General features: G+C 42.4%; 3 protein-coding genes and 1 long non-coding RNA gene across 4 annotated transcripts; 3 read left to right on the forward strand and 1 right to left on the reverse strand.

Moving 5' to 3' along the window:
• Positions 1-19,724: 19,724 nt before the first annotated feature.
• CLDN5 (claudin 5) lies at positions 19,725-21,697 on the forward strand. Its single transcript, XM_072144503.1, has one exon. The coding sequence runs from the start codon at positions 19,774-19,776 to the stop codon at positions 20,419-20,421; it is 648 nt and encodes a 215-aa protein (XP_072000604.1). The 5' UTR covers positions 19,725-19,773; the 3' UTR covers positions 20,422-21,697.
• A 21,088-nt stretch (positions 21,698-42,785) lies between these two features.
• On the forward strand, positions 42,786-56,156 carry LOC140075906 (uncharacterized). Its single transcript, XR_011849483.1, has 4 exons — positions 42,786-42,889; positions 54,815-54,877; positions 55,086-55,169; positions 55,906-56,156. It is a non-coding gene; the product is annotated as an uncharacterized lncRNA (long non-coding RNA).
• Positions 56,157-69,710: 13,554 nt separating this feature from the next.
• CDC45 (cell division cycle 45) lies at positions 69,711-103,293 on the reverse strand. The gene is made up of 19 exons (XM_072144505.1): positions 103,079-103,293; positions 89,672-89,731; positions 89,342-89,434; positions 87,601-87,738; positions 87,345-87,494; positions 83,820-83,878; positions 81,845-81,893; positions 81,503-81,564; positions 81,047-81,097; positions 80,605-80,724; positions 79,872-80,003; positions 78,078-78,176; positions 77,526-77,687; positions 73,871-74,009; positions 73,350-73,433; positions 71,698-71,816; positions 70,581-70,657; positions 70,158-70,223; positions 69,711-69,918 (listed from the first exon to the last, which is right to left on the reverse strand). The coding sequence occupies exons 1-18, from the start codon at positions 103,127-103,129 to the stop codon at positions 70,159-70,161; spliced, it is 1,710 nt and encodes a 569-aa protein (XP_072000606.1). The 5' UTR covers positions 103,130-103,293; the 3' UTR covers positions 69,711-69,918; position 70,158.
• Positions 103,154-115,366, forward strand: UFD1 (ubiquitin recognition factor in ER associated degradation 1). The gene is made up of 12 exons (XM_072144514.1): positions 103,154-103,465; positions 104,949-105,081; positions 106,273-106,305; positions 107,330-107,451; positions 108,916-109,046; positions 110,527-110,599; positions 111,550-111,618; positions 113,737-113,802; positions 113,896-113,943; positions 114,365-114,453; positions 114,531-114,612; positions 115,257-115,366. The coding sequence occupies exons 1-12, from the start codon at positions 103,463-103,465 to the stop codon at positions 115,329-115,331; spliced, it is 924 nt and encodes a 307-aa protein (XP_072000615.1). The 5' UTR covers positions 103,154-103,462; the 3' UTR covers positions 115,332-115,366.
• The last annotated feature ends 24,177 nt before the right edge of the window (positions 115,367-139,543 follow it).

Here is a 139,543-nt window from a genome sequence, read left to right on the forward strand (position 1 = left end):
TTTAATTTGATGTTATAAAAAAAAAAAATCAAGTTTTTCTAAGATATATTTATGACCTGTGGTTCCGACCGGTTGCGCAGGTCTTCCTGTCCGTTCGGATGTGCATCTCCTGTCAGGTCGGATATGCTGGTATAACACATGAGCTTAAAGGAAACCACCCACTTTAAAATTAGACTTATAACCCACAAATACTGTATTCCGTGAAATAGTGTTTTTAGCAGTATATTCAACCCCCCCCCCCCCCCTTCGGCGCACCACGATATTACTGTGCGCACCATGTGCGCAACCGTTCGTGCGCATTATTATGAGGTGCCGGAGAGCGGGTGATGTCACCGAGTTCTCGGGCACACTTGCGCATGTACACCAACATTGTGCGGCTGTGCAATCGTCCATGGCTTTGGACGGTCGCGCACATGGTGCGCACAGCACTATCGTGGTGCACCGAAGGGGGGGTTTGATATACTGCTGAAAAACACTTTTTCCCGGAATACAGCGGTTTCTGCTACTAGTCAAGATATGGTCTGGCATCAGCTCACCCTGAGCTGTTGAAAGGTATTTGTGGGTTATAAGTCTAATTTTAAAGTGGTAGGTTTCCTTTAAAGGACACCTGTCATCAGGTCTCTGCCACTTGTCCTGTCACCACTACCTGTTGGAGCAGCTCACAAGGATCCCATCCCAGCCTTTATCTAGTCATTTCATACATTAATCATTGTAAAATCATCTATTTTTTATCATGTAAATGAGGCTGGTCACATGGTCAGAGGCAGTGATGTCACTCCTGTTACCCCTCCCCTCCCCCTGCTCATGTCTGTGTGTAATGTATAGTAAAGCATGGCTAGTGTGAGTGCTGCATCTGCTGACATGCTGCATCCTCCTAATACACATGTGAGAGACACAGACATCAGCTACACATGAATCTGACATGTTCTGCTGTAACATGGCTGCCTGGAGCTGTTGTATCTCTCCTAAACACACACACACACACACACAGGCTGCAGGGGGCGTGGCCACCAGCACCAGGGAGCACATCATTATACAGCCTAACTCCATTATACAGGCTGTCAGTCATATGTATAGGAGTATCTCATACACACACAGGCTGCAGGGGGCGTGGCCACCAGCACCAGGAAGCACATCATTATACAGCCTCACACCATTATACAGGCTGTCAGTCATGCACTGGGGGCGTGGCCACCAGCACCAGGAAGCACATCATTATACAGCCTCACATCATTATACAGGCTGTCAGTCATGCACTGGGGGTGTGGCTGTGCCTCCCACTCATGAATAGAGTGGACAGCTTGAATATGCTAATGCTTCATTGGACATTTCACAGGTCATTTGCATACAGCTTTAGGACCTCATTGCTTAGGTTTACAGGCATGTAGAGAGACAATGAAGGGATAGAGGCAATGCTCTCTAATGGCAGTTTATGAAAATATATTTAGTTTAGGGGGGTTATTTTGCATGACGGGTTCTCTTTAAGGATGCAGCAGCGGTTCTGGTGGAGACATGAGGTGAAGTAGGCAGGCTTCTGCTCCAAGCACAGTGCTCCATCCCACAGCCTAAATAGAGTAAATCATAACATTTCAGCACATCTCATGGTATTATTACAAGAATTTAGAATGTGGGGGGTGCTGAGGCTTACATTTTAGCGTTTGCCTAGTAATCTGTGTCGTATAAGGTACGGTTACTAGAAATTGGCACATCTCTATTTTGTTCTTCACTCTTATTTAGCACACACGTCCAATTGCTAATTTGTAAAATGTTGAATTTATTCATTGTAAATCTAGTACAAAAAAAAAGGTTTTTGGAAAACAAAACCACACAAAAAATGGATTAGATACCTATAAGGGAATTATTTTTGACCCGTATTAGCTGCAGTGCTATGTAACAAAATATTTGAAGTTGTCCCTTGAAAATATCAGTAAACATTATTGTGGCATTGTTACGTTAATAAGCTAAAACACGAACCAAGCCAACCAAGACCTCATTAAAATCATAGAGGGGTCACTGCAGGCTGTTGGTATAAATGACATAACGTGCTCAGAGGGGGGAGGACATTAAGAGTGCACCAGATCTTGATAAGTTATCCCCATAATGTATAAATGAATGTAGAGAGTGTACAGCCATGTGCATCAGTCTTTTTCTATGGTCGGGCCACAAACAAGGCACCAGATCTGTACAGGAAATTTAAAATGCTCCATGAGAGACAGAGCGGTAACTGATTAGAACAGGTAGGCTACACACTAGTCTTAGTATATGTGTCACTGGTTTTAATTAAACCTAATAGTTGAGCTTTAATTACCAGGTCAAATGTGATCAAATCAGAATTATAATATTTGTGTATAAATACCTATCGTATAGAGAACTCTGTGATGATACCCTGTGTATTTTTTCCTTATAGGGGTTTGCCAATGAAAGAAAATTCTCAAATTTCAATCCCCTACTGATGTTTACACAATAAAGATTCTTTTAACCCTTTACTTTGAAATTTTACTCAGTTGTATTGCTGTTTTGGCTCCTATGACTCAGTGCTGCTTAATGTACAATTCCAGAGTGTTGACAGGGACTCTCTAAGCCAGTGGTTCTCAACCTTTCTAACGCTGTGACCCCGCAATACAGTTCCTCATGCTGTGGTGACCCCAAACCATGCAACTCGCAGTAAAAACACAGTAAAATTTCGTCTCCGATGGCTTTAGGCGACCCCCGGTTTTGGTCGTTTGACCCCTGCTGGGGTCCCGACCCACAGGTTGAGAACCACTGCTCTAAGCAGACACATTATAATCCCTGTGTGCTGACAATGTGGTTAGAGTATCATGGTCCAGGTTTATATACACTTTCATTTAGCTTCTGAACATTCACTAGTATCTAACACAATGACTCTCAGTTCTGCTAACTCAGCTATAACACACAGTATGTTCTATATACCTCCCTCCCCTGATATAAAAAGCTTATTGTCTGTAGCTTGTAGTTTTACTCTCCTCAGGATGTGATGTTGTCAGTGTGTGTGAGCTCATCCGGGTGGGGGCTAGAGTCAGAGAGAAGCTCAGTTCAGCCTCAGGCAGAAGAACAGTGGGTTTCATTTACTAAGGGCCCGATTCGCGTTTTTCCTACGTGTTACCCAAATATTTCCCATTTGCGCCGATTTCCCCTGAATTGCCCCAGGATTTTGGCGCACGCGATCGGATTGTGGCCCATCGGCGCTGGCATGCACGCAACGGAATTCGGGGGGCGTGGCAGAACGAAAACCCGACGGATTCGGAAAAACCGCCGCATTTTTTAAAAAACCGTGTCGCGGAGCTTGCACTTACCTTCACTAGGAATAGGCCGGTGAACTCCAGTGCGTTCCGATGCTATTCAGCGCAGCAGCGCCACCTGGTGGACGTCGGAGGAACTGCCTTAATGAATCCCGTCCACCCGAATCCACCGTAGAGAACCCACCGCGAATGGACCAGGTAAGTAAATCTGCCCCAATATGTCTGCAAAACCTAAACTCAGAAGATACAGGGTCAGGTCTAGGGGCAACCAAAATTGTGTGCACTAGGACTGATTGGAATTACATCTGTGAAATGCTGTATCTTTGTTAATAACAGTGAATTAGAGAATGTGTTATTTTGTTATCCTGAGTATATTAAAGAAACTTGTATTAGTGGAAATACAACTTTAATAACTTTTGTACTAATGTAGAGGTTAATTCCAGCTTTATACCTTTGCTAGCATAAAATGGGGTTAGAAAACCAAGAAAAAGGCTGGCACGGCGCTGTTATGGAGAGAGTCTTCTGGTAAGTTTAAATTATTTATTCCAAAAACTGTAAACGTGTTTCGGGCGGAACGCCCTTCTTCAAGTACAAATGGAAATAGCTAATCGTTGTGCGCTGGATCCATTCAGTGCTGGAGCGCCTAGGTACATGAAATGTGGGGTGAGTGAACACCGCGCATATAAAAGCTCAACTGGCCGGAAGTGTCGGAGGATGAGCCGGAAGTTTGAATCTCTCGCTACAGCAACAGGTTGCCTAGGAAACCCGAGAAAACTGGAAAAGTTAAACGAATTGAAAGGTAAGTTATTGCATAGAATTATATTGTAATGCAAATGCTTAGGGAAAGCAGAAAGACACATTTACAATGCAGGTGTAATGGGCTTTTGCAACCTTTAAACATTTCTTATGGGATTTGGGCACGTCATGTGCCAGTCTTCTTAGGTCCCTAATGGTATTATAGAAAAACTTTTACAGTTAGAATCCAGAAATGTGTTAATCTAAATAACAAAAGTATAATTTGTTAGAGATTATCCAACTTTGATATAGACAGCCTACTTCTAGAATTTGTTTTAACAAAGTCAGACATCCCCTTTAACCTTTCCAGCACTTGCCACATCAGAAGTAATGGGAATCCTTATGAAAAAGCCACATGCACGTAAGATATTATTATAGTTATTTTTGCATTATTTAGTAACTTGTGCACCTCGCTTTATTACCAATAACCTAAACACAATGTTCTATAGCTGCTTATCAGACTTGTGCAGCAGGACGCCAGCACATTCCTCTACATAAAACGTAGTTTATGTTTATTCCATTGAATCACTTCCCTTTATGTCCTGCTTCAGATAAGACTGCTCCATTTCAAGGAGTCTGAGGTCATGGCCTTAATTTGGTCATTGCAAATTTCTACCTTTTAATTTAGCTACTGTTGGTTTATTCCTGTTTTATATATCGTTGTTATTGTGCACTTACCTTTAAGTAATGGTAACTATATAGAAACCTGCCACAAAAACGGCTGTAGTTTTTTTATAACTGGCTAGGTTATTAGTATCTCAATGTTCTTCAGCTTGGAATCTTTTAATTTAACATTACATAATGTATACAGGGTGTAACGAAAAGTTGGGACGGTGGAATATCTTTCAAAATACACATTGGATCGAAGAACAAAAAATATGTGTCAAATATTTTTCCAAAATCTATCCAATGATACCAAACTCAACCTCCTACCCCCTGGGGATGGGGCGGGGGCAACTTGAATAGGAACCCCCATTTTTATAGCAGATTTGGATTCCCCAGAAAAAAATTACATTGCTTCAACCTACAATAATTACATAGCTTCAACCTACAATTCAAGTCATTTTCATGTAAAGATGGTGATGTAATTGCCAAAAATCATAAGGGGTATAAAATTGTATAAAAAATTCAAGTTCCTCCTGCGAATGGTTTACGTTTTGCCTTGAGCTATTGTAAGGGTTTTCATTCGATAAAATTTTATTGAAACTAAAAAATGGGAATATCAATACAGAAAATACACACAGGAAGTGCACAGGCCTTTGCTTTGAATGACTTCAGCACATCTGCAGCCACTGGACATCACTAGTCTCTCACACTGCTCTGGTGTGTTCTTCCAGTCTCTTCCACAGTTCTGTGACTTTTGTAAACACAAATGTTAACAGTACTGTAATTGAACAAATCACCACAGCTGTTGTAATGTGTTTCAATCGCAATGGAAATGCAGGTCAAAATGAAACACACCCTAAAAGAGAGGAGGAGCAGCTTCTCTCATTGATATGTTCTTACTCATTATGATCTACTCCTGCTTTTGGTTTTAAAAACTGCTACCTGAAAAACTGAACTTCTGAACACACCCTAAGTGATGCAGCGTGGGAGGTAAGGTTATGGATGGAAGAGGTTTTAGACAAATAAGGGGTCATAGCTGGTAAGAAAGTGCAAGCAAGATGAGAGCGAATGAAATCAAGACCAGATGGGTGGAGATGTAGGGGAGATGTGCCAGAGATCTTATCCTGGTGATGGATAGAACAATAAAGTTAAAGAAGGAAATATGTAGGAAGTGAGTAAGGCTTCCAGGAGAATGGATAGGATGTCTTCACAGATGTGGTCATTTTTGTAGGAAGCAAGGTCAAAAGCACCAAGTCCAGTATTCTGTGACCATGAAGAGGAAGAAAGACATTTTGTTATTGGTAGACAGGGATGAGATTATGAATTAACATCCATTTGTTGTGGTTTATTAAATTGCCCGGGGCACTCTTTTATTCTAGCATAGATCACCTCACGTCAGCCATTGCCCTCCGCGGGGGACTCCAGCTACAAAGCTTTTATTTTCATATAATTGCAATGTCCTTGTCTACATTGTGATATGTAAGGTATACATTCCCCATGTTAACAGCCTTGATTTGTAGAAAGATGCCAAATATTGTCCTAGTGTAAATCATGTCTGTGTTTGTACATTCCTGTCTTTTCTATGGCTAATACTTCATTCCACTGGGCAGCAGTTTTATCCTTGAAAATGTCAGTCTTAACATCTTAAATCACAGTGCATTAAGTATCTAGCTGGAGCTGTCTGTCTATGGAAGAGTCCATAGATAAGAGCCATCCATTCCTCAGTTTAATGCCCACAGACCAGCATCAATTATTGTCCTCCTGATACTGTAGCACATTATTGTTGTACCGGAGTAGCTATGTATCACATACTTCATACTATTAAAAACAAGCACTCACTTTACAGTGGTTCTCCATCCTTGCAACAGTGCAACCCATTAAAATACTAAGCGCCCACAGGTGGAGTGTGAAATGAATACAGTTCATAGAAAGCTCAGATATGTTCACATAAATCATCATGAAATAACTAAACAAATAACCAAAATCGACTTTTTAGCTTGAAATTTTAAGGCAGTCACAACGTGCTAAACATATATCAATTAGGGCTCACGTCGGACCCCATTGACACCTATGGCACCCGGTCGCGGTATGGTCACCACACTGTGACTATGCGCATGTGCTATATTTCTCCAGCCCTGCGCCAGCCCTGTGCTGCTCTTTGGAGGACACATCAGTCCTCTCCAGTGCACTGATGTGTACTGAATGTACTCTTAAACACATTAAACTTCATGGAACCCCTAAAACCTATACAAATTTCCATGACCCTGGGACTAAACTCAGGAATCTGGCAGGGAGCCAGGTAAAGTTTCATATGAATTATTTCAAAAACAATATAAGGCACAGCTATTTTTAAAGCATGTGTACGATATACACCTGAAGGTGGGCAGCAGGTCTCCATAATTAGGCCAAAGTAACAATATTTTTTGTGATTTCTATCCCCCTGGGGTGTTTGTTTTTATTCAGTAAAATTTGCCAAATTAAAAACAAATATCTAATTTATATTATATTATTATATATGTGTGTGTATATACATATATGGTATCGCCATAGTCGAAGTGACCCACAAAGAGTACATGCAGTAGCCATGGGCATGAGCCCATTGAAAGTAATAGGGACATATTTAGCTGCAAAGAAAGTAGCTAGCACATGTCCAAAAGACACGTTCATATGCCCGAGATGTAACTCTGTGTATTTGTACCTTCATTTGAATTTCTATAAAGAATTATATCAAGTTTAATATTTAACGAAAGGTATTTTTTGTAACCATTTTGTTATTTAATACAGGAAACATGGGCACACTGTGTTCCTGCCGCCTGATATGATGTTTCTGTTATTATTCCTTTGTCCTCTAGGTTAAGTTTTTTTGGCTTTCATTCTATTCCATGTTCCAGTAAAAAAAAAAAAAAAATTCCCCACAGAAGTGTTTCCATCCTTGTGCCTGCCACACTCCTGATTTAAAGGAAAACCTCTTGTTTTACGCACGGGTCTCTCTAAGGAATATATCATATTGGCAAAGCATCCTATTGTCTCTTACATTGCATGTGGAATTTTGTGAGCACAGAAAATTGTCTACAACAGATGCAGTCCAAGGACACCGTAAGCTGGTACGGCATAGTCCAGTGACCTCCAAAGTGATATGATGTTGTACACCTTTTATAGTTTTGTAGACAATGGTTCAGGATACCTGGAACTAAGTTGAAGAGGGTTTACACAGACTGAACAGAAATAAGACCTACATCTCAACACCTTCCTTCCTGGTTCAGCCCAATTCCTTTGTTTAGGACATTTCGTAAGGAGAGAAAGAGTGATCTATAATTTATCTAAAGCTGCCACATCACCGGTGTAACTATGCCAGTCATTTCTACAATGTATGTCTGATAGGAGCCTCTCCATGTAATCTTAGGAGACATAGGGCCATGATGGGGTTAGTGCTGAGTGCTAATGGTGTTTTAGTCCCATGAAAAAAATTTGAAGACTTTGATAAAATGTGTGAAATTCTCTTAGATCAAACGGTTATCTATTAGTTGTCATTGGCTCCGCTATGTGTGAAGGGACAAAGAAAAGGTATTGTGATAAAAATACAATTCTTGCACTAGTAATTGCTATAATTGTTTAATAGAACACGTGCTGATTTTCAGTGTTTTGCCTTCCATTTGCAGTATCCTTTATTAAATAAAGAAATTGTAATTTAACCTTTAATGACCTGGCCCTTTTGTTTTGCGTTTCCATTTCTCCCCACCTTCAAAAATCTATAACTTTTTAAAATTTTTCTTCTGTACAGAGCTGTGTGAGGGCTTGTTCTCTGCATAACAAATTGTACTTCAATGTGATGCTATTTAGTATTCCATGCTGTGTACTAGGATGTGGGTAAAAAAATTCCAAATTCAGTTAAATTGGTGAAAAAACACATTTGTGCCAATTTTCTTGTGGTCTTTATTTTTACGGCTATCACTGTGTGCACCAAATGTTATGTCTCTTTTATTGTTTGGGTCAGTACATTCACAGGAATACTACATTTATACAGCTTTTATTGTGTTTTAATACATTAAAAAAAAAATGAAAACCTTCTGTCTACCTAACATGATCATGTTTGTTTATTTATTTAAATACTAGTTCTAGGGAAAGGGGGTTTATTTTAACCTTTTAAGTTTTTTTCATTTTATTTTTACTACTTTTTAAGACCCCTTATGGTACTTTAAACCTAGGGAGTCCGATTGCTCCAACCCAGAGCCAATTCTAGCCTTTTTGCTGTATGAGACGAAAATTAAAAATGGAACAAGTGAAGATACAAAGTAAGACAAAGCATTTTACATAGAAAATAATATAACAATTATGGGGGAAAAAAGGAGTCATCAGTCACTTCTGAAGAAAAAATTGGCCAATAGTTTGAATTCAACTATTTGGTCAAATAATTGAAGATCTTAGTTTGGACACCAATAAAATTCCATTGAAATTGGAAAAAAATGTTATACATCACTTTTTGAATGAAAACTGAAGCAAAAACACAGATGGGAACCGTCCCTAAGTCTTCTCTTCAAAGCCTTTGATCCACAACTCCCACATTACATCACTTGTATAGGATTTTGATGCAAATAAGCTAAAAGAAGTGAAGATATTAATATACTGCAATTAGGATGAATTAGAAATATCAGCTCAATGGATTTGGATTTCTGATCTACACTATGTTGGAGCATCCATTTTGGATAATCTCCATGGTAATTAGGGTATAGGTGTAAAGTATCCGCAGCAGTTTTTTGTATCAGTTTTTGGCTTAGTATCAGGTGAAATAACTCTGCTTGATTTGGATCCTCTTCTGGTTTTACGGATGCAAAAAACTGACCAAAAATATTTCTTGGTGAATGTTGCCTATATGGAAGTTTATGTTCCTTTGTCATGATATTTCTTGTATACAACATAGTTTTCCTTTTTTGTCTTGCGATGTGGAAGCCAGGTCATGGTTATGCAGTTAACAAGAAGTATGTGACATCATATATTAGCAATTCCTAATAAAAAAAAACTATTTTAGGATTACAGCAGTGTTAGGTGGGTCATCCTGTGAAGGTCAGCAGCTGGTTAAAATCAGGGCCAACTATTAAAAACCCATTGCTGAGCAAAACATTGCATGATATATGCCATCTCCTCTTTCCACTCAGCTCATAATTTAACTATTTAAGCTGCAGGGCTTTATATTCTAAGAGCACCTGTCATTCAGATATCCAGAAGCAGAAATACAGCACAGGATAAGACTGAACAAACTCAATAGCTGCCTGTTTTCTTCTTGTACTGTAAAGATAACCCTAATGATGAACTGACTGATAAGGCACATCTCCTCCATAAACAAATAGATACTGCTGCTTACTGTAAACTGGAAGCTTATTCATTCAAGTTTCCAAGGAAATCACTTGGATGTGTGTTCATACCGCACTTAAAATATTTTCTAAAATATGTGGTACAGACTGTAGCAGACACATTAATTTTTTTGCAACCATTTCTAACAGATGCCCGGATTTGCGTGTAATTTAACTGCTTTATATTGGGTACTTTAAAAAAATCTTTTCTTATTGTATACTTAGTTTGCCTAATTTTTATAAAAGGCCAAACACAATGTCTACTACTCATTTTTGTGTTTTAAATGTTTCATTCTATTTTCCCATCTTAAGGGAAAAAATTCACAATACTTGTATTGCTCTTTTTGGGGGGCTTTATGAATTTAACTTTTTTTTTGTTCATGTGAACTTAAAGAGAACCTGCCTCCAAGTTTTACCCCACTAAACTACAAGCCCCCTTAAGTAGGGTATAACATGTCCTTTGTAGAATTTCCTGTTTTATGTGAAATCATGCATGTTTACCTGTAAAATTTTCCCACAAAATCAGGTAAATAAGACTCATCCCATTTTCACATGAGATGAGTCAAGTTTTGTGGTTTATTGAGGGAGGGTCATGTCAGAAGCCCCTATCTTTGGTTCTTTGTTAACTAGAAACATTCAGGTATTTTAGATCACATCGGGCTTATGGCTTTGTGATCTACAGAACATGAGATACAGACAGCTGAATACATAGTTGGAAATCAAGCTACAGATAAAGATACAGTCCCCACCTATTTTCTAACTGCCTGTATGTCCAGTTCTGTAGCTCACAGAATCATAAGCCTCGTGTGATCTGAAAGATGAGATTCTTATCTTTAATATGCAAAAAAATCATGTTTTGTAGGTACTTTAGTACAGAAGATAGGGACTTCTGAATTGACTATCCACCTGCAACCACTTAACTTGACTCCTCTCATGTGAAAATGATATGAGAAAAGTCATATTTTTCTGACTTTAGGGGAGTTTCCTGTAGGGGTCAGATTTCACATAAAATGGGGAATTCTAGAAAGGACATTACCTATCTAGTAGTTTAGTGGAGTAAAACCTGCTGACAGGTTCCCTTCAAACATGAGATTGTTTTGACTACTGATGCAGTATTATACCTGTCACTAATTACTCTACTGTAAATTATTCCAGCCCTCTGCACAGCACATTAAATTGTGCCACGAGGAAGTACAGTTCAGGCCTTTAAAGACAGAATTAAAAAAAACTGAAAAGTGCTGCAACCTTTAATTGTCAGTGAAATACAGTATTACATATAACAACTAATATAATATCTATAATGGTACATCCAACATCATGGGATCTAAGTCAAGACAACATGTAATATATTAAGTGTTATCAGTACATACCCCAATTATAAATGCCCTGAGATAGAAATTGTTGCCATGGTTGGTTCCATGTTCTCTTTTTCTAGAGAGTACATAGTATGGTGGATGTGCTTGGTAGAACACAGATTGGCTCCGTTCATTTGAATGGGACAGAGCTGCACAAAGGTCATGTGAGAAATGGAAATAGTGTCATAGGTCGGTGAAGAGGAAGCAACTCTCACTGAAGTGCATTGACTACTTCAAACTGCTGATCTGCGGGATTGGTAGGTCAGACCGCCAACAATCTGATTTCGATTACTCATTTAAAGGGCAGGTTATCCCAAAACACAAGATAAAAATAATTAAAGGAACACAGGAAAATGATTAACACATTTTTAGAGTAAAACCATTTAAAAATTAGCAATTCAACGTCTTCTCTTTAATGCTCTATTGATCTGTGTTGACTCTGTTTAGCACTTTCAATGTATGCCTCGCCATATCTCTTTGATATCCCATAAATGTCTAGCAAGTTAGCCATCCCTGCCAAGAGTTTTTGGTTACAGTGTTTGGTTTCATGTATACAAGATATATTGTGGCTTTTTGTAATACACCTCCCTGTAAAAAGTCATAAAACAGTACTTATAAGCTCCCGTGGAGCCATTTTATCCCACCTTGAATGTGCATAAGACCTTATATTGACAGCACACTAACATAATTCATTGTGGACCTAATGCACATGTTTAGGATGGCTATAAAAGTGAGAATGTCTTAATGCCTTTCCTTCATTTTGTTATGAGGACAGTTTTAAGTACCTTATATGTATAGTTGACATACATTTTTTCCAGCTTAATCCCTTTCCCTCTGATGTCCTGGTGGCGGTATTTCATTTTCCATGCCATGTGCTGGGAAGCGGGAAAAATTTCAAATGTAGTGAATTTGATGAAAAAACACATTTGTGCCATTTTCTTGTGGACATTGGGAGAGATTTATCATAAATGCCTGAGAGCAGAACTGTGCTAGTTTCCCATGGCAACCAATCAAAGTTCAGCTTTTATTTTCAAGCAGTTGTCTATAAAACTAAAGCTGAGCTGTAATTGGTTTCCATTAGCGACTATTACAGTTTTACCTCAGACACTTCTGATAAATCTCCCCCAACTGTTTTTACACCGTGCTTTCATTGTGCAGTCCAAATGACACCTCTCCTTTATTCTTTGGGTTGGTATGATCATGCGGATACTAAATATATATATATATATAGGCTGTAATAAATAAAAATTTGAATAAAAAAATTAAAATTTGTGGCATGATAAAACTGATAAAACAGATTCTATGTTGCACCATACTCTTTTTTTATTCCTTGGTTTATGGTGCTGTGTAAGGTATTTTCTGGGACGATGCCTTTTTATTGCTAAATGTTGCAAAATATTTCCAGAATAACTGTGTTATCGTTTTCTAGATCAGGACTTTTGGGACATGGCGATAACTAACATGTCTATAATTTTTTTTTTTTTTTTTAGGGAAAGTGGGACGATTTAAACTTTACTTTTATTTTAGCTATATGATGCATGGGGGAATTTTGAAAAAGGAGTATATTATCTGGAAATGCTTCATGAAAAATCTTCTGCCAAAACGGCTTCTTTTTACAGCAAAGACATCTAGCCTATAGTATCATTTATGATAAATGTGGTAGGATTACTCCATTAGGCAATTCTGCATATTTGATCCACAGGAACCTGGTTCCTGCCTGCACAGGAGGTGGCCGTTGCCTTTGTAGATTAAGCTGTTAAGAATATAGTTTGAATTCTCTCAAAGTTTAGTCAAATCTGAAAAGCCCCTCTGTTATATAATATAGGGCAGACTTTTATAGAAATATTTTTCTCATCAAACTTGCAGAGGTGTTACTTGAATAACTTCTGTTACTGGGTCCTCACATACCATGGACCATGTATGATACTAAGCGGCTCATGGGCTTTTGGGCACCATTAGGAGTACAAGTGCAGCCGCCACCTTTTCACTCCCTACAAATGGCTATTGTATTGTTTCTATGCACACTTATATCACCTTCAGAAATGTCTATATTTGTCTTTGACCCTTAATAGTAGTCCTACACCACAGGGCATGAGGGTACAACACTAGAGCTCTTTTAAGGTCTGGTGTGCCCCCAGATGATATACACGGAGTCCATATGTTCTACAACAATAGGTAAGTATCTGATCTGGTTGCCTCAGTCCTCTCAAATAACTTAAGAGATTAATCCTATTTTTAACTGCAGTGAATGACAGTTCAGCTGTTTTCCATTTGGCTGCAATATACGAATCCTAGTGGCTAAAGCGATAAACTGGACCAATCGATGCCCTTTATTTCTTACCCTCGCTGGTTAATCCTCCAGCAAGAGCAATGCTGATGTCACTGGTACGGAAGAACCATGCAAGGAGCAGATGGCAGTCTTCACATTGTTTCAGAGAGATTCAACCACAGGACAGTGCCACCATACGTGGTTTATGTCACCTAGAGCATCACATCCCCCGAAACAGCAATAAGATAAATGTGGGCAAAGGTTATCCAGGCCGGAGGGGACATAGTATACCCTGTGCAACAAACTGAAAGAAGTACCTATTGGCTACCCTTTGCCAGGGTGGTACAAAGAAAACTGACAACCTAAATCTAACTCCCATTGTTCCATAAAACAAGATTTTGGGGGGAAGGAGCATTAACTATGTAGTATAACCTAGAAATAGCTCCCCGACCAAAAGGATCATTCAGGCAAATGCTCTCAAAGGCCGTGTGACAATCTGTGGCCGTACCCAAGGGAATGGTTTTGGCATATTGGTGCAATTGTCTAAGGTGAAAATGCTCAGAGGCAGGTACCTCATATTTAGCAGCAATGTCATCAAGTCTACTTCCCCCACCTTCAATGTCTAAAAGCTCCGGGTTTTTGGCCTGGAATGAAAGGTGAAGGGTTAGACTGCATCTTTCATTGCAGGGACAACAACAGGGAAGGATTAGACAGCAACTTATATTGAAACCTGAGAGATAGACATAAATTTAATGAGTGTAACAATATTCCTAAGTAGTTGTAGTGCACAATTGCAGGACTGACAGTAAAATCGATGTGTCCACACCAAATAAGAGTATATTTTAATATAGAAAACAGAACATTTTGGTAGGGTCACAAATTCAGACAATTTGTCATCAGTCCACATAAAATAAGGAAGCGCCAGAATCTTGAGGAAAGCGCGCCACAATTCATGAATTTGGTGCCCCATGCACACTACACAGGCAAACTGCACTATTTTTGATAAATGTGGGCCATAGTCTTTTTCATTTTTATGAAGATGTTTGTGTGAAGGCCTGTTGTCTTTACTGGTGTTACTTGGTACTGATCGTTTTGTAAAATCGTTTTTGGAAGCGAACAATAAATCTACCAATATTTTATTTATATTTTTTATTTGTTTTTAACTGTATATACTAGAAATCCTGTAAATAATTCATGACTTACCGACTTGCTTTAATGCCAATGCCCAACAATGTTCACTCATTTTATACAATAGTACTGTCTTGATGGTGGTCTCTACTGTTTATCACTGGGCAGTGGAGGACTGTTCACTTGTTTTGGTAGCTGATATTAACAACATTGAGATCTGCAGAAGAACCAGTTGGAAGAACAGCAGTGAACTTGGCAGAGCAATGTCTGCAAATTTCTAGTCTTTATCAAGCATGAATCGAAATTTTGCTGTACATGCTAGGTTAATAATGAAACTTTTTTTGCTGAATATAGGAACCACTACTTTTCTAAACCAAGACCCTGAAGACCTGTCACCTTCTTTTGATACTCAAACAATTGGATCCGGTGAACCAGGAATATCAGGCAGTGTGTACCCATAGTAGTTGATTATATTAGGTTTGGGTAGTAGCTCAGGGCCCAAGCTTTCTATGGGACCAATGGCCACCCAGAATACCCACCTCATTTTATACTGAGAAGGCCCTTCACCTGTGAAATCCTTGTACATCTGTTTATGCTCTCAATACACATGTACACAATAGCTATTCCAGGACCTTTGAAGGTCCTCCAGGGGTCCTGAAACCACAGATTGAAAGCTGTTAGACAGGACGGATCCTCCACCAAATGACCAAACGAACACTAGAAAGCCAATTATATCAGACTTTTATTACATATCTTATGCAATAAAAGGGCAATACTTGGTTTTTCCTTTTTTTAAGGATAGGTCATCAATAACTTTAACCTGCAAAACTCCTTTATTATCTAAGAATTAAAAACCCATGACAGTTCATTATGCAAAGTAAGACATATTATTATGATTATTATTACATGGATATTCCATACAGAGGAAAAATATGTTGTAAATACCATAATATTCATTAAAAGATGCAATGAGTAAATGATCTCACATGTCATGATTATGGGGTGATGTGGGTGAAGAATATAAAAACAAAATGTTAAGACCACATATGGTTTTATTTAGGACAAATATAAAGCAAAAACTTTGCAGGAAATTACACGTCAGTTACTTGGAATTTTCCTGCTGACACATTTTCTGCAACATTTAGATAATGTGTTTTTATGACAACATAATAGTTTCCTTTTTTGTTTTATGGTTAGTTGATATGATTGGAGTAGAGTTACTTCAGGTTATTCTGTGTAGAATGACGATTACAAAAGGGAATCTTCCAGTCACTTACATGAACAGGTATCCTTGTAGTGTCCTGCATCAGTAGAATACTTTTCTCAAGTAAATTTTAAGGAATGTAGACAAATCTTGATTTATTGAGGGGACAGGTTGTTGTCAATCATGGCTGAGTTCGGGGCAATGGATGGTGAAACTGGGCAAGAGGGGTAAACGTGAAAGTAGTTGGCTGAATTATTAATACTGCCCAATACCCAATATGATCTTCCAAATCACCCCTGACAGATGATATTGAAATTAAACATTCCAAGTCCGTTGTTTAACCCCTTAAACACAATTTTGTTTCTATTTATGAATTTCCATTTACAAAGTTATGTAAGTGCTTACTATCAACAGGACAAAGTGTACTTCCTAGTAAAACCATTTAATATTCCGTTGAAAAAAAATTCCAAGTTAGGTGGCATTGCAAAAGAAACAGAGTTGCACCATTTTCAAAATGATAAAAATGTGTCAGTTTGGACTTGTCTGTTACAGCATAATAATAATCTTTATATAGCGCTATCAAATTCCGTAGCGCTTTACACATCATAGGGGACATATACAGATATAATATTACATTACAGAGTACAAACATTCATATGGAACAATAGGAGTGAGGGCCCTGATCACAAGAGCTTACATTCTATGATAATGAATTCAAGGCACAGTATAATTGTTTGTATATTTTGATAGGTCAGGTGTTTTGCTTTGCTATGTACCTCAGGTATATAAAACAAGTTTATGATTTCATTTGTATCCCCCTACCCAAATTAAGATGGCAGAAAGTTCTTGGGTGCTTTCACATTGCAAATTGTGACTTTCATGACTATCCAAAACACCCATCATCACTCTGCTTTGGATCATTAACCTATTGCCTTTTGCTTTACATACACAATATGGACAAAGTATTACATATTATAGGAACTTTATTCCAATCCAAATTATGGGATGATTTTGCAGTTTTTGTCTATTCATCCAAAAGAATATTTGAGTTTAAGCCAATGAAGGTGTTCCACAACACACCCAGAGTCCAGTGGCAGAAGTGTGCTTTATAACACTCTGTCAGACACATGGTAATGGTTTTGGTTTTTGCAAAGCATTGGCAGCTTTGGCACTACATGGCATCGCTCAGCAGCCTATTCTGTAACATTACTTGGTCTGCTAAGTTATGAATGAACTTCCCTTGTCAAGTGGTAGTGTGTTTGCTTGTTTTTGTGCATATCCTATGGTATTTATGCCCGTCACCTAAATGCAAAAATTTGTGCATGTGAGTAGGCACTCCCATGATGTACAGACATACCTATATTCATATGTCATAGCTGGAAACCAAGATACAGCAAGGTGGACCCAGGAAGTGGTGGCAGTATATGAAGCGCAGATCTATACACTGTATATAAACATTAGAACTAGTAGTATAGTTGTACTAAAATGGTAGGTGACTGTCTTAGGACGCCACCATTGCCACAAATTTCTTATGCATTAGCTGAAAGTGGTTATATTGCGAAAGGGAAGCACCGAAGAGCAGAAACATCCTAGAGGCACAATTGTAGGCTACATTTTGGAGAATCTTGAGGTTATCTCATTAATGGTATTTTTTGTATAAAAAATATAATGCAAATATACAAAATTGATCATTATTAAAGCATTTACCTAATATATATGAAATTGAGGTAAATTACATTGATGTCATTATGAACCTAGCAAATCACTAGAATATCAAAGGTCCGTGAAAAGAAGTCATTCATAAGAAAGAAAATAGTCCTCTAGATGCCAAATAGGACTCTCCTACCCCAACACCAAGGCAATGTGCAGACACTTTAGAGGCTTACCAGTCATACCTGTTTTCAAAGAGATCTCTCAACTTCGAGAAAATGTTATTTATATATTTGTACAAATGAGCTTCTCTGTGCACCACAGAAGAGCTAGTGCATCATTTTTCTATGCTGCCACATTCTTTACACATTGGTAGGTGCCTGGCAAGCACTAAAACTCCACTGCTTATTTGCACACATATAAAAATGGAAACTTTCTCCAAATGGCCCCTACACTGTTTTAGATGTAGGTGTTTTGGGAGGTAAAATATTGTATTGTTCCCTCAAGAAATATCTGGCAATGGATGACTAAATAACGGTTTTAACCTGAATGTACATATAACATGCATCTGGGAAATTGGGAAGATTAGCAGTAGGTTACTTATGGTTGGCAGATCAGAGGTTACAACTTTTATATGGCCGTAATCATGCGGATTCCCTACTTCTGGGTTTTGATCTCCGACCCCATCTTATGATGCATGTAACAGGTGTCTTAGTGTGGGAACTCACTTCATGACACATTTCCAGTTAGGAAGTGATGGTGACTGTCCCTGCAGTGACACACAAAGTCTGTGTCACTTCTCCAATGTGTCACCTGAAGCCTTTATGAAGTAAGCACATCAGACTCCAACACCTTTCTGGAGAAAGTAGGAATGGCCACAGCTTTATTAAACCATATTTTTAATAACTTTCATCAACAATGAGGCCAGACGTCACCATTATTATTGCAACTCCGATATTGCAGTCATGAAACCGGGAACTGCTGCGTCTCCTCTCACTCTGATGGTCAATCTTAAAGTTTTTGTCAGCATGCTAGTATGGCTATCATCCCTCCTATGACTGTGACCTAGCAGTAAAGCAGAGTGTCTTGCTTTCACTCTTCCACCACTGGCTGCTACTCTTCCTCACTGTACCAGGACTAGCAACATTATGCTGTGCACTGGCCATGCAGTCATACTTGGGGCTCTTCATCCTTGTCTTCTTGTCCTACCAGGAAAATAACCTCCCTCTCCCCTTCTCACACAGCCTGAGGGCCATGCAGTGTCCTCCCAGCAATCTATCGCACACTCACACCTGACTTGTCTGCCTTGCTGAGGGTCACCAGCCACAGCTAACCTCCCAGGCAGACCCCTAGTGCTGGACAGAGGAGGGGTGAGAGGGACCTCATCCTACTCAGCCCCTGCAGTAGTAACGTGTGGACCTGCTCCCACCACTGCACTGCCATATGCTCCAGCAATGCTGCCGGCACCTGGTAGGTCTCTGCTACTTCCAGCTCCCATCTGGGCAACTGTGCAGAGGAGAACTGGGACCCTCACTGTGGCCTTTCTCCCCTTCTCACATCTTTGGGGCCAGCAGGGTCCCCAACACTGTCCTTAACCTGCTAAAAGAATTATTCTAATCTTCCCGTTCCTTCTTCAGCTGAAAACTTTTCCAGATGATCAAGGGGCATAGTAATAACACTACTGAGGTGATTTCTGTCACACTGTTGAGGCTACATTAGGGAGGGGGGTGCTAGATACAATTATCTTCTGGACTGATCAATGGGGCTGCACTGCCTCTTGCTTCCACACGAGCAGACCTTAACCTCTTCAGTCCCATGCATCTTTCACAGGGCTGTCGTTCCTCTGATGCTATTGTGAGACCCTCTTCCTGTGAGCCTTTGCAGGACACACTGTCCACTTCTCTTTCTTTTTTGCATTCTGTTTTCTTGTAATTGCTGGGGGCCTCCCCCTTCCTCTAGCAGGAGCCTCTCTCCCCCCAGCCTTTCCTTCCACTATTAGTCACTGCAGGCTGGATTGGTAGCCGCAGGATGCTAAAACTCCTGATTGGCTGCCTGGGCATCCCTGGGGCGAGAGCTCTGGAGTTGGAGAGCTACTTATAAGCTGCTGAGATGCTGGAGACTCAGATCCACTTGTTATCCACTGAGCACACTGCAGAAGATGGGTGCCTTCGCTCTGGAGATCTTTGGTCTGTCCATCTGCATCATCGGCTGGGTAGGGGTGATCCTGGCATGTGCCCTCCCTATGTGGCAGGTGTCTGCATTCATCGAGCAGAATATTGTGGTGGCACAGGTGACCTGGGAAGGTCTCTGGATGTCCTGTGTGGTACAGAGCACTGGGCAAATGCAATGTAAGGTTTATGACTCCATCCTGGCACTTCCCAAGGAACTGCAGGCGGGCAGAGCGCTCACTGTCCTGGCAGCTATCGTGGGACTCGTCGCCCTCCTGGTCACCATAGTGGGAGCCCAGTGCACCACCTGCTTCCAGGGCACCTATGTCAAGAGCCGCATTGTGCTAGCTGGAGGAGTTATTTACATTGTGGCCGGGCTGCTGGTACTCATCCCTCTATGCTGGACTGCCAACATTGTCATCAATGACTTCTTCAACCCCCATGTGCCTTCCTCCAAGAAGCGGGAGATGGGGGCAGCTCTGTATGTCGGCTGGGCTGCCACTGCCCTTCTACTGGTCGGGGGGGTCCTGATTTGCGTCTCTTGTCCTTTGAAGGGGCAACAGGCACCACCAGTCAAGTACTCAGCCTCCAGAAGACCCACCACCAATGGAGAGTATGACAAGAAGAACTATGTTTAAGGGACAAGGGGAAACAAACACTGGGCACTCAGTGCCGGAATGCGGGCACAGACCTGGCACTGCGGGTAGGCACAGTCACCCATAAAGGAAGGGACACTTACATGTAACCTCCTGACATCTCTCCTTTCATGGACAGCTGGTCACTCCTCGAACTAGTGCATGGGTACAAGTCGCCCTCTGCTCATTGTAGCAGGCACTGGCATCATCACCACTAGATGCTTGGAATAGGGACTTACTTTTGAGTGATTTTTCCTGCAATTATCACAGTGTATATATGTGTAGATATATGTATATTTTGTTACCCAGTGTTATGAAGAAGGCTAGGACAGAGACAATGGAGTTCTGCATACCCTCATGTCTGCAGGGCATCGTGTGTCCCAGGACTTTCATGTTTCCCTTCTACCCCAGTGAAAATATTTAATAGGTATGTCATGTTTAGGGAGTTATACGGTCGCTGGATTGAGAAGCCTATTATATTGTTAAGGGGCACCCCTTGCATGTTCAGAAGCTTCTCACTGCAGCAGGCTATTTATATATATATATAATGGGTAACTTCTGTCTCCCTGGAAATTCATATTTTAGTAGCTACTACTAGATTCCAGTAGTAAGGTTGGTAAGGTTGATAGAGGCATGGTGGGCAAGCTGTGGTAGAATGATAATGGGAAAAATCATTTGTTTTTAAGAATAAGGTAGTGTCTCTCTGCTGTGTCCAAAATTACACATTTCCATACACTGAAACAGAAATCTCTATCAGCATGTGTAAAGTTTGATGCTTACTTTGAAGGTTATTGAGTAAAAACTCCCATTGTAACTGCAGATATGCTAAAGGAATACTTTTTGTTTCCTGGAAAATTTGTGTGGACTGCATCAGTCACTAAATAGTTACATTTGGAAAAATATTATGCTCCAGTAAGCCTTCATGTAGCCGCATCCTAAGTGCTACTGCTTGTTCCTCTACATGTGCTGGGCTGATGGAACAAGAACGCACAGGTTAACCATATAAATGCCAGGGCAAAACTTTGTAATACTGTATCCAGAGTCAGGGTTTAGGAAATGCTATTCTGGTTATTAGTAATTCTTCTTGATAAGCTTTGTCTGTTTTAAAAATGTCTCATGTTTTGGTACCTTTTTAACATACTCTGTTACATGTGTTTTACAGGTGTTGTTATTCTGTATTAAAGAATTCATTTATTTAAATCTATACATTTTGCAAGAAAAGGTCTACCAAACCCCCTTTGTATTTTCATGATAAATAAATGATTTTTTATGAAAAAAACTTCATGTGATGAATTGATATTTATTATATATTTGTAGTATCTTATAAACTTTCTGTTCTACATGTTACCAGATTGTATGTTTCCAATCTTTCTAGTGTCATTTTTTCTTTCATATAAAGTGTTTGCTAATAATCTTTACCCCTAAGACAAAGAGTGCACCTTAACTTTTTATTACACTAAAAATGTATTGTTTTCATGTGTTTCTTTATGGAGAAAAGGTAACCTTTACAACCAAGTATGTATCTATTATAAAAAAAATGCTCACTTCTTACTGATCTGGGAACTACAGCAATTTTGAAGAGACTTTTAAGCCACTCAGTGCATTCCCTATGGACAGAGATTTTACAGCCATGTCCTGTAGTGCAATAAAACCAATTACATAACAGATAATCATTAGAAAAATGTATTGTCAATAGGTTAACATGCTGATTGATCATGCTGGGAAATCATTATGTATTTGGTTGTTAATGATTCCGTGTGACAACACACTGAACATACTGATGGATTCTGACATCAAGAACAAATTTGTTTACTGCTTTCATTGTTAGAATGAATTGCATCACATTTGGGGTCCTCAGAAATTTAGGATTTGGTACTTTTAATCATATTTAATATTCATATTAGTGAATTTAATTGTTGTAACATTACAAAATGTTGATTAGTTGAATTTGCTCAACCTGCAGGAAAGAAATACAAGAAATTCTTGCATTAACCACAAAATACTAACAGGTTTGATCTATGGTAAGTATGTTAAGTCTTGATCTAGTATATCATGATCCAATGACCAGAGATGAGTATTTCCAAACCCATCATCAAGAAATATCAATATGTAATCCAAATAACTTGGGACTTTCCTTATTTTTGTACAGGAAATGTTAGTTGTTTCATTAAGTTTAATCAAAGGGAAATGTTCAAGACCATGGCATGGGGAAGTTCCTTGAGGACAGGGCAGTGAAGCAATACACTAAATTAATCTGGCTTGGCTGTAAATGTGTTCTAGAACGAGAGGTAGGTTACTAGGACTGGGTTCACATATTTGACATGCACCGCAGTAGAACTGCATTCGTAATGTGTGAACTCTGCTCAATAATTTTCCCACCCTTCTGTCTATGAAATGTAGCTCTTTCTTCACAGTAGATACCTGGCAATAGTGTCACTGCTTATCATTTCCCTAAATAAACACCAGCTCCTGAAGACAGCTATGTGCTCTCCATAGATAAGACAAAGGATTCATGTGTGCTCATTCCCATGATCGTGTTCACAAGCACATGCCCTTGGTGTTTTAATAAGTAAACATTTTCATAATACATCATGTAGTACACAATATGTTAGTGAGTTCCAGGTCAGGTCAGCCCTCATCTAAAGAGCCCTTGTGATAACAATGTCCCTCTTATTGCACTCCTCTGCACAATATCACTTCTACTATCTCTAATGTCTTCCACATACATTAGGCTTCATAAACATTTGAATTATATTTAGATAATTGTGTGTCCTCACTTTTAGTTAGATCAGATTTTATAAAATATACATTCATGGTTGGGAAAGTGGAAAATAATTTCTAACCTGCTGATGGTACAAGTTGAGAAAAATCAAGGACAAGATTTCTTTGTGTTCTGTGGTTGCCAAGGATACAAATGACAATGGCTTTAGCTTTAGTATTGCAGACATCAGGTTTGGCCATTTAGCTCAGTTTAATGTTTTGGTAGATACATTATAGGCTCATCCATCCGGTAGGACCATGTGTTTACAGCTAACACTATTGCAGAATATTCAGCTGCAGAATATTCTTCTCTGATGTCAATAGACTCTATAATAAATACTTTAGAGCCCCGGTATATATATATACACCACACTATAAGGTCTATTACAGTGGAAGATTGTTGACTAATATTTATGCTGCCATGTATTAAAGCTGAGTAAAATTTCTAAATACAATAAAACATTATGTTCATCCATCTGCAATTCTCTGGGATGTGGATGACAAACTATTGGGGTTAATTGATGTGCAGGAGGCAGTACAGGAAAGATCCATCAGTCTCATGTTTACACCATGTATTTGCTCAGGATACATATGACGTTAACAGTAGGGTTTTCCTCACAAGTGTTCTCCTCTACAGAGTAAAGCTCTAAATAGAGGGATGTCTTATCTTACTCCTGAAACTTAAAATAACTGAGCTAGAAACCGAATTTAGCCTCGGGATGAAAAGTACAATGTCATTCTTTTACTTGCCCCATAAAAATAGCTGATGTACTGCAGCTGAAACTAATAATAGAAAGTAACTGGTGTATGGACAGAAAACTGACAATAAGCTATAGCCTAATTCCTTACAATATTGCTTATGTGACTAGAGATGTTACCAGTGGACTAAAAAAACCTACATTTTCCTGACCTGGTGTTGATCAGGAAGACCATAAACACAAATATCTGTAACTAGATAAAGCGTAACTAACTTTCGTAACTAATGTAACTTTCAATTTTTCAATCGTTGATAACACTTACTAAAATAAGAAACCTTGAAATCTTCTATTAAATAGAAAAGTTCTATTGACTGCTGTAATGTGTACACAGATAATCCATGTCTATGCAGAGGGGGATGGAAGCAGGATAAACTGGTACTGGAAAGAGAAGAGAGATAGCAAGCCCTGGCTGTAGTCTAGAGGGAGCTTCATCTCAACCCAGTTCATTTATTACTATTTATTACTAACTATTGGGAGAGATACAACTCTGCACTCTGTACACCAGATTTATTGTCTCTAGCATCCCCTTTATCATAGTTACTCATATCAATTTAACCAAAGTAGTTACACTTGAAGTCCAGCGTTAATGATAACATAACAGCCACACACTGTGTAGCATCAATGTGCATGAACTGTTTTCTAATGAAGATCTAATTAAAAATTCTCCTGCTCTGACATTATATAACTGAGAACCTATTTTCAATTACGTATAATCATTACTGGAATAAAGCTGTGCAGAGCTGTTTCACAAATCTTTAGCTCAGCCAATCAGGATCGCCATATTTTAAAAAAGTAACAAATTCCAATTGAAGTAGTACAATGCTGAAGATTGAGAATTTGAGTGAGGTGTAGAGAGCAGTACAGCCAGGCAACATTCTCCCTTCTTGCTTTAGTTAGCAGCAATGCCAACCCTCAGATTCACTGAACTGAATTCACAACTGAACTAAACTTAATTCATTCATCGAACAGATTCACAATTGATTGGAGCAAAAAATAAAATAGTGGATAGTCTTTATAAGTTGTGGAACAGTTACCACAAAGTAAAAACTTAATAGTCTGTTACAATCTGCTATATATCAATGTTTGATATATATATATATATATATATATATAGATATATATATATATATATATATATTGTAGACATCTCACTGGAGAAGTGCTCGAGGGGGTGTACATCTCACCTAGGTTGCTACGTAGTGTGAGATGGTAAGTCCAGGATTGACCTGTTGCTCAGCAGTATTATGCTGCTGAGTTGTTGTTTAATCTTGCCGGGCCTGGATTTACAGGGAGTGGCAGGTAGGTTTGGTAGTGGGACTTGCCACTCCCTCCCCTCGATCCAGTTCGGGTTTTGGATCAGGTGAGCTCTGCTCCTAATCAGCCTGTGAAGGTAAAAGCTTTCCAAAGCTTACAGGTCTGGCCTCTCAGCCAGGAAACAGCCTATGTGGGTTTGGAGGAAGTTGCGAACGCAGCCACTGCGGGAGCTAAAACTCACCCTGCGATATCCAGGGCTAAAGACGCTGTGTTTGTGAGTGTCAGATAGGTGAGACAACCTGTTAGTAAGCGCCCAGACGGGTAGGTCTTTTGTTTGAATTTTTAAAAGCACGGTGTTGCTGTATTTATGTTTGCTGGACTGTTTATGCTAAAAATAAACGCCAAGTTTATCTTTTATACATCTACGTCTGCTGTGAACTGTGTCCTAACACACCATCCCCCGGGAAGATCCTTACAATTGGTGGAGGATGCGGGCAACACGGTTGCTAGGGGCAACGGTGTGTATCAACTTGGCTACAGCTGCTTATGTCCTGGGTGAAGACTGCTACTTCACTCCAAAAACAGACAAGCGCCATGGAGGAGATGTGGAAGCAGTTTATGCAAGTGAATTTGCAACAGCAGCAGGCTCAGACAGCGGCTAACCTGCGCCATGAACAAGCAATGGCTCAACAACAAAAACTCATCGAGCTCCTGATAGCTAAGCAAGAGGCGTCTGCAGAGGCTAATCCACAGCCAGCGGTGACAGCCGCTCCAGAGACTTTTTATGTGAGACGGGCTGTGCAGCGAGCGCTGCAAAAGATGACTGCTGAGGACGATGTTGAGGCCTACCTAACTGTCTTTGAGCGTGTGGCTGAGCGAGAGAAGTTACCAGCTGCTGAGTGGGCAGAGGTCATTGCGCCCTATTTAACAGGTGAACCTCAAAAGGCCTACTATGACCTCAGTGAGCAGGAGGTCAAGGACTATACTCGGCTAAAAGCAGAGATACTTGCCCGACTAGGAGTTACCGCTGCTGTCCGTGCCCGGAGGGTACGCAACTGGAACTACAGTCTGGACAAATCTGCGAGGTCCCAGATGTATGACCTGATCCATTTGGCAAGAAAGTGGTTGGAGCCAGACACCTCTACTCCTGCACAGATCCTAGAGAGGGTCGTGATGGATCGCTACCTCCGAGCACTGCCTGCTGACCTGCAACGCTGGGTGGGACAAGGTGATCCTAAGAATGCAGACGAACTTGTCAACCTTGTGGAGAGGTTCCAAGCGACTGAGGACTACCTCCGTGATGTTCCTGCAGCTTCTTCACCTCCCCGGAGTGCCAGGTCTGTGCCGTCAGCTGGTAAGAGACTTCCATCGATTGGGGGAGTGTGGAGGGGTGCTGATCGAGGGAAAAGGGCTCAAGAGGTATCTCAGGGGCAAAAGACTGGCGATGGTCCCGGGTGGCCAAGTGGCCCTAAAAAGAACTCCCTGCCAGGGAGACCAGGCCCTATCAAGTGCTGGAGATGCCATGAGGTGGGACACGTGTCTGCCCATTGCCCCCTTACCTCTGAGCCAATGGAGTGTGACGCTAGCCGGCGTCAGTCGCTATTTGCGGAACCATCTTGTGTTGCAGTTCCTGGACTAGAGACTGAACCGCAAGTCTGCAACATTACCATTAATGACTTCCCTGTTAAGGCGTTGCTGGACTCAGGAAGCCTTGTAACCTTGGTGCATGCCAGCCTGGTGGCTGGGGACTTTGGGTCAAAAAAACACATGAGTGTGGTTTGCATACATGGTGATACAAAAGTTTACCCTATAGTGCTGGCTAAAGTCGGGACTGAACTAGGCTCCGTACAGTTTGAAGTGGGTGTGGTTAAAAACCTCATGCATAATGTAATATTGGGACGAGACTTTCCGTTGTTCTGGGCTTTATGGGGAAAAAGAAAAACCCCCGAAAGGAGTGAGAATACCCCTAAGGTTGTTGCATTACCCACTGTAAATGATAAAACTGTGCAGGATGAAAGTGATGCTTTTCCTTTACAGGTCCTGGCTGGAGAGGAGGAGGAAGCTCCTCCCACTGAGCAAAATATACCAGACTTAGAGGTGTCTAGGGTTAATTTTGGGACTGCACAAATGCAGGACCCCACTCTTAAAAATGCGAGAGAGCAGGTTACTGTTTTGAATGGGGTACCTCAGGAACCAGATGCTGAGAATAAATTTCCACATTTTTCCGTGACTAATGATTTCTTCTATAGAGTCACTAAAATTAATGATGAAATTGTGGAACAGCTTCTGGTCCCTAAGCCGTACCGGCGTCAGGTGCTTGACATGGCACATAACCATGTTCTTGGGGGACACTTGGGGACTGAAAAAACGCGGGAGAGAGTCCTCCAGAGGTTTTATTGGCCTGCAATTTATGATGACATTAAAAAATACTGCGAGTCATGCCCCACATGTCAGCTTAGCGCCCCAGTGTCTTATTTTCGTAGTCCGTTGGTGTCGCTCCCCATTATAGAGGTGCCTTTTGAGCGTATTGCCATGGATTTAGTGGGTCCCATTGTAAAATCGGCTAGAGGACACCAGTACATTTTGGTTGTCTTAGACTATGCGACCCGCTATCCTGAGGTTGTGCCCTTAAGAAACACTGCATCTAAAACAATTGCCCGGGAGATGTTTTATATGTTCTCTAGGACTGGGATTCCCAAAGAAATCCTGACTGACCAAGGTACGCCCTTTATGTCTAAGGTGATGAAGGAGCTATGTAAGCTATTTAAAATCACACCTATACGCACCTCTGTATATCACCCCCAGACAGACGGATTGGTGGAGAGGTTTAATAAAACCCTCAAACATATGTTGAAGAAAGTGGTAGAAAAGATGGTCGTGATTGGGATCACTTGTTACCTTACCTGATGTTTGCTGTGAGGGAAGTTCCCCAAGCATCCACAGGGTTCTCTCCCTTTGAGTTGGTCTATGGTCGTCACCCTAGGGGTCTATTAGATATTGCAAAGGAGACATGGGAGAGTGAGTCCACCCCATACAAAAGTGTTATCGAGCATGTAGCACAAATGCAGGACCGTATAGCCACTGTAATGCCCCTAGTAAGGGAACACCTCCAGAGGGCGCAAGAGAGCCAAAGTAGAATTTACAACCGTTCTGCGAGAATCAGGACATTTAACCCAGGTGACAGGGTTCTCATACTAGTTCCCACTATAGAGAGTAAATTCCTAGCGAAGTGGCAAGGTCCCTATGAAATTGTTGAAAAGGTCAGTGAGGTAAACTATAAGGTGCACCAACCAGGTAGAAGGAAGCCTTTCCAAGTTTATCACATAAACTTGATCAAATCCTGGAAAGACAGGGAATCCTTGGTGGCAACAAATCCTGGTAATAATTTGTCACAACCAATCCCTTCGGTCAAGGTTGGTGATACCCTATCAGGGTCACAGAAACAGGAGGCTAAGGAGTTTTTGCAGAAAAACAAAGACAAGTTTTCTGACCTTCCAGGGCGTACACACCTCATCCGTCATCACATTGAAACTGGGCCTAGAAGCAGAGTAAACCTCAAGCCCTATAGGATACCAGAAGCACGCAGAGAGGCAGTGTCTGCTGAGGTGAAACGTATGCTTGACCTAGGAGTGATTGAAGTTTCACAGAGTGAATGGTCCAGTCCGATTGTGCTAATCCCAAAGCCCAATGGAACTTGGAGGTTCTGTAACGATTTCAGAAGGTTGAATGAGATCTCCAAGTTCGATGCTTATCCTATGCCCAGGGTAGATGAGCTGATTGAAAAGATGGGTAATGCCAGGTACATAACCACCCTCGATCTCACAAAGGGCTACTGGCAGATTCCCCTTACTGATGAGGCTAAAGAGAAAACTGCATTCTCCACCCCTGAGGGGTTATTCCAGTATGTAGTGATGCCATTCGGGTTACATGGAGCACCTGCGACTTTTCAGAGGTTGATGGACTTGATTCTGCGTCCACATCGTGATTATTCAGCTGCCTACCTCGATGATGTGGTCATTTTTAGTCCCGATTGGGAAAGTCACCTCTGTAAGGTACAGGTTGTGTTGAATGCCATAAGTGATGCAGGGTTGACCATAAATGCCGAGAAATGTGCACTAGCCCTAGAAGAGGCCAAGTACCTGGGTTACATTATTGGGAGGGGTTTGATTAAGCCACAGTTAAATAAAATTGAGGCAATACAGAATTGGCCTAGACCCCTGTCAAAGAAACAGGTCAGAGCTTTCCTGGGTATTACGGGCTATTACCGTAGGTTTGTGCCGAACTTTGCCTCAGTTGCAGCCCCGCTAACTGACTTGACAAAGGGCGGAAAGTCAGCAATGGTGACGTGGACTCCAGAGGCCGAGAAGGCTTTCCAAAGCCTTAAGTCTTCTCTGTGCCAACAACCTGTGCTAGTTACCCCCGATTTCAGGCGAGAATTTCTGGTCCAGACAGATGCCTCTAACACAGGGTTAGGTGCAGTTCTCTCACAGGTGGTGAATGGTGAGGAGCATCCGGTGATGTACTTGAGTAGGAAGTTAACCCCGGCCGAGAAGAATTATGCTATTGTGGAGCGTGAATGTCTGGCAGTGAAGTGGGCCCTAGAATCCCTGAAGTATTACTTGCTAGGCAGGAAATTCAAGTTAGTGACAGACCATGCCCCCCTAACATGGATGAAACTAAACAAGGAGAAAAATGCAAGGGTGACTAGATGGTTTCTGTCCCTACAAAATTTCAATTTCACTGTGGAACACAGACCAGGGAAATTACAGGCGAATGCTGATGCACTGTCAAGGGTACATTGTCTGTGGGGACAAAATGCTCAGCCCTCCGGTCTGAAAAAGAGGGGGGGGATATGTAGACATCTCACTGGAGAAGTGCTCGAGGGGGTGTACATCTCACCTAGGTTGCTACGTAGTGTGAGATGGTAAGTCCAGGATTGACCTGTTGCTCAGCAGTATTATGCTGCTGAGTTGTTGTTTAATCTTGCCGGGCCTGGATTTACAGGGAGTGGCAGGTAGGTTTGGTAGTGGGACTTGCCACTCCCTCCCCTCGATCCAGTTCGGGTTTTGGATCAGGTGAGCTCTGCTCCTAATCAGCCTGTGAAGGTAAAAGCTTTCCAAAGCTTACAGGTCTGGCCTCTCAGCCAGGAAACAGCCTATGTGGGTTTGGAGGAAGTTGCGAACGCAGCCACTGCGGGAGCTAAAACTCACCCTGCGATATCCAGGGCTAAAGACGCTGTGTTTGTGAGTGTCAGATAGGTGAGACAACCTGTTAGTAAGCGCCCAGACGGGTAGGTCTTTTGTTTGAATTTTTAAAAGCACGGTGTTGCTGTATTTATGTTTGCTGGACTGTTTATGCTAAAAATAAACGCCAAGTTTATCTTTTATACATCTACGTCTGCTGTGAACTGTGTCCTAACACACCATCCCCCGGGAAGATCCTTACAATATATATATATTCAGTGTCAGACTAGCCCACCAGAGCATCAGAGAATTCTCCGGTGGGCCCCAAGTTACAATTTATAATGGGCCCCAAAGATCTTAATTTGGATGTGAATGGAGTAATCATTTGATATTACGGTCTATTTCATAGACGACGATTCCGATATTATAGATTATTTTGGATCTTTTTGATGATACATCCTACATTATATTATTTTTTTATGGTATTTTATGTTGAAGGGTGGGCCCTCAAGATCGCCACCTCTAGTAGGCCCAACACATGCCAGTCTGACACTACCTGCATTGTTTTACTGTATTATTTTGTTTAGTATCTGTCACGGACCTGATGAAGGGGGTAGACCACCCCGGAAATGCGTAGTCCTTTTACCACACAAATAAACATAATCTTGAACCATACAATCGGTGTCGGACCTATTCTGGCAGCGCGTCTTATACAAACCTGGGTTTTTCTAACTCCATATCCATGTGGTACCTGCATTGTTGTCAGGACAGCCCTCTCAGCTTCTTCCAATTCACAACATTATGTATCTCTATGCCAAGGGTGAACAGATAGATTCGAATGAACTTTACTTTACTTGCCTCATCTGCCTCTTAGTGCTTTGGGAAGAGCACTGAGACATATAGACCTCTTGTCCAATAGTAATGACTAGTTCTTATAAATTTCAACCGTGCCTATGAATATTATGAGTGTGACCCTACTAATGCCTTTATCTCTATATCCACTGAGGTGTTCATTATCCACATTCTCTTGCATTATACATTCTGAGATCATTTGCTGTGGGACAGTCATAAACACACAGAGCAGAAAAATGTATGAGTGAATGGCGATTTCTCTAAACACCAGCATGACCAGTCAATCCTGGATTAGGCTCTCGCACATGCTGTGTGAACACGTTAAGCATGTTGAGCTGCTGCTGTGTGGATAATGCGTGTGATCAGGAATTCAGATACTTTAATTTTATATAGTTCTTAAGAGGCTGAAGTGGCTTAAAATATATTTTTATTATGGTGAGATTATTCTCTGCATACATTATTATATCACTACTGTTATTTGCAGATTTTCACTTTGATTCATTGTATGGTACAGGATAGTACGATGTTCACAAATAGGGTTTTCCAAAACCATTGCAATGAAAGGTTTGAAATCCACTGCAAAATACCCACACACTACAGGATTAGTTCCACAGTGGAAATTTTCCTCTACTTGGGAATGACCATCTATGATCTTGTGTCTTATAATATAGGTGTAAATGTTAATGCATATATTCCACCTATATAGAGATATTAATATATTGTTTTTTTCAGTATTCCACAGATCTATAATAAGGTGCTAGCAATATTCTACAGGTACAGGCAGTCCCTGACTTAAGAACACCTGACATACAAACGAACCTCTCTGCCCACTGTGATCTCTGGTGAAGCTCTATGGGTGCCTTACTTTAGTCCCAAGCTGCAATAATCAGCTGTAATGAAGCTATTGATAACCCTTGGTCCCATGACATTGCAAAATTTTGAAAATCCAATTGTCCAAAAATATTTTGTCTGGAGTTACAATTATAAAACAGATTTGTTCCACCTTACACACAAATTCAACTTAAAGGGGTTTGCCCATGAAAGAAAATTAATCCCCTAGTGATGTTTACACACGAGATCCTTTTAACCCCCTTATGTTATAATTTAACAATGCAATGTTATTGCAGTTTTAACTCTTATCACTCAGTGATGGTCAGTGTAAGATTCCAGGGTGAAAGCGGGGACTCTATAAGCAGACACATTATGATCCATTTATTTAGTTCTATGTGCTGACAATGTGGTTACATTATCAGGGCACAGGTTTATATACACTTTCATTTAGTTTCTGAACATTGGCTAGTACCTGAAACGTAGAAAGAGAGACAAAACAGATGATCATGAGATCCATGACGTGCATACAATATTGTCAGCACTTCTTCATCTCAGCTACCATGCCATCTACTATATACCTCCCTCCCTCTGCCCAGGATAAAGAACTTAATTGCCTGTTGCTTGTAGCTTTACACTCCTCATGCTATGTACATGCCGGCATGTGTCAGTATGTATCAGTGAGAGCTGCTGGGGTGAGGGGCCCAAGCAGGGAGCAGAGGGAGAGAGAAGCGCAGGAAAGATGGCTGCCGAACCTAAAGTCAGAAGTACAATTGTGTACACCAGGATGGATAAAGACAGGTTGGAATTATATCTGTGAAATGCTGTATTTTTGTTATTAACATTGAACTATACAATGGGGCAGATTTAGTCGCGATCCAGCGGCACGTTCTCTGCGCTGGATTCGGGTCCGGCTGGGATTTATTAAGGCAGTTCCTCCAACGTCCACCAGCTGAAGAGCATCGGAACACACTGGAATACACCGAGCCAGGCTGAGTGAAGGTAAGTGCAAGCTCCGTGACACATTTTTGTTTTAAATGCGGCGTTTTTTCTGAATCGGTCGGGTTTTCATTCGGCCACGCCTCCGATTTCCGTCGCGTGCTTGCCAGCGCCGATGCACCACAATCCGATCGCATGCGCCAAAATCCCGGGGTAATTCAGGGGAAATCGGCGCAAATCGGAAATATTCGGGTAACACGTCGGGAAAACGCGAATCGGGCCCTTAGTGAATGACCCCCAATGTGTTATTTTGTTATCCTGAGCACATTTAAGAAACTTGTCTTTGTGGAAATACCCCTTTAACCCCTTAAGGATGCAGCCATTTTACAGCTTAAGGCTCAGTCCCATTTTTTGGATTCTGACCTGCGTCTCTTTATATGGTTATAACTTTTGAACACTGTTACTTATTAAAGCGATTCTGAGATAGTTTTTTTTCCCGACATGTTGTACTTCATTTTAGTGGTAAATTTTGGCTGATAAGTTTTGCGTTTATTTACAAAAAAAAGAAAAAAAATGATGAATTTTTAGAAAAATTTGCCATGTTCGAAATTCAAAATCACAGCATTTTCAGGCAGATCGATTTACCACCTAAATAACTTGCCGAATAACATTTCCCATTTGTCTACTTTACATTTTCATAATTTTTGAAATGTTTGGATAATTTATTTTGACGTCACGCGGCTTACAAATCGAATAGCGATTTTCCGTATTTTCAGAATTGACTATTTTGGGGATAAATACTGTTTGAAATTAAATTTTACATATTTAGCATCAAAACCCCCTAAATAACCAACCCATTTTCAAATCTGCTACCCTCAAACTATCAGAAACAGCTTATACAAAGATTGTTAACCCCTTGAGATCTTCATAGTAATTGGATCAAAATGGCGGTGAAATTTAGAATGGTCAAATTTTGGCGGTTATACGTTCATTTAGCCCTAAAATTGACACATTTCCAAAAGATAAAAAGAGAAAACCCACCATAAAATTTGTTCTACAATTTCTCCTGAGTGCAGCGACCCCCCACATATGGACATTACTTGTGTTATGGGGGCACAGCGAGGCGCAGAAGGGAAGGAGCACCCTGCAGCTGCCAGGATTTTAGTTTTCTCGTTGCCCCCTTTAGAAGGCTATAACATTTTCGCTTTTCCGTTATTTGGGCCATGTGATGGCATTTTGTTTGCGCGATGAGATGCTTTTTCCAGTGTTACCATTTTGGGGTTGGTATCACCTATTGTTGAAAATTTAGGAACTTTTTTTGAGGTCATGAGTAGAAAAGCATCAATTCTGTACTGGATTTTTTACTTTTTTTTTTCGTGTTCACCGTATATCCTAATAATCCTGTTATCTTTATTCTATGGGTCGATACGATTACGGGGATACCAGACATGAATATTTTTTCTTATGTTTTACTAAATTTGGCAAATAAAACCCTAATGTGGGGAAAAATCTATCATTTTTGCATCGCCGTCTTCCAAGTGGCATAACATTGTTACGTTTTTGGCTACAGAGCTTGATGGCTTATTTTTTGCGGGACATGTTGTTCTTTGCAACAGTATCATTCTGGAGTACATATGTTTTGTTGATCACTTTTTATTGCATTTTTAGTGGGATATAATAGGTAAAAATCATAATTAATGGCAGGTTTTTAACGTTTTTTTTTTTTTATGGCGTTCATCATATGGGTTCAATAGTTATTTCGTTTTATTCTATGGATTGTTACGGATGCGGTGATACTATATATGTGGGGTTTGTGTTATGATTTAGACTATTTTGAGAGTTATATGTTTTAGGGATTATGGGCATTTTTAGTGATTTATAAAGTTATTTTTTATTGAAAAACATTTTTTTTAACATGTTTTACTTGATCCACCATGGGATATGAACAAGAAATCATCTGATTGCTTGTTCATGATAATACTCTGCAATACTGATGTATTGCAGGGTATTAGCAGTGCCAGCCTATGCAGATGCATAGGCTGACACTTTGCCTTTAAGATGACGTCACAGACGCCATCTTAAAGGCACTGCCTTCAGGCTTCTCTGGGGTCCCGATCGGACCCCAGAGGTGCCATAGCAGCGATGCCCCCCCCCCCGAAAAGACCCCCGGAAGGTATGTTAAATGCTGTGGTCGCTGAAACTTGCTATGGGCCCCAGGATTTCTATCTATCTTTTTGATGAGGAAATTAAAGGGAGCTGGTCATTTGCAATTGGCCTAATTAACCACTACCATTATATTGTCAAGTAGCGTAACACAATCGAGTTTTTGTTTCTTTCATTATCCAGTGTGGTGACATCATGCCGAAAATCAACTTTGAAGTGAGCTGTAAATTGGTTGCATAAAATCGAGGAGGAGAGTTCAACACTGACGTCAAGGTGGGGAGCTCTGAACGCCTCCACCTCTGTGATTGACATCATGCATCATGTCTCTGGATGCAGGACCATCAATTACAGTGAAGGGGGTTTTCTGAGGAAGAGAGAGCTGGACTCCAGTGTTAGAATATCTGCCTTGACTTTATACAACCAGTTTACATCTCACTTCAAAGTAGATTTTCTGGACCACACTGGACCATGAAAGAAATATGGAAGATGTGCCAGCTGCTTGACAACATCAAGACAAAATTTAATATGACTGGAGCTCCTGATCCTTCTTAATGCCTTTTTTGTAAAGGTAGTTCAAAAGACTTTCAATCGATGCTTCATTCTTGAAGAGTACTGGCACAATCAAAAGATCTTCCGTTTAGAATAAGCCACTGTTCAGACAACAACGCTATTTTTTAAAATCTTTTTAATCTCATTCCACAAATGATTGTAGCAGATCCCTAGAAGAAATTTACACACATATAGCGTTGTATATTCTTGGCAATTGACATTTATTTGTTTAAAACATACTCACAAACATGCGTTAAAAATGTGCATATAAAATCAGAACCTGCCCATTGCCACACAATTTTCACTGTACTGTGATTGTATAATTACCAGATCTAGCAGGAGTCGGAGGGGGAAAGGCCAGTGGCTCCTCCCCATTCCTCACCATTCAACGCTGCGTGTTATGTGACCAGGGTGAAATCATCATTTGCAAAATCTACCTCATGTATGTATCTGATCACATAAAATCACAGCATGCCTCCAAAAAGACATGTGGAAGAATAGAAGTCCATAGAAATATGCTGTGATGTCATGTGATTGCACCAAATATATTATTATAATATACTAATTATAATAGAGCGATATCTTCCCTACATTTGCTTGTTCTCCCTGCCATTATTGCAATGCTCTATGTCTTATACATTTTGTAAAAATATCTAGTCCATCCTTTTTAATGAATAAAAAATTTTTTACAAGCTCAGATTTTTTTTCACATGTACTTCATTACATGATATCAGTTTAAGGCATCTGTCACATACAAAGCTTCACATCCACTAATACTGTAGATAAAATGGTACCACTATGGGCTTCCCAGACTCATCCACTACCTTCCTTCATTGAAAGATAAAGAATAAAGGTTGATGGGAACTTTCCCAGCACACAGCATGCTGGTTCCTGAAATTGCAGCTCTCCCACTGTGCTGGTAAAGAGGAGAGAGGTGGGCGGGGGCGTGCTAGGGACCCTCTGTAACATTGTTCTGATAAATGAAGCGTTTCTAAGTTATGGATCTAAGTTGTGACCTTTCAGACCCCACTCACACCGGAGGCCTACACACTTCTGACAGGAAATGTTCCTTAGACTTAAATAAAAGAATAATGAGAACTAGTGCTCATTGCCCGTAGAGACAGATTTAAGGGAGTCTTAATAGACAGAAGGGCAAGGAAAACATAAATTGTATTTATGTGAATCTAAAGGAGCCCGAATGATTGTTGGTAAAACATTTTTTCTAATAAATTTTGTTTTTATTTTCAAATATTAAAGAAAAAATATTAAAGACTTTATCTAGGAAGACGCTGTAGAAATTGGTGAGATTGTGGCACATATAAAATATAAAACAGTTTTTACAGTTTTTCATATAACACCTCACAGACTGCAGGGAGGAAAGTTTAAGAATATTTATAATTCTGCCAAAAAAAGGCAAAATAAAGCTTTTTAAAAATTATTTATTAAGATGATCACACTACACATAATGAACAATCTCCTTTTTCAGATAGTAAATCATAATGTACAGTAGTATTGGGTGCTAAGCCTGTGCAGCATGAAACATGCATTAAATTAAAATAAATGTACAGTATTTGTGTACTAGGTCTACATTCACATGGATGTAGCCCTGGTGACCCCACCCCTCTCCATAGAAAGTAGTGCCTGTCCTAACTTTTTTGCTGCTACGGCTCGGACAATAAGCACTTGTTGTGCTCACCGTACCACAGCTGTTTATGGGAGACATATATTGCAGCCGGATATAGGTTGCCCTGGCGGTCGTGTGAATGCACCCTTATAATGGGACAATTTTTTTTTTTTTAGTATTTAAATTTAGTCAAAGATTTTACTACAAACATTCAGGTTACAACACATAAACTGAGTGGAGTGTCAACATAACACTTATGAAAATGTACAAAAGCAAGTGTATAGTTCACAGTAATTCTCCAAAATCATCAACATCATGGTATGTAGAAATGTAAACATTAGAAAAAGAGAGGGGATGGGGAAAACAAAACAATGCCCCCCTTCCTCCTGGAACCTAGACTCAGTTATCTGCAAAGGAATCACACTTATCAATGCCAGATAGTGAAGAGAAGCAACAAAGGAGGTCCAGTGGAACCAAGTTTTTATGTAGCGTGCAGCCTGTTTTGGATCTGTGTTCAAAAAGACTTTCTCGTTGACCTGCACCAACCACCGATGCAGTGAGGGGCTCAGTGGAACGCCTGTAGACTAAAAGAGAGGCCTTAGCCGCATTAAGGAGATGACACATCAGCAACTTTCTATACATGACAAGAGATATCTCTTGGTAATGCAGTTAAACCTAAGCAGGGTCATGCTGTAACTCTCTACCTGTCACCTCACAACCAACCTCCAATACATGTTTCCAGTAGGGAATGATCTTTGGGCAGCTCCAAAAGATAACTCCACTAATTTGCAGTCCCAGCAGTTTGATGTAACCTCTTGGAATATTTTATGATCTCGTGAGCAATTTATAATTCCTTCCACAGTGTAATTGGACTTCTGTAGCTGGGTTAATTATACTGAATAATAACAAAAGTGCTTTTATGCAGTTTTAACTCTTTTGTGCCATCAAAATATAACCTTTATTTAGACTATTAAATTAAAAATGTAGAGAGAGAACACTACAAACCAAAGACTATCTCAGTGGGATAAAATTATCAAGGTACAGGAGAGATAAATATATGTTTTTGTTATACTTTTTAACAATTGTTCTCTTTTGCGGGTAAGATGTACTCCTTATACCTCCAATTTACTTATGGTATATTTATGCGTTTGGGTGAGTATTGACAAATACTTGACAAAGACACTGCCGTGTCGAAACGCGCCGGTCTGTGACGCTAGCTGAATGTTCCTGAGCATGTTTTTACCCCTTGGATAATAAAAAGAAGTTATTTTTCTACCTATCGTGTGTGCTGGACTCGAAGCTGTTTGTTTCGTGAATCTACATGGGTGAGTATTTTCTCCCTTTGTTCCGTGGTGAAAGTGATGTGTAAATCCCCTTCCCAGTTAAGCATACATGGTGGTACATAATCTTCAGGAGGAGATGCCTGGAGACCCTAAGACAAACAAATCTCATAAGTGATGTACTGTACGAAGAGACAGGCTCTATGGAGTTCAGGTAATGGGAAAGTTGAAGACCAAAGAAGTGCTTTTGGTAGATCCAGTGGGGCCACTAATTCGTCTCCAGTGTCATTCCTCACCCTTCACAAAATGACACGTCCTATAATGTTCTGCCTCTATCCACTTTCTAAATACTGATGATGTGACCACTGCAGGGAAATTGGGATAGACCCCCTCACCGCCACTGGCTGGACACAAACGGAGGAACATATTCAGAGTAGTTTAAGGTGGGACTGCTGGTTTCAGGGTGCTCTTGGCAGGCTTTGTCATGGACGACAGGTGAGACAATAAAGGCTGTCTAAGCACCACTGTGACTTGTAATGGTGAAGCAATCATGACTGAAGCAATCTCGACTAAAAGCACATAGATCGTGCGAAACGCGTAGATTGTATGCACTGTTCAATGTCCTGCAAATATACTTTGGATGCCATCATGTTTTTGGAATAAAGGCTTTTCAATTCTTCTTCATCTGAGCCGGACCTCCATTCTTTTGACTCCTAATGGCGTCTGGGAAGCAGGAGCTCCAGGCAAACAATTATACTCTCTGTATGCCAAGACCAAGCCCCGAAGAGAACAAACTTAACAAACAGGTCTAGACTCTGATTTTCCACGCATGACCTTATCTCACAGTCACTAGATAGAAACCCATAAAATGTGTACTCTATCCCTCACCCCCTGCTGGAGATGTATAATCAACTCAATTGGTAGGGGAATCACAGCACAAAATAAATAATAATAAAAGAAACCTTTTAACATTCCCATGAATCCATTTTGTGCCACAAACAAATTTTCCTACTAATGATACATATTGGGGCAGATTTACTTACCCGGTCCAATCATGATCCCGCGGTGCGTTTTCCGATGAGGAGTCGGGTCTGCTGCGATTCACTAAGCCCGTGTGCCCAAGTTCCTGCATTTTTAAAATTCTGCAGTTTGTTGCATCCATCAGGTTGTCCGACGGCCTTGCCCCCCGATTTCTGTTGCATGCATGCTGGCACCAATGCGCCACAATCTGATCGTGTGCACCCAAAACCCGGGCAATTCGGCGCACATCGGAAATATTCGCAAAACCCAACTTCCCACGGACCCTTAGTAAATGAGGCCCATTATGTAACGAATTTCTTGATTGCTGGTCATTGTTTGAGTAACCCATGTGAATGGAGCCATGGCCACTGCCACATATACTTTTATAAAAGGCATATAAAAATGAATTTAGCAGTGGATGAGCGTCTATGAGTTTGAGGCATCCAGGGACCCCTATTCTCTTAATAGTGAACAGTTCTGTGGATTGCAGTAACATTGTGGTAAAACCATTGAAATCTCCACCATATGTATTTCTTTCATTCTATTGACATATTGGGGTACATTTACTAAGGGCTTTGTGCCAGTTTTCTGACGGACTTTGCACATTCTTTCTATTGGAAACTGTTTGCACAGATATTTAAGAATTGTCTGCACCATAGATGTGTCGCACACGACCCTTTTGTGGTGCAGCTGTCGGACCGTGCGCCAAATTTATCATTCAAAGTCCCTATGTTAAAACTTGGTGAACTTTGTTGGGCCAGTGCAGGAAAGTGACAGATTCATGATTTCTGGTGCACCTTCTGCTGCATCCGATTTGGTGAGTGCCACTGTTCTTTGTTTCCCTTTCTTCATATTTGGATACACTGGCAGAGCACTTTTAGTGCAGTTTTCTACATTCTTACTAAATATGCCCCATTATGTCTATATTTTTTCCTCAACATACATGTATCTTTTTTTATCTATTGTGGGATCCTCTGTAATTTTTATGCCACTGTAACCTTCATAAATGTTTTGGGGCAAATTAAAAACAAAGAATGGATTTTGATGTGTAAATTATAAATTGGGACCATGAAAACATACCTTTAGGGTAGTGAATGATCATGTATGGAAACCATGCTGATGCATATTTTCTGTGTGAAATACATGCACATTTCAGCATCCGTGATGCTGCTCAGCAATTCCTGCACAGAAACCCAACTGTGATATAAATTGAACAACGATCTGTAGGCTGTTCTGCACATAGCCAATGGTATGAAATATCAATGTTTAATAATAATAAGGTCAATTCAATTACACACTTACATGTCCCCTATTAGCCTGGAGTCTGTACACTTGTCCCTTGCTTTTTTTACCCAAAAGACAAGCATCTCATTTAGAAAACATGGCTTTGTCTGTGCAGAGCGTAGTTAAGGTTCTTGTGTCATCTTCGCTCCACCACCTAATAGAACTTTATAGGTAAAGAGAGAGGGGGGATGGTCCTTATTACTTGCCCACCATCTAGTTAAGGGGAAATAAACAATAACTCTTCATTGCCACCGTCACCCTCTCCATGGAGACTCCAGGAAGCCTCCAGGTTGCTTGGCTACCCAAAGAGAGTCTTTAAATTGCCTTATACAAAAGACAGGAGTTGTGGATCAGCCAAACTGGCTGCTTTGTTCAGGCTCTTTCTGTTCAAAGCCATAACTTTTTTATATGTTACCCTCTCATTTTGTTACTGACAGAAAGACTGAAGTCCGCAGACAGTGTGTAGAGAAGATTGAACCCATTTATTCCCAGGTTCACAACATTATTCACACAATACAGCTTTTACACATGTATAGGTTTAACATGCCATACAATTTTGGTGGGTGAGGGAATGGTCTGTCTATTATTTCAGGATGTGGTCATGGTAGTAAAGTAATAATAACCTAACAGTGCCATTGTGTCTGACATCCCAACAAACAAGAAGGTGGTGCTATAGTATTTTCCTTGACTCCCATTTATTGAACTTCCTCCTGCAGGGCATTTATTCTTCCCTATCCCTAATACCCCTCTTACAATCCAACTAACCTACTTAGACTAGAAAAAAACAGTATATCATAATCAACAGGCACAGGACTTACCTGCCTCTTATAACTATACAGGCAGTCCCCGGGTTATGTACAGGATAGGTTCTTTAGGTTTGTTCTTAAGTTAAATTTGTATGTAAGTCGAAACTGTATATTTTATAATTGTCGATCCAGACAAATTTTTTTTGGTCTCTGTGACAGATTTTAAAAATGTTGGATTGTCATAACAACCAGGATTAACAATAAACCTTCATTACAGACACCATTAGTAACTTTTATAGCTGTTTATTGTAGCCTAGGACTAAAGTACAGTAAATTACCAATATCCAGAGGATATTGTAACTTGGGGTCGTATGTAAGTCGGGTGTTCTTAAGTAGGGGACCGCCTGTAGTTGGCTTTATTTTAGATGTATCCGGCCTGACGATTATAAAGTTCTGTATATTGTCCTGGTCTGTTTGTTTGGGTAAAATACACCTTGTGGTCTCCCTGTGGCTCCTCAGTCTGGCCACAAATGCACCCTCTACACTCCCTCTAGTTACACCACTGGTTGTATTCTGACACATGGGACATAACCTATTATGCTATTATTCTCATGTTGTAGTTTGTATAACCTTCAACATGGCAAAAAATTCCCAATATAGAGCCTCCGCTTTTTTTGCAGGTAAAATGCAGCATCGGGTGTTACAGGTTATTCAATAAGAAATGACAATATGATTTATTTGCTTTTTTCTGACTTTTTTCATTAGGTTTTACTATAGGAAACTGCAGGGAAAATGTATGACAAAAAAATGGTGTGACATCAAATTTTTTTTTTAAAAAGTCCACAAAAACATTTAAAAAAATCATCACAGGGAAATATTGTATTGGATGTTGTGTTATAGATTTTTTTTTCCTATTTATTTCTTATGCTGCATGTAATGACTTGACGTCATTTTGTTTTTATCTTTTCTGATGTATTGAGTGATGGTGTTCTTATATTGTTCTCTCTCTGGACATTCTTTGCTATGCTATTTATCAGATGGACATATCCTTTTCCTGTTTTTCCGATGAATAAATCTGAGGTATAAACAAGTTCCAAAGAAGCTCAAGACGAGCTGTAAGTCAGTAAGGCAATGACGGTACAACTTACCTAGGTCAGCAAATACAGAGGAAACACTTTGTCACATGCTTGAAACAATCACCTAGTGAGCTGGAACGTCTCGCGCTGTGGTTGTGAGTAAAGGATCTTCTGTGGATGTGCTGTCCTCCTCCTTCATTGTTTTGGATTATTGTGGGCCTTCAGGTCTGACCTTTGGGACATACACCTACACTATTTGGAGTATCAGTACTGTTAATTTTATGTGTATATTGTCACATGAGAATATATCCAAATACAAGAAATTCCCTGAAATTCACTGAAATTGCCCTGAAATGCCTGAGATTGTATAGCCTGAGTAGGTACAATATTCTATCATGGAGCCTAATTAATTGGTTGTTAATTCATAATCTTATATTTCTCATTAGTGAATAAATAATCAATATTTTATAATAATTTTGTTCAGGGTCTCCCAAGCATATCATGTTCTTTAAACTAATTAGGCAATTCATATATACTCAATCTCTAATGAATTATATGTTGTACCTTATTCATTATTTTATATATTATATAAAGCCCCCATATAAATTATTATATATTTAGAATATAGTGGGTTATAATTGTGCACCTGGGGCATCAAGCAGTCCAATCTTAAAGGAAATCTACCATTTCAAAATGGTCACTTTGACCTAAACATACCTTTACCTTGGGGTAGATAAGCTGATGCTGGAGGTGGTCTTGATAAGGCACATAAATTCGCAGTATCACCAAAAAAAAAAATCGATTTTTACACTAAGCAAATTACATCTTTCGATTCTCCCTGGCACCAGACACAAGGGGCGCTCGGCGCTTGGTCACGATCATAATAATGCACGCACCTTGCATGCTTAAAACTTCTCTAAGGACGTTTTTTTTGTGGTAAAACAGAGGATTTATGTGCCTTATCAAGACCACCTCCATCTTCAGCTTACCTACCCCAAGGTAAAGGTATGTTTAGGTCAAAATTACCATTTTGAAATGCTAGGTTTCCTTTAATATATATAACACATACAGACTGGAATGTACAGAAAATTCTCTTCTGTCGGGATTCTGTTTTACAAAACAAAATAAAATAGCGTTGCTGACTTCTGTAATTTGTAACTTCAAAAATAACAAAAAGAGAGACCAATAACTGGTGTCAACTGGGCCTAAGAAAATGGTAACATTAGTTTCTGCCAGGTAAATTACTTTCTAAAAGTGTAAAGACAATGGGGTGGAGTTAATTAGAAGCATTAGTATAATTGGGCCTATGTTCCTGAATGTAATATAATTTAATTTGAACCAAGCACAAAAGCAGAAGTCACAAGGACTAAAGTGTAAAATCAACATTTTGTATTTGTATTTTTTGGCTGGATGCCAGATTTATTGCATATTCTTACAGATAATGCATTACTTTTGGTCAAAACATGTCAGTTACCACTTAATATTTAGTAAGTATATGGTGCCACTTTCAGTAAACACATAACTTGATAAGAACAGCTAACCTCCTTCATTTTTTCCCTTTTCCATCTGTTTTAAGTCCTTACATCCATTTTATGTTATTTAAGTATGATGCTCTGTTTATAGGAAAGATTTCCATCATGTCAGTATTATGCAATACAATTCACCCTCACTCCCCTGTAAAATAGACTTCTCGGGCCATATAGATTTGTCTTTTACTTCTGAGTGCCCTGTAAAGGTTTAGGTTTCGGCAGATGATCCTGTTGAGTCTTACTTGCCATCTTCTTGAGTGTTAAAAGTTTATATAAAGGAAAGCCATACCTACAACAATATTTTTTCATACCGTATTGCTTATTTTAGATGAGCTTTTAATCAGAAACACATGTCTGATCTACAATCCTTTAGTTTATTCCACTATAGTATACACTTACTCAATGTTACCTGTCATTATGCTTATATCATTGTACTAACACATGGCAAAATAACCCCATCCCTGGTGATGTTCCCTTTAATTGCCATTTCTTGCGATAGAATAAAACAGTATGTCCACTTCACCTCCTCTACGATGGGGAGCCACAGAAATAACAAGGATTCAGTTTCTACACTATCTACAGTTACGGACATAAGTTTGTTATTGTAGGGTTTCTTTGTCATATGTTGACAATACCATTGACCCCCATATACACTGGCAAGTGTTATGCATCTAACTTGCATTACACTCACAGCCAGGGCGAACTGGAGGTTTAAAATGGCCCTCGTAAAAGATCTAAAAGTGGCCCCAGCTTGGCCCATCATAAATGTGTTTCCATAGAAACGATAACTATCACCAGGCAACCTCAATCTACATACTGCCCTCCCCCACTCACAACAAGTGGGAATTGGGGCCCCCATACCTAAAATTGCACAGCCATGTGCCAGCATATAAATAGCCACAGCCTCCACTCAATGAAATGACCAAGTGCAGCCCCCACTCAATTAATTGTCTAGTAGCAGCCTCCACAAAACTTAATGACTAGCAGCAGCCTCCACTCACTAAAATGACCTGCAGGAGCCTCCACTCAATATACCTCTACAGTATATGAGCGTGTATATTGTGCCCAAGGTGAGAACCAAACCACACTTTCTTTACTATTGCAATGGTGGTGTTAACGCTACTCACCTGAATTTGCTGTAGGTACAGCTTACGCCCAGTGAAGCTGGGGCATTGTCCCAGCTTCTCTCATGCATCACATAAGGAGGTGCCGGCGCAGGTTCTTCTTATGTGAGCCTGATGTGCCTCGTCGGACTCGCATAAAGGTGAGTGTAAAAGTTTTTTTTGTTCAAGGTATGTAAAGACTTAAGAAAGGTCAATTTGGGACCCTAAACCACAGGTCCATAAGGGACTCAAATAGACATGACATGTCTTCTTTAAAAGCCCCTAATCTCTGTGCTAAGTAACTAATGGTATATCCAACCAGGAGCCTGCTACTGCTGAAGAGAGGGGCTGTGGATTCTGATCTAATATCTAATAGCACACTCCACAGTACTATTATAGGATGAAAATCCATTTTCCTGCTGCTTTATTTTACAGGGAAAAAACAAAGCTTATGTTGCATTAACAAAATCTGGAACAAAATCCTCCATTTAACATATAATTAAATAGAGGTCCACCAATTTTTAAATCTTTATGTTATTCTGCAAGGAAAAATAGTTTTACAACTCTGTCTTCTGCTCCATTAATATGGAGCAATATTAAGGCACCCATAGGGGGTCTATGTATATTTTCTGTTCCTCCATGTGTCTTCAATTTTAAATGAATCCACAGGGTGTGTTTGGAAAGTATGGGGTGGGAAAGTTCACAGAATGTAAAATAAATTAATGAATAAGCACCTATTTATCTGGTGGAGACCAAAGGCATATCCTTCAGCCATCAAATGGGCTTCTTTAATGGGCTCCTTGATGATTAGGTTTCCAGGTGGAAAAGACAAGTACATACGGTAGATGACCACAAACCCTGGAAAAAAGATACTGTAACTGTTATCAATCACCAAAAAGTATTTACCTCCCCAGGAAAGAATGAAAGTTCTTCATGTAACATAGTTCATCTTGACAGTTTGTTGAAACTGCTAATGTATGTGAACCCCATGTTTGTCCTGCCTCCATGTAATATCTGCACCTATAGAAGTGATAACCTTTAACCAGAACATGAACAGAACCTGCTTCTGTGTGCAGAACATAAGCAGTTCTATAAACACAGCGAATGTTATCTCTGAACAAGAGACAGACTCAAAGCCAAGCAGCTCCTGCAGCGATCCCAGACTCCGAATATCCTGGTATTATTTTGACATCAAAGAACACCAAATATTTTCATATCTTACCACGTAGCGTATGTTAGTGCACTGACTTCAGGAAAATTCTGTTCCCTCTTATATTTATAACCACCCATCCTGTGCTTATTTATTTTTACAGGTTAACCCCCTTCTGCTATGAAAGACATAACCACAGCACATGGGCCCCCTATAGTGCACAATTTATGAAAGGCTCTGTATAATCTGTTCACATCAAAGCATTTATAAAAGAAAAATATGCTTTATATTCCTGTTTATGACACAGTCTTATAAATGAATCAAGGTAGATTAAATCCAAGAACGTGAAGACTAAACTTTAGACACCACAACCGCACTGTTTACTTTGTACTTAGTTCTTGGCAGTCTATCCTTATCCACGTAGAGGTTAGTTACTGTAAGCTGGATATGGACATTATCATTATGATCTCTATAATTCTTTGACCAGCACGGACATCATAAAATAAAACAAATTTGAGCATGGTGGATCAGTAGTACAGCTTTATAGCAGAAGGGGTTAATTTAAACAGGGGCAACATGTACATAAACTTCCGTTGTCCTTCCTATAACCCATGCCTTTTTATTGCACCCAAAAATTGTTACAGGTTAATTTTATCCAGGTATGGAGCAGGAAATTATATTGCAAGCTTCTCTGGGGATCGGTAAAGGCGCAAGTGTTGTAAGTGGGATCACCAATTCATGTGTTATGTTATGGTTGCCTGGAAAGTGCCTTTAAATATAGTAGAGATGTAAAACAATTAGTATTAAATAGTATTATTAAGAAGGACATCAAAATGTCAATACAACTGATGCCTTTCTTCAGAAACGTACACATTCAACAAAACATTCACAATCATTGGGGGACATTTATCAGGACTTGTACACCAACTTATGGGTGCCAAGCCCTGAAATATTCACTCTTAGGCTACCTTATATACGGTTGACGTATATATGGTGTATATACATCCCCCATACACTTATACGGCCTCACCCCATCCCAGCCTGATTTATGGCCTATTTATGCACATGTTTGTGTGAATGTAGTCTTAGAGAGAAAGCATAAAGAAGGCTCATCATAAGATTGTCCATGGTAAGTATAATAATCTGGATGATATGTTATGTAATCGTTATTTGGATTATTATATTGCTTTGGATTTTAGAAAGATGTTATCACCAAACTACTCAGGAAGGATTCTGCACATAGGCTTGGGACAGAATATAGATCTATAACAACTAGCACTGTGTGGGAGAGCAGGTGAGGTCACAGGGTGGAGCATGTGAGCGGATGTCCGGTCCGCCGCCCCCGCCCCCCGTGCCCTGGCACCTAGACGGCCTCGCTGGGATGCATCATCTCTAGCCTGCACTGGACCCCTAGAGACACATGAGCACCATAGGGAGAGGCACGTGGCAATACGTTTGATCTGCTAACAAGGAGTGGGCTGCAGAGCGAGGAGCACAGACTACCATCGTTTTCTCCTGTGGACGAAGGGCGTTCGTTTTCTTACCTGGTTGGAGCTGTCGGCTGGTTTGCATGTCCCTAAGGGGAGGTGTGGAACCTGGAAGAGGAGCCTGCCCTGGTGGAGCGAATGCCGATGTCTGCATAGAAGTTGAGGAAGTTTCCTGTTGCTATAGCTCGACTGGATGCAGTTAAGTGTCTGCTGAATTCCCTCCTGTTCCTGGGCTATACATCTTCCTAGGAAGCGCCACAGTTGTCGTCTCGGGTATTTACAGCTGGAAGGTGTTAAGTATCTCGCTTTGTGCTAAGCGTTCTTCCTAACCTTCTAATAACTATGTGCCGGCTATTTAACTTTGCTTCATTCTAACGTGACTGTCCTCCCTGTCTGCATGACTTTGCCATTATCACACGGCAGCAGCTGTGAAGTCGCTTACTGTTTGTTGAACCCTACGTTGTTGGCTGGCCGATTTACGCGTTAGGAGGTGACAAGGCTGTTGTTTGCATTTTACATTTGGATTCCACTCTCTGTTGAGTCTTGTGTTATGCACCTCTAACCCTGTTAACACACATGTGTCAGCGTTACAAATCTGCCTCAAGTGCTTTGCTAATGTGACTGCTCTTTATGTTTGAATGTCCATCTCGGCATTGCAAGAAAGTATCTGTGGAACTGTCTAACGCATATTTAACCTTTTTTTGGCTTCAATACCTGGTATAAGGCGCTACAGCTACTGCCATTGGGGTTTTCATATGGAAGCCCTGTATTGTGTTATGTGTTTCTCTTAATCCACTAATCCACAGGTGCTATTGCTTTAAAACTGTCTCCAAGTTTACTAACGTGCTACAGCTTTAAAACTGTCTCCAAGTTTACTAACGTGCTATAGCTTTAAAACTGTCTCCAAGTTTACTAACGTGCTATTGCTTTAAAACTGTCTCCAAGTTTACTAACGTGCTATAGCTTTAAAACTGTCTCCAAGTTTACTAACGTGCTATAGCTTTAAAACTGTCTCCAAGTTTACTAACGTGCTATAGCTTTAAAACTGTCTCCAAGTTTACTAACGTGCTTTAGCTTTAAAACTGTCTCCAAGTTTACTAACGTGCTATAGCTTTAAAACTGTCTCCAAGTTTACTAACGTGCTATTGTTTTAAAACTGTCTCTAAGTTTACTAACGAGACTGCTTTTGCTTAAATGCATGTCTAATCTTCGCATGCTTCCTGTCTTCATATTGGTTATAGGGAGCGGTTGCTATTCTTACAGGGTTCTATAATTGGAAGCCACTAACTGTTCTGTATAGTCGTACTGTTTATTTATGTGATTGATCCTCCTGCCGACTATCGTGGTATCAGAGGAAACATGCCAAATAATAAGAAACTGGTAAAAGGGGGGGCGAGTACCATGGCTACTACCCCAAAAGAGCAAAGAAAAGCCGCAGAAAAGGCTAGGGAAAATGCTAAATCTAAATTGAATAAATACGCCCTTTCCCCGAAAATTCCACAGCAGAGCAGGCTTTCCCTGGGGGGAAGTGAGAAGGTGAATGAGGATAAGGAGGATGGGTCCCAGGCTGGTCTATCTGCCCACTCTGATGAATCATTGGGAGAGATAACGTCAGATACTTCAGTGAATAACATCTCCGCAGTTAGTATGGCTGAGACCATACCGGGGAAAGATAGTAATGGTCATAGCCCCTTAAGTAATCGTCAAGAAAAAATACAGGGGAAACAACATACAGATATTCCATCCTTAAACCAGATCTATGAAGCAATCTTGAATTGTAGGGGTGACATTAGGATGCTAACAACAGAGGTCACACAGGTGAACAAGGAAGTGTCTCAACTCAGGATCGATATTTCAAAAATGGGGCAGCGGTTGGATGAGGCGGAAGGTCGAATCTCTGACGTTGAGGATAAACTTGTAAAAGTAGAGACAGAAATTAAATATTTAAAATCTGAATTGACCAAAAAAAACAAAAAAATAGTGGACCTAGAAAATCGGTCCAGACGTGCAAATATCCGATGTATGGGTTTCCCGGAAAAATCGGAGGGTGGAGATGTTGTTTCTTTTATGCAAGAATGGTTAAAAACAACTTTAGGCCCCGAAATTGCTTCTTTAGGCCCCGAAATTGGGTGGCCATATCTCTAGAGTATTCACACAGTTTTTTTTTTTTTTGTTTTGTTTTGTTTTTTTTTCTTTTTCTCTTTTTCTTTTTCTCCTTTCTCTCCCCTCTTCCTGTTGCATTTTATTGGTGGTCAGCTCTCGGTTCGAGTGGTCAGTCCCCCTAATAAGTTTTGGTCGACTTGAGAGCACTGAATGAAAGTTTTGTCATGGAATATTAGGGGGCTGGGCCCCAGGAACAAACAAGTTGCGATTTTTGATTTGATCAATAAACACCGTCCTGATATTGTTGCATTACAGGAAACCCATTTGACCACTGAATCAGCGGTCAAAATTGGAAAAAAATGGATTGGATGGATGTATCATTCTTTTTTCTCCTCATATTCGAGAGGGGTAACATTAATTTTTCGGCGGGATTTGGAGTACCAGGAGATTCAAGTAAAGGTGGATCCCGAGGGGAAATACATCTTTGTGTATTGTATTATAGAGGGTAAATCATGGGTTATTGGTAATATATATGTCCCACCCCCATTTTCCACAGGCGTAATAGTAGAATTTTTCACCTTTTGCACAAAGATGGGAGGATTATACACGCTATTAATAGGGGACTTCAACACAATTTTGGACATAGAGGCGGATGTTGCACAGTTGGGGCCGGCTAAGCGTTCCTATCACAAACCTCATATGCTTAAAAATTTACTGGAGTCATTCGGATGGTATGAGACATGGCGGGAATTAAATAAAGGAAAAAGGGGTTTTTCATATTTCTCTAAAACTCACAATGTTTTTTCACGGTTAGATATGGCACTCATTAATGCTAGTACTTTGTCCCTCTGCACGTCATGCACTTATGGGACTAGAGGGGTCTCTGATCATACACCTTTAATATGTAATTTTAATTTAGGGAAAAAGATAAATACTAGGTGGTTTAAAATCACCCCATCATGGATAAACACATTAGGGAAAAGTGATTGGGTGGTAAATCAAATTAATGAATTTTTTTTGTTTAATAAGGGGATCTCCCCATTAGATTTAGTATGGGACACGGCCAAGTCTTTTATTAGAGGTATATTTAAGGCACAAATACTTAGGCATAAGAAGGAAACACAGAAAGATACACAGGTTTTGGAAAATAAAATACAATTACTTGAGGAAAAATATATGTCAGACCCCTCGGAACAAAATAGAATCAATTGGGAAGAAACACAAAATTTACATTCTGACCTTATCCAGGCCCAAGTAAATAAGAAAATGGGGGACCATGCCAGAAAGGGTTATATAGAAGCCAACCTCCCTGGGAGAATGTTAGCAAATTTAATTAAAGAGGAGAAAAAGCGGGTGATAATTAAATCTATAGAGGGGTCAGGAAATGGGACTCTCCATCGGCCGGAAGACATCCAGAAGGCCTTTGTGGAATATTATGAGGAACTTTTTGAGTCCAAGAGTACAATGACGGGCGATCAGTTATGGAAATATCTTTCGCAGATTCCATTACCGCACCTATCAGGGGAGGAGAGAGCACTGTTGGAGGCCCCTATAACCCATGAGGAAATATTGAAAGTCCTCTCACACACGGCGCGGGGCAGCTCCCCCGGTTTGGACGGGATCCCGTTTGAACTGTACGAGTTATATAAAGATGAACTAATATCCCATTTATTGGAAGTATGGAATCACGCGATTACCAAGAGGGAGCTTCCTCCATCCATGAGGGAAGCCCTCATAACTTTGATCCCAAAAATAGGGAAAGACAGTAATAAGCTGGACTCATATCGGCCAATCTCCCTGATCAACACAGATAATAAGCTGTTCGCTAAACTATTGGCTGAGAGACTGAAGAGATGTATTAGGAGTGTGGTCCACGTGGACCAGTGTGGCTTTATGCCGGGCTGCTCCACGATGGACAATCTTAGGAGACTGTTTCTTAATCTCCAGTTGATCCCAGCCAATACGGGGGAACGTACTATTTTAATGCTGGATGCATCTAGAGCGTTCGATACTATAGAATGGGACTATCTTTGGGCAACTCTGGAGACAATGGGGTTCGGTGATAAGTTTATAAACCTGATAAAAACTTTATATTCAGGCCCCTTAGCCAGGATTTTGGTGAACGGGGAAGTTTCTAGGGTACTTAAACTAGCTCGAGGTTCTAGACAGGGTTGCCCTCTTTCCCCGTTATTGTTTGCCATAGCCTTGGAACCCCTTGCATGTCAAATTCGGCAATCCCCAAATATTAAAGGATTTAATCAAAGGGGTACAGAGGAAAAGATTTCGCTATATGCGGATGACATCCTGTTATTTCTGGGGGCCCATGAGGCCATCCCGAGGGTTTTTTCAACATTTGATGTGTTTGGGAGGGCCTCCGGGTTGACCATTAACTGGCAGAAGTCGGCATGTCTGCCAGTGGACCCTCTGGTAAAATCTATACCCCGGGGACTTAAGACGATTGAGGTAAACGGATGGGTGGAATATCTTGGGATTAAATGCTCAATAGACATAACCAGATATACGGAGCTTAATATAATGCCAGTGATAGGGTATATTAGAAGTAAGATCAAAACGTGGAAAAAACTACCCATTAATCTGATAGGTAGAATTGCCCTTATTAAAATGCAACTTCTCCCTAAACTCCTTTACGTGTTGGCTGCGGCTCCTATTTGGATCCCAGTAAAAATCTATCGGATTATAGAAAGCCTCTTTAGGGAGCTAGTTTGGAGAGGTAGGCAACCACGCCTGAAACTGGAGGTTATGATGCTCCCATATGAAGAGGGGGGCTTCAACCTCCCGGATTTAAAAGTTTATTTTTTAACATCACAAATTAAACATATCTTGACCTGGGATTGCTCTCCCCTGACAGGTTTTCCGGGTAGTGTGATCGGTTCAGGGGGTCATACGCTTAAACTTAACATTTTTGAAGCTCTAGAGACTGGTAACTGGGAAAGACAGCCTATGAGGAAAATGCATCCCACACTATCCCTGATGGTTCAAGTGTGGCGTGAGATTAAATCCCTATGGGATATTGAAGATATTTTCCCCTTCTCCCCCATATGGAAAAATGCAAACCTGGGTTCACCCGATATTATAGAACGTCCATGGATAGAGAAGGGAGTAATTCACGTCCACCAGCTTGTCAGAAACGGTAAAATAAGGCCATTTTCAGCTATAAGAGAGGAGTATGAGATTCCCCCCTCATGTTTTTTTGCATACGTACAATTGGCCCATTGGTGGTCCTCTCTTAATAAGACGGTCCTGGAATGGGAGGGGCTACCCCCAATTATAAGATTATTGTGGACATTTAATAAAAGAAAGATTAAGACTCAAAAAATATATTCTAGTATAGTCATACAAAGGCACCGTAGGTTACTTAATAGACCCAGGGAAAAATGGATGGAGGAAATTGGAACTGTTGAAGATCAGGCCTGGGGAGATACCCTGAGAGATATAAAAAAGATACTAAAAATCCCTGCACATAGGCTGACGCAATTGTCAATCCTGCACAGGATATACTATACCCCAAAAAAAATTTCATTATTTTCAGGAGAAATGGTCCGGTGTAAACGATGCGGGGGGGAGAATGCTGACGATGTTCACATGCTATGGTCATGTCCATTAATGCAAAACTATTGGGAAGGAATTATTAAAGAAATTGTAAATTGCTTTGACACCCAAATCCCATTTCACTTCACCACCTGTATTCTAGGCATATGGCATAGGGAAGATGATAGAGCACTAGGGAATTACGTAGTTAGAAAACTGCTGTTTCTCGCTAGATTTTGTATTGTCAAAAAGTGGATATCCTCAGACCCCCCCTCACTCGCTTTGTGGAAACGAATCACGAACAAGACAATCCTAGCTGAGGGTTATGAAAATGGTAGAACAAACACCAGCTCTAAATTGATCTATTTGAGAAACTGGCAGAAATGGATAGATTCCTATTTTGCAATAGAGGAAAAGAAGATTTTAGGGGTATTATAACTTCCCGTGAGATAGGGAAGGCAATATGGAAGTGGGGAGAGGGGCCATGAAATTGCCATACTTTGTTCACTCATTAATTTTATAATTTTTTTTTTTTTTTTTATTCTCTTGTTAATGATTTATGGTGATTATCTAGGGATATGACTGGGGGGGGGTGGATAGGTAAGGGGTAGGGAGGGCAGGGAAATGGGGAGGGAAGGTAGGGGAAGGTCAAGGGGATATAGGAAAATTGTATCATGTTTTATAACGGTGACTACCCAAGTTAAAATTGTAAAGTTTGTTGTATATAAAAGTAGTACCTTATACGTGCTTAAAATGTTTGCTATGTCCTGGGTTAAACATTGTTAATATTGGTCATGCTATGTTTATGCGGATGGGTAGATGTATAATATATGTGAAAGATTGATTTGATCTATGTATAATGCAAGCTAGAGGCCCACCTCTAAACCTGAAAGTAAATAACTAGCCGGTTGGACTGGCAATTATTTAGCAAGCATCCATAACTAGTAAGGGTAGAAACCTAATACATGTTATAAATTTCTTATATGTAATGTAGCACTTTATTTGTTATATGATTGTATTGCTGGAAAAATCAATAAAAAATTTTATAAAAAAAAAAAAAAAAAAAAACAACTAGCACTGTGTGACCATACATATGGATCATATCAATGAAAATAAAAACAAATTCTGTTTATCATTTATTTATATATTCTCTTTTCAGGTGCAGCAAATGAGATTAAGGTTTATCCCTTCCTGAGTGACTTACATCTTGACCATGATTTGAGTTGAGTATTTTCCTCAGCTTGTATCACAAATGGAGAGCAGCTGCTTTGACAATAAGTAGAGAGATTCCTGGTCTAGACCCGGCTGCTGTGTGTCTTCTCTTTCATTTTGTATGAGAATCAATACCTATTGCGGTATGGTAATACTAATAATCTTTATATCCTCATGACTTGTAATTTGCTCTAAAAAATACCACCATATGGTTTCAGATGAGGAGCAAGGCACAAGTGAGGAAAAGGACAACCCAGAATTCCAAAACCTTGAGGAGTTTGCTCAACGGCTTTCTAAAGTAGGTATGTAACCAATCTGTAACGAGAAGCAGAAAACGACTGGCACCACCCTCACCACGCGGTTCCTGGCGGCTCCTCTTCTCTCTTCTTTCTTCTCTAGCCAGCAGAGTCGCGTCCATGCGATCTGCTGGTGGGCGCACACTATGATGCAGCGTCACCGCATCATAGTGTGCGCTGGTCGGGAGATCACATGGACGTGACTCTAGAGAAGAAAGAAGAGAGATGAGGAGTCGTCGGGAACCGCGCCGAGGATCCAGGCGCCGGAGGGTGAGTATTATGTTTTTTAATTGACTCGTGTATAAGCCGAGGTAAGGTTTTTCAGCACATTTCTTGTGCTGAAAAACTCGGCTTATACACGAGTATATACGGTATCTACAAATGGATTAATAAAGGAGCAAGGTGTTTTGATGGAGCTGGATGTTAACACCCTTTTTTTATGTAATATGCCTCATAGACATGTATCTATATGAATTCAGACTTGTCTTGGAGGCTCTATAGATTAAGTCTACTTAATTCCTAGCCTCCTTTACAGAAGCCCAATTATAGTCAATAAGGTTAATTGGGCACTGTCTTTATCCCTTGTGCTTAAGATTTGCCAGTCTCGCCAGATATTTGAAATCTAATTCTCTGATGTCAGATTATCAGGACTATAGATTGCCAGATTACAATAACTCCATAATATAATTAAGCACAGCAAATCTTCTCATTTATAATCATCATATTTCTACATTCTAATCAGAATTTCCAGCTCATGCACCAGGCCATGGATACCACAGCCCCATGCCGAGATCTTATTGTGGCTCCTGGGCAGTCATTTTCAGTGGTCATTAAGTGTCAGTGGAGCTTATCTGCAGATGACTCACCGGATCTACAGGACCCAGGTTTGTGTCTCTTATACCTGCACATGTCATGTGCAGGTAGCCTAAAGCTGAGAAAGCAGAGCCAGAGGTAAGTGTGATAGTAATATCAGTCAATGAAACACCTTCATGTGGAGCAAATGTTTGTAGTCAGTGATGGGACTGTCACATGTTTGATGACTCTAATCGATCCTCCTGTGTATTCAAAGCACAGTAGTATCCTGTAATATGGTGTCCCTTTACTTACATTATATTTTCTTTTCTCATAGGTTACATCATCTGTGGATAAGGTTTTCTCATACCAGATATGACATTAACCCACTGGATATGACGTACCTAGTGGATGTGACTTTCTGCAGTCAGATTACTTCACATGACATATTGGTTATGCAGCAGACTTTAGGCTCGGTCTCTGTCCTCCTCCATAGGACAGCACAGTGGCTTAGTTCTTAGCATTGTTGCCTTGCAGCACTGGAGTCCTGGTTTCATACCCCACTAAGGACATTATCTGCATATAGTTTGCATGTCCTCCAAGGGTTTGCTTGGCCTCATCATGACCAAGGCCTCATATAAATCCTGTGTCCTGGTTTCTAATTTCAAGCATCAATATATATGACACCTAAAATGTATTCAATAAAGAAGTAAGTGAATATTAAGCTGTATTGTTTCTTCTCTTTATGGATTTTAAATAAAGAACAAAGTTGGTAAACAGCCTTAGGTGTGGCCCTTAAAGGGGTTTTCTCGTCTGGGCATTCACATTGAGTTTCATTAATCTGCCATATGTATACATTTCTTCAATTAGATGTTATTAAAATTATTTTAGCTGTGTGAAGATAATTTCTCATAAATGTAGTGATATGGCCACCTCTGCTGGAGGGATCGCACAAAGAAACAAAAGGTTTTTGTATATAAAATGTCCGGGAGTTACTGCATGTCCCACAGCCGTCCTGTGGTAATGATCGCTGAAGCCAGGTGGTCCGGCAGGGCTCTATAGAGCATGTCTGGCCACCACTTCCAAAATGTGAGGTGGTCGTATCCGAGGAAACTATCTCGTTTCTAAGGGATAACATGGCTACATTTATGAGAAATTATCTTCACACAGGAACATTTTTTTTAATAACATCCAATTGAAGAAATGTTTACATATGGCAAATGAATTGAATTAAATGTGAATGCCCAGATGGGAAAACTCCTTTAAACACCTTACACACCAATTCCTTACATTTCCAGGTCCTGTGCCACAGTTACACTCATTTCTATCATGGGAAAAAAATAAATAATAACCTATTTTATAGGAGGAAGGGACGGTGAGTTACCACCTACCATACTTACATCCTTTTTTTGGTTTGGTGATCTGTCTAAATGCTACCCATTGGTCAAACATTGATCTGTATCTGCAACGCACATTTATGTGTCTGGCCTTTTTGGTTTCCTTTATATACATGTTATTATCTGACATGTGCACCTTATGGAGCCTCTTTATCAGATCTGCCTAAATATACAATGATTTTTGATCTGGTAACGCAGTCTAGGCAGTCCGATATTGTAATAGCTATGTATGTGATATTATCTAGGATGGGAAACTAATGTGTGCACTGGGTCAGTGCGGGGGTAAGCATGTTGAATTACTTTATATAAATATTAGGAAGGGTCAATCAGTTACACAGACGAATAGAGAAGGCATCCAGCAGGACACAAGATGCATAATAAAGTCACATGATAGAGGATGGTGAGAAGGCAAAGAGCACAGATCCCTTTAAACTGCACAGGGTAGAGAGGTGTGAATTCCAAGGATCACATTTAGCCTGGGCCCTCCATCTTTTCTGCACCATGTTAGAGAGAAACTGATATACGTATGTGAATGAGCCCCATCCACTTTAAAGGGTATTCTACACTTCCACATATTAACAGAATATTCCGTGAATGTGTAATGAATGCAGGTCCTCCAGGACGAGCCCCAATCTCTAGTGGAGAAGTCTCAATGTTCCCGCAGAGATGGCCCATTGAAGAGAATCTTGTCATTCTTTGCACTCACCATCATGGTTATAAAAGCAGACGAGAAGGTGCATTTAAAGGGGTTGTCCACTTTTAGCAAATAATTGTTTGTGTAAGGAAAAGTTATATAATTTTCCAATATACTTTCTGTATCAATTCCCTGCAGTTTTCTAGATCTCTGCTTGCTTTCTTGCTATAGTTTGTTTACTTCCAGTCAATAGAAATCTTTCCATGGTCACACAGGTGCACGAGTCGTTATATATAACACACAGCTCTGATTACTCTCTGTGATACTAATGAGCTGTGCACCTGTGTGACCATGGTCAGATTTCTATATACTGGAAGTAAACATAGAAGCTTCCCATGGAAGGAAAGCAAGCAGAGATCTAGAAAACTGTGGGAATTTGATACAGAAAGTATATTAGAAAATTGTATAACTTTTCCTTACACAAACCATATCAATTATTTGCTGAAAGTGGAAAACCCCTTTAACTTTTCTCAGCCATTATTCAGAAGTGAACAGAGTACCACCTTACTGCACCATCAACTGAATCAGGGGATCATGAGATAGATGGAGTGTCATAGAATTGAGGTGTATATATCAGATATCTATAGTATTTCCTGAGTATAGGCCAAAAATAAAAGTGATGAGAATACAAGAAATGTTATTATCTAGCACTTCTCTGATTCATCACCTTACAGTACAGAAGAGCATTAGGAATCCAGGCACACAGGGCAGTGTAAAGATAAGGAATGGTGGGAATGGGATAAGAACATTACAATGTGAATATTTTCTTAGTGACTAACAATGTGACTCAGTAGCTGTCAGTTAAAAAAAAATGATATGCGGCATGTGAGCACAGAAAGTTCTAAGGAACCCAGTTTGGCCGTGTCAGTACATCTTATGACCCTGCTGGGAAGGACTTCTCACTACATAGGAATGTTATTGAAAGGAAACTAGCGGTTTTCACACAAAGCAATACTCGAGATTGTAGAGTACTAAAGAAACATATCTCTAAGATCTGAAATCACAATGGGCACATCACATGCTGCTACCAAACCATTTTAGGTCTGATATTTACATTAATTTATTAAAGGAAACTTACCACCACAGATCTAACTATAAAAGTAGATTGGGTGTTAAGTGCCTCTATTTGATGTGAGGATAGCCCTTTAAAGGGCTAATCCTCAAGTCCCCGCAATCTTTTCATAATTTTTATTTTCCTAAAATGCAGATTTTCTAAAGAGGCTACTGGGTTGTGGAGTAGCCGGAGCTGAGGCTACACGGTGCAGCAACTCCACGCACAAGTAGCCTCTTTGATCCCCCTACCAGATATCTTAGGCGCGCAGCTCTGAGGAGCTTCATGCCCTTGTCCGCAAAGCCTGCAGTCTGTGCATGCGCAGTAGCTCCGGCTTCGGAGCAGTGACCGCACAGCTGTGGGCCTTCTGTTCTACGCATGCGCAGACGGCAGGCTTTGCAGACGAGGGTGTGCAGCTCCTCAGAGCTGCGCGCCTAAGATATGTGGTAGGAGGATCAAAGAGGCTATCCTCATGTCCAATAGAGGCACCTACCACCCGATTTACCTTTATAGGTAGGTAGGTTTCCTTTAATTTCAGTGCTCTTTAGGCATAGACATAAACATACATATTATTGTGTAAAAAATAGAAATGTCTTCTGTAACACCAAAGTACATCATATTTTAACTTGATCCTGACCACTCTCCTGACTTTAGATGTCAATGGGCGCGGGTCTTGCTGGTCGCAGCAGTTCTCCTCTACTCTTGTGCTAATCGCTGAAGCAGGACCCGGTCTCCGGCCGTCAGAGACAGCCAGAGACCTTAGGAAGAAGGGAGATGTGGTTTATTACTGCACCTTCCTTCTCTGATCCTTGCAACATCCCGGAGAGCTGGCACTGTCACCGCCAATCAGACACAGTACAGATCTGATCCAAAATCTGCCCCCAGAGGGGATCGTTTCTCCCTATAACTGGGGCTCTTACAGCTGCCCTAGATACAGGTGAAAAATAGAAGTAAAAAACCTGGGTGACGTATAAAACACAAACACACAAAATAAAACCCTTCCCGCACCCTGACGTGATTCTACGTCATAGGATGCGGGTAGTTCCCGCACCTTGACGTAGAATCACGTCATGGCGATCGCCCGAGCTCAGAAGCTGAGCCCTTGCGATCGCCGCGGGATCCCAGTGGTACGCGGTAGCTGGGATCCCGCAGTAACAGCCGGGATCGCGACTATCGCGATCCCGACTGTTTAACCCTATAGACGCCGCGGTCATAGTGACCGCGGCGTCTATGGTGTATTGGCGCGACGATCGGCACCCTCCGTGCCGGGCACGGAGGTGCCGATCATTGCCATGGCAACCTAGAGGCACGATCAGGTCCCCTGGGCTGCCTATGGCAGCTGCCTGCTAGGATCGTGCACTGTGCACGATCTAACAGTGCAGCTGTCAGCCTATGCAGAATGCATAGGCTGACTATGTCATATGCTGCAATACATTAGTATTGCAGCATATTACAATGAACAAGTGATCAAATGATCACTTGTTCATGTCCCACCCTGGGACAAAATAAAACAGTAAAAAAAAGTTTAAAAAAAAGGTGCAACTAAAAAAAAATGATTTAAAAAGAATAAAAGTCCCCTTAAGTCCCGTCCCATGCAGTAATCATATAAAACATAAAAAAAGTGAAAATCACCAAAAAAACCACAACATATTGGGTATCACAATGTCCGTAACAACCCGTCAAATAAAATAAAATGGTCACTGAACCCGTACGGTGAACGCCGTAAAAAAAAAACACACAAAAACCTCACAAAAATTATTAAATTTTCACATCTGACCGCATAAAAAGTGCATAAAAAGTGATCAAAAAGTAAAATGTACCCCAACATGATACCAAGAATAAGTACAGCTTGTCTCGCAAAAAATAAGCTCTAAACCAGCGCTGTAAACAAAAAAATATAAATGTTCTGCCCATTGTTACATGGTGATACAAAAACAAGTAAATGTCTCACAAAATGAGTTCTATATTCTGCAAAACAAGTTAACCATAAAAAAGCCATATAAATGGGGTATCGCCGTAATCGTGATGACCCGTAGAATAAAGATAACACATTATTTTTATGGTACGGTGAACGTCCAAGGAAAAAAATGCTAAAAACCATAAACAAGAATTAATGATTTTTTTTAACCATCACCATGAAAGAGTTAATAAAATCTGATTATTGGCTATTGAGCCCCCCCGTAAATGATGTACCTGAAAAGTGGATCTCATCCACAAAAAAAGAATCCCCCATATGTCCAAATTACAAAAAAATTAACATTTTATAGCCTGTACAATGTGACATTGCAGATCTGCTCTGAATGGCGCCTCCTTCCCTTCTATGCCCGGCCGTGCGCCCGTACAGCAGTCACCACCACATATGGGGCATCCTCATACTCGGGAGACATTGGGTATCAAACTTTGTGGAGTTTTTTGTAATTTAATACTTTGTGACGGTTTAATTTTTGGCCAAAATTAATATATTGTCTAAAAAAAATGACAGCTTGTAAATTAGACCTCCATTTTGTTTTAACCACTGTGAAGCATCTAAAGGGTTAACATATTTCTTAAAGTTGATTTTTTACACATTGAGGGGTGTAGTTTCTAAAATGGCATGATTTATGGGGGTTTACTGCTGTTTAGGCCTCTCAGAGTCAGTTAAAGCTGAGCATGTGCCTCTAAATAAGGGTTTTGGCGTTTTTCATAAAAATGAGAAAAATTGCTCCCAAAATTCTGAACCTCCTAACAACCTAGAAAAGAGAGAAGATGCATAAAACCCTATGCCGATATAAAGCAGACATTCGGGAAATGTTAGTTATAAAGTTACTTGGGTGCTATGACTATCTGCCTGAAAAGCAGAACATTTTGAACTATGAAAATGAAGAATTTTTAGAAATTTTTGCCAAATTTAAGTTTTTTTCATAACTTAACACAAAAGATATCATCAAAATTTGAATATTACTTTGAAGTACAATGTGTGATGGTAAAACAATCTCAAAATCCCCTGGTTATGTTAAAGTGTCAAAAAGTTATAACCTCCTATAATGACACAGGGCAAATTTTAAAAATCAGGCCTGGTCCTAAAGGTCTAAAATAGCATAGACACGAAGGGGTTAATAAATATTTAAAAATACACATTAATATTAAAGGGGTATTCCAGGAATCAGCATAATTCATATACAAATGGGTACTCAAAATATAAGCTTATATGTAATTAGTTGTTATTTAAAATTTTGCTTCCCTTAGCAGAAAATGCTGGTGACATAGATTGTAATGGAGAATTAAAATGCTACTGGCCCTTTAATCAGTCCGTTAATTTCCTCCGCGCGGTCCGTTGCTGAGCAGACAAAGGACAGAAGATGGCCGCTGGTCACATGTCCACATCACATGTCCCGCACCTGCCTGGGCAGGTCATGTGATCACCACTACGTTTGGCTGTAGTCGGTTGGTTGCAGTGTATCCAGTATGGCCAGTGTTGAGGTGATGGCAGTTACACATCATTAATATGGTAACAGTCTGTTATATCATCACTGGGAGCAGAGCACAAGTGGTAGGAAGAGTTACTGAGAACTAAAGGATCATGGAACTTGTAGTTTCCAGAGGCGGCCATCTTAGTCATAACTCCACCTACTTTAGAGAGGCCATAAACTTTGTAAATCATAAAATCAAACTATTTAAGCTCCGTTTTGTGCCTAATGATATTGAGTTTTATTACATTCATTTATTTATATCATCATGGGTTGTTGTGTCAGACGTTCATATTCCTGGAATACCCCTTTAAACAATAAACTAAAAAAATTCCCCACTACACTATAAAAAAACATTGTCATAGTCACCCTGTTTGCCCCAGACTATACATATTATATATGAAAATGACCATCATAGTCTAGGGAATTCATTTAATAATAAAAAAAATGGTCATTTTGAGTTAATTTGAAAATTGAAATAAAAAATACTATACATTACAAAGAAGATTTTTCTCTCTAGTGTTTGTAATTTTAACCCCCCCCCCCCCCCCACACACACACACAAAAAACTAATAATGGAAAAAAGGTGCCACAACTATTTTATTTTTAACCTGTGTGTCACGGAAAACATGCAGCAACAAATGTCTACTGTATTTCAGAATAAAAGAAAGTTGTGGCCCCTAAATCAATAAGCATGAAAATTCATTAAAAATGGTCCGGTAATTAACCTCTTCACTGAGGCTGTTTAAGAGGGCTCACGGGTTTAGCCCTCTTCATACTGAGGTGGGGATCGCTACATATTGCTGCTAGATATACAGTAGTATTGCAGTATATGGTAGAAACAATCAGACCATCCAGGGTTAATATGTGTGAATGTACCCAAAGAGTACATTTCCTATTTAAGAGAAAAATCATGGACTACTTTGCCTTATCTTCTTTTTGACAATATATATATATATATATATATATATATATATATATATATATATATATACAAATACTATACTATATCACCATATGTTATTTTTGTGTTTGTCATTCATTTGGACCTGGCAAAGGGAATGGTCTGTTCTGGAGACTTGTTTTCCTATTAGCCTGTCTACCCGTATGTTTGCTTACACCATAATCGCCTATTTCCTGGGCAGTGAGTCATCCAAATACCTGGTGATTTTATTCTTCTACACGCACCCTCTACTTGGTGACTTGTGCGATACCCAGGGCTTGCAGCAGTCCTTATTTATATCACTAAAGCCTACATATCTGTGACATGAGTCTATTGGTTTTAGCAGTTTAGATGCTTAAGCAGCCCCATTTTAAAGTTTGCCTAAGCCTGTTCATGAGTGGAGTTTTAATGTACTAAAATATTACAACTTTTTACGGTAATTGTGCAAATTTTTTCAAACATCCACATCTGGATTCTAAAGGTATATCAGATGTCACATGGAAAACGGTTGCTGGGAGAGTGGCAAAAGAAGAGAGAAAAGAAGAAGAAAATGCCCCCCATAGTGTGGTGGCTAGTATGCAACAAGATGACCAATTAAATTTCACCTAATGCACTGTGCCTTCTTTCTTATCTATTCAACATTCTTGAAGACTACAACCTATTGTTTAGGAAACTTTTTAAGCATATGGTAAAGTTTACTCAAGCTCTCGGCACTTATCGCGCATGCGCAGACACTAGGTCTCGGACAGCCGGCTGGCGATAAGTGCCGAGAGCTTGGTGACGTCACAGCTCTTGGCACCTGAAGGAGGAAGGGCTCATTTACATGTAAGAAAATAGTTTTTTTTTTAGCTGAACTAAAGTTCGCTGAGCCTAAATAAACTATGTGACGGCATCAGCATTAAGTAGCCTACAGGGTGGTTTGCTCACATGATTTCATCATGCAAGCAATGGCAGGTTTCCATTAAAAACTGTTTGGGATTGTGATAAGCATTGGCTATGGGGGCACGGGGGAGACTAAAATTTGGCCCCAGGTGCAGGTTCCCTTTAAGTCAGTAAAAAGCCAGGTTTAGTGATTTGTATTTTTAAACACATAGAATCATAGAAAATAAAGTGTTCCCTGAAAACATGGCTGTCTTCCGCTTCAGATACTATACCAACATGGGGAGAGAAAAAGAACTGGACCGCACATCCACACATCACACAATGATCTAATGCCGCTAGGCTACATTATATAACAAACTCGAGGTTCTTAGTTACATTTTGATCAAATTGTATAAGCCCACCAACCACTTCACGGTGACCTCTTTATGGTGGGTCCCTACGCTATTTTGTGCAGCATCACATGGCGTCCACCCCCGCCGCAGCACAGCGCCGGCAGGGACCAAGACCCGGTTGCCCCCCAGTACCCATACTGGCGGGCATAGCCCCCATGGCTCCGGGCCCGGGCCCCCACCAGCACCGCACCACAGAAGCGGCGGACGCCATGCAACACCGCACCATGTGAACAGGAAAAAAGGCTCACCATGTGTGAACAGGTGTTAAACTCACCGTTCCATGTGGTCTCAGACTCTGGCTGAGAGGAAGTAGGCGGACCCTAAATGCAGTCTCCTGCTAATTTAAAAACACCTGGGTCGAATGGGGCGAGTGCTGGTACCAGGAAAAACAAAATAAATGAAGGGATAGAGTATACTAAACCAACATGGGGAGAGAAAAAGAACTGGACCGCACATCCACACATCACACAATGATCTAATGCCGCTAGGCTACATTATATAACGAACTCGAGGTTCTTAGTTACATTTTGATCAAATTGTATAAGCCCACCAACCACTTCACGGTGACCTCTTTATGGTGGGTCCCTACGCTATTTTGTGCAGCATCACATGGCGTCCACCCCCGCCGCAGCACAGCGCCGGCAGGGACCAAGACCCGGTTGCCCCCCAGTACCCATACTGGCGGGCATAGCCCCCATGGCTCCGGGCCCGGGCCCCCACCAGCACCGCACCACAGAAGCGGCGGACGCCATGCAACACCGCACCATGTGAACAGGAAAAAAGGCTCACCATGTGTGAACAGGTGTTAAACTCACCGTTCCATGTGGTCTCAGACTCTGGCTGAGAGGAAGTAAGTAGTACCACAATCTTTATTACTATGCAAGCAGCATATGGTCCAGACTTTTCCATTTCAAAGGGTCCATGTATAGGGAAAACCAAACACTAGCAGTGAAGGCCCTGCTCACAAGAGCTTCCAATTTATGAGAAAACAGGAGTGATACAAGGCATTTTCTAAGTACAATGGCCAAAGCATATTTTATGGTTTCATTTTTTAAAGGGTAATTTAAAAAATAAATAAAATGAGCGTGTCACCCGCCTCTACCAGTGTCTGCAGCCAGTAGCCATATCCTACTGGGAGAAGACTATATAAACAGTCTGAGTAGGGATACAGAGCCTGTGAAAGTTGGACATGGCCCAGCCACTTGCAGCAAATTCCTCTCACACATAATATGCTCGAGTTTTCTTTAGGTTCCTCTTACCAAATCTTGCAGCAGAAATATAAACAACCCTGTCTATAGTTGTCAGAGCTCATTTTTTCTGGCTCAGTGGAAGGTGTCTGCTTCTTTCCCTTAGGCCTGCTGCGAAATGTCCAGTCAAATGAAAAGAAATTCCAGTCAGATAGGCAGTGGATGTATGTGCCAGCACATGGATTAGGGCTAGGAACGCCCAGGTGCTAGCTCAGACTTGTCCTGTAACTCAGTGGTGGGATACAACCAGCCAGGACAGAGACCAATGGCATTATTTATCTGGCAATGGATGATGTAGGGTTAGGCGCAATTACATATAGCTAACCATTGGATAGGGAGATTTATCAAGGCTTGTACGCCAGTTTTCTGATGATTATTGCCCCCACCCCCACCCCTTACGCCACTTCCGCACCAAGGGCAGGACAACAGAATGGGCTGGCACAGAGCAATCCTGCCCTGCATACTAGCTGTAGCCTACACCTGTCCAGGAGAAGTGAGCGCACAATTCTACAGGACCAGGAGAAGTGTCCCACAGCATAGCTGAATATACAGAAAGTTTGCAGATCACACTATCTATGCCAATTTTCTGCTGTATATTCTCTCAACTGGAAAGAGGAAATAAACTAAGACCCCTTTCACACAGCCATATATTAGATGTATGAACGGCAGCCATATAATAGAAGTGCATGTGTGTATAATTGTACCATGTCGGGGGGGGGAAAAAAAACCAAAAAACCTCTGACTGTATGTAAAACCCCAAAACATGCCCTCTATGGAGAATGGATGAAGTGGAGCACTTACTCCTCCACTTCTACACCCAGACGTAGCATATATAGTGTACGTGAAAGAAGCCTAATACAAATCCATACAGAAGAGTATATCACATGGATACACTGTAAATTTACATGTGTATCAGGAGTGGAAAATCCACACACATGTGCAGAAACCGTGTCCAAAGTTCTATTTATGAAATAGAACTTTGGCTAAAAAAAGTAAATGGCTAAAAAGAAAAAAATTAATTTTGGTATAGTGAAGTTTATCAACTTCAACAGATACCGAATGTGACCAAGGGGTCAGCCATGTGTGGATACTTCAATGAGAGAGCTTGTATGAAATCCTTGCAATTGAGAAATAAGCAGAGGCTGATATTTACGCCTGGCAGCTAACCACCAGCTCCATCCCAAGATCCAACTACCATCGTTTGAACTGCAGCAACCTTCAACCTCTAAAATCTATCTTTTCACTCCTCTTTTCTTACCTCCTTACGTTCACCTCGGGTGCCATAACCGTCCCCATTGCCTCCACACCTCGTCTCCATAGCAGCCTCCAGACGCCATCTCCATCTCAGGCTCATTTTTCGGGTGTTTCACCAGATACGTTACTATGTCGCCACCATGCTGTGTTATCTACTAAATATACCGTTAACCTTTTGTTCACATAGGAAATCATTTCAGCGCTTCTTGCTCACCTCCTTTGGTTCCTCTCTGCCGCCATAACCAGACCAAATACTGATACATACAGTGCTACAAGTTATCCTCGCCAAAAGGAATTTTTTTAATTGGTTTGAAGCCTGAGTCCATTTGGGGTATATCGTAATGCCACTCTCTAGCCTGCTGCATGCCGTCCCCTATAGTGTCAGGGTCAATTATTGGATGTTTTAGATGCTATCTAGCTTCATTCTGTCACTCTGTCATGGCCATGCTGTTGCCCATAATTTTGGCATAATGGTGCGATTAAGCAGCCTCAGAGGCATCCATGCATGCTGCCCCTGCTGTTTCCTGTCCATTTCCGTGGTGTTTCCATCCTTTTCTGAGGTTTCCAGGTGTTTGGCCAAGCTTCCCTGTGCAGAGCCTTGGTCCCCTTGAAAAATGTTCGAGTCTCCCATTGACTTCAATGAGGTTCGTTATTCGAAACAAGCACTCAAGCATTTTAGTGCTCGCTCATCTCTACTCACAACACATCCCTAGTGTCAGGGCACATGACTCCATTCGGGATGGAGCCAGTATATTTCTGGAACTGAGGGAAACACTAATCCAGCATGAAACACCACCGGGAATTTCCAAGTAACTGTAGATTATTAATACTAGTCACTCCACCATGTGGAACAAAAACATAGTAGGTGCACGAGTAGGGTAACAATTCTTATTTCAATAACTCATAAACTTGGCACTCAGAAGTTCAAATGCAAATATTCTTCATTAAATCATCACCAATCCACATCTATTCTTTGAAGGTCTAACAGATTGAAACGTTAAAGACCAGATTGCTTGTGGATAGAGATGGAGAGTCAGCCCAGTTGGGATAGATGTGTCTTGTGGCACACTGATCTCTGCTTCCTCTGCTGTCAGTGTGCTGCAATACACAAGATGCTTATCTATCCCAATTGGGCCGACTCTCCATCTCTATCCACCAACAATCCGGTCCCTGAAGAAGGTCTAACAGATTGAAACATTAAAGAAAAGATGGAGTGCATGGGATATTCTTGCCAAATACAAGCACTTTAACCCCTTACCGACCATTGATGAAAATGTTCGTCCAAGTCAGTGACTAGTTGTGCTCCTACCCCCTGGGCTTTTGACATTTTGTTCATGATTTATTGCAAATGTACTCGATCAGATGGACGCCTGCCACTCCTGCCCACGCCGCCGCGGACTTCATGTGATCATATAAATACTTTGTGTAGATGTTGCAGATGCAACACGACTTTAGATGACATCATCCTTCTCACATGACATCCCGAGAAGAGACATGGGGAAAAATAGATGGGATAGCTAGCCAAGTAGGACATGACATGTACATTAGGGAAAGCAGATTCAGACTCTGCACCACATGATTACCGAGGTTGGGGTTCTGGGCGTTTCAGTGGCAGCACGTTTTTTTTTTAAAGTCACCATGCTGAAAAACGCCAGGAAGATGATACCGCCATCAAACTGTATCCGAGTTTAAATAGCCCACTAGCTGACGGGAGGGGGGCATGGCCATGATTCCCCATCTGGTCTGTAATGGTAATCATATGATAATACTAATAAAAATATATTTATAATTTTACCATGAATAACCAAGGGGGAGGACTACCAAAGCCTGGGCTCCAACTGGTTTGAACAGAGCTGCTCCACGCAACTGAAGGAGTTTTTCAATAGCTTCCGGTAGGCACACATGTGCACAGCCTGGAGCTGGGTCTGATGGGGTCTTTGTGTCAGGCTTCAACAGATCAGGTACCATACATCCAACCAGAGGCTACATTCAGTGTCCCACACTCTGCAGCGTCTCGCAAAGCTCCTGTAATAGAGATTTCACTTCAACACATTGTGCGCAGGTCCCCTTCCAAGGGCAGAAAACCACTGGAGCAGGAGGTGGTTTCCTGTCCCTGGGGGCCCTTCTCTGGTAGTGCTGTCGTGGTGGTGAAAGGAACATAAAAAGTAAAATGATAAAGGCTAATTACTTTTAGAATGTTTGTAGAAAGTCTGAAATCTACAGTCAGAAAACTAAGCTTTCCAAACCTTATACAATCACTTGGCCACTACAACACCCTCCGTGAAATTGTCAGGTCAATGAATCATTGTATACTACAAATTCACAGTTGTTTAACCCATTTAGTAAGTCTTCCTGACGATCAGCTGCTTTGTCTACATAACCTTCTCTACCAGTATGGAATCTAATCATAAACACTACACGGCAGAAAGTTAACAAATGACCAGCAGTCTCAATGGCTTCAATGTTTTATTTACATGATTGGGGGGCTAGTAAAGAGCGAATACGATAAAATGTTTCTTTATTGCCGAAAAGCTTCAGCCATAATTTAAATTTTGCACATTAAAATAAAAACAAACATGTAAAACATGGATAAAACACAACATTTACACAAAGACGAGTACGATAGTTGCCGTGGCCCTCTTGAATAGCAGAATTTCCTAGAAGAAGGGAGAGAAGGAAAAAAAAAAAAAAAAGTCACGTTTATTAGCATACAAAAAGTTTTAGCCAATGTTTACCATTGTTACTGCTCCAATGTATATTTTACTCTGCATCGTTTATGCAAAACTCTGGCTGCCACAGCAAAAACAAACCGGGAAAATGATATTTTAGTTAGATTTTAAACATAAGCAATAGGTAAAATACCAGAGCTTTCAATAAGTAAAGTTTACTTACATACCTTATGACAGGAGAGAAATAAGAGCATCCAGGAATTTGCTACGGTCTTCTGTCTTAAGGTTGACAACTAAAAGCAAATTAGACAGAACAAGAAGCATTAAAGATTTGTAATTTATTTGTACACAGATATGGAAACCAGAATATTATACAATAACCAGAAGTGGTCTCTTGAAGTGTACATAAAAGGGTTAAAGAGCTACTTCTGAAGAAAGAAACTCCCTCCCAAACTTCCTCCCTCCAGGATGGCTGGTAAAATTCCAACCACTCAAGACATGTTAAGAGGGACATGGGTCAATCTGAACCTTCAGCCTGACCTCATTAAAGCCAATGTAGCAGTTACTGTGCAACCAGCCACAGAGCTTAGAACAAATCTGGACAGACTCCCATCATCTCAGTGCAATTCATAAATCATACATGCACTTACTAGACATGTCAAATTGATTGTGAAGCGTCCGAGAACTTGTACTCTCTGCAGCTTTTTCAAAGGCTCGACCAAAGAAACTGGAGGTTAAATATAATAAAATGGTATATAGAAATAAATATTGGAGAAAAATGAAAAAAGGTATTCACTACAGTGTGTTATAAAACTTAAAGCTAATGTTTTTAATACAAAAAGACAAGTTTTAAAAACTTCATGCCAGGTCATAGGAGGTTCCTTCATTTCAAGATATGCCATCAGTCTGACCCTCGAGAATGAATGCAATGCTGGTCTAGCACTGCAACCACTTCTAAGGGGCTGACACATAGCTAAAACCAGAGAGTCCCAGAGGTCAGGTCCTCACTGAACATTCCTAGAAATATACCACCTCTTTTTAAGCGAACAAATTCCCTTAACATGAACCGGTCACCAAATTTTACCCATTAAACTACAAGTCTGGTAGGGCATGAATAAGTTTGGTCTTGGGTAATACAAAATCGAAGATGGGGTCATCTTAAGTGATGCCTCATCCAGCAGGCTTTAGGCTGGACTCCTCTTAAGCAAAATATGACTTTAATTTCACTTTAAAATGAGAAGAGTTTAAAATGGGTAAATAGGTGAGACTTCATATAAAACAGGGAATTCCAGAAAGGACATTTTATACCCTACCTAAGGGGCTGGTGGTTTAGTGGAGAAAAATATGGTGTAACTTTATACAATAAGAATTCAGCCACAATCTTAGGCTCCTTTTAGACAAGCCGATAGTAGGCCAGGGCCGGTACCCTGGCAAAGCATGCCACTGGCTGGAGAAGGGGAGGGCTCATCACCCCTCCCTTTTCCATAAAGAGCCATGCAGCTAGCCGTACATGGAGCATGCTCTATCCACTGCCATATTTTTACACTGACTGTACCGTCGAGTGGGAAATACAGGCAAATGGCTGCATTGCTCATTCAAGTAAAGGAGGCCGCTTGCTAACCTTACCCAAGCCTATGGTTACAGGTAGCACACATCCAAAAAAAGCTTTCAAAAAGAAAAAAGAAAAAAAAAAAAAAACACCTTGTACTGTATCCCCCCACCCCCCAAAAAAAGAAATAAAAAAATTGAAGACTAATCAGATCTTACTTCTTTTTATCAGAACCCTCAACTTCTGGAGGAATTCCCACCATAATCACAGTTCCCTTTTCAACATCTAGTGGAGCCGCCAGAATAAGAGGAAGTAGTTTACATCGCTTGTTTTTAGTCTAATACACAAAGAGGAGGAAAAAGAAAAAAAATAAATACACACATAGATGCTGGCATTCTCTATTTACAAGCACAAAGCACTGTCCAGCATATTCACAAATATAAGCATGAGAAAATATTTTTTTAAAAACTCCCCTTTAAAATAAGGCCAATAAGAAAGGTCTCCTCACATTCAGGATTGGGTAGTTCAAACACAAACATTCAAAGGTCAATAGAAATATCAACTCCGCAGAACTTCTGAACCCTTAGCATGTGCAAATGACAGGAGGATATCCCTTAACAATAGAAGAAAATATGGTTCTCAGTAAACGGAAAGAGATCTTTACTGTAAGAACGGCCAAGGATGACAATTCCGTTTTAGTTGTATGATTTATTCTGCCTCATCAATGTGGTTTTCTAAGACTTCATCCTTTTCCTGACAGTAATCCAGAAATTTTAATCCCGAGTTTATTTTGATTCAAGGTCTACTTGCCAATCCCAAGAAGATCAGAAATGCAGCCCACAAAGCTAATCGGAATAAAAGACGTTACTGAAAAGTAATATAATGTCACCCTATCATGAAGCTCTGCCTTGGAAATATATCAAACAGAAGAGCTACCAGTCAACAAGCAGCTTACAGGTCTCATCAGGCAAAATAGAAATCACCAAAGCAAAAGTTGATACCACAGGAAGAAGCAGCCCTTACAGACTAGGAGCAGAGTTTTTAAAGATGTCAGAGTGATTAATAAAATGAATAGAAATAGGAGCAGGGCTCATGGGCCTGGTGTTTGCTGCACTATGCTGGCAATGGGCGCAGGCCATAAACCTATGCCATCTTGATCCAAATCATGTCTTGGAGGATGGGTATCACCAAGAATCCGTTGCATTTAGGAAGATGTGTTATGGTCTGCCAGTGACAGACCAATAGGGATTCCCATGACAATCCACATATGTCAATAAAGAAGTACATGGTAGTAGCTAAAAAAAAAAAACACGTCTTAGGAATCAAGTACTCTAGGTGGCCTCAAAAAGAGGGGGAAACCCACACATCCCCAGTCTAAACTAGTTCAATTTACTCCCTATTCCCTAGATTGGCAATGAAAACAGGTTGTTGTTGGTGTCAGAATGTAGTCAAACCTAATAAAATTATCCCTGTGGTTGTACTGATCCAAATAATAATAAAGGTGGATGTTCAGTTTGGAGCACAAAGTGAAAACGGACCAAAACGTGAAAAAAAGGCGCACATTTTGTCAATTTTAACAAATTGAAGGGTTTTTTTGCACTTACACTGTATGGAATATTAAATAGTGTTTCATATTGCCCTGTACTCAGAAAAATTTAAATATGTTGTTATTGATTTTTGTAGGCGAGGAGTGAAAAATGGAGGTAAGGGGTTCATGAAACATACAGGATACACCCTTAAAACATTGTTATGTTAAAACATATAGAACATTAAATATTAAACATTTAAGTTTTTCCCAGCATGTGCATCAAACCTAGGCTATGACCATGCACACTGTTTTCTTCATTTTGAAGAACCATCAGGTACTCACAGAGCTGACAAAGGATTTTAACAAGTATTTACAGAGCAGACTCAAGGACACAGGTTTAGAAAACATCTTGACATCTGGAGTTCCCTGGAGAGAGAGAGAGAGAGAAAAAAAGCTAAAGTTAAAATGCTCATATTCCTCCTATTAGAAAAATGGCATATACAAGGTGACTGGGTGCGTGGATATACATTTAAAAGATATTAGTCTGCTGGGCGAACTTTTTGCCGACTTAATCTCACTTGTATAAGGGCCTTTATAATGGGTGTACACATATATTACTGACATACTGACCAATCTTACAGAGGAGTTTAGTTTGTTAAAAAAAATTTGGTCTTTGTCTATGGGCTATTGTCTATTTGTCAAACTTGTTCCATGCGCTTATGAGATTTACCGAACCCAATTAAAAACGCTGAAGTGAACTCCCCCTAGGGCAACAAGCTTTTGTAGTCACATATTTAGTTAGATGAGGATTGGTTGTAGATGCTGAAAAGGTTGGACAAAGTATAAGGTATCAGAAGACTAACCTCCATTAGGTAACAGTAGAGGAAAGGTCCCTGGGATAGGATAAGGTTTGTGCATATACAACTGGCTACAGTCTGTTGAATAGCACGCAGTAGCATCTTAGAAAGCTCCAGGCCATGGTGCAGCTTGTCCAGATTGCTCCTATGAATTAGGGAGAACAATTGTGAACTAATTATTTATATGTTATGTAAAATGTGACAAATGATAGTTCGTTGCTTCCAGTAGACAGAAAGCCATCTGTTACCAATACAAGATCAATTATAAAATTGTTGTTTTTTCCCTCCAATTTCTACAAGTATAAATACAACCCAGCCTAATGCACAGACGTGGTAAACGGCACAGACTAGAGCTAAAAACCACACAACAGTTCCCGGCCCATGAGATAGTTGGATAAAACAGCCTAGTTAATTATATTATACACAGATTCCCTTCTTCATGCAGGGTCTCCCTGCATCATATACAACTATGATGCTCAGTCTTGTCATCGGCACAGAGTTCTGCCCATGAAGTTCAGCCACCACGTGATCTGGGATATGCAGCAGGGCTGTGGAGTCAGTCGGCCCAACTTCTGAATTTGCCTAACTCCAAACTCAACAGTCCTGTTTTCCTTGTCACTCTAGTAGTGCTGAGAGCAAGCATTCGTTCCCAGTGCCTTATTCCTCTAATCAGCTCTGGGGGTCTCCAGTATTATCAGTCTACTCTGGGCGTTTTCTCTATTATTGTCTGCCCTAAATGCAGTATTTGGTTCTGGGATGGTATTAATGCTGTACCATGGTAACAATGTGGGTCTTTGACCTATAACGGTTGAAAAAAATTATGGAATATCAAGATTTTTTTCCATTTATTATATATTAGTGGAGTCTGTCCATTTTATCAAGCCTTCAACTCCACAGGCCTTATTCACACATAGATCATAGTTGTGCGTTTAGACTTAAATGTTGTTTGCCATTTCTGGAGCTTTGCCGAAGAAACAGTGTTTGGAGTATGTGCCAAGGTTGCTGAAATTTGTGTCGAAAGGCTCGGCCTGAGGATAGTGCCACCTCATCCAGGACACTTTGGAGGACATTATCCATTAAACCTCTCCAGAACTTTTTCCGAGCTGCACATGCCCAACCCCGTTCTATCAGACTAACACCAAACTTTAAGATCTCATTTTAAAACCCATTTTTTTATTTAGGTAGGCCCATTACACTTTAATACTTTATTAAGCAATTATGGGCACTCCCCCTATCTGTTATACAGAAAATGCACTATACCAAGCTACAGGCTTCTCTACTGTCCCATTGACTTTGTATACAAGATGGTTCAAACAGCATTTCTTAAATTATTATTATTCCATTCCCTTATAAAAAAGTTATACAAGCTCTTATACCTCATATGTCACTCCCTTCTTAACCAGACTAATCTCTTGCAAGCAGGGGCCTCACACCTATTGTTTAATAGGACTTTTACAAATAAAATAAGACCTTAACCCCTTAAGGATCAGGCCCTTTTTCGTTTTTGCGTTTTTATTTTTCACTCCCCACCTTCAAAAATCTATAACTTTTTTATTTTTCCATGTACAGAGCTGTGTGATGTCTTATTTTCTGCGTAACAAATTGCACTTCGTAGTGATGCTATTAAATATTCCATGCCATGTACTGGGAAGCGGGAAAAAAAATTATAAATGCAGTGAAAATGATGAAAAAACACATTTGCGCCATTTCTTGTGGGCTTGGTTCTTACAGCTTTCACTGTGCGCCCCAAATGACAGATCTACTTCATTCATTGGGTCAATACGATCACGGGGATACCAAATTTGTATAGGTTTTATAATGTTTTCATACATTTACAAAAATTAAAACCTCGTGTACAGAAAAAAAATTCTTCATTTTACAGTGTTCTTGCGCTAATAACTTTTTCATACTTTAGTGTACAGAGCTGTGGGTGGTGTCATTTGCGACTTCTGATGACGTTTTCAACGTTTTTATTTTTAGGACTGTGCGACTTCGGGCGCTATTTTCCACTACGGGGTAAAACGCAGTGAAAAACGGTTATTATATTTTGATAGATCGGGCATTTTCGAACGTGGAGATACCTAATGTGTTTAGGATTTTTACTGTTTATTTATATTTATATCAGTTCTAGGGAAGGGGGGGGGGGTGATTTGAGTTTTTATGTTTTTTTAATATTTTTTATTTATTTATTTATATTTTACTAGTTTTCAGACTCCCTAGGGTACTTTAACCCTAGGTTGTCTGATTGATCCTATCATATACTGCCATACTACAGTATGGCAGTATATGGGGATTTTGCATACCATCTATTACAATGTGCAGATCGCACATTGTAATAGATAGCCTAGATCAGGGTTCCCCAAACTGCGGCCAGCGGACCGTTTCGATCCGGCCCCCAACACTTGACGCGCCAGCGCCGGGCCCTCGCGGCCTGCAACAGTCTGGCAGGAGCCTCCGTCCGTCCGGACAGGAAGCTCCTGTCCGTCACTGTATAGTGCTCGGTGCGGCCGGAAACGGCCGCTCGAGCACTATTACTGGAGCGATGTGGCCGGAATACAACCCCGGCGCACATCGCTCCATGAACTAGGCTGCGCGATGACGTCATCACGCGGCGGCGCACCCCTTCCTGCCCGGACGCGGCAAGAAGATAGAAGACTTAGGTGAGTACAGGGTTTTTATTTTTTTTTATTAAAGGGCAGTAAAAAGATTGTGGCGAGTATAGTTAGTTATGAGGGGCAGCATAAGAAATAATTAATTATGAGGGGCAGCAGAGGAATAATTAATTATGAGGGGCAGCATAGGAAATAATTAATGGTGCGGGTATAGGAAATAATTATGAGCGGCAGTTTAGTAATTAATGGGGGGGGGGGGGGGGGGGGGAGGCATATTCAATAATTAATGGAGAGAGGTCCCAGTATATTGATTAATTAATTGGGCCAATACATAAAATAGTTTACAAGGGGGTGCAGTACCGGTATATTAAATAATTAATTGAGGGGGGTGCCAGTATATTATGGAAGCGGTCACATGTACCGCTATTTATTTTTAGACTTTAGTCCAGCCCTCCAAAGGTCTGAGGGGGACAGTGAGCGGCCCCCTATGTAAAAAGTTTGGGGACCCCTGGCCTAGATCTTGACAGCCTCGGATCTTTATGTGATCCGAGGCTGTCATGACAACGGATCGCCGCTCCCCGGTGACGTCACAGGGAGTGACGATCGGAGCCAAGATGGCGGCGCCCACGCGCTGCCGGCAATCAAAGGGTTAACAACAGCAATCAGTGCAAGCACCGATCGCGGGTGTTAGCGACAGGCGTTTGCTTCATTATGCCCGGTGAGTATGAAGAGGGCTCAGCCCGTGAACCCTCTTCATACTCCCCCCCATGCGCAGCAAGACGTAAGGGTACATCTTATTGCGCTATGGGGTTAAAGAGTTATATGTTCCCCCAGAATCTGTAAAGCGCTACAGAATTTGATGGTGCTGTATACATAAAAGATTATATATTATGCAGATAACTATATATCCCTTGGCCTGGTTTATATAGCAGATGACACTTTTAAAGCTTCAAGGGGAATAGCAGAATTGCTCAGGGGAAAATGGTCAATTTACTGTGGCTTTGGATGTGCTATATAAAAGTGTGAATATATGAAACAATACTACGTACCTGGACAAGCTGTCTAAAGCCTTGATGAAGTTATCTGTACCATTCTCATCTCTTTCGGCGTTTTCCAAGAGAGCAATTACAGCAAACACAATGTCACTGGCCAGAAACTTGTTTTTAAAACCAAACTGCACACTGAAGGTCTGCACCCTGATGTCTTTCATCCTGTTCAAACATTGCAAACAAAATAACTGAGCAAATGTAAAAACACATTCCATACATTTCCATTGGATTCAAAACAATTTTAAAGGTTTACATGTAATCTACATGCGATTATAATAGATAATTTCTCCCTGCTGCACTAGTTCACATTATGCATATGGCAATTTTCAAGCACATCAGAAGATGTAATTCTTTATGTTTATCTACAGCGACACCTACAGGGGTATTAGTGCAGTGACAGGTTCCCTTTAAATGGGTTGGCCACATGACCTAATATTTTTTGGAGTGCAACTTAAATCACCTTCAAGTGACTTGAAAAATTGAACAGCACACGAACCCAGCACAAACAAAAACTAATATTTAAACAGAACATATAAGCACAAATTTATTTACCCAAATTTGTTGGCAGATTCCTCAATCATTTCCCTGAGATTTTCTTTTAGGGAAATATCCATGGAGTTAAACTTCTGTTTTACTTGTTTCAATGGCAGCCTAGTAAAAGGATTCACATACAAGTTTGAGAGGACAATGAAATGACAAGCAGATTGCTGGATACATACTGAAAAGTCACTGGAAAATTAACTATTTAAGACCAAAACAACATTTTTGGAGAGAATAAGTAGATCCATGAAAATGGGCATTCAAGGTGCTGTCCACTTTCAATAATTGATATTGTTTGTGTAATGTTATACAGTTTTCCAAAATGCTCTATCAATTGCTATATCTCTGCTTGCCGTCCTTCTACAGCAGGGATTGGCAGATTTTCCCATACGGTCACATGAGAAATTGGATTGGATTTGAAGAAACTTGTTTTACCGGGAAAGTCTAATATACTTAAAGGGGTGATTCCATTTTGGCAAATGTTATTGTATTTTTATATATCTAGATCTCTGCTTGCTTTAATTCTATAGAAGGTTTCTTTGTTTAATTCTTGTGGATAGAAATCAGACCGTGGTCACACAGGCGCAGGGCTCCTTAGTGTCAGAGCTGTGGGTTATAATGAGCCTCACACCTGTGTGACAATGGTCAGGTTTCTGTCCAGAGGAAACAAACAAGGAAGCTTGCTATAGAATGACAGCAAGCAGAGATCTAGAAATCTGAGGAATTGATACAGAAAGTATATTTGAAAATAGTATAAATTTTCATCACACAAACCATAACATTTATTATGGAGCACCCCTTTAAATCAGTTCCACCCAATACCTATACAATGTATTCAGTATATAACCTACCCCTACATAAAAATGTTAATAAAATTTTTCAACAATCTCACAAATTTAGAGGGCTGGATGTGACCTATGAGCTGTTCAATGCCCAGGTCAGTTTATATTTACTTCCTGTGTATAAACACCACCCCATGGCCATGTGATGTCACAGGTGCACAGCTCGTTATAACACGGCTCCGAATATTGTCCAGCAACACTAATGAGCTGTGCACCTGTGAGACATCACATGACCATGGACCAGAGTTTATCCACAAGAACTAAGCAAACCTTCATGTAGAGGGCCATAACTTATTTTGCAAGCGCTGCCTTAATTTTAAACTAGCCTTAAGCTGAAAAAATGTTAAACAATTCTCTTCAAATCTACTCAAAAAAGGCCCATTATAAATTAATTTCATAGTTTGGGACAGTCATTTTGATATAATACGTATAGTCTTAATTATGGCAATTTTAATTTTTTTTTTTTTTTTTTTTTAGTAGAGTCATTTTTACTTTTTTTTTTTTTCTTTAAAAAGTTTTAAACTGAAACATCTAGAGCCCCAAATTGCATACAAAGTCGACCCCCTGTAGTGGCAAAAATCAGGGGCAGAGTGGTTCTGTTTCGGATTAGAGCCAGAAGCTCTGCTCAACTCTTCCAGAGGTGGAAGTCAAGTGACCACAAGGTCTATAGAGCCAGTGGCACCTGCATTCACTTTGCAGTGAAGAAAGGAGGAGAAGGCAGAATTGTAATAAACCTCTTCTGCTTTCTCCCTTGGGTCTCTGGCTGTAGACCCAGATCGCGTTAAACAATGTCAATTTTTTGAAAGTGGATAACTCCTTTAAATTCAAGAAATCTGTGCGCCGTCACTGGAGAACACCAGATTAGAGATGTAGTGGCGGATAAATAATTAGAATGCCAATCTTCTTTCTAGATACAAAAATGTTAAACTTCTTATCTAAGATTTAGTGAAGTTCCCATACTTACCCCATGTCAGCCAAGAATTCTTGGAGCTTTTTTTGGCCCTGTACAGACCAGAGTTTGAGACTGGAAGACGTATAGCACGAATTACAGATGCTTTCATATAATGACCAATGCTGGTATAAAGAAAGACGCACACTAACATATCGTTAAAGAAATCTAGTTTGACAATGGGAACAAATACAATTCTATGGAATGATAACTAATATTACAGGAATGACAATGTATATCCAGTATATCTTAGTTAAAGACACTTGTGGGCTCATTACAATGGGCTCATGCCCAAGCCTGTTTTCTCCTCAGTTGTGAAAACTCTGTAGGTTCTATTCCTGGCCCCAGTTGTGGTTCGAGCCTTAACACAGACATCTTTGGTTCTATATTTGGGTTCATTTGCTAACCAACAGAATCATTGACTCTTGAGGTTGGGATAAGCTAGTAATATTTGTGAGCTTTCCTTTTTTTGCAGATTTGTAAAAACAGATGACAGACGGTTTTTGTGGACATAGGACTGGGCAGCAGATTACACGACTATAAAAGCAGACCATTGTAGCCTTAGGTTACATTCGCATCACATTTTTTGAAATCTAAACAACAGAAGGCCAAAGTCTATCAAGACCATACCTAAGAGATCTTAGAGGGTTAAAGATGCTCAGTTATATGTCTATAACCGATATCTGGCACTGCCATTGACACAGAATGGATCAGTAGGATGCACAAGCACATATGGGTTAAAGGATACTCATACTCAAAAGCTATCCTCATACAGTCAATAGACAGAGAATTTTCTTCATCCTCATTGCGATGGTTGTGTCTAGAAACATGCCGCTGGAGTGTACCCACATCAGTAACATATTTCATCCTATAAAAACGACAATAAGGGCTCTGTAGTAATTCTTCATTTTAAAGGCGGAAATATGTTTCTAGTGCATTTCTTAAAGGGGTCTAATAAACATATTCTAATATATTGTATGTATAGATAATGGTGGGAAATATCCCCATACTCATTTTCCAGCTCAGCTCTATGGTCGTGGCTCGAACAACCACTATAATTCTAGTGCGAATATCTAACCATACAAAAACAAATGGGGAGTCAAGTAGAATTTCAACTATGCATATAGGTATACAAAATAGAAAACACTGAAATATTGTATCCATTTCTTTATAGAAGATAATTCTCTTACTGTGTAATTCTGTCCTGAACCCACTGGTCTGTCAGCCCAAGGATAGCCCACCTATAATCAGGAAAAACGATACAAATTCTTAGAGCCAACTATAAAAAAGGTTGTTTATCGTTTTGTGAAGAATCCAGAAAACAGTATTATTTTGAAACCGTAAATAATAATAATACGTATATACACACATACACACACAGCTTTTATGCACCTGGGAATATGGGAAAGATAAGACAATCCTTTATTAGTCCCAGTAGGGAAATAACGGAATAAAATCAATAATGATAATCTTAACGATAGTATAACTTAATTATTTAAACCATACGATTTGCAGATTCTAAGTGAATAGTGAACACCAAAATGTACAATCCAGCACACTATTCTCAAAAGCCAAATTATCGGACACCTGGAAACTGGCAAGGCAGAAACTCAACATCATGACATAGGACAATCTTTTCCACTTACCAAAGCATGTCATTAGAATCCTTTGACATGATCCAGGCCAATTCAAACATCATCATTGCAGACTAACAAATGAAGACAACTGGAGTTATATGCACAGAACAATATAGTATCATAACATCCCCAATAAATGTATTAATACAGTTTAAAGTGTGAGGGGAAAAAAAAAAAAAAAAAAAAAAAACACCACATGCACCTGCCTGTGTTTTTACAACCTGGAGTTTACTATTTGGAGGACATCACAGACAGTGAGGAGCAGGTTTGAGAAAATAAGTTTCCTACACTAGAGGGATGGTTATATGGACCTCCCAGATAAGTAAAAGGATGGAAAGCCATATTACTCACAGATGTTCCGTGGTATTCATACTGTTCATAGTCAAAGAGGATTTCCCTTCTGTAGGTTAAAGAAAAATATTTAGAATATTAGTACGCTTGAACCCTTAATAATGTAGCAGTGGGAGCCTAACAGTTTGTGACCCATTGTTGACTCCAAACTTGCATTTAGCTCCAGTATAGAACCTACAGGGGACCTCAATGTGGTGTTTGACAACTCTACAGGACCTGCTTGCATAAACACTTCCTTGAAGGGGGTTGAAAGAAAATTCGCAAATTTCAATCACCTTGTGATGTTAACACAAAGATCATTTTTAACCCTTTACTTCACAATTTTATCAGTTTTATAGCTGTTTTAGCTCCCATCACTCCCTAGACTGGTCAGTGGAAAATTCCAGGGTGTTGGTGGGGGCTCTAAGCAGACACATTATGATCCCTCTAGTTCTGTGAGCCGACAATGTGGTTACATTATCAGGGTCCAGGTTTATATACACTTTCATTTAGCAAATGCACATAGTACTAACACATAGAAAGAGATAAGACAGATCAGAGATCCATTAGAGGCTATTACACACCGTCAGCACTGCTACATCTCTGCTATTCCAAAACACACTAGATCTGCTGTGCCTTCCCAGATAAACTTAGCTGTCTGTAGCTTGTAGTTCTCCCCACAGGAACCGATTATTTGTGTCTATCAGTGAGTGATCTCAGTTCTGGACTGCAGTGCAGACAGCAAAAGTCTCAGCTCCATGGTCGTCACACAAAAAAAAACACAAGATGGCTTCCCTGACCCCAAGTCACAAGTTAAAGGGCCGTGTCCAAGGGCAACTGAAATTGTGTACAACATGACAGAGAGACTGGTTGGACTTATTAACAAAGATACAGCATTTCGCAGATATAACAGTGAATTCGAGAATGTGTTATTTTGTTAAAGACACAGCCATTTAAGCAGCGTTTCTTTTTTTCACTATTTGTTCAAATTGACATTCTAAAAAGGAGCAGCCTTTTTGCCGTCATTTCAGGGCGCCGAAAACGTACTAAATTTGAATAACTTTCTAGAGGATAAATTACACTATACTGAGATAGCTTATAGTTTTGAAGACCAAATGCTACAAAATATTTACTGCACAGATGAGGTTCAAGGCTTCCCCTCTTCTCCCAGTTGTGCATCCAGAGAAGGCTCATCCTCCCAGATACCTCCTGGTCATGAGTCCCTGGCACACTCTTTACATAACACCACCTCATCTTGGCGGGTACGACAAACAAGTTCACTACAAACTACATAACACATACTCTGGTATTGGTGCTTGCAGTGCTAAAGGAATAATATTGGCTCTATACTACACATATGGGCATCGCCCCTTGAGGCTGCTCTCTGAAAGGCTTCTAATATATAAACAATTACTGGCCAGAGGTAGATAGTAAAGGTGAGGTCAGAGATGGGTCATGAAGGCATGAATGTTAAGACCACTTTATACTCCCATTCTTTCCTTTCCCTTTATGTGGTGGGTAGGGGCAATAGATCACATTAGGCTTGGAGGGAACATATTTCCCATTTTCCATGATAGAGTAGAGTAGATGTCCTAGTTTGAGGAATCGCATATGAATGTGTTTTACACTGATCCATTTGTACCCTGTAGTAAACTCACCACAGGTCCTATTTTTTGCCATTTGTGGCAGATAAAGCCTTTGATAGAAGTCTATAGGAAAGAGAAAAATACAAAAGCCACATCTTCACGTGGTCTGTATTTGCAGATTACTTGCTAGGTAGCAGAGTCGTGTTAAACTTGAGGAAAAGATAAGTTAATGACATTTGCCAACCTTCAAGTATTTTCTTAGGGATCCACAGAGACAGACGACACATGGATCTGCAATCACTATAAACGCAGGGTAAAAAGACCCAGTCCCCTCTTCACATTTTTAAAACTGAAACCAGGCATTTGAGAAAGGGTCACAAGCCATAAAAAGGCGTTGGGCCTCATCTTACCTCCGTGCCTCCCACTCTCTTCTCTGCCGTCTTCTCTCTATTCTTCTTTCAACAGCTCCCTGAGGAAAGAGGCCAAAATCATCTAAAAAGAATAATATACAACACACCCCTCTGCACATTACATAAAACATCATACACAGTCACACTTGCATTATCTACTTAACAAGGACCTTTTCTGGTTTTCGACTTCCAATTTTCACTTTCCACCTAAAGGGCGCAAGTCTTTTTTTTGTGTCACAGATCATATGTGCTCTTATCCCATGGACTAAGGGACAAAGGAAGACAAGGCATCCCCCCCAAACCACCTGGGGATGTTCCACATTCCTCCTCACAATACGGACTTAAATGCCTGAATTTAAAGGTTTTTATAAGAGATTGCATAAAACGGATTGTAGACTCCCTCAAAATGACATGCAGAGTACTTTAGAAGTTTGCAGACTTTCCCATACCTTACTGGAATTTTGAGGGCCAGGGCCAGGTCTGCTAAGGCGCCACTCTTCGACATTTAAATAATGATTAAAAACGCTCATTGAAAAGGTATATGGAAAAAAGTGCAGCAAACATGGACACCACCTTAATGTACCGAGTTCATTTACCACAAAGTGACAGATGACTGGGAAACTTCTCAGTTAGCCACTTAACAACCAGGTCCTTTTTTTGCATTTCCATTTTTCACTCCCCACCTTCAAAAATCTATAAATTTTGTATTTTTCCATTTAAAAAGTTGTGTGAGGGCTAGTCTTCTGATAAATTGCACTAGGAAGTGCAATGTTTTAAGTTTGTAATATTCTAAGCAGTGTACTGAAAACCAAGGAAAAAAAAATTCCAATTGCAGTGAAATTGGTGAAGAAAACCATTTGCACCATTTTCTTGTGGGTTTGGATTTTACAGCTTTCACAGTGCACCCCAAATGACATGTCTACTTTAGAATTTAGGTTGTTTTTTTGTTTTTTGTTTAAATAATTTAACAGACCCCCTAAGGTACTTTAACATTAGGTTGCCTGATTGGTTACTATGACAGCCAACCTCGGCAATCGTTGACTTCACAGACGCAGCAACCAAATCCAATATGCCGGCGCTGGAGGAATTTACAGAGTTAACACCCGCGACCGATGCCAGCAGCAAACGCCCACATTGTAGGAAGAGGGCTCAGTCTGTGAACCGTTTCCATACAGTGGGAGCCGACCTGTCATGTACAAATACGTCACATGTGAGTAAGCGTTTGGGTGTAGTGCTAACTTTAATCCTCTGAGCTAAAACAACGGCCCAGGACTGATCCAGAAGTCCCAATGTTAAAATATAAAGAGATAAGAAATCTATATATTTTTATTTCTATCTGACTGGAGCTCCAGACGTTCACAGAGGTTTTCACTCCAAACGTTCACAATAATTGTTCTCGTTTGTCCTCAGTTCTGCTCACAGCACAAATCCACAGATTCTCCAGATAAGAAAAGCCCACAGTTCAGCCCCACGTGGATGCAGTTTTTGTTCCTCTTATTGTTTCCACCGTTCACCACAGCGGACCACTAGAAGAAACACACACTCCAATCGTGTAGAATGTCTTCATAAAATGTTTTAATAAAATTAAATACTACTCACAAACGTTTAGTAAAAATGCGCATATCTATAGAAAGGACACCAGCCTCACACGATATATGCGCATTTTTTACTAAACGTTTGTGAGTAGTATTTAATTTTATTAAAGCATTTTATGGAGACATTCTACACGATTGGAGTGCGTGCTTCTTCTAGTGGTCCGCTGTGGTGAACAGTGGTGGAAAACTGGGTCTGAACTGTGGGCTACTCTTATCTGGAGAATCTGTGGATTTGTGCTGTGAGCAGAACGGAGGACAATCGAGAACAAATTATTGTGAACGTTTTGAGTGAAAACCTCTGAACGTCTGGAGCTTTGGTCAGATAAGAAATCTATATATTTTTATTTCTCTCTCTTTATGTGAGTAAGTGGTTAACCCCTTAACGCTGAAGCCACTTTTCACCTTCCTGACACGGCCCATTTTTTCAAATCTGCCCTATGTCACAATAAGTGGTTATAACTTTGGAACGCTTTAACATATCCAAGTGATTTTGAAATTGTTTTCTCGTGACACTTTGTACTTCATGTTAGTTAAAAAACTTTGGTGGTATGTTTTGCATTTATTCATGAGAAAATCAGATATTTGGTGAAAATTTGGAAAATTTTGCAATTTTCGAAATTCAAAATTTTCTACTTTTTCCACACATGAGTCATAACACCAAAAAACGTAATAACTAACATTCACCGAATGTCTACTTTATACCTCCGTGGTTTTTTATACATACTATCATTTTTGTAAGATGTTAAGGGGCTTTGAACGTCAAGTGCAATTTTTCACATTTTCATAAAAAAAGCAAAACCTTCTATTGAGGGACCTGCTCAGGTTTCAAGTCACTTTGAGAGGCCTAAATAAAGTAAAACCCCATAAATTACCCCATTATAGAAACTACACCCCTCAACGTACGTAAAACAACTTTTATGAAGTTTGTTAACCCTTTAATTGGTTTACAGGGGTTAAAACAAAATCGGATGCAATTTCGAAATTACATTTTATTTGGCTAAATGAATGTGTTTTTCATAAAATGTACAAATTCTCAGTGGATAAAATTCCAAAACGCTCCTCAAAATTTGATCCCCAATCTCTCACGCGTATAACAATACCCCATATGTGGTGGTAACCTGCTGTATGGGCACACGCCAGGGCATCGAAGGGAAGCTGCGCCATTCAGAGCAGATTATGCATTGTCACTTTTTATTGGCTATACAATCTTTATTTTTTTGGCAATTTGGACATATAAGGGCTTATTTTTTGCGACATGAGATGCACTTTACAAATAATTCATTTCAGTGGGTCTGTAGCTTTTTTCGATGAGATTTTATTAACTCTTTAATGTATGGAGGAAAAGAAAATTGTCAATTTGGGGTTTCTTTTTTTTTTGTATATTTTGGGGGTCGTACACTAAAAATATTATAATATTTTCATTCTATAGGTCACTACGATTACGGTGATACCTCATTTATATAGTTTTTCATTTATTTTTACAATTTTACTGGAGAAAAACTAATATAGAGGAAATCTCATTTGTTTCTGCATCGCCATCTTTTCGGGAACTTAACCTTAATATTTTTTGGTTGACAGAGCCCGAATCCAGTTAAATGCGCTGACCGCGGCGTGCTAGGGGTTAACACCCGCGATCGGAGAAATCTCCGATCGCGGGTGTTAGAGGAGGGTGTCGGCTATAATATATAGCCGACACCCGCAGCTTCTGGCCCCGGCTCCATTCAGGAGCCGGGGCCAGAAGTTTGACGTACTATTACTGCATATTGCGGGAACGCACCTCGCACCATGCAGTAATAGTACGTCAAATGTCGGGAAGGGGTTAAACAAAGTTCTTTATACATCTACACGGTTGTTGCTTTGGGTCATTTGGAAGACGTAGACCGTCTTTAGGTTGCCGAAGCCTAGCTACTTCATTTAGCATAAATGGTACCTCATCAAAACGCCTTCTCTTTCCAGAAGGCTCAGATCCTTCACTTTCATTCCCAGAATCATCATCTTCATCCTCATCTTCATCATCTCGAAAAATGTCATCATACGCAGGTATCTCCAAATCATCATCCTGTTTAATGAGCAGCTTTATCTGTAGAAAAGACAATTGTTTTAGAAGATGCTCTAATTTTGAAAAAAAAAAAAAAAACAAAAAAAAAAAAAACACATTCGTTATATTCAATTCTCTTCAGACATACCTGAGTATCATTGTATACATTTACCACATCTATTGGTCTGTGGGTGTCGCATATGAAGAAGACAGTCTCTTCTGGTGGTTGCAGAGTCTCCAGAAGATCAATATTTGCACCACAATTTATGAGAACAAAATAACGGAACTGAAAAATAAAATAAAAGGCTTTGTCATTTATTTTGTTTCATGGGTGCAAACCATTTAAATGTGGAAGGAACGTTTGGCGTCATATTGAATTCGATCATAGCCCCTCGTGAGGTCATTGGGGTCAGCAATTTGCTTCCATGAGAGTCAGGAGTCTCTCCTAGATTCAAAGGCTCGTCATTCAGCCTGACCTGTATAAGTCTGCCTCCGTTACAAATCAGCACAAAATCACCATATACTGCAAGCCATTTTGCAGTACACAGTATGAGTGATCAACCCTCCCCCCCCCCCCCCCCAACCTACAGTTCAAATACCCTATGGAGCCTAGAAAAGTAAAAAGGGATATATCTTTCTCTATATCTCACAAAACTTTCAAGTTTTAAATAACAGATATGAAAGTAAAATGAAATCACATAATAAACCCAAGCACTTATTCACAACTCATTGAAAATGAAAAATTTTATATTAATAAACCCCCACAAAACACACAGATTAAGGGACATTCACACCATTTTTTTGCCGTACAAGCTCAGAAATAATCAATTGCAAACTTCCAGTTATTGCAATTATTTTTCTTCCCTACACGTCACCTCCTTGCCGGGCTGTGGAGTCTGACAATTTTGGTGTATTTGGAGTCGTGATAAAACGAAACCGATTCCACAAACATCCAATTATAAAAATGTTGACATTTTCTTTAAGTGTCAGTGCATCGAGGGTACTGGACTGGGAATGGAACAAACAACCACAGTCGGGTACAGAATATCACTCCAGCAACTAAAAACTAATTGAGGGGGTGCCAGTGTATTATGGATGTGGTCACATGTAACGCTATTTATTTTTAAACTTTAGTCCGGCCCTCCGATGGTCTGAGAGGGACAATGAACGGCCCCCTATGTAAAAAGTTTGGGGACCCCTGGATTAGAGGAATAAAAAAGGTACTGGGAAAGAATGCCTGCATTCACCTCAAGCACCGGTAGAGTGACTCAAACTACACAGTTATGTTTCCCTGGTCAAAGTTTGGGAAATGGAGGAATTGGAGGTTTGGCTTACCAACTCCACAGCCCTGCCTGTAGCTGGGGGAGGGGAGTAGGTAAGTAATAACACTTACCTCTCTACAACACTTCATTCAAGCCTAGCATTTTCTGTCACCACCAGCCTCTATGGGTACACATGGGTATATAGAGGCACAGCAGCTATGTTGTATCACAGCTAGCCTGCCTGATACTGCCTAATACTTGCTGCAGCTCAAGGCTGTAGCGGATGTGCACTTTCGACGCAATGTCTCTGCTGAGTGCCTGTACAACCACAGAAGTCAAAGTATAAATACTTACCAAAAAAAAAATATATATATTATATATATATTATAGAGATATAGATATTACATACACACACACACACACACACACTTAATAGTAGCAGGGCAACAAAAATTTCCCCGGTAGGAACAGTGATCATTAATGTGTGTACCCAACAGACACACACCACTAATTCCTAACAAGGGGAATTTTTCTGTTTCCCTGCCCAGATACTATTAAATGTATTAAAACTTAAGACATATACACAGTGTGTAGTAAACTGCACAAATTCTCCTTTTGTAGTCCTACCTGTTCTTGGTGCTCAAGGAAAATGGATTCAAGTTCCTGCCATCCAGAAACTGGAATCAATGTGTACTGGACATGGTCACATTGAAATAAAGCCTATTGAAGAAACAGAGTTACAACCTCAGTGACCAAAAGTAACTTCATCTGTAAAAATCCCCATGAAGAACAGAACCAGCATTCAGAGAAATTCCCTAATTTTGCTACAGAAGTAATGAATAATCGTATATTCCCTTCAATGGAATCTGACACGGCAATTGATAGGACCAGACAGATTTAACACGTCCTTGTAGATAAAACGTTAAAAAAAAAAGGATATTAGAAAGATGAGCCTACCTGTAGTATCTTACACGCACACAAAGCATCAACATCAGGGGAAACCAGGAGAAGAACGCGCTGCCCGGAGTAAAGGAATAGCAGAAAGAGATTTAGTGTTTAAACTTATTACAGCTAATGTTTTTTGTAACCACAGCAGCTCAAAACAAAGGAAAAACGCTGAGACATGAATTTTTACTGCATCACATTCTTTGTGCTTATGTATACACAAGGGATTTAACGGTGCACCACGCTCGTCATAGGAGAACAGCGCCAAATTGTAATCATGGTCACAGATTGGTGCACTATTTCACTTCTTCCCAGCTCATCAGTAGCAACATACAGTATATCACTAGGATCATCATAGTCCTGCCCTCTGTACCTGCGCCCGGAAGATTAGATATTCAATACCCATAATTTTAGAGGCGCTTTGTGAGGCAATATGTTGTGTCAGGTTTTTTTTTTTTTTTCAATATTTCTTTATTAAGATTTTTAATAATCAGTACAAAATTACATACATGTAATCCTTAGCTTTACATAGCAGGTAAAGGGTCACAGGCTGGGTGCATTGGGCGAATATGGAAAGCGTGAGCAATCAGCTGGCTACTCAAGCCATTGGCCAATGTTTTTTCAAACCCATATACAATGTTGATCTCTTTAAATCAGCTCCTGTAATGTAGGTGGTTAACTAATTTAAAACTTTTTTTTTTTTTACTTTTACAGGTCGTCTCGAACAAGCAATGCTTTTGCTTTTTCACGTGCTGATTCCTATAACAGTGTAATACAGATTTATTACACTTATTTAGGAGGCAGGACCAGGCTCCCAAAGAGGTGCACGTAGCCCCTGGGCACTAGCAGACCCAGCAAAAGGCCTTGCTGTCCGTGACATAGTACTACGTCCAATGTCGGAAAGGGGTAAATGTTGCGTTGTTCTCTTAACGCTAGGTACATTGGCTCCAATGACAATATAAATATAAATCAGGGACAGGAGCACACTTGAATAGTTCAAGATATCCCCTTTGAAGCCCATTACTTCTAGGGCAGAGAAGGCGTACGACCAGCGTATGCGGTCGAAAGCCTTCTCGGCATCCAGCCCCAAAACCGAAGGAGTCTTTTTGGACACCACATGGACTTTCCACTCCTCGTAGCAACCCTACCAACCTCATGAATATTCACTACTTTCTCCCCTTGTCTTACAACTCCTTTGGAATGCCCGCTCTGTGTGCAATAAACTTGAATCCACTCACGACCTGTTTCTTTCTAAGTCCTTTGACATGGATCCAGCAAGACGACACTGCATCACTCGCTGCACTGTGCCATAATGGTTTGCAATTCCCCTCACTCCTCTAGACCGGAGAATAGGCAGGGAGGAGGGGTAGGCATACTACTCTCACCACGGTGCACTTTCCAGGTCATTCCTCCTGTCCCCTATCTTACTTTCCCATATTTTGAGGTCCACACCCTCAGACTTTTCCACCCATTTTCTCTTCGTGTGGCTGTTGTATACCGTCCTCCCGGCTCACCCTACCAGTTTCTTGATCACTTTGCTTCCTGGCTCTCTCACTTTCTAGTGTGTGATATCCCAACACTCATCATGGGAGAATAACATTCCTATGAACAACCCCCCCCCCCCCCTGGTCTTTGCCCGATTCTCTTCTGTCTCCGACTTTACTAACATGGACTTTCCACTTTCAGACCGTAACCTCTCTTTTACTGTAAATAGTTCTTGTCCTGTACAGAATACATGCATTACACATACCGGAATTCACGCGCGATTAGTCTCACCTTGCAGAAATTGTGCAGCCATCGCTGTCCCCCATCTCCTCTCTGTCCTGTCTTAACCTGGCTACTAATCATTATAATCATGTTCTCAAAAGTGCCCTGGATAAGATGGCACAACCGTCGGTACAAGCCTTTCAACACAAATGTAGGCAACCTTGGCACACACCACAAACCCTACATAGCTCCAGGAGTGACGGACGTCTGTGGAGAAAAATCAGGCACTTCCACAGGCTTTCTTCACTTTAAATATATGCTCAAATCCTATAACTATGCTCTTCATTTTGCTAAACAGGTCTATTTTACTAATCTAATCTCTTCTCTTTCTAACAACCCCAAAAGGCTCTTCAATACTCTTCATTCCTTACGAACACCAAAAGGTACAGCAACCGGTCACAGACCTTGGGGCTGAAGATCAGGCCACGTACTTTTTTTTTTTAAAAAGAATTTATTTTTGCAATTTTGAAATTTTATACAATTAAAATAAACAAAATCGAAGAACAAGATTGTCTGTCACATATTTCTTTCCCCCCATTACAGGATTATTAAGCAACAACCATGGTAACAATCAGGTTCTTACTGCGTTTCAAAACTAACCGAGGGATATTACAGTAAATGACAGCAGGATACTACAGCCAGACATCCTGATACAACACAAATAACTATTGACACATAGACAATCAGTCACACACACACACACACACACACATACCAGCACGCTCAGTCTCCTTCATCATGGAGAGGAGTATATATCACACGTGATTATAAGGCTGTATGGGGAGTCACACACACACACACATACCAGCACGCTCAGTCTCCTTCATCATGGAGAGGAGTATATATCACACGTGATTATAGGGCAGTATGGGGAGTCGCGCACCATCTGGACCAGATGCGATCAAACTTCTGGGGACACTTCCTGTTGGTATACAGGGACCGGTAGTGGGGAATGACGCTGTTAATAAGTAATATCCATCTTTTTAATGGAGGGGGCTCCTGGTCCTTCCAGGTCATCACCACCACTTTTCGGGCGTAGTATAATACAAACCTAAAGAAAATTTTGTCATAGTGGCCATTGATAACTTCATTTACGATGCCGAGGAGACACACAGAGGGAGATAGTAAGCGTGGGAAGTCAAAGTGTAGACCTAGGAATTCCAGCACTTCGGACCAGAAGACAAGAACCCTAGGGCAGGACCAGACACAATGCAGGAAGGATCCGACTTCAGCCTGACAGCGAAAGCAAAGATCATTGGGCATTGCTCCCATGCGGAATAGTCTAGCAGGGGTGAAGTATACTCGATGGAGGAATTTAGATTGGATCAGGAAGTCCCTCGCACTCACTACAGATGTGAAGTAGGACAGTTCGACCTCCCTCCAGTCATCATCTGACAGGTCAGGGATATCCTGTCTCCAGCGTTCACGGGCTCTATCAAATGGTCTGGACTTTTGCTCTTGCAGGAGAGCATAGCACTGAGTGAGTGGCTTAGGGAGGTCCGGGGTACTCATCAGAGTCTCTAGTTTGGAGAATTTCACTGCCAGGCTGAAGGAGCCGAATTGGGCTTTGAATGCGTGTCGCAGTTGCGTGTAATGGAAGCTGGCCGTAGTGGGTACAGTATGTCTCTCCCTTATTTCGTTAAAGCTGAGTAATTCTGCTTCCGGAGATAATAGCTGGCCTACAAATTTCACCCCCGCCGCCCCCCACATTGTCCAGCCCGGGAGAGAGAGGAAGTGAGAGAGCCACGGATTGAGCCACAATGGAGTCCTAGGCGAGAGAGGGGGAGAGCTGCTCGGTTCTACCAGGGATTGTGCCCTACGCCAGCACACCGCTACCGTACGTAGGGGAAGTGGGGTATCAGATGGGGACTTATACCTGTACAGCAAGTTTGTAAGGGCCTCGTAGGAACCCACCAGGGCACCAGCCAGTGCAGTAGCTGCATTACCCATGTCTATATCTATCCACCACTGGGCATATACTAGCTGGGAAGCCAGGTAATAAAGATACAGATCCGGGGCAGCCAGTCCACCCCTAGCCTTGGGAGCCTGAAGCAGCGCTAAACTGAATCGCGGGGCACTACACTGCCAGTAAAAGGACCTGAGAATGCCGTCTATGCGTTTAAACAGGCTCTTTGGAAGCAGTATAGGACAAGCGTGAAAAAGGTATAAGAATTTTGGAAGAAAAATCATTTTAAATATGTTAATACGCCCGTTCAGAGACAAGGGGAGAGTGGACCAGGCTTTTAGACGCGATTCAGTTGCAGTTATCAGGGGTGTAATGTTTAACTCTGTAAATGCCTGGACCTTGCGTGACACCTGGACTCCCAGATATTTAAAGGTGGACACCACCTGGACTGGGACGGGGAGGGAGTGTACCCCTACATCAGATAAGGGAAAGAGGGCTGATTTGTCCCAGTTAACCCGAAGGCCTGAGAACCCCCCATAGCGTTCTATCAAGGACAGAAGGGATTCCAGAGAGGGGCCCACATCTCCAAGATATACAAGTGTATCATCAGCATAGAGAGATACCTTCTCAATAATAGTACCTCTAGTTATGCCCTTAGAGTGGCGGATCGCCACAGCAAGGGGTTCAATGGCGAGTGCGAAGAGGAGGGGAGATAGTGGGCAACCCTGTCTAGTGCCCCTGGCCATAGGGAGAGTAGGTGAGATGTTAAGATTAGTCCGTACCCTAGCCTTGGGATCATTATACAGTAGTTTAACTAATGCTGTAAATCGAGGGCCAAAACCCATTCTAGGCAGGAGGGTCCATAAATATGTCCACTCTACTGAGTCAAACGCCTTACAATTGTCTAAGGATAATATAAACCCAGGGTCTGGAGACCGCTCTGCCTCTGCAATGTTCAGGTGTAGTCTTTGTATATTTATGTCAGTTCCCCTCCCAGGCATAAAGCCTGTCTGGTCCGGGTGAACCAATGATAATATTACTTTGTTAAGCCTTGTCGCCAGAATTTTTGCTAGTATCTTAACATCTGAGTTTAGGAGGGAAATTGGACGGTATGAGTCGGGATGCAGAGGGTCCTTGCCAGGCTTGGGAAGAACTACAATAAGGGCCTCTCGCATGGAGTCGGGGAGGGAACCGCTGTCAAACGCATCGGAGTACAGGCTAAGGAGAAGGGGGACCAGAGTCTCACAGTTATCCCTATACCACTCACCTCCCAGCCCGTCAAGTCCAGGAGTCTTACCGGGGGGCAACGATTGGATGGCCAGTTCCACCTCCTCCGCCGAGAGCGGGGCATCAAGCTCCGAAGACTGTGCCGGTGTGAGCCTCCATAGTGGAAGACTGTCAAGGAATCTGGAAATCTCGACGGAAGAGGCGGACAATCTGGAGCTGTAAAGAGAGGAATAGAATTCATAAAATACCATGTTAATGGCCCGGGTTTCTGTAATCAAGGCTCCGTTACCATCAATAACAGAGGGAACGGAAGCACAAGGACGTTCAGCCCGCGAGAGATACGCAAGCAGCTTCCCGTTTTTATCTCCGAATTCAAAGATGGACGCTTCCCTGGCTTGCATGCGCTTGCTGGTGCGCTCCTTCGCTACAGCTAGATGGTTCCTCTGCGCCTGAGCCCAAGTCTTTTTATTCCCTGGAGTAGGTTTATCTAGATATTCCTTTTCTGCGGTCACCAGTGCAGCGGTCAGCCTCTCCTCCTGCGCATTTAAGGACTTCCTATGGCCAGCTACCCCCGACATGAATGCTCCCCGCACCGAGGACTTGTACGAGTCCCAGACTAGAAGAGGATCAGGATGAGTTGAGTGTACGTCCCAGAACTCGCTGTGCGCTGCCCTAACAGTACTCTGGACCGATGGGGATAGGAGCCAAGCCGGGTGCAGGCGCCATAAGCGGGAGTCGCTGGGGGGGCCTATAAGGAGACTGATGAACAAGGCGGAGTGGTCTGATGCACTGCGCGGGCAATAGGATACCTGATCAACGTGCGGCAACATATCTGGGGAAACAAAGGCCAGATCAATCCGAGAGAAGCTCTTATGAACAGAGGAATAAAATGAATATTCTCTCTCTTGAGGGTGTTTACTACGCCAAACATCGGCGAGGTCTAGAGAAGTGAGCCACTCATTCAGACGGACCGAGCCTGTGTCCAGACCACTTGTACGATCTAAGGAGGGATTAGGGACAGCATTGAAGTCACCAATGCAGAGTATCGGACTTGAAGGCATAGCAGCAAGTTTACTGGATATTAGGTGCAATACTGCTGGATCAAAGGGAGGTGGGACATAAATAGACGCTATAGTAAAGGTAAAGCCCCACAAGGCACAATGTACGATCACAAAACGGCCAAAGTGATCCGGTGCTACCTGTATGACTTCTATGGGAAGCGCTTTGGATATGAGTATGGATACTCCCCTGGCGTAGACAGAGTAGGAGGAATGATAACCTCTAGCCACCCAGGCCCGCTTCAGGGAGAGGACCTTCTGACCCGTAAGGTGTGTCTCTTGGATACATACAATATGGGGGGCCTGACGCTTAATGACATCTAACATCAGAGCCCTCTTGAATTTGGAGTTAAGTCCCCTCACATTCCAGCTCATTACCTTAAGTGAAGACATCTTAGCGGAAGGGAAAGGGGTGTGGGGAAGGAGACATGAGCAACCAAGCATTCATCCTTTCATACCAGAGACATAGACAGACAGACAACAGTGAGCATAACAAATATAACAGAACTGAACTAACAATCCCAAGAATACAAACCCCCTGTCTAACACCCTAACAGCAGTAGTGTAGACCTATACCCACTAACAGTCAAATAGTAGAACAGTGGTCCCTAACTTAAGACAAACCTACACCATTTGTCCCGGGACCTTCAACCCTTAATGTATATGTGATCAGGAGGTTATTAGGCAGCCATATTTTGCGAGAACCAAAGAGGAGATAGGGGAGGGGGGGGAGAAAGGAGGGAGACGTAGGGAGGTAGTGGTAACAGGAAAGGGGGGGAGGAGGGAGAGGGAGGAGGGAGAGGGAAAAGTGCCATGTGTGGCGCACTGGTCGATATGACCAAAAAATAGAACGCAATCAGTCACAGGGTACATTTTGTGAGGCACGTAGTATGTAAACAGATAGTAAAAACCTATAATAGTGATCTGGGACCCCTAAATATCTAATCAGGACTAAGTCCAGCATTGTCATTGCATATCAGATAAAAGGATATGTGAGTCCAGTCACTCAGGAGGTGCGGGCCTTCCAGCTGGGGCCCGTGGAGCTGCATCAGCCCAGTGAAGTGCTTCGGTTGGGCAGGTGAAGAAACGAGTCTTCTGTCCGTCCACAATTCGGAGCTTGGAAGGATACATCATGGAGTATTTATACCCCTTGTCACGGAGACTGGCACGGACCTCAGTAAATTGTGCTCGCTGTTTCCTGACGGATGCAGAGAAATCAGGGTAGAAGGACACTCTGCTGTTGGCATAGAGAATTTCTCCCTTGGTACGGACAGCCCTGAGGATAGAGTCCCTGTCCCTAAAGTGCAGCAGCCGGGCCAGGAAGGGTCTTGGATTGCCCCCTGGGGGGCCAGGGCGGGATGGCACACGATGGGCCCTCTCCACTGTGAAGAACGGGGAGAAGGTATCTGCAGGCAGCATATTTTTGAGCCAATTTTCAAAAAAGGATACCGGGTCAGACCCCTCCACTTTTTCGGGGAGGCCAACCACTCTGACGTTGTTCCGTCGCAGGCGGTTTTCGAGGTCGTCAGCTCTGTCGATGGATGCAGACATTTGGCGCTGAAGCTCTCTGATCTGTGTCGGCATAGGCCTCTGGACATCCTCCACCTCAGATATTCTGCGTTCAGTTTCAGTAATACGCTCTTTAGCTTTGTGGACATCATGTCTTAAAAGAACAAAGTCCTGTCGCAGCTCATCCACCTTGGTAACCAGTTTGGATTGGCATCCGTTAATGGCCGCCAGCACCTCTGCAAATTTTCGATCCAACTCCGTGGCCGCGTCAGGCGGATCATCGCCCTCTTCATAGCTTACAAGCTGCGGCGGGCTCTGGGAGCCTTCAAAGAGGGAGGGAGAGGAGTTTGGGGACCCCTGAGGAGAGCAGGGCTGTGTGCGGGAGAATCTCCCCAACTTTTTAGCAGCCTTCGACTGTATCTGCGCAAGAACGGCTTGGGATGTGGAGCATTCCTGCGCGTCCAGGGGTTCCAGGGACTGGAATGGAGGATCTTCATGGACGGATTCATCATCCGATGGAGGCGCAGACGCTGCTTTGAGCATTTTAGCCGTTCTCCTCCGGTTACCCATGGCGTCTGGGCAGGGGGGGGCCAGTGATAAACAATCGAGGAGCCCAGCGTCCTGTAATTAGCAGAGATACAGTACAAACCCACGTGGAGTATTGCAGCGGCACTGCGAGGGTTAATATAAAGCAGAACCCAGGAGCAGGGGGTCACTGGAAGTATGGAGGACTCAGTGCTGGGCTGCACAACTAGGGGTCCCCAGGGCAGAGGTGGGCAGCAACAGGGGAATTACTTCCCTACCTGGTCCCGGCTCAGTCTGGCAGTGTCAGGGTTAACCCTGCGCGCCTAGGCCTCAGGCAGCGCAGGGGAGTCCCACAAGATGGCGCCTCCAGCAGGATGCAGTGCTGGCTGGAGCTGTCACGGTGCCTCCGGTGGTGGGAGCGGTGTTCCGGGCTGCAGGGGAGGAGGATGATATCCCCGGTGATCAGCAGCGCTGTGTACCTGCCGCGGTACCGGGCGGCTAGGATCGGGCCACCGCGCTGGTCACGTGGCCGGCTGCAGGGGAATGCCGGGGAGCGGTGCGGAGTCCACAGCCGCCTCAAGATCGGTGCCGGTGGACAGCGGCAGGTGCGCGGGGCACAGCGGAGCAGGAGAGAGGTAGCACAGGTGAGGGATGGCTGCCTGGGAAGGGAGATAGGGTGTCGGGTCCCGGGAGCTCCGCGGCGCACGTCCGCTCAGTCCGGCATCAGGCCACGCCCCCATCCAGGCCACGTACTTTAAAGATAAAATTGATTGTATTCGCCAGGCAATAATTTCTCAGTCCACCAACTCCATAAATCCCCTTTGCTATGGTAGCGCACCCTGTTCACTCTTCATTTGAGCCACTCACAGGAGGAAGAAGTATCCAGGCTCCTTTCCTCTGCTCGCCCCACTACCTGCATCAGTGACCCCATCCCCTCACATCTGGTACAGACCCTCTTCCCAGAAGTCACTTCTCACCTCACTAAAATCTTCTACCTCTCTCTCCTGTTGTCGTCCCCTCTTTTTTAAAGCATACTGTTGTCACCCCTTTACTAAAGAAACCTTCTCTGGACCCATCCAATGCAACTACAGAGCAGTTTCTAACCTCCCTTTCATCTCCAAACTCCTGGTCAATTCTCGACTATCCCGTTATCTCCCAGCTAACTCCCTCCTTGACCCACTACAATCTGGTTTCCGCTCTATGCACTCCACTTAAACTGCTCTAAAGTCTCCAACGATCTCCTCACTGCAAAATCCAAAGGTGACTATTCTCTCCTCATTCTTCTGGATCTTTCATCAGCGTTTGATACTGTGGATCAGCAGCTCCTCCTCAGGATACTTCGCTCCATGGGTCTGAAGGGCACTGCACTCTCTTGGTTATCTTCCCATCTTTGACCGCACTTTCAGAGTCTCCTTTTCTGGATCGTTCTATTCTGTTCCTCTGCCGGGGTTCATCAGGGTTCAGTCCTATGTCCTCTTCTCTCTCTATACTGCCCCAATTGGACAAACCATCAGCAGATTTGGTTTCCAGTATCATCTTTATGCTGATGACACCCAGATATATACTTCAGCACATAACATCAGCCCTGGCGTAATCCAGAACACTAATGAATGTCTCTCTACCATCAGGTCCTCTCTCTTCCTGAAACTTAATCTTTCTAGGACTGAACTTCTTGTCTTTCCACCATCCACTAACAGAGCCTATCTTAACCTTTCCATATCAGTCTGTGGCAAGGGGGGGGTTGCAATAACCCCAAAGCAGCAGGTACGTTGCCTTGGGGTTGTTCTGGGCCCACTTTCCTTTGAGCAACACATTCAATCTCTTGCTTGCTCTTGCCGGATGCATCTCAGAAAGAAGTTAATTTAAGACTTCTCAAGAGCTTCACCCATTCTATGGAATGCTCTGCCCCAGACTATCAGACTAACACCTAGCTTCCAAACGTGCTCTTAAAACCCATCTCTTTAGGCAAGCCTATAATACTTGTTAACTGCATGAAGTTTCAACTTTTTTTTTTACTAACCCATCCTGTGTCCTCCTCCCATCTGTTATCCAGCAGGCTCCTCTGCAGTCCCATTCACCATGGAACCTGCGACTGCAGGCTCCTCTGCAGTCGCAGTCCCATTTGTATACAAGATGACGGCTGAGGAATGGGTCAAGCGACAGCACTTCTATTTATTATATTATATTTTGTTCCATTCCCTTTTGAGGAATGGCTGGACCATTATACAAGCTTTTCACCTCTTGTGTCACCCCACTCTTCCTCTTAGACCAGTGGTGGCGAACCTACGGCACGGGTGCCAGAGATGGCACTCAGAGCCATTTCTGTGGGCACTCAGACCATCACCTCAGGACAGAGTTCACCAAATAGGACCAAATCCACCAAGTCACAGGCTCTCAGCACTATTTTAAAGCAACACTTCATTGGCTGTTAGGAACTGCGGGAAAAGTGAGGTGTTGACAGAACTGCAATATCTTTGGAGGTCCTCCTGCTGGACCAACCATTTTTCCTCTACAGAGACACTGGAGAGAAGCTACAACGAGAGTCTGAATTTTCCCTCATTTCAACTGTATTGGTGGTCTCAGGGGGGGGCGATACAATTGAAAAATGTGGAAGAACAAGTAGCAATAAGTTACTGTTTAAAATGCCATGTTGGCGCTTCACGGGAAAATAAGTTGATTTTGGTAGTAGTTTGGGCACTCTGTCTCCAAAAGTTTCGCCATCACTGTCTTAGACTGTAAGCTCTTGCGAGCAGGGAACTCACAATGTTTTGTGCTCTGTTTTATTTTATTTGTATTTGTCCCCTATGATTTGTAAAGCGCTGCGGAATATGATGGCACTATATAAAGATTATTATTATGGACCAAGTTCAGCACGCTCCTTGTATTATCTCCACCCTGTCCTTTTATGAGCCCAGCTTGGGGAGTAGAGTTTGGCTAGTTGCTGGGAAGAGAGTGTGCGTATTCCTACTCCCTGGAGGAAGGACTGGATTTCTTGTGGTTGGTATATAAATGGGTCATCCCATAAATCATACAGAGATGTGTAGTAGTCCCTAAAGCGGTTAGCAATATCTACTGGGTGGGTGACCTTTCCATCGTTTTGGAAATGGCATAGGGCTCCTCAGAAAGAACGGGTTCCCATTATTGCGGACTATAAGATATAAGGGATGAACCCACCTGCAAGAAGCTCCAACTTCTTTTATGCAATGAAGAAGAGATTGCAGTAGGCACCTCATGCTCAAGGTGTGGGCGAAAACATCTGGGTAAATTCATATATCAGAACCATCTGCTTATACATTTTCCTGGCTCCAGGCTGCGCGCATAATTTTCTTCTTGTCCATAAAGTAGTGCAAGCGGCATAGAACATCTCTGTGGACCCCAGTCTCAGTGGCGGACATTCTGGAAGCTCTGTGGATTCTGTCCCACAAAAGTTCCAAGTCTGCAGAGCGGAGTAAGACGTCGTTAAAGATGTGCATTACTCTCTGAGAGGTTGTCGTCTGTACGGTGTTCAGGCAAAGCCTTTATGCGTATATTATTACACCTGCCACGGTTTTTTTGATCATCTAATAAGAGGGTCAAATGTTGGATATGTGCTCTGGACCGACTCATCTCAATCTTCATGGCCGTGACGCGCGCGTCCGGTGCAGTGGACACATTTTCAACATTTAATGTGCGAGCAGATACCTCTTTCAACTCCTCTTTAACCTCTTCCAGGGCCTGTTGCTGTGAAAGCCTCTGAATAACAGTCCAGGTCTCGCCTGGTAGGGAGGGCCTGGATAAGCTCCCTAAGGAGATGAAATTCAGCTTGCATGGGGTTAACTCCAGGTTCTTGCAGCTGTGCGAGAGCCTATGCTGCATTTCCCCCTGACAAGGGGGTCTGGGTCCCAGATAACGTGCCCAGGGGGGTATCAGTGTGGGGGCGCCAGGGTCAGCGCTTCGCCATGTAATGCTGCTGGCAGGGACTGTGGGGCCTGTTACACCTGCAGCTGGGAGGCTGTGTCCCAGCACTGTTGCGATGCTGTCTGCAGGGTGGAGGAGCGGAGACTAGTCCTGAGAGCCCTGTTAGGCGCACGTGGTGCCGCAGGAGGTGAGGAGGCCGCGATCGGGAGCCGGAGGGAGTCACCAGCCTGCCTGTGTTACTCCCCCGTAGTGCTGACATGTTTGGCCGTCTGGAGGTACGGAGCTCGGGGAAAGCATGTCCTCACACCACCATTAACAAGCCACGTCCCCATACTGCAGATAAACACTGCAATAATATCAAATGTCATCTACAGAAATATAATGAGTATGCCATTATTGTTGGTAGGGTAGAAATGCAGATTATAATTGAAAGACAAGTTTGTGTATTGTAGCAGGAAGAACGAACTTATTTCAAATATATAAAAAAAAATAAAGAAAAATCAAAGTTAGACTGGGGACAAAGCAAATACATGCTGCCCTGATAATTGATGGAAAAGAGGAACATAATGTACTTCTGTTCCAAGTACCTAATAAATTAGACTGGAAGGTCTACTTTCCCACGAAATAAAATTCTCAAGTTTCAATCCCCTAGTAATGTTTACACATATAAGGCACTTCCTCATTCCTTCCAACATAGCCCCTGTCCCCCAGCCTCCTAACATGCAGTTCTATGCAACTACATCCCTCCTGCCTCCCCCCCAACATGCAGTCCCATGTAAATGTAACCCTTCAACTTTCTAAAAGCTGTGTCATGTAAATGCATCCTTCCAGCCCCAACATGCAGATTTATGCAAATACACCCCTTTGTCCCAATTAACGACATCACTTGTCAATTCTCCCTTTATACCCAGTCCTGTGCTGCCTCACACACCTTCACTTTTCTCCTCCATGAACTATCCCCTCAGCACAAATATCTAGACCTTGATGAAGGCTAGATAATCACACTAGGCCTCCCCCAGTGGCATCGAACCCACTGCAAGCAACGGACTACAGCATTACATAGTGATGATCACATGACTTTCCCAGACAGGTGCAGGACATGGGATATGGACATGTGACCAGCAGCCACCACCTGTCCAGTGTCTGCTCTACCAGGACATAACACTGATTTGAGTCAGGAGCATTTTCATTCTTCTTCATAGTTCATTTTTCTGCTAAGGGGAGCACATTTTTAAACAAATAATTAAATATAAACTTATATTTGAATGATCCATATGATTATTAATCAAGCTCATTCCTGGAATACCCCTTTAAAACTGAATAGGTGCCCTGTGGGGGGCAGTATAGAGCACACAGGGACAACAGAGTGTGGGCCCTGGACAATTTTTGGAGTGATGTATGTGTAAGCCTGCCCGTGCACTGCTATATTTGGGGCCATGTATTTGTCACATTATCAGCTGTAGGCACCGAGGCTACGGCTATAGCGGCAGCTGCATTACATGGCGCCGCATATTCGGAGGTTCGGCTCACCTGTGTCACTATGACATCGTAGAACTCCTTGCGGAGATCGCTGACAAACATCGCTGCTGCTGGCGGGAGACCTCGAAACTGGCGCTAAATCCACGTCCCTCCAGTAACCAATCACAGAGCTCGTCTCTGCTCTGACGCCACCACACACTCGTCCAGTGACCGCTGTTGTGGTCTCTGCTCTATTCACACGCTGAACACTATAAGCAGCCAATGAGAGCTCAGCACTTCCGCTGCAGGCGCGGTGTCTGATGGTTATTGTAGTTTTTAGATGTGTGTTCTGCTTCTGCGCTCTGCTGTGTATTGACTAGATTCTAATAAGAACACTTCCGGGAGAAAAACAGTGACTAAACATTCTGAACTGCCTGGCTGAGAACGAGCGACAACATGGTAAGCGATTTTGTATACATCGTAGTCGGGCTGCTTCAACTGCTAGGGAAGCAGCACCCGGAATGTGAATAATGGGTTCTCAATCTATCTCACCCTATCCTATTACTAGTACTCATTATGACTGTCCAATGGCAGTACAATGGAGTTATTAAAATACAATGAAACCTCTTACAGCAGACCTCGCAATTTTGCATAGAAAATGTCTTTTAAAGGGGTGTTCTGCTCATAGGGGGGACATATTCCATAGAGTATAATTGGGACAAATGATCAGACACAGCAAAACTCAGTCTTTTAGGGATGGGGTTTAAAGGGTGGCCTTTTGGAGAGGCTTTGAGGGGGTTCTGCAGGAGAGAGCTGCCCACACAGAAGTAATGCGACTTATTGTACAAGCCAGGTCCAGTGTGGAATGTATGTCATCATATTAATGGGTTTTTTTAAAACATTTTTATTGGTTTTTCAAATAAAATGACAAAAAAATTTGGCAATCCGACCTACAACAAGTCCAAACGCAATCGGAAACATTATAGTTATTACAAGGGTAGACAATATAGTTATTCACATCATCCGCATACAATTACGACTGTAGCTACTGTAGCTATCATTGATCATATTAATGTTATACATCACAATAAATGCCACGCCAGACTATATCCATTAACAGATACAAACAGACAGTAGAAGGGGTGGTTGGGATGGTGTTAAAAGGCACGGTCATTCATAGAGCATATTAGCTACACAGGGGATTCTATGGATTCTGTTCAGATCCATAAGGTTATGGATTACTTTAAGTGTAAAATAGCTCCATAGAATCCTGTTTTACCATCACCGATCTGTACCTAATGGGACATCAATGAAAAAGTTATTTTTGGAACAGAAATAGATTTTTAATAACAGTATAATTTATTCTCTTGCCTATTAGAGATGGACATGATGTAGTGATGATCATTTTGGCTGTGTTTGTGAATTATCTGATCACTTCTGGTTATGTGTTGCCAGGATAACTCCTTCATAATGTTTTTTACAATCGTGTACCTTTCTGAGCATTCATAAAAATGCAAAAAAAATGTTATACAATGTGCCATTTTCTTATAGTTGGGGTTAAGACTACCAGTACTATGTCACCGGTATGAGGGAGGCTTTAATGCTTGTAAAGCTGGTGACAGGGAGCATTGTTAGTTAGGAAAAAACTTTGTAGTGCTAAACCATTAGTCCTCAGAATCCTCAGCCCTTCATCCTCAGAATGAGTGGGGAATCCAACTAAAATACACAGTCATTTTATATGATGGATGTATTATCACTCTAATGGTCGTGAACTATGTGAATTGAATATTGGATCTCTTTCTTTATCACTTTTCCACGTCCACTTTGTCCTGTTCCAGGTATGAGTTGAGTCAGGTGATAAGAGGATATTGACAACTTGCTGTGTTAGTATTGTATTTTTCTGGCTGTATTGAGTAATTTAGTGTTTTTGTTTCTCTTTTAGTTTTCGTTTAACATGTTTGACCACCCAATACCCCGGGTATTTCAGAACCGCTTTTCCACACAGTACCGCTGCTATTCTGTTTCCATGCTGGCTGGACCCAATGACCGCTCTGATGTGGAGAAAGGAGGGAAAAGTATGATACACTAGGATAGCATATAGATCCTATTGATAGTATACAAAGGTCTCATTCACATGACCGTATGCTTTTTCCTGTGTATACTCATGTATTTTGGCATGTTTTTCATCCGTATCAGCGCGTATGGCAGTGTATCCGTACCGTATCAATATAAAACACAGGGGGCTGGCAAATGATGGATATATATATATATATATAATATGTGAGCATACGGTGCACAGCTATATGCACCACATATGCAACCCGTATTTTATACGTTCCCATAGACTTCTATGGGGTATACTGAACGGAAATACATGAGAAAATAGGATGTTTGAAACATGGTACGGTATACAATACGTCCATTGAAATGTGATTGGGTGTATTGCCCATTGAAATGAAAAGGACCATATGCTACTCGTATACATACGTTCATGTGCAAGAGGCCTAAGGTTACATTCAGACAGGCGTGCGCCCGCTGTACCGTAGCATGGCAGGCACATGTCGGCACCCAGGAGAGGAGGAGGGGGAGAGTCCCGCCCCTCTCCATAGCAATGTATGGTGCACAGCGTCGTATTACGGGGAAAGATGCACGGTGGCCTTGCAGCACTGGGGTCCTGGGTTCGAATCCCACCCAGGTCAACATCTGCAAAGAGTTTGTATGTTCTCTCCGTGTTTGCGTGGGTTTCCTCCGGGTACTCCGGTTTCCTCCCACACTTCAAAAACATACTGTTAGGTTGTTTAGATTGTGAGCCCCATGGGGACAGGGACCAATTTGACATGCCTGTGCAGCGCTGCGTAATCTGTGTGCGCTATATAAATAAAGAATTATTATTATTATTATAAAGATAGGACATGTCCTATCTTTCTCCTGGCTGTAGAACGGTACGGCACCGCACATGTGAGCCTGTTGCCGACTACGGGGGACGTATATACGGCATATGTACGTCCCCCATATGGCCTTGTGAATGTAGCCTAAGTCTTATAGTTACTCAGTGTAATTCATTATTACATTATTTTTGCTTCTTGTAAGAGTTTGTTAGATCTATATTACAGTAAACTGTATGTAAAAGTTATATGTGAAGCCAGTAGAACTAGCCCTTATGATTCTCTGTTTGTATACTAAAGTGTAACTTATAATGTGTGGTCTTTTATACAGCAACTATTAAAGTACTTATAATTAACTATGTATTTTATATTTTCTTTTAGTCATCATGCCTCCATCTGCACTGGATCAACTAAGTAAGTTGTATATGTCTGTATAGTTAAAGATACCTGCTCCGGGACTGTGTCAAGCTTCTTATATTTGTTATCCATTCTAAAATCAACCTTTAAAATTAAAAGTCCGAAGGGCTATGGCGCTGATGTTACCAGAGCTCCTCTGTGCTGCAGCTTCACAGGCTGTTAGTGTGCAGGAGCACTCCCCCCACCCCTGCCTCCCACTTGTATGCTTTCTCTGCTCCACTGAGATTACAGCAGGCAGATGGAGGGGTGAAGTTCTGAGAGGGGAGAGGGAGGCAGTGTAACAGCCTGTGAATCTGCAGCACAGAGGGGCTCTGGTAATCACCCCAGACCTTTTATGGCTCATTAGCATACATTTATTTTAAAGTCGATTTTAGAAGTAAAGAGGCCAGGAATAAAAAATGTATATAAGAAGATCACCACAGTCCCAGTGTCTGGATTGTTAAGTAAATATCTCTGGTTTATAATGCTTGATTTTGATGGTAGATTTCCTATAACTAGGAAGTTTGTTATACAGAAAGCAAGCCCTAATACTGCTCTGTACATGGGAAAATAAAAAAGTTATGGATTTTTGAAGGTGGGGAGTGAAAAATAAAAGAGAAGGGTATCCTGCTGAACGCAGGTGTGAACTGAGCCTTAGGCCTAATGCAAACTGTTAAGGGGGCATGATCTGGCCAGAAAACTTGCGGGCAGATGGTGACCCCCATAGAGGTCTCTGGCACCCGGTCATGGTGCAGTGAGCACACGTCATCTCGCCACACATTGACCGAGCCAGACAGCTGCTGTGCAAAATATGTTCTATGATTTTCTGTTTCGTAGTGGTGGGCGCTTGGCTTTCTACGGAGGGGGCAGGGGTGAGGAGCACCCCTCCTCTCTACTACTTCCAGCTGTGTGCTCCCCTGGGTTATGGCCTGGGCGAGCAGATGTTCATGTACAACGAGCATTCTCCTGATAATTCACCTGAAGTTGATTATGTAAAGGGAACATGACAGTTTACATCACGTTTTCTGTGTTTTATCTCTAGGCAGATTGAATATCACTTACCCTATGCTCTTCAAGTTGACCAACAAAAATTCTGATAGGATGACACATTGTGGTGTTCTTGAGTTTGTAGCAGATGAAGGTATTTGCTATCTACCACATTGGGTAAGTGATAACTCTAACCTCCTCTAACCTATCATACATGACAATTTTCTCTAACATACCAACCTTGCCAGATTTACCATTTAAGTGGACACAATTGCACAAGATTTAGCTTGCCGGTTGAATGAGCATAAGGCTGAAGGCAGACTTCGTGTGGCATCATGAATCGCGCTCCCTGCACTGGTTACTAGTTCATATAAATTTCCATGTAAAGTACAGTTTTATAGCGTGATAAACCAGGGACACTTATCCATAGATCCAGGCCCCCGTAAATGTGGTAATCCTCTTATATTTGTTATCCGTGGTCTCCTTCCTTTTAAAATCAACTTTTAAAATTAACCTAATGATCCAGAAGGGCTCTGTGGGCATTACCAGCGTCCCTCTGTGCTCTGGCTTCACAGACTGTTGCACTTGCCTCTTCCCTCTGCTTAATGTAATCTCTTTTCAGCAGCGGAGGTTTCCTTACACAGTGGGGGGAGAGTGCTCCAGCACAGACTCTACAGCACAGATGGGCACTGTCCTTGTCCTTGTGGCTCATTAGAATAAGTTCTGAAAGTGAATTTTGGAAGGAAAGAGGCCATGTTTAAGAAATATAAGAAGATCACCACAGTTACAGTGCCTGGATCTATGAATATGTGTCCCTGGTTTATCCAGGTTGTTTTTTTTTTTTTTAAGGTAAATTTTAAAGGTTTGCCACTTCTAAGATATCATAGAGTTTTCCTTTGGCTAGGTAATTGTTATCAGATCAGATATGGTTAGACCCCCATCAGTCATCTTTTGCCCATGAAACACAGTGAATGTGCCCAAAATTGCAGCTCATCTCCTATAGACGGCACAGTTTGGCAAACACAACTTCATATATTGGGGCAGATTTACTTACCCGGTCCAGTCGCGATCCAGGTCGTGCGCCCGATATCCAGCAGGTGTCGCTGCTGCGCCGAGGTGAATCATGCTGAAATCTACAAATCTCAAGAGAAATGTACTCCACAAAGACTAATAAACTTACCCACAAAAGTATGCACAATATACATCACCCAAATGTGGCTTTATTGTGGATATTTAATAAATGTATATTCATGCAAGAAATTTTACACAGAACTGAAGGTTACATAGATTTGGCTTCCAGGAGTCTTGCTGGGGCCCTTTGTAGCAGAGATTATTCGATGTTATCTCTCCTATTGGGAGGCACCTGGTGACATCCATTCAGTGGAGAATGTCATTTTGCAGACAGGTTGGGTGCTGACACCTTGATTTCTCAGCATTCCCAATACCTCCTGAAATAGACTCTGCATTCACAGAGGATGGCGTGTAAATAATTCTTTCATTTTTTAAAAAAAAGCTTTGTGAATTCCAGTAATATCTGAAATATCATTTTAGGAAGGATGTTGGTTATAGTTTTCTACTTTATGAGATGTACATTTTCTAATTTCTTATTCTATTGTTGTGTTTACTAACTCTTCCATACAGATGATGCAGAATTTACTTTTAGAAGAGGGAGGTCTTGTACAAGTGGAAAGCGTCAACCTTCAAGTCGCTACTTATTCCAAATTCCAACCCCAGAGCCCTGACTTCCTAGACATCACAAATCCCAAAGCAGTGTATCCTTTCTTTGTAATAGTTTAGATTGTAGACATTTTGTTTTATTTTATAATGCGCTATTGATCTAAATAAAAATCAAACACAAAAAGTCTTGCACGCAAACCTTAGAGGGAACCTGTCATCAGAAATTGGCCTAATAAAGCACTATCAGTATGTTGTCAAGCAGTTGAACAGCTTCTAGATCATGTTTGTTTCATGACCAAGCTTAGTGGCATCATCCAGAAAATCAACTTTGAAGTTTGATATAAGTGAGATCTATAAAGTCAGGTGGAGAGTTTAACACTGAAGTCAAGCTCTTCCTGCCTCTGAACCCCTTCTCCTCTGTTATTGACATCATGCACCGGACTTCAGGAGATCTGATCAATTATGTCCCTTGGCGCAGAACCATCAATTACAGTGAAGGGGGCATTTTAAGGCAGGGAAAGATTGACTTTACTGTTAAAGAGGACCTGTCACCTTGGAAAAACACCCCCAACAAATTAGTTCCCCCCTCATCCTGTCCCCAGCCCCTTTATATTTATTGAATTTTTATTAAAATTAGTGTTTTTATACTTGGTTTAAAACGATCCGACCTTTTATCAAATAAGAGGTCGGATCGTTGTACAAGTCTCCTAACAGTGGACCGAATTCATGAGGGGGCCATCCGACACACCCCCTCCACTCTCCTGTCAGTCAGGGACCTGTAAGACTCGCGGTAGCAGCACATGTATTGCGCAATCGCTGCTAGCTCTATGCGATGCAGAGCTGTGCTGATAGCGGCTGCAGAGGGGCTTATTCACAGTGTCGGCCGAACACTCAACCAGCGCTGTGAATAAGCCCCTCTGCGGCCACTATCAGCACAGCGCTGCATCGCATAGAGCCGACAGCGATTGCGCAATACATGCGCTGCTGCCGGCGAGTCTTACATGTCCCTGACTGACAGGGGCATGAAGGGGGTGTGTCAGCCGGCCCCCTCATGAATACGGCCGACTGTTAGGAGACTTGTACAATGATCCAGCCTCTTATTTGATAAGAGGTCGGATCGTTTTAAACTAAGTAAAAAAAAAACTCATTTTAATAAAAATTCAATAAATATAAAGGGGCTGGGAACAGGATGAGGGGGGAGCTAATTTGTTGGGGGTGTTTTTCCCAGGCGACGGGTCCTCTTCAAACTTCATAAAACCAATTTACATCTCACTTCAAAGTTGATTTTCTGGATGACGCCACCACACCAGACCATGAAAGAAACATCATCTAGAAGCTGCTCAGCTGCTTGACAACACGCTAGTAGTGGTTTATTAGGCCAATTTCTGATGACGGGTTCCCTTTAAAGACCAAAGGGGCCACATTATAGTCCAAATTCTTGTTTGGTATAAGTTAGTGTCCGTTATTTTCACACTTCCAAATATTTGGGTATATCACCTTTGGTAGTTAATAATTTGTTACATTAATATTAGTAACAACATTTTTGTTCTTCAATGACCTTGACTGTATGGTAAGATTGGAAAATGCTCTCAGGAACTTTGCTTGTTTGACGACAGGAGATGTAATTGCTATTAACTACAATGAGAAGGTAATTTTAGATTAAAAGAAAACATGTCTTTCTACTTTTTCTGTTCATTGTAACAGTTTCCATTTAAAGGCAGTCTACCAGCTTAAATAACCCCACAAGTACATCTAAAAAACCTTACAAATTGACATCAATGCTGGTTCAGCATTTCTTGTTTCTCGGTGATACTTCCTTCTAAAATCAACTTTTAAAATTATGCTAATGAGTCAGAAGGGCTACTCTGGCTCATTAGCATAATGTGATCTGTCTTTACAGGTTGTTACACTGTCTCACCCTCCCTCGCTGCCATGATTCCTGATGCTGGTTCAGCTCATCACTGATGAAACGGCATCAGATGATTGCTTGTTCACTAATTTTTACTAATAAAAAAAGCGTTTATTTTAAAACTTTTTTTTTTTTTAAAGAAATTCATAAAAATGGCCAAAAGCGACATATAAAGTAAAAAAAAAATGTGAAAGTCACCGCATCCGTAATGACCTGTGCAATAAAACAAAATCATTATTAAACCAGCACAATAAACACTGAAAATAAGGAGAAAGGTGATTCCTGGCAATTAAAATTTTTAGTATTACTGGTATGGTCAGTATAATGGCTGTTGTAAGTATAGATACTACAGATCTACTATAAACAGCTTGTCTTATAAATGTGGTTTCATTTATGTTCTAAAATTGGAGATATTTTTTTCTTTTATAAAATGAAAGTGTTTTTTAACCTGTTTTATTGAAGAATAGCATTTTAAGAAAACTCACCAACAGAACAGTGATCATAATTACTGACAGAAAAAAAGAAAAGAAAATGCACAACTTATAGTCCACATGTTGAATTGCGGGATCGCTGGCGCTGACACCCGTCCCCCTGGGCTCCAACAGGGTCTATCACTGCATATTATGAGAATTGCAGATATTAATGAGGCTGATGAATCTGCTTTATACTTGCATCCATTCTGCTTACAGATCTATGAGCTTCGCGTCATGGAGACCAAGCCGGACAAAGCTGTATCCATTATAGAGTGTGACATGAATGTAAGTCTACAAGTCTGTAGTTCCTATCTTTTATTATTAATGCACATCATGTCAATAATGCATATCCTTTCGTTCATCCATATAGTTTAGTCTAAAAATACTGCCCTCCTCCTCTATTTTGGCTACTTTCCGTGTATGTTTTTTTTTTTTTCTAAATATCAAAGAAGGTGTGTAAGGGGCACTGCTTTTAGACCTTTTTGTAGGGAACAAAAAGTGTCCAGATCTCTTACAGCCAATTCTTCCTGTTAGAGAGGTATGACATGTATTTGCATGTGGGTGGCGGTGCTCAAACTTTAATAGAATACAGAACAGAGTACTTTTTCATCATCGAAGAGAGCAGAAGGAGTTGGCACTCGCCACGTATTAAAACATTATCTTCTTTATTTCTTTACATCGTAAAAACAGCATGCGTCACAGGGAGAGGAACATAGTTACACAGGAGGTTATAATGTATAGTTTGCATGTCCATTCCATAAAGTGGTATACTCACTACAGACTACCATATATACTCGAGTATAAGCAGAGTTTTTGAGCTCAAAAAATGTGCTGAAAAACTTCACCCCGGCTTATACTCTAGTAATGAGAAAAAACAAAAGCTGTACTCTTCTTTCGACGCCCCTGGCTCTATATTGGGAGGCTGTGACCAATGCATTTCCCACCCTCGGCTTATACTCAAGTCAATTGGTTTCTCCAGTTTTTTTGTGTTAAAATTGGGGGTTTCGGCTCGGGTCGGCATGTGATATAAAATTAGTATTTATTGTATTTATCTTGAAAAAAGTTGCATTTTAAATGTGCTATGACATTATTACAGCATTGAGGGGCAGTACCAACTGCTTACAAGGCTGGGGAATTGTTATTAGTCAACATGGTTCCTAGCAGGACCCACAAATGCTGATTTTCATGGCAGCAGAACTAGTGTTCAGTCTTGAAATCTCTCAGCACTTCTTAGTTCAGTGTATGTTGGTGCCGGTATAGGGTCCCTACCTCATCTGATAAAATATCTCATTGCCAATCTACATATTTCCACCATTATTTGTATAACAATTCAAATTAATTTCATGATGTTTCGGTCACATCATATACAATCCGTATCTTCATTAGATACGGATTACATATGATTAATTTATGAGAGAGGACATTGGACAATGCTGTGGCGTTGGTACGTGGCAAGATTTACCAGGGTGGTATCTGCCGCTACCTGGTTGATTGCCGTCCTGGTAAATCTTGCAACATACCGACGCCACAACATTGAAGAGACACATTGTCAGATGTCCTTTCCCATCCATTACTCATATACAATCCGTATCTAATAAAGATCACAATTTGACCGAAACATCATGAAATTAATTTAGATATTAATTTATTATTAACTATTATGTAGCTACTGCTCAGGGCTCCAGTACCTCGCATTAAGTGCTGCTCATAACTTAGAGCTATGTGAGGCGTTCCCTGATCCAGGGAGCTTTGCTTGACAAATTTGTACATCAGCAAAGATGATGGGGTAGGGCAGCTGTAACTTGAGATGCCAAAAGGCAAAAAGATATCATTGTAATACGTGATTTACAAAGGTACCTTTTAAAATACCCATATTAATGGCAGAAGATTTTTTTTATATTCTTGTGCAAAATCAATACTTTTGATTATTAAAACTTTTCATCTTCTTACCATATAACTTATTTTACAACTGGATTATAATGCCCTTAATTTCGGTAGCATGCACATTTATGGCTCTCCCTAGAAAAGCAGCCTGTATCTGGAGCCTATAGGGGTTTACAGGATTTTTAACAATGGTGTAACGTTACATTCTTCTGGAAAATCCCTCTTTCCCACTGCTCTCGCGCCCCTGCGTGACACAGATTGGCATCACTGGTCACAGACATGGCTTGTGGTTTGGTTAGAAATTAGGAAAGTGTAAACTATTTAATCCTCTGGACATTCTGTGTGTGTGTGTGTATGTATATATATATATATATATATATATATATATATATATATATATATATATATATATATTTATTATACATGGATATATATATATATTATACATGGATATGAGCATTACATGCTATCATTTTGTGTTACCATTCTTGATGAAATTCTACATTTATTCAATTTTAGGTGGATTTTGATGCCCCCCTTGGTTACAAAGAACCAGAAAGACATACGCCTTATGAAGAGCCAACGGTAACTACCAGATTATGCCAGTTTGTAATTAGTATTAGTTGTCTATAGAAGAGGAATCAGACACGTTTCACTACATCTTTGATTTTCTTTTAGGATGTTGAGGCAGATCACAGTGAATATGTAGCCGACATAGGATTCAGGGTGAGTCCGGATTGATGTTACTTTGCTTATACTGCTAAAGATATATATCTATAGCCATTGAACATAGCTATGTTAGGACATGTTCACATGAAAGAATTTGATGCAGTCTTTGTGGCCGGGTCTGCATGTTGGACTGTTCAATACAGATTATGACCCGCATGTCATATAATTTTATTTGTGCAAATCTGCACAAAATATATGGTGCACCACTATTTTTTCTTGCACAGAAGTGTTAAGTGAAATTGAAATCAAACAATCAAACAGAAAATCTGTTGCTATATCTGTCCTGTAGGTTTTCACTTAACAGTGTGGATTACTAGAATTCCAATATACACTCATATAGCTTGAATTTAATATAACCATCTATATTTCAATTCTCTGTATTGCATTTTTATATTGTTGTGCTTTATTTTATATGTAGGCCTTTTCAGGGTCTGGAAATAGACTAGATGGGAAGAAAAAGGGGATTGATCCCAGTCCTACTCCATTAAAACCAGGAGATATTCGTAGGTGAGTGTCTGTATGTTGAGCAATGAATGTTCAGGAGTCTTTTTACATTGCATACTAAATATAGTCCCTTGTTGCAGAGGAATTCCTAACTATGACTTCAAGATCGGCACAATTACGTTTATCAGAAATTCCCGGCCACAAGCAAAGAAAGTAGAAGAGGTAACTATGTGTTAACATCCTCTGCAATACCTAGAAAAATAGAATTTTAGAAGGTACAGGAACCTTTGTTTAATGATATCTGTTGCTATGAACATGACATAAGATCAGCAAGCAGCATGTTATAGATCAAGAGCAGCTTAACAGATTGAACAAAGTGAGCCATATACAAGAAGCATGTTGTGCAGCCTCCTCTGCAGAAGGCCTGTTTGATCATGTGCATGGAGTCCACTCTTCTAGATAATATTCCAATTTTACAGTTAAGTGACATCACATATATGTACCACATGGTCTATTTCCCGCTCAGCACCATTCAAGTGGATTAAATTTGGAATGTGGTTGATCTTCAACCCCAAGCACAACTGCTATAAAAAGTAGAACACTGCAGTGCTTATCCGAACTGATAACTGATGTTGCAGGTGTCATCCCACTAATCTGATAATGATTACTCTAAAGCCGCATTCACACATTGCATTTTGGAACACATTACAACAGCTGAGAAAATGTGATTTGCCTAATTACATTACTGCTAATGATTACGTTAATAGAGCATTGTTAACGCTTGCGTTAACATTGCGTTTTGGAATGGTTTTCCCTTTAAAATCCTCTACGTCACACTAACCCTTTTCTCGTTTCTTTTTATATAGGATGATTCTCTTACTCGATTTATTGCATTTTCTGGAGAAGGACAGTCCCTTCGGAAGAAAGGCAGAAAGCCCTAGAGTAACTGTGCAAGTAAAAATAAAATGATGAACTGGTTTGGTTGTATTTCTTGCTGTGGAGTGCAAAAGTCAATCTAAATGCACTTCAATTTGACTTGTCCTCAGTCTGCTCAGGAGGCTGTGAAAAATCTATCAAAATACAGCGGTTACTCATCCTAAGATCACCTTCATAGGCTGCATTGGGAATTTTAATTTATGGCAAAGGATGATGCGATGCAAGATATAGCTTTTAAAGGAAACATGTCTTACACATGTAGACATCTTGGTCCGATGTCATAGATTACCACTCACTTGTTGATGTATGACTATTTTATTTCCAGCCGTAGGCAAATCCGAGATCCTTCTGCGTGATAAAATGCTGAACAGAAGAGTAGGAACTTTGGTCAAAATAAGTAAGAATGTCAGATGGGAATTTATTCAAAGAAATTGTGGTCCTAGGCTCTTACCTACAAGAAAAATAAGTCCACTATATTCCCCGTACTATAGATCGAGGTCGGAAAAACCTCCAGCACTCTACCGGGTTGTGGCAGACAACTTATTATTTATTAGGACATGATATAAAAGCCACAAGTACAGGCAGGTTGGAACAAGATAATTGTCATCATGTTTCTACGCGACTGTACTTGTGATTTTCATCTCAAATCCTAATAAATAAGAATTTGTCTGCTGAAACCATGGTGGAAGGCTGGAGGTTTCTCCATGTTCTTCAGGGTGCGTTCACACATGGCATCTACACTTGCATTTTCAAATGCACCAGAACAGCTGAGAAGAGGAGATTTGCCTGATTCCACAGCTGTTACAATTGTGTTTACAAAATGCGTGCGTTAACACATGCATTTGTTAATGCTATAATAACGCATGTGCCTTGTAAACACAATGTTAACAGCAATGTCATCAGGCAAATCTCTTCTCAGCTGTACTGATGTGTTTAAAAACACATGCGTTACTGCCACGTGTGAATGTACACTCAAGGATCATTCTGCTTTGGGGTGCGGTCCGACATGTTACTTTGCTTTTGGCTAGTATGAAAGCTTTTTTCATTATTGTAGAAGTGTAAGCAGCTGTGAATATATTGACAAAGCTGCTTACAGTTCCAGCAATGAAGGCTCAGGTATTATAATGTTCACCTGTTTAGCAAGCAGCAGCTAATTGTACTCTGAGGGCGTGTTCACACGTGGCATTTTGAATGCGTCAAACGCATGCGTTTTTAAATGTTACAATGAGATTGGCTGCACTGGAAGTGTTTTTCTTCATTGCTAGAAATGTAAACAACTGTGACAATGTTTACATAGCTGCTTACACTTACAGCAATGAAGAAAAATGCTTTCAGAGTAGCCAAATGAATTGTAACATTAAAAAAACGCATGCTGAAGCACATGTTTTGACGCATCCAAATGCCATGTGTGAACCACCCTGAGGGCACGTTCCACTAGTGCACAGGGGGCGGGGTTCGGCCGATTGTATATGCATTTCCCGGGAAACGCATGCGATTGATAATCCGATCGCATGCATTTCTCTGGAAACGTATATGCGATCGCCCCGAGCCCCTGTGAGCGGAACATGTGAATGTGCCTTGAGGGTGCATCCACATGTTCAGTTTTTTTATATGCAGGTTTTGATGCCCAAACCAGGGGTGGAGTGAAAATAGAGGAGGAGCAGCAATGCTTAATGATAGGTCCTCACCCATTATGAAAAATGGCATCTGAGAAACTGAATGTGTGGCTGCACCAAAAACCGGCAAGAGAGTAAGCAGGTGTTTACATATTCATGCATCATAGAGAGAGGTATACGCTTGCTTGCAGCCCCCACTTTAAAGTCTATGGAAATACCTGCTTAACATTGTATTTGATGTGGTTGCTGCAGATCGCCATAAATGTATACACAAGGCACCAAATGTTCCATAAACTCACGCCTGAAAACTGTTATAAAAACTATGGTATCAATCAAATCTCTACTTTTTATATTCCACGAGAACAGTATTCTGACTGGTAGATGATTTTTCATCTTATAAGTAGTGTTTTCTTGACTCCTATAAGTACAATCTGGATGCAGTGATAAATGCTGCTGTGTAATAAACTGCTCACACTGTTTCTTTTGTCTCTGTTACTTATGCAGTTGTTATGTCTTCAATTGAAAGATAATACAAATTAATTTTAATGGTCACTCACTTTTTAAACATCACATAGATCACATTTTAGTTTTTCACAGATTAAAGTGAAATGATAAAAGTGACAATTACTGAAATCACTGCAGAATTCTGCCTTTGTCTCAATGGAGAGATGGAAAAAAGACCATACGGTCAGGTGCACAAGGACGCATCCAAAACGCAAGTGGGAGGGGGTCTGCCTGAAACATTGGAAACGCATGCGTTTCATTGCAAACGTATATGCATTTTGGCCAAACCCACTCCCACTTTCGTTTTGGATGCGCTTAAAAAACACAACGAAAATGCCACGTGGGAAGGCGCCCTCAGGTGTAAGGTTAAAGCCTCGTGCACATGACTGTTCTGTGTATACGGCTGAATTCTGGGTGTAAATATGGGGCATATTGCACCGTAACTGACAATGCACCTCTCACTGGTTATGGATACTGAACATGTATACGGTAGCATATGGTGCACAACCATATGCAGCATGTATTTGGCTCGTAATTAATAGGTTTCCATTGACTTCTATGGGTCGTACGAAATGGAAAAACAGTGGAAAATAGAACACGATCTATATTTTTATCCTTGCTGCTCCTGATACGGTACGGTACACAATACGGCCGTGTACATGGATGGCCGTATTGTCCATTGGAATGCATGTGGCCATATATACAGCTCTTTTAATGCGTTCTCTAAATGTCCGTATGTTGGCCCTCTATACAAATCCGTCCGCATGTGTCAGGGTTAACGGGTCGTTATCCTCCCCCTTTCCCATTCGTAATGGCACGAGACAGGGGTGCCCATTGTCCCCACTTCTTTATATCCTAGTGATGGAATCTTTGGCTTGTGCACTTCGTGATAACCCTTCCATTAGAGGCCTAGAGATCAAAGGAAAACCTTATAAACTCTCACTGTTTGCTGATGACTTACTCATTTATGTCTCGGATCCGGTAGTAAGTCTTCCTAATATTATGAGAGAGTTTGAGGCATACAGTAGAGTTAGCAATTTCAAGGTTAATGTCCAAAAATCTGAGATCTTGAACATTAATATTCCGAATCAGCTGGTCTCCTCCCTGACCACCTCCCTTCCCTTTAAATGGGCAAATGGGCATATTAAATATCTTGGAGTGCACATTCCATCAGATCCTAACCAAATCTACGCTTTGAACTATGCGCCCCTGCTTAAGAACATAGAAAACGATCTCAAATCATGGAGTTCCCTCTCCCTCTCTTGGTTTGGTAGGATGAATACGCTTAAGATGGACTCCCTGCCTAAGATCCTCTACATTTTTCAGATGGTTCCCATAGATCTAAGCGCCGCTTTCCTAGATCGACTCAGGAAACTAGCAACTAAATTTGTTTGGAGGAACTCCCCCCCACGGATAAAACACAGCATCTTAACAAGACACAAAGAATTGGGGGGGGCAGGTCTTCCAGATTTCTCACGCTACCATAGGGCGGTCATAAGTAAAGTGGTACTAGACCTGACAAGTCGGAACAGCGGGAAGCTATGGGTAGACCTGGAATGTTCCCTACTGAATCATGGTCATCTCCCAGATCTGTTCTGGCTCCCCCCTAAGAGTGATTGGGACTTATACAACATCTCACCACTAATGTCGCACATCTTGAAAGTCTGGGGCAAGTTCGCCATCAGGGTTAAACTTATCAATGTCCCCGGTCCTTTGTCCCCGGTCATAGGTCTTCCCGGAATGCCAGAAACATTAAATAGATGCCCTATTTTACTAAATGACAATGGCCGTCATAAGACTCTGGGGGAGATAATATCCACAACAGGGATACGTTCTTTAAACGACATCTTGGGGGATAGGAGACCTTATCCTGGGGTATGGCTACAGTATCTCCAACTTCGTAGTGCTGTTCAAACTCTGACTCCCGGGGGAACCTTAACCTCCACACTTACGGCTTTTGAGTCCATCTGCAGTTAGGCCAAACTGACTCCTCATGGAGTGTCTCTAGTCTATGGGATGTTGTCGGGTTGCGGTGAGGAGGACCTACCACTGCCATATATGAAGGCATGGGAAACGGAGTTGGGTAAAACCTTCACCAAAGAACAATGGGAAAAGTCCCTCGTTTTAACCCATAAGATGTCGGTGTCCAACAAAATCCAGGAGACTAATTTTAAAATCCTTACTAGGTGGTATAGAACCCCCACTCGCCTACATAGCATGTTCCCTTCAGTTTCTCCTATTTGCTGGCGTTGTCACAAGGACAGGGGCACCATGCTTCACGTGTGGTGGGACTGTGGAGTGGTGGCAGCAGTGTGGAACGCCATTTGGGATCTCTAGAAGCAGCTATACGGCTCCACAGGGAGCATTTCTCCTGATATTGCTTTGTTATCAATGCTCCCAGGGCGGCTTAGAGACATTAAAAAAGGCCTCCTGCGTCACTGCATAGTGGCAATGAGACAGGTAATTCCTAGATTGTGGAAGTCCACTTCTCCACCTACCAGACTACTGTGGGTGGAGGAGATGGACAGACTGAGACGAATGGAGGAACTGAGAGCATTAGATAACAATCAATATGATGTTTTCCACAAAACCTGGTACAGATGGGACACGTTCAGGAACTCACCTGCTCTAACCTCTTGGATATAGATGTTGTAATCATGGGCACCGCTGTTTCAGCAACAGGGGGTACCCCCCCTAACCTTGATGTGTAGTGATTGATTCCTTGTCTCCCCCCCCCCCTCTTTCCCTACCCCCCTTATTTCTCCACCCCTAGATGTTTAGTTAATATTAGATTTGTTCATATTTGCTTGTTCGAGCTTGAGTCCTGCTTGATTATGATCCTTGTCATAGATAAATATGGGGCTGCGACCCGAACATGTGCCTGACTTGTAGGCTTCTCGCTCACTTGCAATAAAGTTTATTGAACCATAAATGTCCGTATGCATGGGGCCTAAGGCTGCAGTCACACGTTCCACAAGCGTTGCATCTCCTATGAAACACATGCAATTGCTAACCAGCATTAAGTGTCTTGCATTTAAACAGTACAAGACACTGGGTGCTGGTTACCAATCGCATGCGTTTCCCTGGATTACTTGTCACTGACATTATTTATTCCATCCCATGTACTGGGAAGCTGGAAAAAATTCAAATATGGTAAAATTGGTAAAAATTGTGGGCTCAGTTTTTACAACTTTTCACTATGCGCTCTAAATATTACATGTACTTTATTCTTTGGTTCAGAACAATGACTGTGATACCAAATTTCTAAAGGTTAAATTGTGTTTAACCGCGGAATTTAAAAAGCAAATTGTGTCGCAAGATCAGCACTTACATGCACAGGGAAGAAGAAGGTGAACTCCGGCGGACCTCAGCCGGGAAGCGACACATGCAGGAAATTGGACGCGCACGATCTTCGTGAATCGGGGCAGCTCGTCGGACATTCCAGATCGGCTGCGTCAACGGGACGGGTAAGTAAATGTGTCCTAAAAAAATTTCACCATCTTCGTTCTTCGGTGTACGGAGCCGTGTTAGACATAATTTTTTGCAAGATGAGATAATATTTTCATTGCTAACATTTTGAAGACTGTGCGATCATTGGAGTGTCTTATTACATTTTTTATGTGATGGAAAATAGCATAAAAGTGGCATTTCGGGCATTTGGGTACTATTTTCCGTTATGGAGTGCACCACCGCTTTTCTATTTTGATATATTTTGGGACACATATGTTTGGGATTTTTACAGTTTATTTTTATATCTGCTCTAGGAAAAGGGGGGGGGGATTTGAAGACCCTAGGGAACTTTTACCCTAGAGAGTGTGATCGTTCTTACCATACACTGCAATACAATTACAGGATATGGCGTTTTTAAACATGCCTCATTACAATGTGGCGGTCTACTGAAACCACACAGCGGGTCTTACAAAGGCAATCGATCGCCGTTCCCCGTTTGCCGCTCAAAGGGTTAGCAGCGATCACCAGTTTTAGCAGTGGGTGTTTGCTGCAATATGCCCTCTGTATGACAAGCACTCACCCCATGAGCCCTCTTCATACAACCTTAACAGCTCCGTGGGGAGCATTAAATGGTTAAACATTCAGCAAAGCAATGGAATGGATTCTGGGAGCGTTCACACGTGGTGTTTTTTGGATGCTTATTTTAACGCATGCATTTTTACCCATGCATTCGGCTGATTTGAAACCGTTTTCCTCATTGCTAAAGTGTAAGCAACTGTCTTTAAATGTTAACACAGCCGCTTACACTTCTAGCAATTATGAAAACGCTTTCATATACGCCAAAGGCATGGTAACATATTAATATGCCTTGTGTGAACAAACCCTTATTCATATTCATGTGTTTAAATGTTCTAATGTCCAATTCTAAACTGTATTCAAAATCTGTGACTTGAGTTTAACCACTTATGGCTGCAATCACGCGTTCCGCTAGCGTGGCGTTCATAACGCAATGCTAGTGCACAGGGGGCGGGCCTCGAGTCAATCACATATGCGTTTTCAGGGAAACGCATGCGATCTGTTGGAAGTGCAGCATGATGTGGCTTGAGACAATGTAAGGGTCTTTGTAGACAGAAGAAGAGCTAAGCCGTAAATGCCTACATTGCCCCTAATAAACCTGGAGGGTCTAAGGCCATCGTGACAAGAAGACAGTGAGGACAGTTGCATGTCATTGCCCCCGGGGGATTCTCCCAGATCTGGGGGGTGGGGGTGAGGGTGAGGGGTCAAAGACTCAAATTACTTGTCCTGTAAGCTTGTGTGATAAGAGGATATGGAAGCAAAGATGCCACCTATTGTCTCTACATCATCATCGGATTGGCCAAGACAGTAGTGGAGGTGGTATGGGGATAGGCAATGTGTGTGAGCTATGAGTGTATGTATACAAGATTGTATACAGATCTTTAGTTGGAGCACTTCCTCCCCTACTCTCTCTCTGTCCTTTAGTTAGTTCACCCTATATGTATATTTCCCTGTGTTGTACCCTTAATAAATCCCCTATAAAGATCCATTGAATATTGTTGTTAAATTAATATTAACTGGCACCCCAAAACCAAGCAGATTTTACACCATCGATAATCCAATCTCTGGAAACACATATACGATCGGGCCAAGGCCCTCCCCCTGTGCGTCAGCATTCCATTGCATTACGCTAGCGGAACATGTGACCACGGCCTAAGGATGCAGGGCTTTTTCATTCATTTTTCATTCTCTGTTTTTTTCATTTTTCCGTGTACAAAGCTGTGTGAGGGTTATTTTCTGCGTAACAAATTTTACTTCTCAGTGATTTTATAATTCCATGCCATGTACCGGGAGGGCGCCTTCCCATGTGCCGTTTTTGTAATTCCATTTCCTTTAGTCCACCATGACCCCTTGACCTCTGTGGGGACAGGAAGCAAAGAAGGTTAAAATGCCCCGCCCCAGCATCCGTACTCCAGTGTCTTCCCAATAACCTCACCGGCTTGGATGCAACCAGATTTATTGACTGTTACTTTTCACAAAAAAATTATTAGAACTAGTAAGACGATACTTGGGGGGTGGGGGGGGGATATATGGGCCGTCATAGTGGACTAAAGGAAATGGAATTACTGGTAAGACTAATTCACTTTTTCCCTTACGTCCCCCACGACGGCCCCACCTGGAAATATACCAGATGAGTATTTTCTTAGGGTGAGACAGCAGCTTGTAATATTTTTCTCCCAAAGGAGAGATCAAATTATTTTGGAATGTCCAGTCTATAGTCTTTTGCAAAGGTAAGAGGTGAGGACCAGGTAGCTGCTTTGCATATTTGAAGCCCCTCTTTTTTCGGCCCAGGATGCCGCCATCGCCCTGGTTAAATGGGCGGTCACCATTTACGGGGATGTCCTATGAAGAGCCTCATAAGCTTCCCGGATCACAGTTTTTATCCATCTGGATATGGAGGCCTTAGAGGCTTTCTTGCCATTGTTCTTCCCTTGGAATTGAAGAAGAATGATAGAGTCCTTACGTCAGCTTTTAGAAGTTATAATGTACTTGAGTACTGATCTTCTTACGTCTAAGGAATGCCAGAGGGCCTCTTTGGGAGATTTTGGGGTTTGGCAGAATTAAGGCAGGACCACTTCCTGGTTACGATGGAAGGATGTGCAGACCCTGGGAATAAAGTTTGGGTCTAGCGTTAGTGTGATCCTGTCATCGGCAATCAAACAATATAGTTCATTAATTGATAACGCCTGAATCTCCCCAATTCTTCTAGCCGTAGTGATTGCTATTAGGAAGGCTGTCTTGAGTGTTAAATTCCTTGTGCTTTTGAAGTCAAGAGGTTCGAATTGAGGCCCAGTCAAAAAGTTTAAAACTAAAGATAAGTCCCAAGGAACTACAGAGATCTTTATTGATGGTCCAGTGAAGAGTCAAAGAAGACACTTAGGGTCGCAATCTGTACTTTACTGGTTTTTAAACCCTTATCGAATCCGGCCTGCAAGAAATTCAGGATCTGCAAAAGATTTGGAGAAGATTGGTCAGGGGGGATAGATCCACAGAAAGAAATAAATCTCTTCCATATTTTTAGATATATGGCTGAAGTGACTGGTTTCCTGCTAGTTTGTAAGGTAGATACATTGGATACAGGCTGTGAGTTGCCCCAGAAGTTTCATAGCCACTCTTATTGAACATTTTTGTTGTCTCAGAAATGTTTCGACCTGTGACATGAGGCATTCCTTCTTTTCTTCAGGAAGGAAGGATTTCCGTTTGATTGAATCCAGGAATATCCCCAAGAAAATGATGCCTATGTTTGGGTTCAGAGAGGACTTCTCCCAATTTATGATCCAGCCTAATCTTTGCAAGATCTGAATTGTCAAGTCTCTTTGTAGAATAAGCTCTTCCTGTTTTTTTGCCATTATAAGCAGATCGTCCAGATAAGGAATTACTAGGACATGCTGGGTTCTTCTATAATTATCTTGGAAAACACTGAGGGGCAGATGAAATCCCGAAAGGTAGAGCTTTGGTGAGAGTTTCGCAAACCTCAGGAATTTTTGTGATGGCAAGTAATTTGGGACGTGGTACTACACATGCTTTAGGTCTATTGAGCACATACACTCACCGGCCACTTTATTAGGTACACCATGCTAGTAACGGGTTGGACCCCCTTTTGCCTTCAGAACTGCCTCAATTCTTCGTGGCATAGATTCAACAAGGTGCTGGAAGCATTCCTCAAAGATTTTGGTCCATATTGACATGATGGCATCACACAGTTGCCGCAGATTTGTCGGCTGCACATCCATGATGCGAATCTCCTGTTCCACCACATCCCAAAGATGCTCTATTGGATTGAGATCTGGTGACTGTGGAGGCCATTTGAGTACAGTGAACTCATTGTCATGTTCAAGAAACCAGTCTGAGATGATTCCAGCTTTATGACATGGCGCATTATCCTGCTGAAAGTAGCCATCAGATGTTGGGTACATTGTGGTCATAAAGGGATGGACATGGTCAGCAACAATACTCAGGTAGGCTGTGGCGTTGCAACGATGCTCAATTGGTACCAAGGGGCCCAAAGAGTGCCAAGAAAATATTCCCCACACCATGACACCACCACCAGCCTGAACCGTTGATACAAGGCAGGATGGATCCATGCTTTCATGCTGTTGACGCCAAATTCGGACCCTACCGTCCGAATGTCGCAGCAGAAATCGAGACTCATCAGACCAGGCAACGTTTTTCCAATCTTCTACTGTCCAATTTCGATGAGCTTGTGCAAATTGTAGCCTCAGTTTTCTGTTCTTAGCTGAAAGGAGTGGCACCCGGTGTGGTCTTCTGCTGCTGTAGCCCATCTGCCTCAAAGTTCGACGTACTGTGCGTTCAGAGATGCTCTTCTGCCTACCTTGGTTGTAACGGGTGATTTGAGTCACTGTTCCCTTTCTATCAGCTCGAACCAGTCTGCCCATTCTCCTCTGACCTCTGGCATCAACAAGGCATTTCCGCCCGCAGAACCGCCGCTCACTGGATGTTTTTTCTTTTTTGCACCATTCTCTGTAAACCCTAGAGATGGTTGTGTGTGAAAATCCCAGTAGATCAGCAGTTTCTGAAATACTCAGACCAGCCCTTCTGGCACCAACAACCATGCCACGTTCAAAGGCACTCAAATCGCCTTTCTTCCCCATACTGATGCTCGGTTTGTACTGCAGGAGATTGTCTTGACCATGTCTACATGCCTAAATGCACTGAATTGCTGCCATGTGATTGGCTGATTAGAAATTAAGTGTTAACGAGCAGTTGGACAGGTGTACCTAATAAAGTGGCCGGTGAGTGTATATGCTCCTTGAAGGATTAGGGTTGTTGCTGATCTTACTGACTCCATCTTGAACTTGTGGTACAGGAGATAAAGATTTAATTCCTTGAGATTGCAGATCATCCTGTGGGTCTCATTGGGTTTCTGGATGAGAAAAAGAGAAGAAAAATGACCATTCCCCTTGGGAACCGGAGAAATTACATCCATCTTGAGAAGTTTTTGAACTTCCTGAAAAATTAGGCCACATAATTTCTGGGAGGGTAGCTTGGTAAGATTGAATATGCAGGGTGGAAGGGAGGTGATGTTATGCTGGTCCACTGGGCATAAACCGAAGTAGCCTTCCTCCTACTCTGGCGTCATTGCTTTCGAAAGGGTACAGTGTTACTGGAACTGAGGAGGAAACCTCTACCTTTTCCTCCTTTTTTGGATATGTCCAGCGGCCTTGCTTACCCCTCCTTCTGTAGGAATTCTTTCTATCTTTATAGTCCTGAAAGGGCTGTTTCTTTAGCATATTTTTAACATCAGGAAACCCCTTCTTTTTAACTGCTGCTTTCTCTAGGATGGAATCCAGTTCAGGGCCGAAAACAAAGACTTTGATCTGACATCGCCTCCCCATTGTCTTAACCATAAGAAACGTCTGGTGGCAATTGATAAGGCACTTTCCTTGGCAGAAAATCTGACCGATTGACCCGAAGCATCAGCGATAGAGGCGGTTGCAGATTTTACAGTTGGTAGGGTGATCACTACACCTCCTCTATACACAGCAGTGACAGGGGGATCACTACACCTCCTCTATACACAGCAGTGACAGGGGGAGCACTGCACCTCCTCTATACACAGCAGTGACAGGGGGAGCACTACACCTCCTCTATACACAGCAGTGACAGGGGGAGCACTACACCTCCTCTATACACAGCAGTGACAGGGGGAGCACTACACCTCCTCTATACACGGCAGTGACAGGGGGAGCACTACACCTCCTCTATACACAGCAGTGACAGGGGGAGCACTACACCTCCTCTATACACAGCAGTGACAGGGGGAGCGCTACACCTCCTCTATACACGGCAGTGACAGGGGGATCACTACACGTCCTCTATACACAGCAGTGACAGGGGGATCACTACACCTCCTCTATACACAGCAGTGACAGGGGGATCACTACACCTCCTCTATACACAGCAGTGACAGGGGGAGCACTACACCTCCTCTATACACAGCAGTGACAGGGGGAGCACTACACCTCCTCTATACACAGCAGTGACAGGGGGAGCACTACACCTCCTCTATACACAGCAGTGACAGGTGGATCACTACACCTCCTCTATACACAGCAGTGACAGGGAGATCACTACACCTCCTCTATACACAGCAGTGACAGGGGGAGCACTACACCTCCTCTATACACAGCAGTGACAGGGAGATCACTACACCTCCTCTATACACAGCAGTGACAGGGTGATCACTACACCTCCTCTATACACAGCAGTGACAGGGGGATCACTACACCTCCTCTATACACAGCAGTGACAGGGGGAGCACTGCACCTCCTCTATACACAGCAGTGACAGGGTGATCACTACACCTCCTCTATACACAGCAGTGACAGGAGGAGCACTACACCTCCTCTATACACAGCAGTGACAGAGAGATCACTACACCTCCTCTATACACAGCAGTGACAGAGAGATCACTACACCTCCTCTATACACAGCAGTGACAGGGGGAGCACTACACCTCCTCTATACACAGCAGTGACAGGGGGATGACTACACCACCTCTATACACAGCAGTCACAGGGGGATCACTACACCCCCTCTATACACAGCAGTGACAGGGAGATCACTACACCTCCTCTATACACAGCAGTGACAGGGCGAGCACTACACCTCCTCTATACACAGCAGTGACAGGGGGAGCACTACACCTCCTCTATACACAGCAGTGACAGGGGGAGCACTACAGCTCCTCTATACACAGCAGTGACAGGGAGATCACTACACCTCCTCTATACACGGCAGTGACAGGGGGAGCACTACACCTCCTCTATACACAGCAGTGACAGGGGATCACTGCACCTCCTCTATACACAGCAGTGACAGGGGGAGCACTACACCTCCTCTATACACAGCAGTGACAGGGGGAGCACTACACCTCCTCTATACACAGCAGTGACAGGGGGAGCACTACACCTCCTCTATACACAGCAGTGACAGGGGGGTCACTACACCTCCTTTATACACAGCAGTGACAGGGGGATCACTACACCTCCTCTATACACAGCAGTGACAGGGGGATCACTACACCTCCTCTATACACAGCAGTGACAGGGGGATCACTACACCTCCTCTATACACAGCAGTGACAGGGGGATCACTACACCTCCTCTATACACAGCAGTGACAGTGGGATCACTACACCTCCTCTATACACAGCAGTGACAGGGGGAGCACTACACCTCCTCTATACATAGCAGTGACAGGGGGAGCACTACACCTCCTCTATACACAGCAGTGACAGGGGGAGCCCTACACCTCCTCTATACACAGCAGTGACAGGGGGATCACTACACCTCCTCTATACACAGCAGTGACGGGGATCACTACACCTCCTCTATACACAGCAGTGACAGGGGATCACTACACCTCCTCTATACACAGCAGTGACAGGGGGATCACTACACCTCCTCTATACACAGCAGTGACAGGGGGATCACTACACCTCCTCTATACACAGCAGTGACAGGGGGATCACTACACCTCCTCTATACACAGCAGTGACAGGGGGAGCACTACATCTCCTCTATACACAGCAGTGACAGGGAGATCACTACACCTCCTCTATACACAGCAGTGACATGTGGATCACTACACCTCCTCTATACACAGCAGTGACAGGGGGAGCACTGCACCTCCTCTATACACAGCAGTGACAGGGGGATCACTACACCTCCTTTATACACAGCAGTGACAGGGGGATCACTACACCTCCTCTATACACAGCAGTGACAGGGGGATCACTACACCTCCTCTATACACAGCAGTGACAGGGGGAGCACTGCACCTCCTCCATACACAGCAGTGACAGGGGGAGCACTACACCTCCTCTATACACAGCAGTGACAGGGGGAGCACTACACCTCCTCTATACACAGCAGTGACAGGGGGAGCACTACACCTCCTCTATACACAGCAGTGACAGGGGGAGCACTACACCTCCTCTATACACAGCAGTGACAGGGGGAGCACTACATCTCCTCTATACACAGCAGTGACAGGGGGAGCACTACACCTCCTCTATACACAGCAGTGACAGGGAGAGCACTACACCACCTCTATACACGGCAGTGACAGGGGGAGCACTACACCTCCTCTATACACAGCAGTGACAGGGGGAGCACTACACCTCCTCTATACACAGCAGTGACAGGGGGAGCACTACATCTCCTCTATACACAGCAGTGACAGGGGGAGCACTACACCTCCTCTATACACAGCAGTGACAGGAGATCACTACACCCCCTCTATACACAGCAGTGACAGGGGGAGCACTACACCTCCTCTATACACAGCAGTGACAGGGGGAGCACTACACCTCCTCTATACACAGCAGTGACAGGGGGAGCACTACACCTCCTCTATACACAGCAGTGACAGGGGGAGCACTACACCTCCTCTATACACAGCAGTGACAGGGGGATCACTACACCTCCTCTATACACAGCAGTGACAGGGGATCACTACACCTCCTCTATACACAGCAGTGACAGGGGGAGCACTACACCTCCTCTATACACAGCAGTGACAGGGGGATCACTACACCTCCTCTATACACAGCAGTGACAGGGGGAGCACTACAGCTCCTCTATACACAGCAGTGACAGGGGGATCACTACACCTCCTCTATACACAGCAGTGACAGGGGGATCACTACACCTCCTCTATACACAGCAGTGACAGGGGGAGCACTACACCTCCTCTATACACAGCAGTGACAGGGGGAGCACTACATCTCCTCTATACACAGCAGTGACAGGGAGATCACTACACCTCCTCTATACATAGCAGGACTGTAGGGATTAACAAACCCAAACCTTAAATTTGGTACTTGACCCTGTACCTTGATAAACCATCCAACCGTTTGGTACTTGACCTTGTATCTTGATCAACCATCCAACCGTTTGATACTTGACCTTGCACCTTGATCAACCATCCAACCGTTTGGTACTTGACCTTGTACCTTGATCAACCATCCAACCGTCTGGTACTTGACCTTGTACCTTGATCAACCATCCAACCGTCTGGTACTTGACCTTGTACTTTGTTAAACCTTCCATCCGTTTGGTACTTGACCTTGTACTTTGAGAAATCATCCAACCGTCTGGTACTTGACCGTGTACCTAGACTAACCACCGAACCGTCTGGTACCTGACCGTGTACCTAGACTAACCACCCAACCGTCTGGTACTTGACCGTGTACCTAGACTAACCATCCAACTGTCTGGTACTTGACCGTGTACCTAGACTAACCACCCAACCGTCTGGTACTTGACCGTGTACCTAGACTAACCACCCAACCGTCTGGTACTTGACCGTGTACCTAGACTAACCACCCATAAACAGACCGGGAAACTAAATGTTTGGGTAATGTGGGAAGGCCACAGCGTTTATTAACAACTAAGATAAATTATTAAATAACGTTATAAATTAAAACATTTCCCAACTTGCTAGGCCCGCTTGGCATCTTCAAAATCTTGAGAACCAACTTCGCCCGAAATGGCGGCTGCGGCCCTGCAGCCGGCATGTGGGCATCTTCCAGCGCCTTAGGGCCTGTGTAACTTCCGCCTTCGCTGTGACAACTGTAGGAAAACAGAAGGAAACAGCCAGAACCAAGGAAAGAAAAGCTGAAAAGAAATAATTCTGAGGGCAGGGTGGGAGGGTGACTTCTCGCCTCTTCGGTCCAGGGGGCAGAAGGAAAGAGGCCCCCCCACGTGCTCTCGGACTTTATAAAACCACCGGGCGGGTCCTTACCCGCCCCCAAACACCGCCTCCTGTGACCTCACACGGGAGGGGTAAAGGGGCAAGCCCCACCAGCCTACCAGAAGGCTTGAAACCACCCCCTACAGTCCTCAGCCCCTTCGCTATTTGCTTTGGGGCTTGTTAGACTGTAGGGATTAACAAACCCAAACCTTAAATTTGGTACTTGACCCTGTACCTTGATAAACCATCCAACCGTTTGGTACTTGACCTTGTATCTTGATCAACCATCCAACCGTTTGATACTTGACCTTGCACCTTGATCAACCATCCAACCGTTTGGTACTTGGCCTTGTACCTTGATCAACCATCCAACCGTCTGGTACTTGACCTTGTACCTTGATCAACCATCCAACCGTCTGGTACTTGACCTTGTACTTTGATAAACCTTCCATCCGTTTGGTACTTGACCTTGTACTTTGAGAAATCATCCAACCGTCTGGTACTTGACCGTGTACCTAGACTAACCACCGAACCGTCTGGTACCTGACCGTGTACCTAGACTAACCACCCAACCGTCTGGTACTTGACCGTGTACCTAGACTAACCACCCAACTGTCTGGTACTTGACCGTGTACCTAGACTAACCACCCAACCGTCTGGTACTTGACCGTGTACCTAGACTAACCACCCAACCATCTGGTACTTGACCGTGTACCTAGACTAACCACCCATAAACAGACCGGGAAACTAAATGTTTGGGTAATGTGGGAAGGCCACAGCGTTTATTAACAACTAAGATAAATTATTAAATAACGTTATAAATTAAAACATTTCCCAACTTGCTAGGCCCGCTTGGCATCTTCAAAATCTTGAGAACCAACTTCGCCCGAAATGGCGGCTGCGGCCCTGCAGCCGGCATGTGGGCATCTTCCAGCGCCTTAGGGCCTGTGTAACTTCCGCCACGGAGCTGCCTCCTCCCTCCTAACACCGGCTGCGACCCCCCACACGGACCAAGGCCATGGACATCTCAGCCTGCTCCTGCAGGCCGAGAAGGAAAATATTCACCCTAATGGAATTGAGATGGACCCCGTCGCATAATAAGGGATGGTTATCCCCCGCAGATTCTCATAATAAGAGATGGCGGTTATCCCCTGCAGATTCTCATGCCTATACGCCACTCCTCCCAGGGACACCATGTATTTTTGATAATCAGGACTTTCCTTGCTCTCTTTATAGCAGCTGTGAATAGGATGCCTGACCCATTACCTACTTGAAGACATGCCTGCAAAGCCCACAAGACTTCCTTCAAGGGACTAGTTATCCGGGGTGAGATGTGCCTTTTGTGCTACCCAGGATTATCCTTTACCGACTTTAAGTTACTGCATTTGCCAAAACCAGGGACCGAAACCGCAAAAGCTCGCAGCTAGTTATGGAAAGTTTGGACACTTCCATCTTTCTCTGCACTAAGTAAACCGCCCTATCAAAGGAGACGTACGTAACCACCACAACCTCCTATATAGCGTCATTGACCGATGGACCTTTGGGAAAAGACAGGTGGTCGATTAATCTGAACTTTCCGGGCTCCTTTTGGTAACTAAGCCTAGCGGTTCTATAAGGGACCGGCCGTCCTACCCGGGGAAACCTCATTCCCGACCTTCTCCAGTGCTAATACTGGATTGAAGAAATTAAATTGCCGCAATTAACCAACATTATGGTGGGCTGGTGGCTAACCCGATGCAGTAGATGGGGTGAGAAGTGCCTTTTGTACTGCCCAGGATTATCCTTCACTGACATTGACCCCTTAACGCCGAAGCCACTTTTCACCTTCCTGACACGGGCCATTTTTGAAAACTGCTCTGAGTCACTATAAACGGTCATAACTATGAAACGGTTTAACATATCAAAGTGATTTTAAAATTGTTTTCTCGTGACCCCTTGTACTTCATGTTAGTTACAAAATTTTGGTGGTATGTGTTAAATATTACAGATTTACAATATTCTAATTAGAGTGTGAATATGAGAGTAAGTGTGTAATAATCATAAGTGTAATCAGGGGCATATATGTTCAACACTGGTGTTATATGTATATTCTTGACATATCTCAAAGATAATGTTAGAACGCAACCCCCAACCACATCCTATCACATGGCATTAGTTAGCCTTTACCATATGAAGTTCTCTCTGTGTTAGCACCTATCACATCCACATCATACCACATTCACATGACAAGAGGTATCCTTTACCATACAATGGTCTCTGTGTTAGCTGGTCATAAAGCAATTCCTATGGATGTTACCATATATGGGTGTGAACAAGACTAATGGATGAAGTTGGCTCATAATGCAAGTCTATGGGAGTTTAGTCTTTAAAAGTGACTCTGTCCAAGGGGGAGGGGGACATTGAGCATATCACACACACCAAGCTCGCTCACACACACTGACATATGGAGGAGATTTAAGGACACAAGATGGAGATGAAGAACGAAGGAAGAAAGACCAACACAAGATGATGAAACCTTCACCTGAACATAATTTCATGGACTGACTGACTTTACCACATGACTAATAATCTGCACAAGTTTTCTGTATTCTGCAACCTGGACGACGACAATAAACGTAACTTTTTATAATAATTACTCTTAGTCCTTCTATTTTTGGAAGAACATACTAAAGTACGCGGGAAAGATATAATATTCATCACGGTAATTTTATTACATATGTTTTGCATTTATTTAGGAGAAATTCAGATATTTGGTGAAAATTTTGAAAAATTCTCGATTACCGGACTTCACAATGTTCTACTTCATCCCATACATAGTCAGAACCGCTAGAAATGTAATAACTAACATTCACCGAATGACTAATTTATGTGGACGTGATGCTTTATGCATATTTAAATTTTTTACAGGATGTTATGGGGCTTTGAATGTTCCGTGCGATTTTCCATATTTTCATAAAAAACGCAAAAACCTGCTATTGCGGGACCTGCTCAGTTTCAGGTCAATTTGAGAGGTCTAAATAAAAGAAAACCCCATAAATTCCCCAATATAGAAAGGACACCCCTGAATGTATGTGAAACAACTTTTGTGAAGTTTGTTAACCCTATAACTGTTTTAAAGGCCTTAAAACAGAAACAGATGCAATTGAAAGTACTTTTTTTTTTTTTTTTTTTTTTTGGACATATAAGGGCTTATTCTTTGCGTCATGAGATGCACTTTACAAATACTTCATTTTAGTGGGTCTGTAGCTTATTGATGAGATTTTAGAAACTCTTGAATGTATGGGTGAAAGAAAAATTGTCAATTTTGGTTTCCTTTCTTTTTGTATTTTTGAAGGTCGTACACCGTACACTAAAAATATTATATTATCTTTATTCTATAGGTCACTACGATTACGTTGATACCTCATGTATATAGTTTTTTTATTTTTACAATTTTACTGAAAAAACTAAAATAGAGGAAATCTCTTTTTTTTTTTTTTTTTTTTTTTTTTTTTAATCGCCATCTTTTCGAAAACGTAACTTTAATATTTTTTGTTGACAGAGCGAGTTTAGGGCTTAGTTTTTACATGCCTGATAAGCAATCCACTGATCGCTTGTTAAAGCTATTGTTCACCACACACAGTGTAATACAAATGTATTACACTGCGCATGCACGGACCCGGCTCCTGGAAGGAGGATAGCACAGCCCCAGGCACTGGCATTCCTGGGGCTGCGATCCCTAAATGGGTTGCCCTGTCCTGCGCTAGCTAAATACCCTAAGCCCACAGGTGTATCCTGACTGGCTTGTAATTGTGTGAGTAGTGATCTAATGGACGTGATGACCTCTGTGTTCTTGTGTGATGACCTCTGTGTTCTTGTGTGATGACCTCTGTGTTCTTGTGTGATGACCTCTGTGTTCTTGTGTGATGAGAACCTCTGTGCTCTTGTGTGATGAGAACCTCTGTGCTCTTGTGTGAGGAGGTAATGGCCGACCACGAGGGGAGGCCACTGAACTCACCGGATGAAGTCTTCGCTGGTGGAGCTGACGTGTCCTGATGAGAAGACTGTGCTTTGTCCTGTTCGGAAGCTGAAGTGATGCGTTGAGGTGGTTTCTTGATGATGTCAGAGCTGCGAGGTGGAGCTTGAGAGTCTTGGCTGCCATGACGGGATGACCTCTGGAACTGCGGTGGCTGTAGAAGAGCTGAGGATCTGTTTTCGGATTCCTGGCGAGTTGTTGGATGCTCTGATGTCCGCCTGGAGAGCTTGGTCAGGCTGTGAGGGAAGTCTGTGCCGTTGTCGGTAGTCTCGGTGACGGGTGCGGGTGTGTGAGTGCGCCGCCTCGCGGCCACTGGAACCCGGTGACGATGGGCTGCTGTATGTCGAGTCTGCGACGTCCTCCGTGATGATGATGATGGCGGCTGCGGCCTGGTGAGCGGAGCTCAGAGCCAGTATCGGCAGCCCGCCTGCGGTATGGCCTCTGGGAGTCCATTCTGCTGTGACGTTGCTGCTTGTAGGACGGGGATCTGTGGCTCCTGTGTCTGTGGTGCGCCGTGGGCATAGAGGTCTCTACCGCATCAAGGGTATGCAGAGAGGACTCGGGAATAGGAGAGGAGGAGGGAAGGGGAGCTGCCCAGGGATCCAGGACTGTAATGTTGGCTGAGCAGGGGGGCATGGTGGGGGAAAGCAGAGGGCCGGGACGCAGGCTGTGGATAGCGCTGCTGGTGGCTCCTGAGTTGGTGGGGGGGGGTGTGACAGGGAGGGGGGCCTGGGGCTGACTGGGGAGTAGGCCCGAGGCCTGGTGTGGGGCTGCCTGGGGAGAAAGGGCCGAGGCCTGGAGTGTGGGTAGGCCCGAGGACAGCTATGGGGCCTGGGGCAGGATGGGGGATAGGCCCGAGGCCTGGTGCCGAGCCCGGGGCTGGTGATGGATAGGCCCGAGGCCTGGGGCTGGCGTGGGGGCCTGAGGCCTGGTAGCAGGCCCAGGGCAGGCTGAAAATTAGGCCCGAGGCCTACCGGAAGTCCCCGGCCTGGCGCCGGGTAGGCCTGAAGCCTGCCGCACGGCGGGGGAGGGAAAATGGGGGTGTCGGAAGGGCTGGAAAAGGCCGGCCCTGCCAGTGTGAGGAGCAGGATGGGGATCGCGGCCGAGGGGGAGGCGGCTCGGCTTACCAGAGGCCCGGCCGGATGCGGAGGCCACCGGCTCCGGCTGGTGCTGGAGGTGAGTGGTGGGGGCAGCGGGATCACGGAGGAGAAGAAGGTGTGATGATCGGGGGGGGGGGGAGGTTGGTGGGCGGCATAGCGGGCGCCACGAAGGTGAGGATGATCGGGGGGGGGGGGCGGCATAGCGGGCGCCGCGGAGGTGAGGTGTTCGGGGGGGGGGGGGCGGGATAGCGGGCGCCGCGGGGGTGAGGGGGTTACCTAGTTGTACGGGAGCTGGGGAGGCCGGGCATCGGGGCTAAAAGCTGAGGCCGGCCGGGGCCTGAGCTGGAGGTGAGGAGAGCGGGGAGGTGCATCTGGCCGGGGCCTGGTGGTGAGGGGACCGGAGCTGGGAGCAGGGGGGGGGGAGGGGGGAGCGGGCAAAAGCGCTGGGGTAGGTGACCGGGCAGCAGCGCTGGGGTAGGTGAGCGGGCAGCAGCACTGGGGTAGGTGAGCGGGCAGCAGAGCTGGGGTGCCATGCAGAGGATGGAAACCTACCCCTTTGCATTCTTCTCAGCAGGGATCCCACGATCCTCCGGTGCAGAAGGCGTCCCGCGTGGTCTGGGCGACGCCATCTTCTTCTGGCCCGGGCCGCGCTTCCTGGCTGCTGGAGGTGATCCTGGACTCAGGCGGACATGAGGCCTGATCTTCTTCAGGGGACGTCCTCCATCTTCTGCCAGCTGCTCCCGTGGAGGAGGTAAGGAGCACTGGGTGGGTGGTGGTGACAGGGTGGCGGCCGCCGGGCGGGGGTGGTGGCTGTACCCTCCAGGGTGGAAGCCACTGCAGAAGGATTCGGTCCTAGGAGATGGGTGTCCCCTTCAGGGACGTCCGCTTCTTGAACCGACCCCGCAGCAGGGCGCTGCAGGAGGGTATCCAGCATGGCTGAACCTTGCATGGCCGCTTGCTGGATTACTTGTTCTTCTAGGGAAGCCATGCTGGGTATTTGCAGAGGGGTCTCTGACTTCTCGCCTCTTCGGTCCAGGGGGCAGAAGGAAAGAGGCCCCCCCACGTGCTCTCGGACTTTATAAAACCACCGGGCGGGTCCTTACCCGCCCCCAAACACCGCCTCCTGTGACCTCACACGGGAGGGGTAAAGGGGCAAGCCCCACCAGCCTACCAGGAGGCTTGAAACCACCCCCTACAGTCCTCAGCCCCTTCGCTATTTGCTTTGGGGCTTGTTATGACAGGGGGATCACTACACCTCCTCTATACACAGCAGTGACAGGGGGAGCACTACACCTCCTCTATACACAGCAGTGACAGGGGGAGCACTACATCTCCTCTATACACAGCAGTGACAGGGAGATCACTACACCTCCTCTATACACAGCAGTGACATGGGGAGCACTACACCTCCTCTATACACAGCAGTGACAGGGGGATCACTACACCTCCTCTATACACAGCAGTGACAGGGGGATCACTACACCTCCTCTATACACAGCAGTGACGGGGGATCACTACACCTCCTCTATACACAGCAGTGACAGGGGGAGCACTACACCTCCTCTATACACAGCAGTGACAGGGGGAGCACTGCACCTCCTCTATACACAGCAGTGACAGGGGGATCATTACATCTCCTCTATACACAGCAGTGACAGGGGGAGCACTGCACCTCCTCTATACACAGCAGTCACAGGGGGATCACTACACCTCCTCTATACACAGCAGTGACGGGGGGAGCACTACACCTCCTCTATACTCAGCAGTGACGGGGGGATCACTACACCTCCTCTATACACAGCAGTGACAGGGGGATCACTACACCTCCTCTATACACAGCAGTGACAGGGGGAGCACTGCACCTCCTCTATACACAGCAGTGACAGGGGGAGCACTACAGCTCCTCTATACACAGCAGTGACAGGGAGATCACTACACCTCCTCTATACACAGCAGTGACAGGGGGATCACTGCACCTCCTCTATACACAGCAGTGACAGGGAGATTACTACACCTCCTCTATACACAGCAGTGACAGGGGGAGCACTACACCTCCTCTATACACAGCAGTGACAGGGGGAGCAGTACATCTCCTCTATACACAGCAGTGACAGGGGGAGCACTACACCTCCTCTATACACAGCAGTGACAGGGAGATCACTACACCTCCTCTATACACAGCAGTGACAGGGTGATCACTACACCTCCTCTATACACAGCAGTGACAGGGGGAGCACTACACCTCCTCTATGCACAGCAGTGACAGGGGGAGCACTACACCTCCTCTATACACAGCAGTGACAGGGAGATCACTACACCTCCTCTATACACAGCAGTGACAGGGGGATCACTACACCTCCTCTATACACAGCAGTGACAGGGGGAGCACTACACCTCCTCTATACACAGCAGTGACAGGGGGAGCACTACATCTCCTCTATACACAGCAGTGACAGGGAGATCACTACACCTCCTCTATACACAGCAGTGACATGTGGATCACTACACCTCCTCTATACACAGCAGTGACAGGGGGAGCACTACAGCTCCTCTATACACAGCAGTGACAGGGGGATCACTACACCTCCTCTATACACAGCAGTGACAGGGGGATCACTACACCTCCTCTATACACAGCAGTGACAGGGGGAGCACTACACCTCCTCTATACACAGCAGTGACAGGGGGAGCACTACATCTCCTCTATACACAGCAGTGACAGGGAGATCACTACACCTCCTCTATACACAGCAGTGACAGGGGGAGCACTACACCTCCTCTATACACAGCAGTGACAGGGGGAGCACTACATCTCCTCTATACACAGCAGTGACAGGGAGATCACTACACCTCCTCTATACACAGCAGTGACAGGGAGATCACTACACCTCCTCTATACACAGCAGTGACAGGGTGATCACTACACCTCCTCTATACACAGCAGTGACAGGGGGAGCACTACACCTCCTCTATACACAGCAGTGACAGGGGGAGCACTACACCTCCTCTATACACAGCAGTGACAGGGGGATCACTACACCTCCTCTATACACAGCAGTGTCGGGGGGAGCACTACACCTCCTCTATACACAGCAGTGACAGGGGGATCACTACACCTCCTCTATACACGGCAGTGACAGGGGGAGCACTACACCTCATCTATACACAGCAGTGACAGGGGGAGCACTACACCTCCTCTATACACAGCAGTGACAGGGGGAGCACTACACCTCCTCTATACAAAGCAGTGACAGGGGGAGCACTACATCTCCTCTATACACAGCAGTGACAGGGGGAGCACTACACCTCCTCTATACACAGCAGTGACAGGGGGAGCACTACAGCTCCTCTATACACAGCAGTGACAGGGGGATCACTACACCTCCTCTATACACAGCAGTGACAGGGGGATCACTACACCTCCTCTATACACAGCAGTGACAGGGGGAGCACTACACCTCCTCTATACACAGCAGTGACAGGGGGAGCACTACATCTCCTCTATACACAGCAGTGACAGGGAGATCACTACACCTCCTCTATACACAGCAGTGACAGGGGGATCACTACACCTCCTCTATACACAGCAGTGACAGGGGGAGCACTACACCTCCTCTATACACAGCAGTGACAGGGAGATTACTACACCTCCTCTATACACAGCAGTGACAGGGGGAGCACTACACCTCCTCTATACACAGCAGTGACAGGGGGAGCACTACATCTCCTCTATACAC

This window comes from Engystomops pustulosus, chromosome 1, assembly GCF_040894005.1.
Source record: "Engystomops pustulosus chromosome 1, aEngPut4.maternal, whole genome shotgun sequence".
NCBI classification, from domain to species: domain Eukaryota; kingdom Metazoa; phylum Chordata; class Amphibia; order Anura; family Leptodactylidae; genus Engystomops; species Engystomops pustulosus.

What these genes read in the sequence shown, in the direction of transcription:
- CLDN5 (XM_072144503.1), top strand. Translation starts at nt 19,774, where the DNA reads ATGGGTGCCTTCGCTCTGGAGATCTTTGGTCTGTCCATCTGCATCATC.
- CDC45 (XM_072144505.1), bottom strand. Translation starts at nt 103,129, where the DNA reads ATGTTTGTCAGCGATCTCCGCAAGGAGTTCTACGATGTCATAGTGACA. An exon ending in ACGATGTCATAGTGACACAG is followed by an intron (nt 89,732 to 103,078) that starts GTGAGCCGAACC and finishes TACTCCGGGCAG; the next exon opens with CGCGTTCTTCTCCTGGTTTC. An exon ending in TAAAATCCTTTGTCAGCTCT is followed by an intron (nt 71,817 to 73,349) that starts GTGAGTACCTGA and finishes TTTGTGTATTAG; the next exon opens with ACTAAAAACAAGCGATGTAA.
- UFD1 (XM_072144514.1), top strand. An exon ending in TAGCCGACATAGGATTCAGG is followed by an intron (nt 113,944 to 114,364) that starts GTGAGTCCGGAT and finishes TTTTATATGTAG; the next exon opens with GCCTTTTCAGGGTCTGGAAA. An exon ending in AAGCAAAGAAAGTAGAAGAG is followed by an intron (nt 114,613 to 115,256) that starts GTAACTATGTGT and finishes CTTTTTATATAG; the next exon opens with GATGATTCTCTTACTCGATT.